Source organism: Cygnus olor (assembly GCF_009769625.2).
Source record: "Cygnus olor isolate bCygOlo1 chromosome W unlocalized genomic scaffold, bCygOlo1.pri.v2 SUPER_W3, whole genome shotgun sequence".
Lineage (NCBI taxonomy): Eukaryota > Metazoa > Chordata > Aves > Anseriformes > Anatidae > Cygnus > Cygnus olor.
Genome location: NW_024429074.1, coordinates 1057384 through 1201562, shown reverse-complemented (window position 1 = coordinate 1201562; position 144179 = coordinate 1057384). Strand labels below are relative to the sequence as shown.

The following is a 144179-nucleotide window of genomic DNA, read 5'->3' as shown; positions in this document are numbered from 1 at the left end:
TATATGAGATGCTGTTCGGATTACCCTATCTGGGCAGAAGGGATGAGATACCACAGTTTGAAACAAGAGAGGTTTTTCTTAAGAACTGTATTCTGGGGTTGTTCTCTTCTTTGTCATCTCTCAGGACCCGTGGGAAACTGGGTCCTGATTCGGACCTGGAAAGGATCAACTCCAGCCTGAATGGGAAGGACACTTCCAAGTACTACTAACCACTGAAACAGCCAAAGGAACTGCGGAAAAAGGTTGGACTCACTATACTCGAGTGAAGGCACCCGTCGACCCTAGTACCTGGGAAGCTGTTCCTACAGAAGACTTGTTGGAAGTTGACATCGAAGAGAAAAATCTCATAGTGGACTCCGAGCGGGATAAAAGCTTACAATTGTAAACTAACCTTTTATTTTCACAGGTAACTAATGAGTGTGACTTGTGATTGAGAGAAAGGACAGACCTATAGCGAATTGAAGTGCTCCCAAGGGGGGTTTGTTATAGTAGTAGTGTACATCTTATTCTTTGTATTGATAATTATTTGGAAACCTAAGGTTTAAAAATAATGACAGGGAAAATCAATTATTAACTTTGTTTTTAGTGATTGTAGGCCTCAGAGAAGGCCTTGGTCAATTGGCAACTTGGAAAAGGCATGACCAGATAATAGCAAAGATGGGATACCCCGTCAAAATATGGGTGAATGTGACAGAGGGTTATGTACCACAATCTGTCACGTTTGATGCTTGTGAGGTGTTAGCTTGTGGAGATGTAAATGCCCAACGACAATCGAGCAGAGAGAAGAAATAACTGGGAGAGACCCAACAGCCAGACTGAGAATAGCTGTATGGAAACGATCCTCTATTGCCGTCAGAGAAAGGGAGAAACTCAAGGAGAAAACAGGAGAGAAAACAGGAGGCCGTCTTTGAAATGCAGCAGTTCAAACATTTGAGATTGAAACAGGGTATGGGGATGTGAATGCCTGGATAGAATGGGTCAAATATACTGTCCAGAGTCTCAACCATAGCAATTGCTACGCTTGTGCCTCGGGATGACCGACTGCCCAGATAGTGCCCTGCCCATTGGGGTGGACCAGGGATTCCCAGGGGATGCGATGTATGATTGCATTGTACCAAGAAAAGACTGCCTGGCGAAATGAGGCCTGTAAGTCTCTCTCTTTGCTGTTCCTTTCCTTGCGTGATAGCAATATCAGGGTTCCCCCTGCATTCTCTACAGCTATAGGTAACCATACAGCTTGCCTCTCACGGCAGGGTGTGAGTGCTACCCGTCATCTGGGAGAATTTGCCTTGTGCACGAGGACCTTGAATGCTACCAAGGACTTGATGGGAAACTGCTCAAGACTTGAGATCCCCGGGGCAGATCTCTGGTGGTACTGTGGAGGGAAGATCTTACGGTCCACCCTACCATCTAACTGGGGAGGCACTTGTGCACTTGTTCAATTAGCTATACCGTTCACCCTGGCATTTGAAAGAGAAACATCACAAATACCCAGAAGAAGTAAAAGAAGCTTAGGAGTATCATTCGATGACAGAGCGTACATAGATTCTATTGGGGTGCCTAGAGGAGTTCCCGATGAACAGGAAGCCAGGAATCAAATTGCTGCAGGGTTTGAGTCACCGTTCTGGTGGGTAACAATCAATAAGAATGTGGATTGGATTAATTATATTTATTATAATCATCAAAGATTCATAAATTATACAAGGGATGCGATAAGAGGAATCGCTGAACAAGTAGATGCCACCAGCAAAATGGCTTGGGAAAACAGAATAGCATTAGATATGATGCTCGCGGAGAAAGGAGGTGTGTGTGTGTGTGTGTGTGATACTGAGCAACCATTGTTGCACTTTTATACCCAACAATACTGCCCCGGATGGCATAGTAACTAGAGCATTGCAAGGGTTTACCACCCTTGCCAGTGAATTGGGAGAAAAATTAGGCATATTTATATCCTTGATCGTAGTAGCAGGAGTTTTGACAGCCGTTGGTTGTTGCATTATCCCCTGTGTAAAAGGACTAGTACAGTGATTAACTGAAACTGCACTATTGAAACAAATGACCCTGGAGCCACCACCTTACTCAGATAAGGTGATGATATTAGAGGCGATGGAAAGCAAAGAAGGTGAAGAAGAGGAAGATATCTACCAAATTACACCTTAGAGAAAAGTTTTGCAAAAATCAACAATTTATAAAAAAAAAAAGAAAAGGGGGGAATTGTGGGAATAAAAATGTTGTTATTGCAGAGTTACATTGTTTAAAGGTAAGGAATGTGGTATTGAGATATGCTTGCAGTGATAAGAAAGCTTACCAGGCAACCTTGTAAAATGCAGACAACCAGACTCCTTAGTGCAATTAGGCAAAAATCACAGTGTAAGAAACATTACCACCTCAGAGAGTAAAAAAGTCGAAAGAAATTTGACTTATAACAGGCCGACAACTGAAGGCCATGTATTGCCTGTGAAGCATCGGATAGATTGTGAACCTGGATTACCCAGTCAATGGGGAAACAGGGGAGGGTCCCAGTCGGCAAGGAAAAAGAAAAAGTATATAAACTGTGTTATGGAACTAGTGGGGGCGCTCCTGCTTGTGGGATGCCTGCCATTGCAATCGCGAATAAAAATGCTACTTCACTGAGATCCTCACCTGAGCCTAAGTTATTGGCTACAGAGTGTATCTCACAATATTCAGTTAAAGTATAGCAAGTGGCAACTCCTGTTGGAAATAACTAGATCAACTCTGACAGCCTGAGGGTAAATCCATGGCCCAGACAGATAAGAGGTATTAATGTTTCTTGGGCTAGGTCAGATTAATAGAAAGTTTTGTATTTTGTGTTATCTGGGCAAGTTCAGCTGCAATTATTTTACTTTTATCCTTTCCCAGGCTCACGCATGTATACATGCCCTCTTGTTTCTTGGCAGCTTGTAACAATGTCTCTAATCCTCCTTGGCAGAAATCTTCTGAAATTATTCTTTTAGTAAATAAAATGTTGGTGATATTTTCTTCCCCTCCATTCTTGCATTAGAGATAAAATAATCTGAGGGAAGAAACTTTGGCCAGAAGTTGATTTTTCTTTTGGTGCCTGTCTAGTTTGTGTGCTGCAGAGCCTTAATGCTTCAAGATAAGGTCCTTGGGAGGAGGATATTGAGAAGGTAGGCAGTGCTACCTGGGTGACTCAGATTTAGTGTGAATAAGAAAAATAAACCCATTCAGCCTATGCATGTACAGGCAGACTCACAGGTACCACTTGAAATCCCCTATCATAGTTTAGATGTTTTTTGTAGGACTGATGGCATTTCCAGTCTGTGAAAGCACTGCAAAATCCTTTCTCTGGTTGCTTTCTAACACAGGGTCTTGGAAATTCAGTCCTTGTGGCAAAACGACCACACGGAGGCCAGGGTTCTTTAAGGATCCATAACTTCTACTACTTTATTGAGGGCATAACTTCAATTCCCTTATTGAGGACAGGCGCCCTTTTTATACCATTTGCTCTACAGCAGTACTTTTCCACTAACTATTCATTGGTCAACAACTTTGCCTGGTGTCCTGGTTTCAGCTAGGACAGAGTTAATTTTCCTCCTAGTAGCTGGTAGGGTGCTATGTTTTGGATTAGGATGAGAAGAGCGCTGATAACATGCTGATGTTTTAATTGTTGCAGAGCAGTGCTTACACCAAGCCAAGGACTTTTCAGCTTCTCGCTCTGTCCTGCCAGCGGGCAGGCTAGGGATGCAGCAGGAGCTGGGAGGGGACAGACCCAGGACAGCTGACCCAAACTGGCCAAAGGGGTATTCCATACCATCTGACGTCATGCTGAACAATATATAGGGGTGGCTAGCCGGGGTGGGGGGGCCAGCTGCTCGGGGATAGGCTGGGCATCGGTCAGCGGGTGGTGAGCAATTGCATTGTGCATCACTTGTTTCGTACACATTATTATTAGTAGTACTATTATCATTATTGTTATTATTATTTTCCTGTGTTAATAAACTGTCTTTATCTCAACTCACAGGCTTCACTTTCCCGTTTCTTTCCCCCATCCCAAAGAGGGAGGGGGGAGGGTGAGCGAATGGCTGTGTGGTGTTTAGCTGCCGGCTGGGTTAAACCACAACAGTCCTTTTGGTGCCCAACGTGGGGGCCCGAAGGGCTGAGATAATGACAGATCTGACCAGAGTGTGTTAAACTAAAATTGGTATAAGTATTAGACCTGCTTAATAGTTGCTAGTCACAATGTTGATTGCTTTAATCTCGTCTGCTGTGCCTGTTTCCCAAATTGAGTTTTATAGCACGTTACTTTCTGTATGTGCTCCCTGTCGTGCTGTTTATCCTTTCCGGGCCCTGGTTTAAGATTGTTATGGTACTGTGTGGTGTAACGATGGCTTATGATATGATGAAATTGCTGGTCATGACCCTAACCTGTTATTTGTACTCAGCACTGTCGTCGACTCTATACTTCGGAAACCATATCTCGGAAACTGTTAACAATGACACCTATTGCCTTTTTTCGTCAGGGAGCCAATCTGTGGAGGGGACAGGGGAAGATATTTTTTTCCTACTTGTTCACTCTCCCTTTCTCCTTCACCACCCTCTTATCCTCCGAGCTAGTTACTATAGTTCTTCAAGATTTTGAATATCTTTGGGATGTTCAGACTAGCATGTTCTTGTTGTTATGTCTCCTGAATGCGCTTCAGGTTTTGTTTAAGGTTAAACAACTACTTAGGAATCTCATCCAGAGATCTGTCCTAAGGCGGGATAGTTGTGAGTGGCAGGGAGTTTGGGAGGATATGGGCAGGTTTCTAGGGCAGTGGGCACCTCCAGTGTTTTGGACATTCACCCCTGAACAACTGCAAAATCCTAAAAAACTGGTAGAATGCTTGAAAAAGGGGTGTCATCACCCTGGCAGTTCCAAAGAGACACAAATCACTGTGGCGTGCTGGGGTCTGGCCTATGCCTATCCAGCTGCAATTGATGCTACTATCAACCTAGTGACAGACCCTGCGGCCACTCCAACCTCTGCAGCCACTCCAACCCCTACGATGGACCCTGTGGCCCCTCCAGCTTCCGCAGCCTCTCCAGCTCAGCGGCCATCCCAGCTCCTGTGACGGGCCCAGCGGTTGTTTCAACACCTGTGGCTGGCCCAGCGTGTATTCCAACCCCTGTGGCAGGCCCTGTGGCTGGGTCAGAGAAACCAGCTGTAGCAGTGCAGGTTGCCCCTGTAGACAAGGTGAAAAGATTGTATAGAGATTCAGGTCGTTTAGAACGCAGAGAATTTTCTGCTAAGACTAAGTATAGAGAAGACGAGGCTGGGCCATCAAGTGTGCAGGAGGATGAAGATGAGGATGAGGATGTCAGAAAATCAACAGTAACTACCCGAACCCTATACCAGCGTGAGCTACAAGATGTGCGAAAAGATTTTGGTCGCTGTATAGGTGAGCAGCTTGTCACCTGGCTGCTCCGGTGCTGGGACACCGGAGTCAATAGTCTGGAATTAGAGGGCAGGGAAGCCAGGCGGCTGGGATCCCTTGCTAGGGACACAGGCATTGACAAAGCAATTGGAGATGGAGCACGATCTCACAGCCTCTGGAGGCGTCTCCTGTCAGCTGTGAAGGAAAGGTATCCCTTCAAGGATGAACTTGTATGTCTACCAGGCAAGTGGACCACTACGGAGAAGGGAATCCAGTACCTGAGGGAATTAGCCGTACGGGAGATGATTTATGAGGACCTAGACAACGGACAAATATCCACAGATCCAGATGAAGTCAAGTGTACACAACCCATGTGGCGGAAGTTTATACGGAGTGCACCATCATCATATGCCAGCTCATTGGCAGTAATGGCTTGGAAAGAACGTGAGGAACCCACAGTGGATGAATTGACTAAACAACTCCGGCAGTACGAAGAAAGTCTCTCCTCTTCCCTACAGGCCTGCATCTCGTCTGTGGAGAAACTTTCTGAAAAGGTCCACTAACCTGAAGAGAGTTAATTTTCCTCCCCACCTGTACAAACCAGTGTCTCAGCTATCAGGGGTAAGCGTCCATCCGTGCAAGGAAGACGATACAGTGGGGACACACCCCGTGCCACCCTGTGGTTTTACCTACGTGACCATGGAGAGGACATGAGAAAATGGGATGGAAAATCTACTGAGACCCTAGAGGCACAGGTATATGAGTTGCAAGGAAAAACAATCGGGAAAAAGGGTTTCTCCGAGGAGCTTGCTGCTCCAACTTCCAGCAAGCAGTCCTTCAGACACAGAAACGAAGATTCTGACCAGGACTAGAGGGGCCCTGCCTCCAGCCAGGGGGAGGAAAGGGACAATCGAGTTTATTGGACTGTGTGGATTCGATGGCCTGGCACGTCAGACGCACAGAAGTATAAGGCTTTAGTAGACACCGGTGCACAATGTACTCTAATGCCATCAAGCTGTAAAGGGCCAGAGCCCATCTGTATTTATGGCGTGACAGGGGGATCCCAGCAGTTAACTGTATTGGAAGCTGAAGCGAGTCTAACCGGAAATGAGTGGCAAAAGCACCGTATTGTGACTGGCCCGGATGCTCCGTGCATCCTTGGCATAGACTATCTTAGAAGAGGATATTTCAAGGACCCAAAAGGGTTCCGCTGGGCTTTTGGCATAGCTGCCTTAGAGACAGAGGACATTAAACAGTTGTCTACCTTGCCCGGTCTCTCAGAGGACCCTTCTGTTGTGGGGTTGCTGAGGGTTGAAGAACAGCAAGTGCCAATCGCTACCACAACTGTGCACCGGCGGCAATATCGCACCAACCGAGACTCCCTGATTCCCATCCATAAGCTACTTCGTCAACTGGAGAGCCAAGGAGTGATCAGCAAGACTCATTCACCTTTTAATAGTCCCATATGGCCAGTGCGAAAGTCTAATGGTGAGTGGAGGCTAACAGTGGACTATCGTGGCCTGAACGAAGTCACGCCACCGCTGAGTGCTGCAGTGCCGGACATGCTAGAACTCCAGTACGAACTGGAATCAAAGGCAGCCAAGTGGTACGCCACAATTGATATTCTTTGTTCCTTCTAAACTCTTTATATTCCTCATGGCCTCATCGTTAAGAGTCCGATATTATCACCAACCATGGGGCTTGTTGACCCCCACGGCGATACTCCCAGAAGTCCTTTTGTGTCACAAACTTTCTGGGGATGATTAGTGTTTGAAAGGGTGACAAGATGAAGAGAATGCACGTGTTTATACAGGATTGTAAAACTGCAGCTTTGACTCTTGTGCTTTCATCTCTTTAAGAACTCAGTACACATGCAGCTGCTCTCAGCTCTCTGTTATCTCCTCCAGCAGAGCTGATGCACAGGACTTTCAGCTGTGGTCGGTCAGTGCCTGAGGCATTATGCTGAACACCCACATCTGAAAGAAAAATACCAAATGTTTGGTGTGCTTCGCTTCCAGGGTGTTGTGCAAAGAGAAAGGATTGCTTTTTAACAGCAGAGACAGGATTGTGTACTGAAAAAGGATTCCAGCTCTGGCCCAGATTTTTGGCAAGATGTTCAACCTTCCCCTCTTTGAGGTCTGTCTGCACAGAGCTGTTAATTGTGGGTTTAGGATGAAAGCTGGGGTTTCTAGATGAAAGTACCTGTGTAATTCTAGGTTCTACAGTGGGCACTAGCTGCTGTCTGTGAAGTATTTGTAGGGCTTTTGACTTAGTAGAATGCTTGCCAGCAGTCTGGCTGTGGTCAGAGCTGCTTGTGTAAGCTGTCTCCTGTTATCAATTTAATGGATGTTACCCTCTCCACAAGAAGAAGGAAGAAATACAGCTCACCTGTATAGCAATAATGGAAGACCTAGGGTGGGGACAAGTGTGCTGGTGGGGCAAGCACTGCTATGTTAAAGCCGGTGTATGTGACCACAGGAGCGGACCATTGGTTCTGGGGGCTGTTTGAGACCCTCCTGGCTCTGATAGTTTAAAACCTTCTTGTAAGAACCTTTAACTTGCTCATGACTGACTTGTTCATGAACTGCCACTGTTTAAGTAGTTCTTCAGTTGGCGTTTACCTCCTTAGGGTTTGTCAGGAGCATCTCTATCTATTCTGAGCCTGCTTTCCAACACACAGGTGGCTGTGTGCAGTGGGGCAGATGCATAAAGACAGCAAACGTTGGGTTGTTGGTGCATGTTGTTGCTGGTGCCCCTGTGGTTACCAGAATGGGGTGGGAAATTAGAGTCAGGAGGTGTCCCCAGCTCAGCTGCAGTCACCTGCTTGGTGAATTTGGTTTGTCCTATTAATCCCTTATGTTCTGTCTGTATAGAGCCTCTGGGGCAAGGACTTTGCCTCCTGATGTGGTTATTGCAGTGTTCAGCACAGCAGGGACCCATCTCAGCTGAAATGCTAATGTCACTGCAAAGCTAATAAGAAATAACAAAAACTTTTTTTATTTTCTAATTATTTGGGGAAAGAGTGTGCAGAGGCTTTTCTGAAGCTGAGTACATTAATGACTATCTGAAAAGGTGAAGCAGCACTTGCAGCACAGGGAGACATTTAGGTGCTCCACAGTTATAAAGCAGAGGTGTGCCTGGGCATCGTTGCCAGGGCGCTTTCCTCCCAGGGCAGGAGGAGCAGAGGATGCACAGGGATGCTGAGCAATGTCTTGGCAGCCCTACCACAGGCTTTGGGGAGGCTGTAGGTGTGTGCTGGAGAGGAAATCAATGACTGTTCCAGGGCTGATTTGGCAGCACCTGGAGAGCTGGGTGTTTGAGCCCTTCTGCATTTATTGACCTAGATCCTTATCTTTTAGTGAGGGAGATGAAGGAATTGGTACACTTACAGAATTGACACACTTGCTGCAAATGGCCCCCAAATTCAACAACAAGCCATGTACTACGGACCTTAATCATTGCTGCTTTTCTGGTCTCTGATATATGAATGTGATATTGAGATCCCAGCTTGATTCTCAGAAATTGAACTCTGAAGTTGGAGGACACGCACTGGGGTCTGCGTATTTGCTGTCAGTACATCAGTTATGGGCCTGAGCTTTGCAAACGCTTACTCCTGCTGAGCCATGTCAACAGCAGTACTGGCTTCATTAGCAGCACTAAATTCTCTTAGGGATCATACTGTTTGTATTAAATATACTTACATTCAGTAGTCTGTGCATAGGTTTAAATAAAAATTAAAAACGGTGGGTTTTAGTTGTGTAACTTTTAAGTAAACAGATGTAAAAACATCTGTTAGCTTTGGTTTTAATTTACTGTATAATAGCTTACATCATAATAAATGATGTTGTGTGATTTGGATGTAATTTTGAATTTGTCAGAAAGCTCACAGCCAAATCACTGGAGTTAACGGTAGTTCTGCAATCAGCTTCACTATATGTCAAATCAGAGGAGCCATTATTGAATTTTAAAAGGCTGAATTACTGTGTTTTTTGTATTAAATCTTAATGCCATTTTGGATAACAGTAACATTTTCCCTTGGAGGTAAGCACTGAATAGGGGTTTTGTTCCTGAATATAAAAATGAAACAGGGTTTCAGTGAGATTGCCTGAATTCAGGCAATTTTAGAGGGATTAGATATATCCAAAAGAAATTTCAAACCTGTCTGAAACAAAAGAAAACATTTTCCCTGTTGGTTATAATGTTACAGTGAATTTCTTTTTATGAATTAGGAGAGCTTAATGGTGCACCATCATGTTAATTACAAAAAAATAGCATACTGACATGGCTGACCCCTTTTTTTTAAAAAAAAAAAAAAGTTTTCATTTCTCTAGGGCTGGAAAAGGAATGGAATTTCCTTGTACTTGCTTGCTTTGGGGCAGTTGCATTCCTGCTGATCACTGTAGCCTGTGCTGCAAGTACAGCGTAAACATAATCTCGGGCTTCTCCATAAAGAATATGGGGAATACGTATACTGCTCTGGCACCTTGTAAAATTGTGGGGGGTGTGGTTTTTCTGCCCCAGAGCCTCATTTTTGGTTAAATACTCCTTTTAAAGATTCATGGTGTCCTAGACCAATTGCGCTGGTAGCCTTTTGCCACTTTTAAGCTCATTTTAAAAAAACAAACAAAACAAAACAACAACGACAAAACACAAACAAACAAAAAAAAAACAAGTATGACCCTTAAGGCACTTGTGGGGCTGAGACCTTGCCTTGCCAAATCAAAGCAAGCCTCCTAGCTCTGGCCAGGTGCCTCCCTGTGCCAAGCCTGGTGCTCTGGGGTTTCTTCCCTGGTTGCTGGCAAGGAAAGTCTGGGTCAGCCCCAGGTGCAAGCTCTGAACTCTCCTGCTGAGGGAGAAGGGTGAGATCTGGCTCCTGGGCAAGTGCTGCAACAAACCTGTTATCTCCCCAAGCCTCAGACTAGTTTTTCAGAAGGTGGCAAAGCTCTCTGGTGTGACTACTTGCTGTAAGGATTAATTTCTGCTTAAGTTTTCCAATCTTGGGAAGAAAATTAGAGATTCATAGTGGAAATGACAAAGTCTGATAGTTTCCAACACTTTTATGTTTGAGGGCAAAAAAGCTGACCCGAGTGACTTTTTTTTTTCCCCTATTTCTCCCAACACAGTCAAGATGGGGTATCCCTCAGTAGGGACAACTGACCCAGCCTCCCTGTGTATTTAATAATGCAAACTGGCCTGTAGACTTTAAATGATTTTTGTCGCTCTTGGTTAAATCGGCATTTCATAGGCATCAACATCTTTTAGAGGAATGTTATTTGAATTTAATTTGGTCTTGATTTCCCACTGCAAATTCCTGGTCGGTAGGTTTTTTTTTTTTTTTTTCTCTTTTACCCCCATCTTCTCTATAATTAAGAACCTGTTCTGTGTGATGTTTAGCCCAGTGAAACCTCTACCCTGGCATCACTGGTGAGCTGGGAGAGCTTCCTATCTCCCTTGGGTGATGTGTGACAACAATAGGTATAATGGACTCATTTGGATAATTTAGTACTTGCTCAGTGTATCTGGTTTCTTTAGCAGCGCTCTGTTCATGCTTGACTTCCCCATCTCTCAGATAATAAATGAAAGAGGTTTCACCTTGTTAGCAGCACTGACTTTTGACCCATTATTTTTCCTGACATTGTGTACTTGAGAAATTAAATTACCTAGTTTCCTAATGAATGCCATTAATTATTATGTTTTTCAAAGAAGGTGTTTTTATTCTTAATCCACAGGAGAATCACTTTGCTTGATCTGCCCTGACTCCTCCTCTTCTCTGGTCTCTCATCCTCTGTGAGCAACATCTGCCTTAGCAAGGATGGCAGGTAGTTGATGTTTCTGCCCTCTTGACCTAGATTCTCATAGCCAATGTGAAAATCCTTTTTTTTTTTCTTTTTTTGGGGGGCGGGGCACATCTCAGCCTAATGCTGTTACACTGTGCACTCACAATTTCCTCTTCCTGCCTTTAAATGAGAAGGCAAGTTCAGGTGAAGTCTTTTGCAGAAGAGTTGTCCACCTCAGAGCTCCCTAAACATGCCCTTCAGCTTGTAACTTGTTTCTGAAGATGTAGTCCCTGGAGCAGTCAGGCCAATTAAATGGATGATCCTCTCTGCAGGTGAGGGCCAAATGGCAAAGATGTGCTGCAGATGCTCCTCAAGATACAGGTAGAAGATGGGTGGAAATGCATCCTTGTCCTATGGGAATTAGCAGGAGAGAGTGGGTCTGGGCACGAGCAGGCAGAGCAGTGCTTGGGCTCCATGGGGAGAAGCAGACACAGGGATGCAGGCAGCACTGGCATGCTCTGGGCCACTGGGATGGGAGCAAAGCTCTAGGGTTTTCTTGGTCTGCTATGTTTCAGGTAGGGCTTCAAGCACTGATCCCATTGACTTCAGTGTTTCTGCTCATGCTTTAAATCTCACCGTGCTCAATACCTTGTGTTGTGGTTTAGCCCGGCTGGCAGCCAAACACCACACAGCCGTTCGCTCACCCTCCCCCCTCCCTCTCCGGGATGGGGGAGAGAAACGGGAAAGTGAAGTCTGTGAGTTGAGATAAAGACAGTTTATTAAAGACAGGATAATAATAATAATAATAATAATAGTATTAATAGTAATAATGTGTACGAAATAAGTGATGCACAATGCAATTGCTCACCACCCGTTGACCGATGCCCAGCCTATCCCCGAGCAGCCGGCCCCCCCCTCCACCCCGGCTAGCCACCCCTATATATTGTTCAGCATGACGTCAGATGGTATGGAATACCCCTTTGGCCAGTTTGGGTCAGCTGTCCTGGGTCTGTCCCCTCCCAGCTCCTGCTGCATCCCTAGCCTGCTCGCTAGCAGGACAGAGCGAGAAGCTGAAAAGTCCTTGGCTTGGTGTAAGCACTGCTCTACAACAATTAAAACATCAGCATGTTATCAGCGCTCTTCTCATTCTAATCCAAAACATAGCACCCTGCCAGCTACTAGGAGGAAAATTAACTCTGTCCTACCTGAAACCAGGACACCTTGCAAAACTGAACGCTTTTGGTTCTTTACCCTGATGCAGTCCCTGCAGATTGCTGCTTTTCTCCAGTTCTCCAGGTGTCCCTGTCACTGCTGCTGCCACCTCTTATTGTGATCTGGGGTGCTGTTCATTGATGGGAAGAAAGAATAGCATCCTTTGAAATAGTTAAAGCTGATGTGAGTCACGGTTTTTAAGAAACACTGGATTGAAAAAACTGGATTTAAGAAATACTGGACTGAAGAAACTTCTGGCAGAACAGATAGGTCAGAAAGCTTTAGGATATGAGGAGGTAGCTCGATTCCCTTCTGGGAGAAGTTTTAAAATAACTGCTGCACAAGATGAAGGAGCATCACCATCTATGGAGGTGCATAGCACTTCACAGAATCGTCTAGGCTGGAAGAGACCTCCAAGATCACCTAGTCCAGCCTCTGACCTAACACTAACAAGTCCTCCACTAAAACATATCACTATGCTCTACATCTAAATGTCTTTTAAAGATCGCCAGGGATGGTGACTCAACCACTTCCCTGGGCAGCCCATTCCAATGCCTAACAACCCCTTCGGTAAAGAAGTTCTTCCTAATATCCAACCTAAACCTCCCCTGGTGCAACTTTAGCCCATTCCCCCTCATCCTGTCACCAGGCACGTGGGAGAATAGACCAACCCCCACCTCGCTACAGCCTCCTTTAAGGTACCTATAGAGAGCAATAAGGCCGCCCCTGAGCCTCCTCTTCTCCAGGCTGAACAATCCCAGCTCCCTCAGCCGCTCCTAGTAAGACTTGTTCTCCAGGCCCCTCACCAGCTTCATTGCCCTGCTCTGGACATGCTCCAGCACCTCCATGTTCTTCTTGCAGTGAGGGGCCCAAAACTGAACACAGTACTTGAGGTGCGGCCTCACCAGAGCCAAGTACAGGGGGACAAGAACTTCCCTAGCCCTGCTGGCCACACTGGTTCTTATGCAAGTGTCCTGGTTTCAGTTAGGACAGAGTTAATTTTCCTCCTAGTAGCTGGCAGGGTGCTATGTTTTGGATTAGGATGAGAAGAGCGCTGATAACATGCTGATGTTTTAATTGTTGTAGAGCAGTGCTTACACCAAGCCAAGGACTTTTCAGCTCTCGCTCTGTCCTGCCAGCGAGCAGGCTAGGGATGCAGCAGGAGCTGAGAGGGGACAGACCCAGGACAGCTGACCCAAACTGGCCAAAGGGGTATTCCATACCATCTGACGTCATGCTGAACAATATATAGGGGTGGCTAGCCGGAGTGGAGGGGGGGGCCGGCTGCTCGGGGATAGGCTGGGCATCGGTCAACGGGTGGTGAGCAATTGCATTGTGCATCACTTATTTTGTACACATTATTACTATTAATACTATTATTATTATTATTGTTATTATTATTTTCCTGTCTTAATAAACTGTCTTTATCTCAACTCACAGACTTCACTTTCCCGTTTCTCTCCCCCATCCCAGAGAAGGAGGGGGGAGGGTGAGCGAATGGCTGTGTGGTGTTTAGCTGCCAGCCGGGCTAAACCACAACAGTCCTTTTTTGTTGATCACATCCATTGGGATTTGACGACGTCCATCTTGCCATTTTATTCCTAAAAACTGGATCTCTCGTGCAGGTCCTTAGACTTTATTTTGTTTTATGGCAAAACCAGCCTTCAGAAGGATTTGGACTATTTTCTTCCCTTTCTCGAAAACTTCCTCTGCAGTGTCACCCCACACAATGATGTCATCGATGTACTGCAGGTGTTCAGGAGCTTCCCCCTGCTCCAGCGCAGACTGGATCAGACCATGGCAAATGGTAGGGCTATGTTTCCACCCCTGGGGCAGCCGATTCCAAGTATATTGGACTCCCCTCCAAGTGAAAGCAAACTGTGGCCTGCACTCTGCTGCTAGAGGGATGGAGACAAATGCATTAGCAATATCAATTGTGGCATACCACTTGGCTGCCTTTGATTCCAGTTCATACTGGAGTTCTAGCATGTCCGGCACTGCAGCACTCAGCGGTGGCGTGACTTCGTTCAGGCCACGATAGTCCACTGTTAGTCTCCACTCACCATTAGACTTTCGCACTGGCCATATGGGACTGTTAAAAGGTGAATGGGTCTTGCTGATCACTCCTTGGCTCTCCAGTTGACGAATTAGCTCGTGGATGGGAATCAGGGAGTCTCGGTTGGTGCGATATTGCCGCCGGTGCACAGTTGTGGTAGCGATTGGCACTTGCTGTTCTTCAACCCTCAGCAACCCCACAACAGAAGGGTCCTCTGAGAGACCGGGCAAGGTAGACAACTGTTTAATGTCCTCTGTCTCTAAGGCAGCTATGCCAAAAGCCCAGCGGAACCCTTTTGGGTCCTTGAAATATCCTCTTCTAAGATAGTCTATGCCAAGGATGCACGGAGCATCCGGGCCAGTCACAATACGGTGCTTTTGCCACTCATTTCCGGTTAGACTCACTTCAGCTTCCAATACAGTTAACTGCTGGGATCCCCCTGTCACGCCATAAATACAGATGGGCTCTGGCCCTTTACAGCTTGATGGCATTAGAGTACATTGTGCACCGGTGTCTACTAAAGCCTTATACTTCTGTGCGTCAGACGTGCCAGGCCATCGAATTCACACAGTCCAATAAACTCGATTGTCCCTTTCCTCCCCCTGGCTGGAGGCAGGGCCCCTCTAGTCCTGGTCAGAATCTTCATTTCTGTGTTTAAAGGACTGCCTGCTGGAAGTTGGAGCAGCAAACTTTTCAGAGAACCCCTTTCTCCCTATTGTTTTCTTTTGCAACTCACATACCCGTGCCTCTAGGGTCTCAGTAGATTTTCCATCCCATTTTCTCATGTCCTCTCCATGGTCACATAGGTAAAACCACAGGGTGGTGCGGGGTGTGTACCCACCATATTGTCTTCTTTGCACGGATGAACGTTTACCCCTAATAGCCGAGACACTGGTTTGTACAGGTGGGGAAGAAAATAAACTCTCTTTAAGTTGGTGGACCTCTTCAAAAAGTTTCTCCAAAGTATTCTCTTTTAGTTGGTGGCCACTGGTTCGTTCAGGTGGGGGGGAAGATAAATTCTCTTTAAGTTGGTGGAACTCTTCAGAGAGTTTCTCCACAGCCGAGACGCAGGCCTGTAGGGAAGAGGAGAGACTTTCTTCGTACTGCCGGAGTTGTTTAGCCACTTCATCCATTGTGGGTTCGTCACCATCTTTCCAGGTTATTATTGCCAATGAGCTGGCATATGATGATGGTGCACTCCGTACAAACTTCCGCCACATGGGTTGTGTACACTGGACTTCATCTGGATCCGTGGATATTTGTGCGTCGTCTAGGTCCTTATAAATTACTTCCCGTACGGCTAATTCCCTCAGGTACTGAATTCCCTTCTCCATGGTGGTCCACTTGCCTGGTAGACATACAAGTTCTTCCTTGTAGGGATACCTTTCCTTCACAGCTGACAGGAAATGCCTCCAGAGGCTGTGAGATCGTGCTCCATCTCCAATTGCATTGTCAATGCCTGCGTCTCTAGCAAAGGATCCCAGCTGCCTGGCTTCCCTGCCCTCTAATTCCACACAATTGGCTCCAGTGTCCCAGCACCAGAGCAGCCAGGTGACAAGCTGCTCACCTATACAGCGACCAAAATCTTTTCGCACATCTTGTAGCTCACGCTGGTATAGGGTTCGGGTAGTTACTGTTGATTTTTCGACATCCTCATCTTCATCCTCCTGCACATTTGATGGCCCAGCCTCGTCTTCTCCATACCTAGACCTAGCAGAAGACTTTCTGCGTTCTAAACGACCAGAGTCTCTATACCATTTTTTCACCTTGTCTACAGGGGCAACTTGCACTGCTACAGTTCGTTTCTCTGACCCAGCCACAGGAGTGGGAGCGGCTGCAGGGGCTGGAACGGCTGCGGGAGCTGTCACTAGGTTGATAGTAGCATCAATTGCAGCTCGATAGGCACAAGCCAGACCCCAGCACGCTACAGTGATTTGTGTCACTTTGGAACTGCCAGAGTCATGACACCTTTTTTTCAAGCATTCTACCAGTTTTTTTTTAGGATTTTGCAGTTGTTCAGGGGTGAATGTCCAAAACACTGGAGGTGCCCACTGCCCTAGAAACCTGCCCATATCCTCCCACACTCCCTGCCACTCGCAACTATCCCGCCTCAAGACAGATCTCCAGATGAGATTCCTAAGTAGTTGTTTAACCTTAAACAAAACCTGAAGCGCATTCAGGAGACATAACAACAGGAACATGCTGGTCTGAGTATCCCAAGGATATTCAACATCTTGGAGAGCTACCGTAACTAGCTCAGGGGATAAGAGGGTGGTGAAGGAGGAAGGGAGAGTGAACAGGTAGGAAAAAATATCTTCCCCTGTCCCCTCCACAGATTGACTCCTTGAGGAAAAAAAACAATAGGTGTAATTGCTAATAGTTTCTGAGATATGGTTTCCAAAGTATAGAGTCGACGACAGTGCTGAGTACAAATACCAGGTTAGAGTCATGACCAGATACCTCATCATTTCATAAGCCATCGTTACACCACACAGTACCATAACAATCTTAAACCAGGGCCCGGAAAGGATAAACAGCACGACAGGGAGCACATACAGAAAGTAACGTTCTATAAAACTCAATTTGGGAAACAGGCACAGCAGACTTGAGATTAAGGCAATCAACATTGTGACTAGCAACTATTAAGCAGGTCTAATACTTATACCAATTTTAGTTTAACACACTCTGGTCAAATCTGTCGATATCTCAACCCTTCGGGCCCCACGTTGGGCGCCAAAAGGACTGTTGTGGTTTAACCCAGCTGGCAGCTAAACACCAGACAGCCATTCGCTCACCCTTCCCCCTCCCTCTCTGGGATGGGGGAGAGAAACGGGAAAGTGAAGCCTGTGAGTTGAGATAAAGACAGTTTATTAAGACAGGATAATAATAATAATAATAATAATAGTATTAATAGTAATAATGTGTACGAAATAAGTGATGCACAATGCAATTGCTCACCACCCGTTGACCGATGCCCAGCCTATCCCCGAGCAGCCTGCCCCCCCACCCCGGCTAGCCACCCCTATATATTGTTCAGCATGACGTCAGATGGTATGGAATACCCCTTTGGCCAGTTTGGGTCAGCTGTCCTGGGTCTGTCCCCTCCCAGCTCCTGCTGCATCCCTAGCCTGCCCGCTGGCAGGACAGAGCGAGAAGCTGAAAAGTCCTTGGCTTGGTGTAAGCACTGCTCTACAACAATTAAAACATCAGCATGTTATCAGCGCTCTTCTCATCCTAATCCAAAACATAGCACCCTACCAGCTACTAGGAGGAAAATTAACTCTGTCCTACCTGAAACCAGGACAGCAAGCCAGGATGCTGTTGGCCTTCTTGGCCACCTGAGCACACTGCTGGCTCATATTCAGCCAACTATCGACCAATACTCCCAGGTCCTTCTCTGCCAGGCAGCTTTCCAACCACTCTTCCCCCAGCCCGTAGCTCTGCTTGGGGTTGTTGCGCCCCAGGTGCAGGACCCGGCACTTGGCCTTGTTGAACTTCATACAGTTGACCTCAGCATATCGGTCCAGCCTATCCAGATCCTCCTGCAGAGCCTTCCTACCCTCGAGCAGATCAACACACGCACCTAACTTGGTGTTGTTTGCAAACTTACTGAGGGTGCACTCGATCCCCTCATCCGGATCATCAATAAAGATATTAAAGAGGACTGGCCCTAGTACTGAGCCCTGGGGGACTCCACTAGTGACCGGCCTCCAACTGGATTTGACTCCATTCACCACGACTCTTTGGGCCCGGCCACCCAGCCAGTTTTTAACCCAACAAAGCGTACGCCAGTCCAAGCCACGAGCAGCCGGTTTCTTGAGGAGAATGCTGTGGGAAACGGTATCAAAAGCCTTACTGATGTCAAGGTAGACCACATCCACAGCCTTTCCCTCATCCACTAAGCGCGTCACTTTGTCACAGAAGGAGATCAGGTTCGTCAAGCAGGACCTGCCTTTCATGAAACCATGCTGACTGGGCCTGATCGCCTGGTTGCCCTGCAAGTGCCGCATGATGACACTCAAGACAATCTGCTCCATGAGCTTCCCTGGCACTGAGGTCAAACTAACAGGCCTATAGTTCCCCGGGTCTACCCTCCGGCCCTTCTTGTAGATGGGCGTCACATTTGCTAGCCTCCAATCGACTGGGACCTCCCCTGATAGCCAGGACTGCCGATAAATGATGGAAAGCGGCTTGGCCAGCTCCTCCGCCAGTTCTCTCAGTACCCTCGGGTGGATCCCATCCGGCCCCATCGACTTGCGTACATCCAAGTGCTGTAGCAGGTCGCCAACCATTTCCTCGTGGATAGTGAGGGCCACATCCTGCTCCCCATCCCCTTCCACCAGCTCAGGGTACTGGGTATCCAGAGAACAACCGGTCTTGCCGCTAAAGACTGAGGCAAAGAAGGCATTAAGCACCTCAGCCTTTTCCTCATCTCTCGTCACTAAGTTTCCCCCCCCGCATCCAGTAAAGGATGGAGATTCTCCTTAGTCCTCCTTTTTGTGTTGATGTATTTGTAAAAACACTTTTTGTTATCTTTAACGGCAGTAGCCAGATTGAGCTCCAGATGAGCTTTGGCCTTTCTAATTTTGTCCCAGCACAGCCTCGCAACATCCTTATAGTCCTCCTGAGCGGCCTGCCCTCTTTTCCAAAGATCATAAACCCTCTTTTTTCTCCTAAGCTTGAGCCACAACTCTCTGTTCAGCCAGGCCGGTCTTCTTCTGCACCGGCTTGTCTTTGGGCACGTGGGGACAGACTGCTCCTGAGCCATTAAGATTTCCTTCTTGAAGTGTGCCCAGCCTTCCTGGACTCCTCTGCCCTTCAGGACTGCCTCCCAAGGCACTCTGCCAACCAGTGTCCTGAACAGCTCAAAGTCAGCCCTCTGGAAGTCCAAGACAACGGTTTTACTGGTCCCCTTCCTGACTTCGCCAAGAATAGAGAACTCTACCATTTTGTGGTCACTCTGCCAAAGACAGCTCCCGACCACCACATCTCCCACCAGTCCGTCACTGTTTGTGAACAGAAGGTCTAGCGGGGCACCTCCCCTGGTAGGCTCTCTAACCAGCTGCGTCAGGAAGCTATCTTCCACGCTCTCCAGAAACCTCCTAGACTGCTTCCTCTGGGCTGCGTTGCATGTCCAGGATATGTCTGGGAAGGTAAAGTCCCCCACGAGAACAAGCGCTGACGATTTTGCAGCTTCTGCAAGCTGCCTGTAGAACTCCTCATCCGTCTCCTCATCCTGGTTCGGTGGTCTATAACAGACCCCCACCAGGATGCTTGCCTTGTTGGCCTTCCCGCTGATCCTAACCCATAGGGACTCAACCTTATCATTCCCAGCCTTGAGTTCCACAACATCAAAACACTCTCTAATATAGAGAGCCACACCACCACCCCTTCTGTGCTGCCTGTCCCTTCTGAAGGGCCTATAGCCAGACATTGCAGCACTCCAGTCATGAGAGTGGTCCCACCACGTTTCCGTAATGGCAACCAAGTCATAGTCTGCCTGCTGCACGATGGCTTCCAGCTCCTCTTGTTTGTTACCCATGCCGCGTGCATTAGTGTAGATGCACTTCGGTTGGGCCATTGCCTTCTCCCCCGGCCTTGCCATTGTTCCCCCGGCACACCTCTAACAAGCCTTATTTCAGCCCCGTCCCCCTTCTTACCTAGTTTAAAGCCCTCTCAATGAGCCTTGCCAGCTCCTGGGCTAGGATCCGTTTTCCCCTTAGAGATAGGTGGGACCCATCTGCGGCCATCAGGCCGGGGGTGCCGAGTAAAGCGCCCTATGGTCAAAAAAAACAAGATTTCTGTGTTGGCACCAGCCTCTGAGCCACGTGTTAATCAGGTGGGCTTTCCGTGTCCTCTCTGTACCCCTCCCTGCCACTGTAGGGATGGACGAAAACACCACCTGTACTCCCGCTCCATCCACTAAACGTCCCAGTCCCCTAAAATCCCGTTTGATAGCCTTCAGGCTTCTCTCTTCAATATTATCACTGCCAGCCTGGACTATCAACAGAGGGTAGTAGTCAGAGGGGCGAACCAGGTTGGGAAGCTTTCTGGCCACATCCCTGACCCTGGCCCCAGGGAGGCAGCAGACTTCTCTACGGGTAGGGTCAGGCCGACAAATAGGGCCCTCTGTTCCCCTGAGAAGGGAGTCGCCTACAACGATCACCCTTCTGTCTTTCTTGGTGGAGGCAGTCTTGAGGCGTGGAGTCAACTTCCTCGCCCTAGGCATCCTCCTGGGTAGACTTTCTACCTCATCCTCACCCACCGGTATCTCAAGATCCAGGGCCTCAAATCTGTTGTGTAGGGGCACCTGGGAAGGTGGGGCCGGTAGGGGGGGAGCGTCACCTGCGAGGTCGAGCAGGGACCTGTCTCCATTCCTCCTCAACTCCTAGGTCCCCTCCCTCTGCCCGCCAGCAATAGAGCAGGGGGTCCACCCCCATTTGGGGTGTCTCATCCCGGTACCTCTCCTTCAGGCCCTGCAGGGAGTTGCTCCACCAGTCTATCTCCCGCTCACACTCTCTGATAGCCCTCAACCTCTCCACCTCCTCCTTGAGTTCTGCCACCAGGCAGACCAGGTCATCCACCTGCTCGCACCTCCTCACACACAGTCTCTCTGCCTCCCTCAGATAGCAGCAACAGGCTCAGACACTCCCTACATCCGGGACGGGGGGGGGGGGGGGGGGACACGATGACTCTGGCCTTCTAACGCGCCGCGCTCCCTAGGGGCTGCTTTTGAACGGCCGGGGAGGGGACGCTGCTGGCTCCGCCTACGCCTCGTCAGCCTCCCTCGCGAGGGCTGCCGGGTCCTGGCGGCTCCCTCGAGTGGCCTCGATGCCGGAAAAAAAAAAGCCCTGCCTGTCCCGATCCCCCGCTCCGCTGCAGGACGCGTCTGCCCCGGAGCCGATCGCCTCGGCAAGTGCCTTAATACTGTGTATTTATAAATAGTTTATTTTACATGCACAGGGTACTTTAGATCAATGCCTGGTGAGTTGTGCTGTGAGTTAAGGTTTTTAGGTGATGCACTCTGCTTCATTTGAAGAGCATGGTCTAGGGAAGGGCTGTAGCCATCAGGCTGGCTACACTGAGGTAGCTTCTGGAAAAAGGCTGTACTTAAGCATTTTATCTGCTGGGTGGCAGCCTATAATCCTCCCCCAGCAACCCTGCAGCAGTGGGGCCGAGAGGTGAGGAAACAGCAAGGCGAGAAGTCTGTGACTAAAGAGAGCCCTGGGTAGGAAGGAGGGTGCTCCCAAGCACAATGGGGTTATCTCCTTATCTGGGTGGGCAGTAAAGAGGTAAAGGACTGCGAGGGGTGACACCAGATGCCCGTTACCTGTGCACTTAGATCTTGGCAGGATGCTTAACCTCTCAGGACTGTGTTAATTGGGGTAATAACACATCTTGTGTGTGGCAATTTGGAGAACTGAGCGTGCCTAAGGAATCTTGTGAGGTATCTCACACTTGTGGTGTGGATATAGGTTAACTACAATCGATGACTTCTGTAGTGGTGCCTTATGGATGCACTGGGAAAGGGAAAATGATCCAACAGCTCTGATGCAGGTAAAGCAAAGTCCTTATGAATATGCTGTTTAGGCCATATGCATAACCTGCTTCGTTTGTGATGGCTCTTTGAGACAACTTCTCTCCCCTCATACCACTGTTTTATTTTTTAATAGTAGAGGATAATAAGTTTTGCACATTGCAAAGGGAGAAGTTCTAGCAAAAGTTTGTAACAGTTTCCCCATGGTCTTCTGCTTAGTTTGTCAACAGTTTCTCCAGGGGAGGTAATAGCTTGTGGTTAAGTATGTTGAGAAATGAATTAAGCAGGGACTGGATTCTCATAATTCCCATCAGGAAAAAAAAAAAAAAACTTGAGCCAAAAGCTGCAACACTTACTATTGTTACTGTTCCAGGACCCTCAAGAAACTTTTCATATGGCCAGAAGTCCCAAGAGTGAATCACTGGTTGCTGCTTTAGATCAGGGACTCCTCTTCCTCAGCTGTGGATCAGGTTTTTTGCACCCTCATTTTCCAGATATTTATGGAAGTGAGGGCAGGGAGGAGAGAAGGACATTGGGTAGGGCATAAACAATGACCCACTGAGGTTTTCCTCAGTGAAAACCTTCTACTGGGCCATTTGGCATGAAAAGTAAAAGCTTAGGAGCAAGCTCTAACTGCCCCATTCTCTTTGTTGGGTTGCAACTACTCTCTCTGCCATGCACAGTCCTGTTGATCTTTGCATTTTGATTCAAAGCAGTAGATCTCTATTTTTTGTGACTTGGTCCTGGAGGCCACTGCTGGTTTTTCTTCCAAAGGACCACTGACTGAAGGGACTGATGTTGGTTAGGCTTCTGAGAAATGTGTAACCAATGCAAACAGCCTCCCTGCAGCTCTGGGGATGTCGGCTGCCTTTGGTACTGGTGAATACGCAGTAGAGATGCATTTCAGTCCATGAGCCACGATTTCCTTTTTGAAAAGAAGGGAGATGTTGTAAATGTTTTATAATCAGTGTGAGAAAAAATCTCAATAATTTTCTTCAGACAGGGTCTTCTGTGAAGCTATTTTATTCGCGATTGCAATGGTGGGCATCATGCAAGCAGGAGCGCACAGTAAAAGTTTATCATAACCTTATATTCCCTATTACCCGACACCTGATTTCTCCCCTGTTTCCTCATTGGCTGAGTACTACAGGTTCACAACCTACTCGACGCACTTCTATACCATATATGTACAATTTTATTTGACCAACCGTTAATTTCTCCTTTTCCTTTTTTTTTTTCCTTCTTCTCTTGTGACTAGAGGGCCCGTGATTTTTGTTTTTACTGTTTTCGTACTGCTCATCCTGTTTTTCTTAGCTATCCTCCTTATTTTGGGACAGTGGGACCTTCCCCTTATCTGCTTAACATACTCCCCGCTGCTGTGCTGCATGATCACTTTTGAATATGCAAGGTTAGTGGAATTTTCCCCTGCAAAAACACCTTCTATTGCAAAAACACAACTTTGTTTCTCACAGCAGGGAGTTGATGGTGTCTATGTTATCTGATGTCCTCTTATTGTATTAGCAAGCAAGAGAAGGATTCCCCCTGCCTTTGTCACATTCATCTGATGACTGAAGAACAAGGTGAATCCGGTTCCCAGGGACAGGAAAGAAAATGACACAGTGACTGCATGATAGTGTGGAAATTATAGCAGAGATAGCAGGCATTTTTAACTCCACTGTAGCTCCTGCCTGTTCCTGTGATCCTGGTGTTAACCAGGACAGTTATTAATAAGTATTTACAAAGTTTCTTCTACAGTACATCTTAATTGCCAGTAATGCTGCAAACAGGGCACCCTGTGTAATGTGAGCTTAATGGTGCGATCAGTAGATTTAAAGTGAAGCAGGCACCAGAGGCTGTTGATGTTGCCACCTGGCTGTCTACCTGTAGCTAAAGGCTCTGTTGGTCCCATCTGGCTGAGGCTTAGGATGGATGTCAGAGGCCTGAAGCCCAGGAACTCCATCTCTTTCCTCATGCTGTCTTCTGGATATCTCCAGGGACTACCCTGTGATACAGAATAGGGAGACTGGCATGGTTATTTATCCTCCTGCTCATGTTTGGGGTCAGAGGACCATGAAGAGGACCAAGTGTCACTATCTGCCTTCTGGGTCACTTCTCCCAAAGCCACAGATATCTATGGGTTGGTAGGAAGAATGAAAATATTTCGTTCCCCAGATTCTTTTGTTCCATGAACCAAGTCTTCCTTTTGGCTGAACTGAGAGCTGCTGGCTGGGTGACTCCAGCCTGAGCCACCCAGGGGCTGTGGCAGATAGGGGAGAGCCCAGCCCAAGCTGGGGAGCTGTGTCTCTCCTGTGCTAGTCCACAGTGAAATGCTGCTGGCTTGGGACCTCTCAGGGCTTCTCTGTTTGCATAGCTGTCACTGAACAATATTTTCTAGGCCCAATTGGTGAGAAACTTCTTTCCTCTTTTTTTAACCCCTGTTTCTCCCAACAGAATTTCAGAACTGGGTATCATCCCTTTAGAGTAGCAAATCCTATAGCAGGTTTTCCTTGTCTCTTGGAAGTGTTGCTGCAGTTTGCCATCAGACCTGCCACGCTGTGCTCACTCAGTCTCTATCTCCAGGGTTTCCAGGAGTGTTTCATAAAGGATGAAAGATAAGGCAGTTCCATACATGCGATCGCTTAAATGACAGGTCTGCGTGACAGTAAATGACTAGGAAAGCTGAGGTGGCTCATGATGATAAAAACACTGTAGAGGTCCATGAGAAATGTATGCTCACATGCAAGGAAGCAAGGCTTTGATCAGCTCCCAGGAGATGCAGCGCTTTGAGGCTGCAGTCATCTCTTCCAGGGATGGATGCTGAGCACTTTGTATGCAGCGTTGCCAGTTTGTCCATACGGCATGATGATGGGGGATGCCAGACTTCAGTGATCTTGGCAGTGATGGTTAATAATTATAAAATGAAGGAAGCTACTCTAGAATAGAAATGTATATTTTATTTAACGCATTGTCTCAAATGGTGATGGGAGGGGGGAAATGGCTGATGTTGATTTGTGAGCAGATATATGAGCCGCTCATCCTTTCTTCTGATGTACAACATCCATTTTATTGTATTACATCTACCACACTGTGTTCCTTTAGAAACTGCAGTGAAGGGTTGCACAGAAAAAGTGTTCAGAACACACTGAGTTTATTGCTGAGTTCTCTTGAATGTCATTTAGGAGCGGAATGGAGGAGGAGAGCAAGTGCTCTGTAGTGGCCAGCTCTCCCTGTGCTATATTCAGAACTGGGCAGATGTATCACATACTTCTATGACAGATGATCAGCAGTTGCAGAATCGCCTCATCTGTGCCCTGCACCCACTGATCTTTCCAAACTGAGGTTTTTATTAATATTCTAAACCAGAATCTTCCTCAGAAGATAGATTTTTCTCCTCACCTTTAAGATGAGCTTTGGTTTTAGGTGTAAAACATTCAGAGAAGCGTTTAGTACCAGTGGCAATTTAATGGCTTCTGATCCAGTGGGACATGCAAAACCGGCTGCTGAGAGGAGGTGGTATCGCACCTACCTTGAAGATTGCCCTTGTTTACATCTCAGTGTTTTCCATAGTTATAAATGATGATGTGAAATACAAATTTTGAAACGTTTAGATCACTTCTGGAGTTTGCTAGGTGAGTACACCCAGTAACTATCTGCTTGTATGGCAAACAAGCCAATATTAAACTAGCCATGATATTAAAGTGTTGGTTAAGTTGCAGGAACATTTGCTAGTATTTTAAAGTGGGCACCAAAAATCTTTGGGCCTGGCTAGTCAACACCCCCACTGCACACCTGTATAACTCCACTGGAGCATTAAAAATGTCTGGAAATGCCCTGCTGAAATGAAGACACATGAACTGGAAATTAGTAGTGTTGTGGTTTAGCCCGGCTGGCAGCTAAACACCACACAGCCGTTCATTCACCCTCCCCCCTCCCTCTCTGGGATGGGGGAGAGAAACGGGAAAGTGAAGCCTGTGAGTTGAGATAAAGACAGTTTATTAAGACAGGAAAATAATAATAACAATAATAATAATAATAATAGTATTAATAATAATAATGTGTACGAAATAAGTGATGCACAATGCAATTGCTCACCACCCGTTGACCGATGCCCAGCCTATCCCTGAGCAGCCGGCCCCCCCCCTCCACCCCGGCTAGCCACCCCTATATATTGTTCAGCATGACGTCAGATGGTATGGAATACCCCTTTGGCCAGTTTGGGTCAGCTGTCCTGGGTCTGTCCCCTCCCAGCTCCTGCTGCATCCCTAGCCTGCTCGCTAGCAGGACAGAGCGAGAAGCTGAAAAGTCCTTGGCTTGGTGTAAGCACTGCTCTACAACAATTAAAACATCAGCATGTTATCAGCGCTCTTCTCATCCTAATCCAAAACATAGCACCCTGCCAGCTACTAGGAGGAAAATTAACTCTGTCCTACCTGAAACCAGGACAGTAGTTAAAGGAATAGTTAGTGGTTAAAATGCTGTGGGGGGCTTTGCAGAAAGAATCACAATGGGTCTTTGTCCTCTGTGGTCAGCCATCCACCTGCCATGGCTCTGCTGCTAGTCCTGCTAAGGGAAACTGGCATCACAAAGCTTTTGGAGCAAGTTCTCTCTGGGAAGAGCCAGCCCAGGGTCTGGGCCCCTGCAGATGTCTCCTCTTATGTGTAGCTTTGTGCCGAGCGAGTGTGTGTGAGGGACTGGGGGAGGACGAGCTTGGCTCCTGGGCCGAGCACTTGTGTGCCCCCCTCCCTCCCCGGGCGGGACCCAGCAGCCTCAGGCACATGCAGAAGCCATCCTTGCTACAACGTATGCGACCCTTCAAGGATGGCTTAGCCCAGCTGGCAGCACCAAAAACAGCATCAAGGAACAGCTGTACGTGCCGGGCTGCCAAGTGTCCCCTGCAGCTGATGTGCCGCCACAAGCACAAGGGCCGCAGCTTTCAAGCGGTGCTGCTCTCCTCATACCCCAAATATTTAAATGTGAACAGAATGGCAAGTTCATTTTTAAAACCTTAATTATCTGTGGCTGCTCTTTAGGCTGAATATTTGGTTTTGGACATTACCAGAAAAGAGTTTCTGAAGAGAAACTGAGCAAGATTTCACTGGGAAGCAGATGTTAAATGTAGATTAATGTATTCAAGTCTAAACATGCTTCCTCCAGCCTTTGTGTCCCTTCAGCCTGGATTTAATCTCTGTAGCATCCAAGGTGTAGGGCAAGGTGTCCTCTCTGGGGAAGGTGACCTTGAGAGGTTGCAGGACCACATTGAAATAATTCAACAGTAGTTTTTTTCTTTAAAAAAAAAAAAACAAAAACTCTTAAACTGATTGCAATTACTGTGGTGTGTGTGTCTTAGTCCAAGTTTTTCTTAGGCAGTCCTTCACTCTCTGTTTGGAAGAAAGAAAACTGAGCATCTGCTCTTGCTCACAGGTACAGCAGTCCCCTACAGTGGTGTATCAAATTCCCATTTTCGGCATTGCACTGGTGTTTTAAGGGTTGTGAGTTTTGGTCCCATTTATACTTTGTTAAATGTGTCTTTTGAGCTGTTTATCATCCTGTCCCAGGGCACTTGGTCCGTTGCCTGAATACTGTGCCATTAAAAAGGCAGAATTACCCTTATCTGTATGGAAAGCCTAGAGAGAAAAATTGTGCTGAACTATAAGGCACTATAGCACTATGAACTATAAGCAGAGAGGGAACCAGGGTAAACCATTTTTTAAAATTTATTTATTCCAGGTTTAATCAATCCCCATGCAGCCTCAAATGGGATGGTTTATCCATCTAAGTATCACAAACACCTTTGTGGTGATACTTCAGAAAATGCAAAATAATTGTGTTTTTTGCTGATGAATTGACAAGTGTTGCAAGTCTCACTGGACAGATATCAGAAAGCACTGGTGGTTCATTACTGTCATTGGTGGTGGCTGGTGGAAACTATTAGTCTTTCCTACTCTTCACCCTGGATCTGCTGTATTTCTTCTGTATGAGTTTGGTACACTTGCTTCACTTGATACCTGTTTGTATAATGATATCTCTATCAGACTTGCTCTGTTAACTGAGTGTTAATCAGAAAATAAGGTAGAAAAGGAAGAGATAGGAGGTGGGAAGGTCATATAGTTTCTATCAATTCATATTAAAAAATCTTTTTAAAAGTGCTATTTGGGGAGTAGCAACGGTCTTTCATGAATGATTAAGTTGGGGTATTATGCTTAATTCATAATGACACCTAACAACATGTGTGTGTGTAAATATAGGCAACACATACTGCTTGTGTTTATAACAAGCTTCTGGCAGGTATTAGCCCCTGCTTATGCAAAGCATCAACAGGAGCTGGAAACTGGGTCTGAGGAGCAAAAGGTGCAGGTTCCTCAGCTGAGGTGTTCAGATGGCACTGTGCCACCCTCTGCCTTGCAGATCCCGTGCCTGTCCTATAGGCCTCCTGTCCCCGCTCGGGGCATCGCCTGGTCCTTGTATGCTGCTGACTTTGCCAGCTGTTGGCTCATGGCACAGAACACAATCCTACTTGATTCCCTGCCTTGGGCTGAGTGGTTTTGAAACATCTCATTGTCAGCACCTTTTTGTCTGTGAAAGCAACTCGGTTGTTCCCCAGAAACAAATTGAGAGAAAGGCCTTGCTCTGCTTGCCATGGGGAAGATGCAGCATCTAGCCCCTCAATGCCTCCAGGCCAAGGGGGCCACAAAAAGGGATCTGTGGTGAAATTGCCCTTCCTGCTACCTGGCGCCTTCTGGGTATTGGGAAAAGGAGCTAGCAGCAAGGAGAGCATTTCTTCTTCATCTTGGTTGTCCAGCTGCCTGGGCAGCTAGAAGAAAGTGGGGCTCTTGTTGGAGTCTGGTTCTGGTCCTGGAGCAAAGGGTGGGGAGACGTTTCCATTGCATTCTGCAGATGCATTGTTCTGCTGCAGGCTTTGCTTGCTCAGTATTGCAAATAAAATCAATATCATATTTTATCTGGGCTGCATTACTTTCCACTGGACAGTAACATCTAATGTTGCTGTCCTTGGTCATGATTCAGAGAAACCCTGTGCTCTGGCTGGCCTTCCTTGCCTCCAAAGATAATGAAAGAAACCGTACAGGTTTTTCTCGCAAATGTTTCTCTCCCCTGAGGCACAGTGTTTTCCTCCAGTGCAATTTAAACTTGAATAACAAAGATGTCGATTGCTAAGCTAATTCTAATTTGCTGTTCCAGCAAAGAACTGAGATGTTTTTTCCTGGTGGTATGAAAGCAAAGCACTTTTAAGTGATAGCTGCAGCACCAGATTAATCAAGTTTGGCTTCCCATGGTGCATGAGAATGAATTGCTGATTTTGCAATAGATGATGAAGCATGACAAGCCCCAAACAACACCAACCCTGCCTGTGGGAACTGGTGGGGCAGTACTCAGCTTTGGATTTAAGTTCTAAGAGAGAAATGACGTTTCAGAGCTCAGGATAATACCAGTACAAACAGACAGTGGTAAGTTTGTGGGGCAACTTCCCTAATTCATGTCTGTGAAATGTCTCAGAATGCAAGGTAGATTAATTTCACAATTCTTTATATAATCTATGAATGGGAAAAATGGATAACAGTGTGTAACTAGTCCAAATAGTCATGGAATAGTCTCTTTTGCTTTGAGTAATTAATTTGGCATCCAAGCCAAAATCAAAAGCTGCTTTTGCTAGAGCATATAAAGAACAAGCAATCTCTCATAGTGTGTGTAAGGCCCAAATCTGTTCACGGTTTATCCAATATGGTGGCAGTGCATTGCAGGCTGCCTCCAGGACACCAGCATGTCATGTCTGCAGTTGCCCTGGAGCATTTGCATCCTCTATTTCCTTGCCCATGCTCACAGCATGGCTCATCTTCTTTTCTGCTTTCCTTCTTCCTTACCTAAACTCTTTGACTCCCCACTAGCTTTGCTGTCCTATTCCATGTGTTAAATCATTCTTGTGACATAACCCTTATTTATTTATTTATTTATTTATTTATTTTACCAAGGGCCACTCCTCTTGCTAGACAAAGTTAGGCACCTTCATAACCTCCAGTTCAGTTCTCACTACTCACCGTATAAGAACGTGACCCAAGGAGATCTGCAGTCACTGCCATAATTGGTGCCAAGCAGCTCCATGTTGTTGGAGTCAGAGAAACCCAGATTAATCAGCCAAAGCACTCTTCTGCCCTGAAGAAATTCCCTCCTTACTGAGCTAAGGAACTTTTGCATGCCTTTTGGCTAGATCTCAGTCTCTGCTTGCTAGTCTTTACAGTAATTTTTTAGCAACCATTTTGAAGCAAGTGTTTCTCTTCTCTGGCTGTTGAATGGACAGTTAATAGTATCAGCTCTTTCTGCAAGATGGGGAAACAGATGTAAGTTCTTTCAGCAATGTTGCAATGTAACCTGATACTGATTTTATGCCATCGGTATCTTGTGCTTGAAATGACTGGTTTTGAATGCTTATTTTCAGAATAGAATCTAGTGTCGACTGTTTCCCTTTTTGTTCTTGTGTATGCCCATTAAAAGTAGTAATGAGTTTGTAGCCCATAGCAAATCAGCTCTGCTCAGCTGACTGAAACTTTCACCAGTTTCTGAAGTCTTAATGCCAGATAGCTGAAGAGCGGAGTCAGCTGGGGATTCGGTATCTACCAGATGAGATAAGTGAACCAAATTCCATTTGATTGAGATAATATTTGGAACAAGAGAGAATGTATCAGTGGTTGTATTAAAAGCTTTATATTGACTTTGCCTAGCCCATTGGGAGAAGAGCAAGATTTGGAGACTAGCCTGAAAATCAAGCATTCCCATATATAACACTGTAGATTACTGTAACTTGACCGTGTCCTGGCACTCAGAATAGGCTTACATTGACCTCAGAGGTGAGATTGTTTGTCAACTAAAAGCACCCACATGTAGCTGTCTTCCTGTGAGCAGTGTCCCACATGGAGATTAATGTTCATACTGGGATCCGGTACTCTCCCTTTTGCTTTTGTGACAGTCCCACCTCTTTTCAGGGATCCCCTGTCCATGTTGTGTGATGAACTCAGCCAACATTGGTAGGAAGAACATTAAGGAACAACATAGATAGACAACAGTATCTTAAGACTGTCTGAATGGCCTGACCAAGTAGCATCTTGGAGGAAGAGGCAGGGACATTTGGGACATCCTGTCCCTATCTGAAGGGAGGTGGATGATCAACGTCAGTATTTGGTTTGGGGAATGTCAGTGTTTGCACCTTGTATTTGACCAAGAGGAAAATAGATATTTGCACCTACCATACTCCTATCTGTGGAGAGGCTGAGAGACTTCTGCTGAAGTAGGTCTTGATGTGTAAGACAGGCAGAAATCTGTATAAGATGAGGATTTTCATATTTTGGAAATAAAAGTTTATTGCAAAACTCTGAAGAAAGTTCGTGTTTCAAATCCTGCTGACCAAGACGGGAAAATCAGAAACTCTTGAGGTGTGCAGCTGACAAAACATTGTGGTGTCTGTTTAGGACTGTTGCTTCTGATGACCCTGTGGAGATGTCAGTGTGGTTCATCTGGCCCTCCCAAACTCCGCTTCAAGAGCAGAACTCTTTGAGGAGCTCAGTGGTTCCTCATTATTACTCTCATTGATGTTAGCTAGAAGTAGAGCCATTACATACTGACATCCCTTAAATTAGAAAGGAAGGAGGGAGATTTTGTGGATGCACTTGGAAGCTTCAGTGGTTACTATAAAATCCCTATGTATGCTCTCTTTATTTGCATTCAGTGATTGCTTCTGTCGAGCAGGAGTCTAAATAGCAGGACACAGCCAAATCTGGAGTGATATACCAAGACCTTGTTCTCTTCTGAAAATCTTTGCTATAATTTGTCTTTAGCTGTTGGACCACACAGTAGCCCCAGGAGATATCCTGAAATGACAATGAGCATCATTGTCAAAGGATGGGGAAATAGCAACCTTTGTAGCTTATTACTTTGCAAAGAAATATTGCAGTTTTTTTTACCTTTTGACTTTATAACATAAAATGGATTTTTTTTTTTTAATTTTCCTTGGTAATAAGCATGTATTCCATGAGAGACTGATGCATGGTGATAGGAAGAGTGAATAAATAGGTGGTCAGACTTATTTACACAGTGATCCTTTTAAAAATGAGTTGACAGTTTCTGGCAAATTTGGTCAGATACTTTTCATCGGTGGAGGGTTTTAGGGGCTGGCAGTTTTGCATTATAGAGGTAAATCTTTGAGTGTTAGTACACTCTTACAAGTGAAAACAGCCCACATTCCTGATGATAATCACAGCAACGAGAGGCAAATTCAGACCTACTGAGTGGGGAAGAGGAATATGGGTATTGACTTAAACAGAGGAGAAGCTTGGAAAGCCTGTGATGGCACCCCAAAAGAAAGTAAAGGACTTGGTGGGAAGGGCGAGACCTAGCTTTCATGATGAAATAGATATTATACTTGAGATATTTAACTTCTGTCTTTTGTTAATCTTCCTCTTCACAGCGGGGGCAGTGAAGTAGCAAAATCGATCTTTTAGGCCCAGATTCCACATTTGGTTAGAAGTGTGACTTCCACATAAATCCAATTCCAAGCTTTTCAGCTAATTCAGCTTTATTGTCTCAAATCGTAAAGTACAAGATGCTTATGCCTGGGATTTGCTAAGGTTGGCCATGTTCTCTCAAATCCAGACTATCCAATTATTCAGGAGTAAACTCCTGGGGTGGTTGAGAAATGTCATTACTCTGCTACTACAGCTCTTGTATTATGCCATGGATGCTGTGCCCAGCAAAGGGGCTTAGCGTACAAAATGTTGCCACAACAGCACCCTGCCTTTTTCTACCTGCTGGGTCCTCAAGCTGCAGAGATGCTCCTAGTCAGGATCACACCCATCAGCTGTCAGTGAAGAATTAGTTCCAATCAGTTGTACCTGAGTGACTTGGGTTTCACTCTAGCACTCGGTCTCCAAACCTTTCAGTTAAAATGCTGATTTAATTTCTTCTCCAGGATGCTTTGAGTGAACAGTGTTGCGGGGGGGGGGGACACCATGACGACGACGACTGTGAAGCTCAGAGTAGATAGTCCTCTTTGATATCTTAATAAATGTGTAATATTGTAAGGAAAAAATGGGCCCTAATAAAATACATGGTTGTGATGCATCCATGAAGAAAGACATTTTTACAGTGTTAGGTCTGAGAAATCGCGTACCGACAAGAGGTACTTTAAATTTTACCCTCAAAAGAGCTTCTCTTCCCAGTGAAGCAACTCAAACATGAGAGTCGTCTGTAAAGAAAATGATATGGAATGGTGAAGAAAATACATGAAATTTCAGCCCTGTTTGCCATATTTGAAACTCAGAAATCAGAGCTAGCCCAAGGAGTTTTATTATCCCATCATCCTCAGAAACACCAGGGAGAACTTAATTATATAATAGACCTAATTTAATATAACTTAATTATAAAATATCTAATCAAAATGTTTTGTTCTGTGATTTTCATCCAGATATCCCAATGAACTGATAAAACAGAATACCATTTCAATACCAATACAATAACGTAACTGTGAAAAACAGACACAAATCTTCATAATGACCTGCTGAAGGAACATCACCTCTGGAAGTGGCAGCACCCAAATTCTGTCCAATGAGATGCATTTATTTAGGCCAGGAGGTTTAGCCATATAATGTTTGGGTCTGGGGGAGATGGAATAAATCCTTGTATTTGCTCTCTCTGAGTTGGGGACGGCAGCATCTCTGTGCGTGGTCCCCATCAGTGTCGGAGGTGGTGGCTGGGTGCTGGCCCCAGCTACACTCAGCAAAAAACCCAGCTCACAAAGTTCTCCAGATTCTCACCTGCCATCCTGCACCAGCTACAGCTCAGCCAGAGGCTAAAAGCATTGTCAAATATAGGATTTTTTTTCACGAGCTCCATCACCAGCATGAGTGGACACCAAGTGTGGACACCATGAGTGGACACCAAGGCAGCTGTACTTTTGTATTTGTATATGTATAGCTGTACTTTTTTATTGTTTGGTGGTGTTTCAGCAGCCTCTGTGGCCATTCCTACAGGCGTGAGCTGCTTCTCTGTGGTCCAACACCAACCAGCAGTGCTGATCCTCCCCAGCATTTTATTTCTTCTTGCTCGTCTGCTCTCTACCACATTGGGGCTGAGGAGGGATAGGACTGATCACAAAACTCAGCCAGTCACAGTGTTCAGCAGCAAATTTATTTGTGGTTATTGTAAAGAAATCCACTTTTCAGTGGCAGGTTGCCCTGGCCTGAATTCCCATCCAAATGTTAGAGTAAAATTCTTCCAATATCTAGAATAAGCCTTTGCTTATGGCAAGCCATGCCCAAGCCCTGGGTTTGAACCCAGTCAAGCCTGAACATTGGGGATTTAGTGCTACCATTTCCAAGTCAGATTTTTCTCAGCTTTATTTGTCACCAGAGCTATGCAACCCAGTGTGCTGCATTGTTTGGTGTAACAAGTTCCTGATCGTAATCAGGATATAATCCTATTAATAATCCTCTTCCCTCACTCTCCTCACTCCAACTTCATTGACAATGCTAGAACAACACTAGAGGGGAAGGGTTGGGTTTTCCCTATTTTGTGCTTTTGATTCTGTGCACCCAGCCCGAGGGCAGAGGCTGCTCAAACTCTTCCTACCCCTTGACAGCCGGAATTTGCCTCAAGAAGCATCTCCTGGAGCATCTTTTTGCTGGGTGCTGTGGGGCCGTGCTCCATCTTTCCTCCATTAGACGAGCAGCCACTAGGACTGGCACGTGATGAGCTTTGGACTAATTAGTCCCACTTACTACTTCTGAGCCATCTCCACAGCTCCGTATGCTGTCTGCAGCGCTGCATCAATCTCTGTTGAGAAGCCACTGTCATTGCGGCGCTTGCTCAAGCCTGGCAAACTAATTGCCTCGTGCTTGCTGGCTGTTTTCCCTCTGACAGCCAGGCTGGTGGATGCTGGGCTGGATTTAATCGTCTCTTGTCTGCAAGGCAAGATTAACCTTTTTAGCCTTTTCATGTAGCAGTGATGGTCCTAGCATGGTGCCTGGGATAGCAGGATGGAGGAGGAGAACACATGAAATAACCTTTAAACAAAGGCACGTGCACATCCTTTAATGATGCGGAGAAGAGTGCTGCGCAAAACCAAAGCCCGTTGCTTGGATTATTAATATTCATTAACTTTCCAAGTACAAGCTGCTTGTCACTGTGGCTTTATGCTGCTGAAGCACGGCAGTTTCTTGTTCCTTTTAATATGACTTCTGGATTTTGCTGTGTTTAATCATCTGCAGTGATGCTTAGGACATGTTGCCCAGGGAGGCGGTGGAGTCACCGTCCCTGGGGGGTGTTCAAGGAAAGGTTGGACGTGGTGCTTAGGGACATGGTTTAGTGGGTGACATTGGTAGTAGGGGAACAGTTGGACCAGATGATCCTGGAGGTCTTTTCCAACCTTAATGATTCTAGGATTAGCAGCCAGGTGAAATCAGGGCAGGTCAGGGAGTGCAGGTGGGAGAGGCTGTGTCTTGAGAGCAAGGGCGGGTTTTGCCTTGACATTATTCGCAGTGGAAAGTATGAGCTCCAAATGACGAAGGTGCTGGCCAAAGATCACACCACAGGCTGGAGGCAGAACTGGGAATTAAATTCTACGTCTCCTGACCCAGGCCAATGTACTTCATATTGCCTTCCGCTTGCACCTGTGAAATACTGACCGCACACTTAACACCTCACAAAAAAATGGAGGTGGTCCCTGTCCTACAAGCATTTGGCTTTGAATGAGATACAAATTGTAGGAGAAAGCTGCAAAGGAAGTTTCAGCGGCTGTTACAAAAGCACTGGGAGATGGGAGTGGAAAGAAAACCTTGGGGCAGGCGGATGCTTTTGTCTCTGGCTGAGCTCTGGGCAGGCCTGCAGGGAACATGCTGGGCTGTGGAGCACCTTTGGGCTGTGGAGCTCTGTCACCTAGAGGGGATCTGCTTGGTGCCCGGGGACTAGGCTGGCAGGAGAGAACACCTCTGAGAGTGGGAAACAGAGAAGAGAAACATACAGATGGCTGTAAAGTAACTAACGTGGGTGTGGGCGGATCTAGATTCACCAGTCTTCCACCTGATTCAGTCAACAAGGGCTGGTCAATAAGGGTGAAATGAAGCTCCTGCTCGACTGTTCCAAATGAGCACTTTGCAGCCACCCTCGAGGGCAACAGCTGGAAATATCCCTTTGTTTTTGCTGTTGCCTTTGTGTTTTAGTAACTGATGGGTGGGTTGGCAGAGTTGAGCAACCGCAGATGAGGTATTACCAAAAAGAGTTGGAGCTCTTAAAATAATTTTGGCCTTAGTGCTTCCTTGATATATCTTCACCAAAAAATTATTTTCAGACACCTCTGAAAGCTACTTGCCAGCAGGAAAGTCTTAGAGTCTCCCCCAGCTCTTACCTGTATGGGGATTTAGCTGAGGATTTTGAAAATGTCTGTCATGTTTTACTCTTGGAGGCAATATGGAATGTGATCCAAGGCTTGCATCTACTTGGGCCAGCATTGCATTTCCCCCAAAGCTTTGGTCTCAGCTTCTGAGCGGATGCTTAGAGTTTGAGAAGGAAAAGGTCTGTTAAACGTCAGCATGTAGAGCTATCTGAAACTTACCATGGCAAAGAGGACATTGAAAATAAGGTCTGTCCAGTGTTAGAAATGACACTTTGTCCTGAAACCCCAAAGTGGGCTGGCTGACAAGGTTATTTTCTTACCATAGCTTTTGTTGCATGTGTATTACAGGAGCAGCACAGCCTTCGAGAGGAGCAAAACAGATGTGTTCCGAGTGAAAACCAACAATGTTGGACAAATAAAGAAAATAAGGTAACTGCATAACACTGCCACCAGAAGACGTGCTCTGTGAAGTGCTAATCGAATGACAGGCTGTAGGGGGTTTTAGTGTTGCCATGTTTTATTCATTATTTGTTAACACGCTCCCATCAAGGTGAAGTTAAGGGGTGGCAAAAGCTTGTTTACTGCCTAAGATTTGAACTGAAGCATGAAATCACCTACGGTATTGCTTATAACTATCCACGCTCCCCATCAGGAATTGTATTCCTGTCACACGCAATCACAGAGGAAAGGATTTAAGGCTGTTTTTATGTTCTGATGGAGTTAAATTGGGTTTGTTGTTCCATTCTGCTGAATTAGTGTAATGTAAATGATAATTATTATGTTTAACCACCATCTGACTGACCTATATAAAATTAAAAATTAGGAAGGAGTACAAAGAAAGATGGGAAGATTGAAAGAGGTGGATAAAGCAAAGAAAAAAGAAAAGATCGGAAAAGATGCAGGGCAGGGGGGAGAGTCACATATGTTTTCGACATGCAGTAGAAGGTGAATGAATGTATATGCTGAATGAACATGCAGGTGTGCATGTGTGTGCATCCCTTAGCAGATAATAGCACACCTACACACCTATGACATCTGCACACAAATACATATGGAAGGTTATTTGCCAAATACCCCATAGAAGCCCACAGTCCTATGAAACACTTTAGATAGCCAGGTATAAGAAGGCATTTTGTGTACAGTTGCTCTAGCCATGTCTAATATTAAGTATTCCCCAAAATTATAATGCTAGCGGCCAGCCTGAATCAAAATATCAAATCCAGGCCCTCACACACGGGTTGTTGTTCCTCTAGGATTGAACACGATAACACCGGACTGAATGCAGGCTGGTTGCTGGACCGCGTGATTGTGACCGACACGAACAGACCTCACCTCCGGTTTTACTTCCCCTGCAACAACTGGCTGAGCAAGGAGGACGGAGACAGGCCTCCTGTCAGAGACCTCATAGGCAGCCTGAATCCCATGGATGTACCCAAAAGTAAGTGTTTTCCAACAGGCTTGGCTTTCTGGTGCCTTGTCAGAAAGGACAAGGTTGCTTTCAGATTACTTCAGCCATATAAAAAGTAACCGTGTGGTCTAAGCTAATTTAAGTTTTCGTTACAGTCAGTGGAGAGGGAAATAGGAAGATGCAAGATGCCTCCAGAAGGTAATTCCTTCTTCCAGCATTAGACCTGACATCTCAGGGTAGGATAAATCACTATTTGGAGAAGCTCCACTTGTTGAGTGCAGAAGAATACATGATGATTGCTTTAAATTAGATTAAATATCTGCAGAGAGATGTGTGGCATCCCACCCCAAAAGATGTAGCTGGCATGGTGTGTGTTATCAGAAGAGGCACTGTGGTTACATCCTATGCCTCAGGTGGTCCCTCAGGTTACATCAACCTCAGGTGGTCAGCAGTTTATCTGCAAGCATTAATAAGGAAACCAAGTTGCATTTTTCTGTTGACCTCACGAATGCACCACTTCTTTCTGGGAGTTTAATTTTGGGCATGGAAAGTGAAGTGCACCCACCATTAGCCATAAGTCTGAGGTAACGGAAAAAGTGTAGTTTGGTAGAAAAGAGGGAAAACTTGTGTTTTTGTTAGTATCACAACTTTTTGAGTATTAGTGGATTTCTTGCATTGCCATTGTTGATTTGACCACTTAGGAGTGTTTTTAGGGGGTAAAACAGTTTATTGGAAGTTCTAATGAAGTAAGAAATGGATGCTAAAGGGATTTCTATAGGTACTGTAAACTAATCAGAACTGAGACAGGAGGGCTCTGGAAGATAAGGGATTTCTATAGGTATTGTGAATTAATCAGGACAGGACTGAGACAATGGAAATGATTTCCTGGAACTCATTGTAATAAAGACCACCCTTTCGGGGAGAGGTTATGAATATGTATAGGCGATCCCTTACCTGTGTAACCCCTTCTGTATAAATACAAGGTGAACTACTGTGGTGGATGCGCACGATTGTGGTGGGACTACCCCCCCCCCCCCCCCCCCCCCGTGCTGCCCAGTGCTGAATAAACATACCTACTTTACAGCCTTACAGGTTAATGGAGTCTGTTTTCCGCAAGTCACTAATACAGTGCTTTGAGCATTGATGGGTGCTCTAGAAGGGCAAACATTTTATTGATACTCTGTTGAAGTTAACAGTGAAACAATACACTGTGATGCTGTTTGTCCCTGAATTGTTTAATAATTTCCCCTTGCTCAGATGGAATCTCCTAAAACAGTTTCAGTGCATTGAAGATGTACGTATGAAAGGCCGCATTATCTTTAGCATACACATTGACAAGAAATGTATGTGGTAGTATTTTATAGATACAAACCTCTCCAGGGTGGATGCCATCAGGGGATGAGATAACATCTGGAGACGCTCTGCCAAAATCCCCCACACTGTGGGACTGAGTGCACTATAGTGCTTCACATCTCTTTTATCCTCTTAGTTTGTGAAAAGGAAGAGCTCAGCATACTTGCACTGGGTGGGGAAGGAGGGGTCTGGAGAAGGTAGTGGATGAGTCAAAGCAACACACAATTAAAGAGAAATTCCCTCGAGGAGGAAGTCAACTACTCCCTCTTAATAGATCTTTAAATGACACAACAACTTCTCTGAACTTATTATTGCTCCTGCCTGGGAGAGCCCATTCAAATGAATGCCTGTGATTTCCTCCATCCTGTTCAACACCTGTCTCTCAGCAGGAAAAGATTGGTGGGCTAAACCCTCAGCTGGTAAAAAATCAGTGCAGCTACAATGAAACTGCTGGAGCAACTTTGCATTTCAGCAGCAGCAAAGCTGCTCCCAAGCACACGCTCTTCTGGAGGAGTGATTTTGGGTTATGTATCAGCTGCTAACTCTGTGCTTGGCCCTGGATGTCCAGGAAAAATACAAGTGAGATTATCCCTTGTCTTAAGGGTGTGAAAGAGGGGATTCAAGCAGGCATTTGTCAGAAATGCGTCATCTTGTCACCTTTATCAGATAGAAAATGCCACTTTTGAGTGCTACAGCCTGGGAGCTCTGCAGTTGTCCCTGTAAATGCAGGGAGCTGGGCTGAGGCCAGAGGCACGGGTGAAGGGTTGGATGCCTTCCAGGCAGCAGGTCTGAATCTGTAAGAGGAGAGGGTTAGCTCAGCTACCTCAGGTTGCAGTTCCCCTTGAACCATGATTAATGAAGGATAAACATTCCCAGGCTGCTGAGGTGAACTGTCAGCTGCAGATGTAAATTCATCTGAATTCATCTGGCTCCCTCTGAATTCGTAAAGATGTGAAAGGAGATTGTGATATGATTTTCTTCATATGTACAAGTAGTTTGACCTATTTTATTTTTTATTTTATTTCAAATGAATTGAACAGTTGTGTTTACTCTTTGAGTATTCTTATTTTCTAGGCTACTAGACAAATGAATAATTATGTGGTTTGGTGATTTTACGTGCCTGTAGAGAAAGATGGGTCGCTCCCTCTCAAATCTGTGTTCCCATTAACGATTTTTACTGCTGTACTCTTCCTCTTTCTAGTTATGTCTCTTCAGTCATTGCTTCCCTTTTTTTAGTTTTTCTTTGTAAACCATCCGGGTACTGATGTTAAAGACCTTAGTCCTGTGCTTTGCTTTCATGCTCCATTTGCTGCCACAGTCCATTATGTTTTGGAGGTAACCAAATGAGTTTTATCTGTGTCCCTTCTCCTACAGCATCTTCAGCTTTTGATCTTCTGCTGGAGAACTTCCACATCTTTGTTGTGAGGATTTACCTTTCCTTTCTCGAAGGTCACTGCTGGGACGTGCGTGATTTCTGTGATATGTGTGGGATGTGGACTGGTGAAAAGTAGAGTGATTTATTTTGTCAAGTTTTTGTTTTGTTGAAGTTCTGCAGAGGCTTTGTATTTGAAGGGGATTGTTGGTGTTTGGACCAAAGCCTAAAGCCATGGGGAGAGTTGGTCTCTTTCTTGGTACAGAGCACAGACCAGTCAGGGAATTCCTGTAGGGCTGTGAGCTTTGAAGAGGTTAATTTAAAGGAAAAAATAATGGCATTATTAAAAAGGCAGAAAAGAATGTGTACCCCCCAAATTGTCAACATATAATTGAAAAAGTGGACCAAAAAAAAAAGGCAGAAGGCGGGAAGACTTAGTGATTGCAGACAGCTGAATGACTGCATTTGCTTAACTGGATAAAATAACTCCTGTTAGGTTCCCTATTGAATACCACACATTTTTCAGGGAGAACAGGTTATATTTTAAGTGCTCCTGCCTGAATGATCCTCTGTTTCCTGTATTCACATCTATGGCATCATATGCCCATGGTGCTTTGATAGTGATAGTGTCACAGATTCTTATTTACCCAGCAGTTGCTATTGGCAGCCTGGATTAATTTACATTACAGGTATTAATTACAAGGAAGGACTATTGTTCAGCCTTATGCTGCTTTACTTGTGTTTATGAAACCTTAGGTTTGTATGACTGTGGCTAAGCCTTAATGCAAGGGACTGGCTCAAAACTGATTTAATCCGATGGGTTTTATTTGAGTGTTGCAGGTTTTGGATCTCTCCAAGGGTGTTTGATGTCCTACCTAAGTGATGGGGGAGGAGAGCATTAATAATAGCTTGTAGCTGCACTAATAAGAACTACTGACCCAACAGAGATGCAAAAGCAAAGGAAATTTGGGCGCTTATTCCCAGCCTGTTGTCTGATACCTGTAGAGCAGACAAGAATCACTTGTGCCGTTCCTTGGAAGGACAATTATGTCATGCACCTCACAGTGATGCTTGTTTGGTTGGACCTCACCCCCCTTTCCCTGGGGGTTTGCAGCCCCAGGGCTGCTCTGCAGCTCCAGTCTGAGCCTGGGACTTGGCGTGAGTTGTAAGAACTGGTCTTGAGGGGGACTGAAGGGTGTCTCAAGATATGTAATACTGGAATATTTCTACAAGGCTATATTCTTTTCATCGTTCTTAAAAGAAGCTGAGATTAAGTGGGGTCAGATGATGTGTTAATTATACATGAGCCATCTTCTTTTTGGGGCAACAGTCTGTTTATCAAGAGAAAGCAGGAACATTCATTTGCAAAGGGGGCTTTTTCTCACCTGGTCCTTAAAACCACGCAAAATAGCACAAATACCTGAAAATTTAGACTTCTATGCAATTGTGATTTATACTGACCTGTCAAATTTTGGTGAAGTCTTGCCAACCTGTCTATTGCAAATGAGTTTCAGAGCCAAGGACTGCTCTCCAGTTGGCTCCTTGGCCATCAGCACTCTAAATTTATTTAAGATTGGACGTGATGGGCTATAAATGTTCATGGGATGGCAGCTCATGTGAAACTATTTCAAGACTGTTTATTCACAATAGAACAGAACTATCATAGAATGGCCTGGGTTGAAAAGGACCTTAAAGATCATCTAGTTTCAACCCCCCTGCTCTGAGCAGGGTTGCCAACCACTAGAGCAGGCTGCCCAGAGCCGCATCCAGCCTGGCCTTGAAAGCCTCCAGGGATGGGGCATCCACAGCCTCTCTGGGCAACCTGTTCCAGTGCCTCACCACCCTCTGAGTGAAAAGCTTTCTCCTAATTTCTAACCTAAATCTCCCCTGTCTTAGTTTAAAACCATTCCCCCTTGTCCTATCACTATCAACAAATATAAACAGGCATTCCCCCTCCTGTTTATATGCTCCCTTCAAGTACTATGTGTGTGTGACCTCAAATTGTAAAACTGCTCCATTCCCTTAGCTGGTAATAGTACTTTTTTTTTTTCCTGTGTAAAGTTTAATCTTATTTTGTCTAGTAATGATGAGGGTATTTACAACTGATATGTTATGCAGCACAGTTCTGAGAGTTCTGAGGAGTGGGGCAGTCACAATGCAATGTATACCCACACCTTGAGAAAGGGAGCATCCAACATAGTTGTGTTGAATTTGATTTTCCCATACTTAAAAGTGCCAGGCGTTGGTCACTTACTGTTTTTCATTATTATTAATATTGCGTCCAAAAAATGGATTGCAAGTCCAGATTAGGTGTAGCTGTGCTGTATCTAGGGCTTAATCTCCATGGTTTTATGCAGGCAGACATGAGTTTTATTCCTCGCTGTGACAAGAATGAGTTTTGAACTGGAAGGTTGGTGGTTGTGTCAGTTCTGGCCTGATTTTGGGTTGCTATATGGTGCCTCTGAGATTTTGCACCCTGCATAGATGCATCTGTGGTGGTTTTACTCGGGTGGGCGGCCGAGCTCCACCACAACCACGCTCTCACTCCCCCTCCTCAAAGAGGAACGGGGAGAAAATACGATGAAAAGGGCTCAAGGGTTGAGATAAGGACAGGGAGATCGTGCAGTCATTATCGTGATGGGCAAAACAAACTCAGTATAGGGAGATAGTAAGATTTATTACCTATTACTAACAAGCTAGATAAGTGAGAAACAAAGGAAAGAAACCAAAAACACCTTCCCCCCCCATCCACCCTCTTCCACCTCCTCCCCCCGAGCGGCGCAGAGGAATGGGGGTTATGGTCAGTCTATAGCGCTTCTTCTCTGCCGCTCCTTCTCGGTCACTCTCGTCCCCTGTGCTGTGGGGTCCCTCCCACGGGATGCAGTCCTTGCTGAACTGATCCGGCATGGGCTGTCCACAGGCAGCAGCAGCTCTTCAAGAACTGCTCCAGATATGGGTCCGTACCACGGGGTCTATCCCTCAGGAGCGAACTGCTCCAACCTGGATCCCCCACGGGCAGCAGCTCCTGCCAGGTCACCTGCTCCTGCGTGGTCTCCTCTCCACGGGCTACAGGTCCGGCCCGGAATCTGCTCTGGCAGGGGTCTTCCACAGGCCGTAGTCTCCGTCGGTGCAGGTCCACCTGCTCCACCGTGGTCTGCTCCACCGTGGTCTCCTCCACGGGCTGCAGCGTGGCACCCTGCTCCACCGTGGTACTCCATGGGGTGCAGGGGGACAGCCTGCTTCACCATGGTCCTCACCACAGGCCGCAGGGGACTTCTGCTCCGGTGCCTGGAGCACCTCTCCCCCTCCTTCTTCACTGACCTTGGTGCCTGCAAGGCTGTTCCTCACTCCTCTCACTCTCCCAGCTGGTGTGTGTGGTGCAGTGTTTTTTCCCGTCTTAAATATGCTCTCACAGAGGCGGAAAACAACATCGCTTACTGAATCAGCTCTGGTCAGCAGTGGGGCCCTTACCAAACGTGGGGCAGCTTCTAGATCCTTCTCACAGAAGCCACCCCTATGGCCCCCTGCTACCAAAACCTTGCCACGTAAACCCACTACAGCATCTGAAGAGGTAATGCCTAGGAGGTCATGCTGGAAGGACCAACTGGCGTCCTGTAAAGGCAGATTGGTCGTGGAACGTTCCCAACCTGTGTTTGTGCATGCAGAGAGTAGCCTCACCTTTACAGAATGAGAACAATATTTATTATATTTACAGATGAGAGATGTTCATCTGATCAAGTTGCAGGTCGGCCCCAATCCATTAGTCTTTCATGAGTTTCCTTGACCCACTGGTCTGCCCTCATCTGGGGCAGAGTTAATGAGATCACCTGAGGAGACTTGGACAGCTTGTGTTCATGGTGGGTCAGAGGAGAAGACCATGGGTAAAAAGAAGCACAGAACAGTTCCCTTCAAACAAAAATAAGACAGTCTGTGCGCACAAAGCAGCAGTCTACGCTAGACTTCTCTGCCTGGTGTGCTTTTTAGAGCATCTGTGTGAGCGCAGGTAGAGTTAACAGGCCTGAGAAATTCTCTGAGGTTTTTAGATCCACTAGGACCTAAAACTCATATATTTGAGCTGGGAATGTGAGCTGTTTTAATTCTTTCTTCTGCAAAGGAGGCTTGGGTTAAGACTTCACAGTTCATTGTTCAGAGTTTTAATGTCGGCTGACTTGAAGACTTATGAGGGACTGACCTGGCTGTGGCTTGAGGAGACACTTGGGGCAGCAGGTATTGATGCACATACTTGGCTTTGAGTCAGTAGCTAAATCCTTTCCATCCCAATGGGATGCACATGTGCCTAAGGGCTGGACTGGATCTGAACTGAAGCTGTGGCCAATATTTCTCAATAAAGTACTACTGCTAGAAGCACTGATAAATAGCGGGGTTTTGGATGTGAGGCAGCAGTAGGTGATGGGCTTTGTAGCCTCATTTTACACCAGGCCTGAAGAGTGGGACTGGTCCCCCTCCTGTTTCCCCTCGGTCATGATTCAAAATGTCACGTTTTGGAAACTTTCATGATCAGAAAAAATGAAAAGGTTATTTCTGAGAACGTGGAAGGGGAAAATTAAATATTAATAGGTGTTACCAGCTCATTGAAACTCATCTTTATTTGTGCTATAAGAACTGGAAGTGTATAATCAGCACATGAAAATGCAGCTAAATATATTTATGAAATAAATATGAATTGTTTACTTTTGAATAATGACAGATACTGTATTAAGGATGAAGCTTTGCTGCGTGCTGAGATACTCAAACATTTGTAGAGTGAGTAATATCTTTTACTACCCAATTGATATCACTGAGGGGAAAAAAAAAGAAAAAAGAAAAAAACCTGTCATGTGGTTACCTGGCAGACTGAGCATTCAACAATTTTGTGTTGTTTTTTTTGTTGTTGTTGTTTTTCCACCCTTCTCTCCCCCCAAAATACACCAGTTGATCTAATAAGGATTTTACTCTCACTATGGACTTTGTCCTTTTTATACCTTTCAATCACCAATCCTTAAACAAGTCAGCTGTGAGCATTTTATTTGTAATGTCTGTTTTGCATCTCATTTTGTCTCTAAAACTGGACAAGGGGAAATGTTAGAAGGAAAAAAAGTTTCAAAAAATGAAAAAATGAATCAAAATATGAGAAGGAAAAAAACAAACACTAATGAATTTTAAACCACAAGGAAGACAAGATGCACAGAGCTCAGAAATAGAATGTAGATAGAGATTTGTAATTCACATAAAAGATCTCATGCTTCAAGGGAAAAAAGTTTGGAGAGGAATGAGACATCTCTATGTATAGCTGGTATATATAGATCTATGTGTATCCAGCACAAAACAGATATGCCCGTCTTCACAGCTGTGCTGCACTAATTTTCACCAATTATGTCTAGATATTGTAATTATTTAAACTGGTATAGTGAAAAAAAGAACAATTTATAAATTTTATTTATACAAGTAAGTTTGAAATACAGTGGTGATAATGTTTTTAAACAGTCCTGTAAAATTATGTCATTCTTCGTTCTAAGCAAAAATATTTTACCCAAGAGGTTCTTTTCAGTGATTTCCCCAAACCTGAATATAACAGATCCAGAGAAAGTTGGAAGCGGATGTTTCTCTTTTGAAATGTCTGTTTTCTTAATGGGCTCCCACCCTGGGGCTGAACTAATGAAAAATAATGAGAAATCTTGGAGAATTAGATGAACAAGGGCTTCCGTGCCGTTGTACCAAGATGGGTTGCCCCGTGCTAAGCTCCATGTCTCTGCAGCTAAACCACTACTGTCTCTTGAGCAAGGTCATTTAAAGCTCACTTCAAAATATCATCATCACTTTGAAGTCACAGTAGGAACATCAGTTTAACATACCCTACAACTAAAGTCTCCTGCATGTGGTAGATTGCCTCTCACGGGCTTTGCAGAGGGATGATCCAGGCTGAATCCTAATATATTAACTGTTTTGATGCGTGCTTTGATTTCATGTAAGATCCATGCATAATGGGGCAGAACCTTGTGGTCCCTGGGGTGGATGGGGAGACCAAGCAGATGAGTTCATTACAGGAGATGCACAAGGCAGTGTTTGAGGATAATGTAATATTCAGCAGAGCAAACGTACTCATTTCCTTTTCCTTTGTGTTATGCCTCCTTGGGTAGCAGTAATAATCTCTCCTCCTTCAGAGCATGGTTTTAGAGAGCTCTTCTGAGACTATCAAAATGTTGACGCAGGGTTGCACCAACCTCACAACCTCGACGCTGTCTCTATTGATGTGCACCCCAAAGCAAAGCTGTGCAAAGGCTCTTCAGCATTTCTCCCCACTAACATCGTGTTTTGGTTGGGGTGCTGTCCTGGTTTCATCTAGAACAGAGTTAATTTTCCTCCTAGTAGCTGGTATGGTGCTGTGTTTGGGATTTAGGATGAGAATGATATTGATATCACACTGATGTTTTAATCGTTGCAGAGCAGTGCTTACACCAAGCCAAGGACTTTTCAGCTTCTCGCTCTGTCCTGCCAGCGAGCAGGCTAGGGGTGCAGCAGGAGCTGGGAGGGGACAGACCCAGGACAGCTGACCCAAACTGGCCAAAGGGGTATTCCATACCATATGGCGTCATGCTGAACAATTAATATGGGGGGGCTGACCGGGGTGGGGGGGCCGGCTGCTCAGGGATAGGCTGGGCATCGGTCAGCGGGTGGTGAGCAATTGCATTGTGCATCACTTGTTTGTACACATTAGTAGTACTATTATCATTATTATTATTATTTTCCTTTCTTTTCTGTCCTAATAAACTGTCTTTATCTCAACCCACAGGCTTTCATTTCTTTCTAATTCTCTCCCCCCATCCCAGAGAGGGAGGGGGGAGGGTGAGCAAACGTCTATGTGGTGCTTAGCTTCCGGCCGGGTTAAACCACAACAGGTGATGATGGCCAAAAAGCAGTGCAAAGCTCTTTCATCAGCATCCCTTGCACTCCAAGTGTGCATGTAATCTGAATTTCTAGTCTGAACCCTTGGTTTAAGAAGGTGTTCACCACCAGTGAGGGTGCAGCCCATTAAGAACGATAGTTGTCAATTACTCCTGTCAGAGATTAATTATTCACAAGATCTAAACCTACTCTTTGAATTCAGCCCTTTGCTGGATGGGGGTAAAAATCTTCTTTAACTGTGTGTGGTTGCTTTATGCAACAGTGGGCCATGCTTTGGAGGCAGAGGTAATAACTGTTGAGCTCCTCTGCTCTTACGGGGGTTGCTTTAGGTTCTCCTTATGTCTTGTTCCATGCACTTATCTCTAGGGTCCCTGCTACTGTAGTGGAGAGAGATGTAACGACTAGGGCTGGGCCAGTTTTCTTCTCTGCAGTGTTTGTAAAAACTCCTGAGGTAGCGCTGTGTCCAATGACCATGCGGTAAGGCATCTCCACCAGAAGAGCATCTAGGAGGAGGTGGTGTTAGCTTGGTGGAGACGGGCTCTCTTCCAGTACAGGAGAGAGAGATTCAAATGCTTGCTCTGAATCAAGCGTGTTGGGAAGCCATAGGCTTTGTGCCTAACCATAGGCTGTCTGACCTTTAAGGTTGCTCTGACCAGCTGTCACCAAAGAATATGCTGTTAGAAGTGGTATAAAGGATCTTCCATTTTGACAACTCATCAAGGAGAGATTTTGCCAGACTGTTTTCAATGGGCTGGAATGACTGACTTGATCTGACAGTGAGGAACTGAGGCATATGGATGTTCAACCACCTTTCTGAGCTCGTGCAAAAAGACTGTGGCAAGCTCAGGTTGAAACTGCTTCTTGCCCGTGGATCCAGCCCCTGCCTCTCCCTCTAGCAGCAATTCTTTTTGCTTTTCATACTAGCCACACGTATTTCTTTGGCAGCAGCAATTCAGGGACATCAGTGTTGCCTCTTCCCTACCCATTCCCCTCCCCTCTTTGCTCCAAAATCTGCCTGCTCGGTGCTGAGCAGTACAGGATGGATCTTAGACATTGCCACCCTTGGGAGCACTGTGAAAACAGAAGGATAATTGCTAAAAGTTGCCTTATGAGAAGAATCTATCACTGCCTACAACTTAGTTCCCTGCTTTTAACGCAGCATGTTTTGCTTCTGAAGGCTGTGACGTTTCCTGGTTGTTGGATGCTGTGCTGCTAGCCTGCTCCACGGCAGGTCATGCACCAGGGAGGGAGGCAGGGATGTCTAGCGGAGAATTCACTGTGCCCTACAGGAGGTGATAACTCTAGGTAATGAAGCACAATCAAGTTTGTTTCCCTGCCTAAATCTAGTTCTCCTGCTGCTACAAATTCTGCAGTTTGCGCGTAAACGCCGTATCTAGTGCCCCAAATAATTTTAGTCACAAGATTTCCGTAGGCAACTCCATCCTATGGTGCTTCAGGTGACCAGGACATCATATTGCTAAATAAACAGCACTAACAGCTGAATCTTACATGGCTGAGCAGTCAGCTGCAGCTTGCAGGTGGAAGGATTTGGCTGGGATGCCTCCATGCATTTCCCACAGTCGCAGGCAGGGGTGAGGATGCATGAGGGCCCTTGGGGGTGGTGGGGCTGGGTAAAAAGATCCTGGGCAAGGTGCCAGGTTAGTGCTGCACCCTGTCTCCTTGGGATGGAGGTGGCAATGGGACTCAGCCTGTAGGAGGTGCACCAGGAGGGTGCACCCCTTCCTTCCCCAGGAGTACAACACTGCACCGCTGCTCTCCACAAAAATAAAACTTAGCTCTCATTGGAAGGAGCCCAAATCTAGCCCACGGTGCAATGTTCATCCTCCCTCTTAGCTGTTGAAATCTCTGTCTGAGTTGATTAGTAACAGACTAGCTGCTTGACTATCACACCTCTGCTAAATTAATGCCGCGAGGTCATATCAGTTAGTGCCACCCCACCGCTTCCCTGAGATGTCATCCTGGAAATGTTTCCAAATGCCTTCTCAGGACAGCTTTGTGCGTGTCAGCGTGTCGGATGAGAGGTGTCGGGGCAGTTGGATTGTCCATAACTGAGCAGACACCCCACAGCAGAGAAAAGGAAGGTGCTATAACCACATAGGACAACTGCAACTGTGTGTTGCGATGGGAAGAGGAAAGGCAGCAGAAAATAGTTAATGCTCTTCCTGCTAAATTTTTGTTAGCTGTTTTTCTCTTGGCATCTCACGGTTCATGCCTCTGAAGCTGCTAATTTCAGTTCTAGGAAAGCTCTCCTCTCCATGGCTGTGCTGTAACGAGCCTGCACTGCTAGATGGAGTCACAGGTTTTACCAGCCTTACATTAGCATTTTGCATGTTCCCGGTGCTAGGAGAAGCATTCAGGAAAAAAAAAAAAAAAAAATTCCAGGCAACATCTTGATCTCTGTTTTTTAGATGAACTTGGAGCCATGTATTGAGATTAAATAAAGCCAAGTGGGTATTTTTGAAAAGATGCTGTAGTGGGTTTACGTGGCAAGGTTTTGGTAGCAGGGGGCCATAGGGGTGGCTTCTGTGAGAAGAATCTAGAAGCTCCCCATGTTAGGTAAGGGCCCCGGTGCTGACCAGAGCCGAGCCAATAAGCGATGTTGTTTGCGCCTCTGAGAGAGCATATTTAAGAAAGGGGAAAAAAAACCAAAACAAATAAACAAAAAAATAAACTCTGCCACACAGCAGCTGGGAAAGTGAGAGGAGTGAGGAACAGCCTTGCAGGTGCCAAGGTCAGTGAAGAAGGAGGGGGAGAGGTGCTCCAGGCACCGGAGCAGAAGTCCCCTGCGGCCTGTGGTGAGGACCATGGTGAAGCAGGCTGTCCCCCTGCACCCCATGGAGTACCACGGTGGAGCAGGGTGCCGCGCTGCAGCCCCGCTGCCACGGTTACCACCGTGGACACCCTTTCAGCAAGAACCAGAGGGAGTGCCGGAGTGGATGCCTCCACAGTAACAGACGCCACGTTGTGGGGTACTCACGTTCATAAAATTCCATTGAACGTCAAAGGACCAATTGGGAATGACTGTAGTGTATTGCTGCTAGGACGATCAAGTACAACTTTGACCGGATTGTTTGTTTTGCCGGGGATAATTGATGCTGACTATAATGGACAAATCCAAGCTATGGCTTGGACACCGTCTCCACCATTGTCAATACCAAAGGGAACTAGAATTGCTCAGTTGATTCTTTTCCGAGCAGTAGTCTGCAGGACTTGGTTCAAGAACAACTCCAACAAGGACATATTGTTCCGACAAACAGCCTATGGAATTCACCAGTGTTTGTTATCAAGAAGAGCGGAAAATGCAGATTACTGCGTGATTTGCGATGAATCAATGCAGTGATCGAGGACATTGCAGCCAGAAAACAAACAAAAAAAAGAGAAAAAAAAGGAGAAAAAAAGAGGAAAAAAACAGCAAAAAAACAGTACCTTTGAATATTGTATCGGACTCGCAATATGCTGTAGGTGTTGCTCAGCGCATTGAGAGGGCACATTTGAGACATATCCCAAAGGAAAACTTGTTTCTAAAATTTAAAGAGCTGTTATTTTTGGTAGAGCAGCGAGTGCACCTGTATTGTTTTATTCACATGCAGAGCCACACCATGTTACCTGGTATTTTTGCAGAGGGTAACGCACACACTGACCAGCTAACTAATATGACCCTGACTGCCCTGGTGCCTAAGGTGTTGGAGCAAGCACGGTTATCCCATGCCTTTTTCCATCAATCCGCCAAAGTCTTGGCCAAACAATTCGCTATATCGATCACTGACGCCAAATTGATTGTCCAAACATGTCCTGACTGTCAACAACATGTTTCGACCCCATCTTTAATGGTAAACCATAGAGGTTTACGGTCCTTACAGTTATGGCAGACCGACGTAAAGCATATTCCAGAATTTGGTCGCTTGAAAAATGTTCACGTATCGGTAGATACTTTCTCTCATGCTATTTGGGTGACAGTTGCGGTGGGTGAACCTAGTCGCCACGTCCAGGCTCATTTCCGTGTTGCTTTCGTGGCGCTAGGCATCCCAAAAGAAATAAAAACCGACAGTGGTCCCGCCTGTACTAGTCACTCCCTTCAAACCTTTTTTCAAACTTGGGGTATCCGACACATCACAGGCATTCCTCATTCCCCCATGGGCCAAGCCATTGTTGAGCGCACACATCGCACCTTGAAAACACTGCCAAATAAACAAAAAGGGGGAGACACCCAGGAAACACCACAGAACAGGTTGGGAAAGGCACTTCACGTAATGACTCACCTATCATTACCCTTTCCTCACAAAGAGGTACCGCCCATAGTAAAACATTACAAAAGTATGAATTCCACACTGTCACAGATGCCACAGTCAGAGCAGGCCTTAGTAATAGTAAAAAATTTAAATACAGGTCTTTGGGAGGGACCCCAGCCTCTAATAACTTGGGGTCGAGGGTATGCATGTGTCTCTACAGGTCACGGACCAAGGTGGGTACCAGCAAGGGGGATAAGGCCATGGTTGGCCTCCTCCTCACAATCGCCGCTGTCATCGGTTATTGCCAGCCCTGGGTCTCCATCCAACCACGCTGCAACATCTGGGTCACCCTCGCCAACATGACAGGACAAGAAGCGATGTGCCTGTTCCGGGCTAGTGCTAACAACCCGTTTACGACATGTCTGGTGGGGAACCCGGCGGATAACAAAGACTGGACTGTCTACTTGCCGCAAGCGCCCCTAGAGCCACAGGAATTAGATATCCTGGGATGTGAAACAGCAACAGCATGTGTAAGGTTTAATTGCTCAGGCAAAAAACCAAATCATGAAACAACGCCACACTTGCTCCTTATTGCAATGCATCTCTTTGCTGTAATTATACAAAACTATAATAGCATCCTTCCTTGCGCCAGGAGCCGCTCTGCTCGGCTGTGGGATCGACTGTGGAACAGACGCCCCTAGGCGCACCCCGAGCATTTTCCTCGGAGGGGTCTCCACTCTCAGCTGCTCACCACGGGAGTAGACAAGGACTTCCTGAAGCCGCAGACGAATTATTTTAAGTGATATTTTCTTGTGGTATGAATGAGAAGTGCAAGAGGCCTCTTTGCATGATTGTGTGATTGCGCTGTGCGAGTGAGATGCAGCATCGCTGCGAAGCCACATCCCTAGCGCTTAGTGGCTTGTTGACTGATGGAGATTCTAGTAGGCACACTACTTTACAATCGTAATTCTGCATGTGATTTTCACCCTGTTGCTTATTGTACCTTGCTTATTGCAGTGTCTGCGGTGATTGATGGAAAAATCTATAGAAAGCGTTTGGTTGATTGAAAATAAAAAAGGGGGAATTGTGGGAAAGGAATTCGCAGGGAGCTTTGCGCTGTTTCACACGTCCCTGAATTAGAGATAATGAGGAAAACAGTGGTAGAACCAAAAACTTGAGCAAGGTCGAGATGAAGTAAATTGGCTACAGTGTTAAAGATGAGCTTTGGGCAGTGGCCAATTGCTGGCTGGCTCGAGGTGCGTGTCTGAGGGTCTCTAACCAATTGTAAGACAGATTTAGGTGCGTGGACAGCGTGTGGGGCTACGGGGAAAGTATATGTAGTAGTGAAAAATGGCAAATAAAGGTCTTCTGTTCAAGAGCCATCAGGAGTCCGTGTCTTGCATCCCTTCACCCATCCACTTGAATGGGAGCTCTTTTCAGATAAATGTTGCAGGATTGGGCCTTTGGTGCACATGTGGAAGTATCCTGCACAGACATTTTTAACATCATTAAAAAATATAGCAGTCATAGACTTGTAACCCATCAAAATCTAAACACAGTAAAACTGCACTTATTGCAGTATCGCCTAGGTGAATTTACATTGTTCATTTATGTGAAGCAAACAAAGGAAAGGAAATGTCTGTGTTCCTGTAATTACAGGATAGCTGTAATTACTGTTTTGCTTATCCTTTTGCCTGTCCAAAACTCCAAAAGTATTTTTGCAACTCATCAGGGATTTGCACTGCTATTTTCCAACATACCGATGCTTCTCAAGTGTCTTCCCATCTTTTTGAACTCTTTCAACAGATCAGACTCTTTTCAGTTGCTTTTGTTCGCTTCAATCAACATAGTGAAGAAATACCCTTATCAAAGAACGTATCCGTAGCAACGCAGCAGCAGCAAAGCAATACTGAAGACACTACCAGACCCTTACTCAGGAAGAATAAGAAGTAAGGGCTCTACGTACCAGCTTCAGCATCATTCCTGTTATCATAAAGCTTAATACACAGCAAGATGGCCAACCTACGGGTCATGTTGCTCTCTACATAGCACTTCTGTTACAGCACTTCATTATCAAAGCCCTTTTCACATTAATTTATAAAACACAGCAAAGACAAAGATCTCTTTTGCGTATTAAATCAAGGAAACCATTTCATCTACAAGTGCATTCTCAGCGCGCTGCACACCTCATAGCTAGCTGACACGAGGTGGTGCTCACCAACACACAGCACAAGAACAAAAGCACAACACAAATACATAAAGCTTAAGCACAGGCCCTTCGCCTACTCCCAGCTGGTATTTCCCAAGTGAGCTCTGACTCTTTTACCAAGAATATAGTTTGTTTTTAAAGTAGTCAGACCTCTGGAGTCTAGTGTAAAAGAAATACAGACTCCTGCTTACCATCCCAGTCACTGCTGGTCAGTAGGGACTTTTGAAACGGTTGACCACTGTGCTTCACTTTCTTTTAGATCATTTTATCTATAGTGTGAGCAACTTTGAGAGCTCTCAGCATAGCACAGAGGCTTTTAAAAGAAGCTTTGTGCATTCATGCATCACAAAATCAAAATCCAAGTCCAATTTGGATTTAAACACCCTCCCAAAACAGAAAAACATCCCTCACGGAGGATGAGCACTTTAAATCCCAAATCCTTGTAATCTAAATAAGTGTCCTGGTTTCGGCTAGGATAAAGTTAATTTTCCTCCTCATAGCTGGTACGGTGCTGTGCTTTGGATTTAGGATGAGAATAATGTTGATAACATGCTGATGTTTTAATTGTTGCAGAGCAGTGCTTACACTAAGCCAAGGACTTTTCAGCTTCTCGCTCTGTCCTGCCAGCGGGCAGGCTGGGGTGCAGCAGGAGCTGGGAGGGGACAGACCCAGGACAGCTGACCCAAACCGGCCAAAGGGGTATTCCATACCATCTGACATCATGCTGAACAATTAATATGGGGGGGGCTGGCCGGTGTGGGGGGAGCGGCTGCTCGAGGATAGGCTGGGCATCGGTCAGCGGGTGGTGAGCAATTGCATTGTGCATCACTTGTTTATGAACATTATTAGTAGTAGTACTATTATCATTATTATTATTATCTTCCTTTCTTTCCTGTCCTAATAAACTGTCTCTATCTCAACCCACAGGCTTTCATTTCTTTCTAATTCTCTCCCCCCATCCCAGAGAGGGAGGGGGGAGGGTGAGCAAACGGCTGTGTGGTGCTTAGCTGCTGGCCGGGTTAAACCATAACAATAAGACAAGACAAGGCACTGGACAACAGTCCAAGTGCTTCAGTCTAACAACTTATACACGAAAACTCTGCTCATTTTAATTATGCCAGCACAGCTTAAACAGCAAACCTCACCATCCTGTGTACGTAGTCATACCAATATGAAAGGGCATATGCCAGCAGCCTACTACACCGTGGTTCAGCAGAGTGTGGTATCTTTTCTGAGTCAGGATTTTGCCAGTTTAACTGTATCAGGTGGAAAATCAAGTTTGACATAACTGAGTTACCTTGGTAACCTTTCAAGGAATACACCAGCCCTTTTATTATCCTAGTAACATTCTCAACACAAATAAATGCCACATTAAGACACCTGAGGTCTTGAAATGCAGAATTTTAAAATAAGCATCATACTCCAAACCACAAAGTATCTTCACTGCCTTTTAACTTCATTTCCTGCAAGTGCTTATCACAGATACCTGAAAATATTTAACTCAACCTGCACAACAGCAGATCAACATAAGATACTCTTACAAAGTCTTTAATAAAATTGAAGAGGAAATGCGTTCTCTAACCAATGCTGTGATACTTGAACCAAAAATCAACTCAGAACATCTAACTTGCATAATCTCCTTGCTATTTAGCCCAAGAAAAGCTTGCAGAAGTGTGAAGAATCACATTTCTTCAGTAAAGACTTCAAACTGAAGCTGAGATGGTCACTGTAGGACAAAGTGCACACATTGCACGTACGTTAGCAAGAAGGAAAGCATTACAGACAATGAGAAAGAAAATGTTAACAGCAGAGAAGACCAGAAATGTAAGACACAGGAAGGAAGAAGAAAGAAACTCTAAAACAATTACACATCATGATCAACACAGTTACCTGTTGCTGAGAATGGGAGCTTAACATTCTCTTCTATCCCAGCTGAATAATTTCATAAAGTGACCTTATTTATTCCTATCAAATCTATCTGCTATTTTTCACGAATACTTTGTGACATTACAGAACAAAGACCTCAAGTTATACACTTGCCCTTAAAACTATAACGCTAAAGAATATTTTCAAAAACCCAAATGCCAGAGAACAGTGCTTTCAATAAAATCTGGCAATGCCCCAAAGGTACTCAACTCAGAAACCTATGTAAAGTCATACAGTATGCTAAAATTCTCCACCACTGATTCTCCTCAAAAGTTTGTTGCTTTTTGTCCTGGTTTCAGGTAGGACAGAGTTAATTTTCCTCCTAGTAGCTGGCAGGGTGCTATGTTTTGGAGTAGAATGAGAAGAGCGCTGATAACATGCTGATGTTTTAATTGTTGTAGAGCAGTGCTTACACCAAGCCAAGGACTTTTCAGCTTCTCGCTCTGTCCTGCTAGCGAGCAGGCTAGGGATGCAGCAGGAGCTGGGAGGGGACAGACCCAGGAGAGCTGACCCAAACTGGCCAAAGGGGTATTCCATACCATCTGACGTCATGCTGAACAATATATAGGGGTGGCTAGCCAGGGTGGAGGGGGGGCCGGCTGCTCGGGGATAGGCTGGGCATCGGTCAACGGGTGGTGAGCAATTGCATTGTGCATCACTTATTTCGTACACATTATTACTATTAATACTATTATTATTATTATTATTGTTATTCTTTTCCCTGTCTTAATAAACTGTCTTTATCTCAACTCACAGACTTCACTTTCCCGTTTCTCTCCCCCATCCCGGAGAGGGAGGGGGAAGGGTGAGCGAACGGCTGTGTGGTGTTTGGCTGCCAGCCGGGCTAAACCACAACAGTCCATTTGGCGCCCAACGTGGGGCTCGAAGGGTTGAGATATCGACAGATCTGACCAGAGTGTGTTAAACTAAAATTGGTATAAGTATTCGACCTGCTTAATAGTTGCTAGTCACAATGTTGATTGCCTTAATCTCAAGTCTGCTGTGCCTCTTTCCCAAATTGAGTTTTATAGCAAGTTACTTTCTGTATGTGCTCCCTGTCGTGCTGTTTATCCTTTCCGGGCCCTGGTTTAAGATTGTTATGGTACTGTGTGGTGTAACGATGGCTTATGAAATGATGAGGTATCTGGTCATGACTCTAACCTGTTATTTGTACTCAGCACTGTCGTCGACTCTATACTTCGGAAACCATATCTCAGAAACTATTAGCAATTACACCTATTGCCTTTTTTCATCAGGGAGTCAGTCTCTGGAGGGGACAGGGGAAGATATTTTTTCCTACCTGTTCACTCTCCCTTCCTCCTTTACCACCCTCTTATTCCCCGAGCTAGTTACGGTAGCTCTCCAAGATGTTGAATATCCTTGGGATACTCAGACCAGCATGTTCTTGTTGTTATGTCTCCTGAATGCGCTTCAGGTTTTGTTTAAGGTTAAACAACTACTTAGGAATCTCATCCAGAGATCTGTCTTGAGGCGGGATATTTGCGAGTGGCAGGGAGTGTGGGAGGATATGGGCAGGTTTCTAGAGCAGTGGGCACCTCCAGTGTTTTGGACATTCACCCCTGAACAACTGCAAAATCCTAAAAAACTGGTAGAATGCTTGAAAAAAAGGTGTCATGACTCTGGCAGTTCCAAAGTGACACAAATCACTGTGGCGTGCTGGGGTCTGGCTTGTGCCTATCGAGCTGCAATTGATGCTACTGTCAACCTAGTGACAGACCCTGCGGCCGTTCCAGTCCCGGCTCCTGCAGCCATTCCAGCTCCAGCTCCTGCAGCCGTTCCAGCCCCTGCAGCTGCTCCAGCTCCTGCAGCCGCTCCCACTCCTGTGGCTGGGTCGGAGAAACGAACTGTAGCAGTGCAAGTTGCCCCTGCAGAGGGTATTCCAATCCCTGTGGCAGACCCTGTGGCTGGGTCGGAGAGGCGAGCTGTAGCAGTGCAAGTTGCCCCTGTAGAAAAGGTGAAAAAATGGTATAGAGACTCAGGTCGTTTAGAACGCAGAAAGTCTTCTGCTAGGTCTAGGTATGGAGAAGACGAGGCTGGGCCATCAAATGTGCAGGAGGATGAAGATGAGGATGAGGATGTCAGTAAGTCAACAGTAACTACCCGAACCCTATACCAGCGTGAGCTACAAGATGTGCGAAAAGATTTTGGTCGCTGTATAGGTGAGCAGCTTGTCACCTGGCTGCTCCGGTGCTGGGACACTGGAGCCAATGGTGTGGAATTAGAGGGCAGGGAAGCCAGGCGGTTGGGATCCCTTGCTAGAGATGCAGGCATTGACAAAGCAATTGGAGATGGAGCACGATCTCACAGCCTCTGGAGGCGTCTCCTGTTAGCTGTGAAGGGAAGGTATCCCTACAAGGAAGAACTTGTATGTCTACCAGTCAAGTGGACCACCATGGAGAAGGGAATTCAGTACCTGAGGGAATTAGCCGTACGGGAAGTAATTTATAAGGACCTAGACGACGCACAAACATCCACAGATCCAGATGAAGTCCAGTGTACTCGACCTATGTGGCGGAAGTTTGTACGGAATACACCATCATCATGGGCCAGCACATTGTCAATAATAACCTGGAAAGACGGAGAAGATCCCACAGTGGGTGACATGGCTAAACAACTCCGGGAGTACGAAGGAAATCTCTCCTCTTCCCTACAGGCCTGCGTCTCGGCTGTGGAGAAACTCTCTGAAGAGTTCCACCAACTTAAAGAGAATTTATCTTCCCCCCCACCTGAACGAACCAGTGGCCACCAACTAAAAGAGAATACTTTGGAGAAACTTTTTGAAGAGGTCCACCAACTTAAAGAGAGTGTATTTTCTTCCCCACCTGTACAAACCAGTGTCTCGGCTATTAGGGGTAAACGTGCATCCGTGCAAAGAAGACAATATGATGGGTACACACCCCGCGCCACCCTGTCAAAGCCTCTCTGGTATGGAGGACGATGGCTGAAATACAAATATGGAGAGGCCTGGCAGATTGATTACATCACACTCCCCCAAACCTGCAACGGCAAGCGCCACGTACTTACAATGGTGGAAGCAACCACCGGATGGCTGGAAACATATCCTGTGCCCCATGCCACCGCCCGGAACACTATCCTGGGCCTTGAAAAGCAAGTCCTATGGCGACATGGCACCCCAGAAAGAATTGAGTCAGACAATGGGACTCATTTCCGAAACAACCTTATAGACACTTGGGCCAAAGAACATGGTATTGAGTGGGTGTATCACATCCCTTATCATGCACCAGCCTCCGGGAAAGTTGAACGATACAATGGACTGTTAAAGACTACACTGAAAGCAATGGGTGCTGGGACATTCAAAAATTGGGAAACACATCTGGCAAAGGCCACCTGGTTAGTCAATACTAGAGGATCTGCCAACCGAGCTGGACCTGCCCAATCAAACCTGTTACGCACTGTAGAAGGGGATAAAGTTCCTGTAGTGCACGTAAGAAACATGCTGGGTAAAACAGTCTGGGCTACTCCTGCCTCAGGAAAAGGCAAGCCCATTCGTGGGATTGCTTTTGCCCAGGGACCTGGATGCACTTGGTGGGTAATGCAAAAGAATGGGGAGGTCCGGTGTGTACCTCAAGGGGACCTAATACTGGGTGAGAATAGCCCATGAGTTGAATTGTAGTATGTTAATTATCATATAACACTGTATGTCATCACTACCATGGTTGCTATATATCATAGATGAAAATGGTGATTAATTAGAAGGTATTGGAAAGAGTGTAACCTGAGCATGACATAAATGGTATGGAATAAGGGGTGGATATCTGTCCTGGTTTCAGGTAGGACAGAGTTAATTTTCCTCCTAGTAGCTGGCAGGGTGCTATGTTTTGGATTAGGATGAGAAGAGCGCTGATAACATGCTGATGTTTTAATTGTTGTAGAGCAGTGCTTACACCAAGCCAAGGACTTTTCAGCTTCTCGCTCTGTCCTGCTAGCGAGCAGGCTAGGGATGCAGCAGGAGCTGGGAGGGGACAGACCCAGGACAGCTGACCCAAACTGGCCAAAGGGGTATTCCATACCATCTGACGTCATGCTGAACAATATATAGGGGTGGCTAGCCGGGGTGGAGGGGGCGGCTGGCTGCTCAGGGATAGGCTGGGCATCGGTCAACGGGTGGTGAGCAATTGCATTGTGCATCACTTATTTCGTACACATTATTACTATTAATACTATTATTATTATTATTATTGTTGTTATTCTTTTCCCTGTCTTAATAAACTGTCTTTATCTCAACTCACAGGCTTCACTTTCCCGTTTCTCTCCCCCATCCCGGAGAGGGAGGGGGGAGGGTGAGCGAACAGCTGTGTGGTGTTTGGCTGCCAGCCGGGCTAAACCACAACACTTTTCTTCATAGTGAAATGATAAATTATAACTATATTTATGTGCTCTGTATATCTCTAAACCTACTGGAAATGTGCTTCTTATCCGACTTGCTTTCCAGGGTAGTGCATACCCTAGGGCAGAGGAGTTTTGTTTCACCCACACTGTTACAGACCTGACTCTGCTAGCAGGAAGGATGCTAGTATCCTAGGTCCTATGGGATGCAATGCCTTGAGGAAATTTATATCAAACAATTATTGCATAATCTCAGGGTGTAATAAAACTTCCTACACTGTACACAGGCTTTGAGTTCCTGTTGCACTGTTGCATCAGAGGAAGAAGTGTCTTTGTCAACAGCAGCTACAGGTCCCTGTATGAACCCGCAGGATCCCCTTGCTATGCATGTGGAGAAAGTTGAAGATTTCTGAAGGCATAGCATGAAAACCGGGGTGAGGTTTCACATTGTCATAGTAGTGGTGAGTTATAAAAATCCCTGAGGGGTTCGTGTGGAAGGCCCAAAAGCCAAAGAGGTGGACCTCTTCACAGAGCTCCAGGGCAGCAGTCATGTTGTGGTTTAGCCCGGCTGGCAGTCAAACACCACACAGCCGTTCGCTCACCCTCCCCCCTCCCTCTCCGGGATGGGGGAGAGAAACGGGAAAGTGAAGCCTGTGAGTTGAGATAAAGACAGTTTATTAAGACAGGGAAAAGAATAACAACAATAATAATAATAATAATAGTATTAATAGTAATAATGTGTACGAAATAAGTGATGCACAATGCAATTGCTCACCACCCGTTGACCGATGCCCAGCCTATCCCCGAGCAGCCGGCCCCCCCTCCACCCCGGCTAGCCACCCCTATATATTGTTCAGCATGACGTCAGATGGTATGGAATACCCCTTTGGCCAGTTTGGGTCAGCTGTCCTGGGTCTGTCCCCTCCCAGCTTCTGCTGCATCCCTAGCCTGCTCGCTAGCAGGACAGAGAGAGGCTGAAAAGTCCTTGGCTTGGTGTAAGCACTGCTCTACAACAATTAAAACATCAGCATGTTATCAGCGCTCTTCTCATTCTAATCCAAAACATAGCACCCTGCCAGCTACTAGGAGGAAAATTAACTCTGTCCTAACTGAAACCAGGACAGATATCCACCCCTTATTCCATACCATTTATGTCATGCTCAGGTTACACTCTTTCCAATACTTTCTAATTAATCACCATTTTCATCTATGATATATAGCAACCATGGTAGCGATGACATACAGTGTTATATGATAATTAACATATTATAATTCAACTCATGGGCTATTCTCACCCAGTATTAGGTCCCCTTGAGGTACACACCGGACCTCCCCATTCTCTTGCATTACCCACCAAGTGCATCCAGGTCCCCGAGCAAAAGCAATCCCACGAATGGGCTTGCCTTTTCCTGAGGCGGGAGTAGCCCAGACTGTCTTACCCAGCATGTTTCTTACGTGCACTACAGGAACTTTATCCCCTTCTACAGTGCGTAACAGGTTTGATTGGGCAGGTCCAGCTCGGTTGGCAGATCCTCTAGTATTGACTAACCAGGTGGCCTTTGCCAGATGTGTTTCCCAATTTTTGAATGTCCCAGCACCCATTGCTTTCAGTGTAGTCTTTAACAGTCCATTGTATCGTTCAACTTTCCCGGAGGCTGGTGCATGATAAGGGATGTGATACACCCACTCAATACCATGTTCTTTGGCCCAAGTGTCTATAAGGTTGTTTCGGAAATGAGTCCCATTGTCTGACTCAATTCTTTCTGGGGTGCCATGTCGCCATAGGACTTGCTTTTCAAGGCCCAGGATAGTGTTCCGGGCGGTGGCATGGGGCACAGGATATGTTTCCAGCCATCCGGTGGTTGCTTCCACCATTGTAAGTACGTGGCGCTTGCCGTTGCGGGTTTGGGGGAGTGTGATGTAATCAATCTGCCAGGCCTCTCCATATTTGTATTTCAGCCATCGTCCTCCATACCACAGAGGCTTTGATCATTTGGCTTGTTTAATTGCAGCACATGTTTCACAATCATGAATAACCTGTGCTATAGTGTCCATGGTCAGGTCCACCCCTCGGTCACGAGCCCATCTGTATGTTGCATCTCTACCTTGATGGCCTGAGGTGTCATGGGCCCATCGGGCTATAAATAATTCACCTTTATGTTGCCAGTCCAGGTCCACCTGAGCCACTTCAATCTTAGCAGCCTGATCCACCTGCTGGTTGTTTTGATGTTCTTCAGTAGCCCGATTCTTGGGCACATGAGCATCTACATGGCATACCTTTACAACCAGGTTCTCTACCCGGGCAGCAATATCTTGCCACAATGCAGCAGCCCAGATGGGTTTGCCCCTGCGTTCCCAGTTGTTCTGCTTCCATTGTTGTAGCCACCCCCACAGGGCATTTGCTACCATCCATGAATCAGTATAGAGATAGAGAACTGGCCACTTTTCTCGTTCAGCAATATCTAAGGCCAGCTGAACGGCTTTCACTTCTGCAAACTGACTCGATTCACCTTCTCCCTCAGCAGCTTCTGCAACTCGTCGTGTAGGACTCCATACAGCAGCTTTCCATCTCCGATGCTTTCCCACAATACGACAGGACCCATCAGTGAACAGGGCATATTTCTTCTCATTTTCTGGTAGCTTGTTGTACAGTGGGGCTTCTTCAGCACGGACTACCTCCTCCTCTGACGATATCCCAAAGTACTTGCCTTCTGGCCAGTCCATAATCACTTCCAGGATTCCTGGGCGACTGGGGTTTCCTATTCGAGCCCGCTGAGTAATCAGTGCAACCCACTTGCTCCATGTAGCATCAGTTGCATGATGTGTAGAGGGGACCCTTCCTCTGAACATCCAACCCAGTACCGGCAGTCGGGGTGCCAGGAGGAGCTGCGCTTCAGTACCGACCACTTCCGAAGCAGATCGAACTCCCTCATATGCTGCCAATATCTCCTTTTCGGTTGGAGTATAGCGGGCCTCAGATCCTCTGTATCCCCGACTCCAAAACCCCAGGGGTCGACCTCGAGTTTCCCCAGGTTCTTTCTGCCAGAGGCTCCAGGTGGGGCCATTCTCCCCGGCTGCGGTGTAGAGCACATTCTTTACATCTGGTCCTGTTCGGACTGGCCCAAGGGCTACTGCATGAACTATTTCTTGTTTAATTTGTTCAAAGGCTTGTCGTTGCTCAGGGCCCCATTCAAAAGCATTCTTCTTACGAGTTACTTGGTAGAGCGGGTTTACAATCAGACTGTAATTTGGAATATGCATTCTCCAAAACCCCACGACACCTAGGAAAGTTTGTGTTTCCTTCTTGCTAGTTGGTGGAGACATAGCTGTTATTTTGTTGATCACATCCATTGGGATTTGACGACGTCCATCTTGCCATTTTATTCCTAAAAACTGGATCTCTCGTGCAGGTCCTTTAACTTTATTTTGTTTTATGGCAAAACCGGCCTTCAGAAGGATTTGGACTATTTTCTTCCCTTTCTCGAAAACTTCCTCTGCAGTGTCACCCCACACAATGATGTCATCGATGTACTGCAGGTGTTCAGGAGCCTCCCCCTGCTCCAGCGCAGACTGGATCAGACCATGGCAAATGGTAGGGCTATGTTTCCACCCCTGGGGCAGCCGATTCCAAGTATATTGGACTCCCCTCCAAGTGAAAGCAAACTGTGGCCTGCACTCTGCTGCTAGAGGGATGGAGAAAAATGCATTAGCAATATCAATTGTGGCATACCACTTGGCTGCCTTTGATTCCAGTTCGTACTGGAGTTCTAGCATGTCCGGCACTGCAGCACTCAGTGGTGGCGTGACTTCGTTCAGGCCACGATAGTCCACTGTTAGTCTCCACTCACCATTAGACTTTCGCACTGGCCATATGGGACTATTAAAAGGTGAATGGGTCTTGCTGATCACTCCTTGGCTCTCCAGTTGACGAATTAGCTCGTGGATGGGAATCAGGGAGTCTCGGTTGGTGCGATATTGCCGCCGGTGCACAGTTGTGGTAGCGATTGGCACTTGCTGTTCTTCAACCCTCAGCAACCCCACAACAGAAGGGTCCTCTGAGAGACCGGGCAAGGTAGACAACTGTTTAATGTCCTCTGTCTCTAAGGCAGCTATGCCAAAAGCCCAGCGGAACCCTTTTGGGTCCTTGAAATATCCTCTTCTAAGATAGTCTATGCCAAGGATGCACGGAGCATCCGGGCCAGTCACAATACGGTGCTTTTGCCACTCATTTCCGGTTAGACTCACTTCAGCTTCCAATACAGTTAGCTGCTGGGATCCCCCTGTCACGCCATAAATACAGATGGGCTCTGGCCCTTTACAGCTTGATGGCATTAGAGTACATTGTGCACCGGTGTCTACTAGAGCCTTATACTTCTGTGCGTCAGACGTGCCAGGCCATCGAATCCACACAGTCCAATAAACTCGGTTGTCCCTTTCCTCCCCCTGGCTGGAGGCAGGGCCCCTCTAGTCCTGGTCAGAATCTTCGTTTCTGTGTTTAAAAGACTGCCTGCTAGAAGTTGGAGCAGCAAACTTTTCAGAGAACCCCTTTCTCCCGATTGTTTTCTTTTGCAACTCACGTACCCGTGCCTCTAGGGTCTCAGTGGATTTTCCATCCTATTTTCTCATGTCCTCTCCATGGTCACGTAGGTAAAACCACAGGGTGGTGCGGGGTGTGTACCCACCATATTGTCTTCTTTGCATGGATGCACGTTTACCCCTAATAGCTGAGACGCTGGTTTCTACAGGTGGGGAAGAAAATACACTCTCTTTAAGTTGCTGGACCTCTTCAAAAAGTTTCTCCAAAGTATTCTCTTTTAGTTGGTGGCCACTGGTTCGTTCAGGTGGGGGGGAAGATAAATTCTTTTTAAGTTGGTGGAACTCTTCAGAGAGTTTCTCCACAGCCGAGACGCAGGCCTGTAGGGAAGAGGAGAGATTTCCTTCATACTCCCGGAGTTGTTTAGCCATGTCACCCACTGTGGGATCTTCTCCGTTTTTCCAGGTTATTATTGCCAATGTGCTGGCCCATGTTGATGGTGCATTCCGTACAAACTTCCGCCATATGGGTCGAGTACACTGGACTTCATCTGGATCTGTGGATGTTTGTGCATCGTTTAAGTCCTTATAAATTACTTCCCGTACGGCTAATTCCCTCAGGTACTGAATTCCCTTCTCCATGGTGGTCCACTTGACTGGTAGACATACAAGTTCTTCCTTGAAGGGATACCTTTCCTTCACAGCTAACAGGAGACGCCTCCAGAGGCTGTGAGATCGTGCTCCATCTCCAATTGCTTTGTCAATGCTTGCATCTCTAGCAAGGGATCCCAACCGCTTGGCTTCCCTGCCCTCTAATTTCACACCATTGGCTCCAGTGTCCCAGCACCGGAGCAGCCAGGTGACAAGCTGTTCACCTATACAGCGACCAAAATCTTTTCGCACATCTCGTAGCTCACGCTGGTATAGGGTTCGGGTAGTTACTGTTGACTTACTGACATCCTCATCCTCATCTTCATCCTCCTGCACACTTGATGGCCCAGCCTCGTCTTCTCCAGACCCAGACTTAGCAGAAGACTTTCTGCGTTCTAAACGACCTGCGTCTCTATACCACTTTTTCACCTTTTCTACAGGGGCAACTTGCACTGCTACAGCTCGCCTCTCCGACCCAGCCACAGGGTCTGCCACAGGGATTGGAATACCCTCTGCAGGGTCAACTTGCACTGCTACAGTTCGTTTCTCCGACCCAGCCACAGGGTCTGCCACAGGGGTTGGAGTACCCTCTGCAGGGGCAACTTGCACTGCTACAGTTCGTTTCTCTGACCCAGCCACAGGAGTGGGAATGGCTGCGGGAGCTGGAGCCGGGACGGCTGCGGGAGCTGGAGCCGGAATGGCTGCGGGAGCTGGAGCCGGGACGGCTGCGGGAGCTGGAACGGCTGCGGGAGCTGGAGCCGGGACAGCTGCGGGAGCTGGAGCCGGAACGGCTGCGGGAGCTGGAGCCGGGACAGCTGCGGGAGCTGGAGCTGGAACGGCTGCGGGAGCTGGAGCCGGGACGGCTGCGGGAGCTGGAACGGCTGCGGGAGCTGGAACGGCTGCGGGAGCTGGAGCCAGGACAGCTGCAGGAGCTGGAGCTGGAACGGCTGCGGGAGCTGGAACGGCTGCGGGAGCTGGAGCCGGGACAGCTGCGGGAGCTGGAGCCGGAACGGCTGCGGGAGCTGGAGCCGGGACGGCTGCGGGAGCTGGAACGGCTGCGGGAGCTGGAACGGCTGCGGGAGCTGGAGCCGGGACAGCTGCGGGAGCTGGAGCTGGAGTGGCTGCAGGAGCCGGGACTGGAACGGCCGCAGGGTCTGTCACTAGGTTGATAGTAGCATCAATTGCAGCTCGATAGGCACAAGCCAGACCCCAGCACGCCACAGTGATTTGTGTCACTTTGGAACTGCCAGAGTCATGACACCTTTTTTTCAAGCATTCTACCAGTTTTTTAGGATTTTGCAGTTGTTCAGGGGTGAATGTCCAAAACACTGGAGGTGCCCACTGCCCTAGAAACCTGCCCATATCCTCCCACACTCCCTGCCACTCGCAAATATCCCGCCTCAAGACAGATCTCCGGATGAGATTCCTAAGTAGTTGTTTAACCTTAAACAAAACCTGAAGCGCATTCAGGAGACATAACAACAAGAACATGCTGGTCTGAGTATCCCAAGGATATTCAACATCTTGGAGAGCTACCGTAACTAGCTCGGGGGATAAGAGGGTGGTGAAGGAGGAAGGGAGAGTGAACAGGTAGGAAAAAATATCTTCCCCTGTCCCCTCCAGAGACTGACTCCCTGATGAAAAAAGGCAATAGGTGTAATTGCTAATAGTTTCTGAGATATGGTTTCCGAAGTATAGAGTCGACGACAGTGCTGAGTACAAATACCAGGTTAGAGTCATGACCAGATACTTCATCATTTCATAAGCCATCGTTACACCACACAGTACCATAACAATCTTAAACCAGGGCCCGGAAAGGGTAAACAGCACGACAGGGAGCACATACAGAAAGTAACTTGCTATAAAACTCAATTTGGGAAACAGGCACAGCAGACTTGAGATTAAAGCAATCAACATTGTGACTAGCAACTATTAAGCAGGTCGAATACTTATACCAATTTTAGTTTAACACACTCTGGTCAAATCTGTCGATATCTCAACCCTTCGAGCCCCACGTTGGGCGCCAAATGGGCTGTTGTGGTTTAGCCCGGCTGGCAGTCAAACACCACACAGCCGTTCGCTCACCCTCCCCCCTCCCTCTCCGGGATGGGGGAGAGAAACGGGAAAGTGAAGCCTGTGAGTTGAGATAAAGACAGTTTATTAAGACAGGGAAAAGAATAACAACAATAATAATAATAATAATAGTATTAATAGTAATAATGTGTACGAAATAAGTGATGCACAATGCAATTGCTCACCACCCGTTGACCGATGCCCAGCCTATCCCCGAGCAGCCGGCCACACCTCCACCCCGGCTAGCCACCCCTATATATTGTTCAGCATGACGTCAGATGGTATGGAATACCCCTTTGGCCAGTTTGGGTCAGCTGTCCTGGGTCTGTCCCCTCCCAGCTCCTGCTGCATCCCTAGCCTGCTCGCTAGCAGGACAGAGAGAGGCTGAAAAGTCCTTGGCTTGGTGTAAGCACTGCTCTACAACAATTAAAACATCAGCATGTTATCAGCGCTCTTCTCATTCTAATCCAAAACATAGCACCCTGCCAGCTACTAGGAGGAAAATTAACTCTGTCCTAACTGAAACCAGGACAAGTCACCAGGATCAGTCCCGTGCTAATCCGCTTGGCCTGTACCCCTTGGCCAAGCCAGTAGCGTGAGACATTGATGAGATACTGGGGATGAAAGTAGTAAACAGCTTGCTGAGATTCAAAATCATCCAGGACGTATTTGACCCGGATTGAGACGTCTGTATTGTGAGTGTTGTAGAAAGCCGGCAGCAGCACAGAAGCGTTTTCATAGACCTGGAGCATGTCATAGAAAGGCTTCCTCCATTTCTCCAGCTTATGAAATCTAAAGGGAAAAGGATGCAAGCAACAGTCAAACCAGTACAAACTCAGTTTGGACCAGCAGATAAGAAACCCACAGCGGGCTTTTACTGAAAAATTTCTGATACAGAGATAATTAAAATAATGTTTCAATTAACAAGGGGAATATATTTAGATCTGTAGCTAAAACACCAGTATGAAATGTAGGGCAAAAATGCAGGGGATTAAAAAAAAAAACACACATATTCTCCCCTTTTTTGACAATACACTCATTACAGTGGATGAACTTTGTAGACATTTCTGATTATGTCTCATTTCTCCTTTTATTATGAGAAGTATGTATTTTTTCCAAGGCTTGGTCAACTGTATAATGCACTATGCAGTGTAGGACAGTTCAAAAAACTGGCAAATACCAAAGCAGAAGAAAAACATTTCTAAATTAGAATGTCTATTTGTAACATTTAAAAGAAAACTGCAGTGCAAGCAAATGATGAAAAAATTAAATACATTTCCCCACCAAGAAAGGTCAACAGGAATTAGCCCCATGGTCCCAAACCTGTCAGCAAGGTGGTGTGAAGGTATTAACAAATTTAAAATTGAAATCACCAGGTCAATCCTGGCTCCAAAGTTTAACTGGCATTTTTGTAAAAACATATGATGATGTGTGTTTATTTAAGCATTTAGGGTGGGATCAAGTCAATTCCAACCTAATGAGTCTTAGACATTTTCCTGGGGCTTGCCAGAACCACACAGGAATTCTGGGGGAAGGATGGCTCTGCTGTTATGAATTTAGCTCATCGGCTTCCCACTTTATATCATCAATGTGAAGGTTTAAATGTTTAACACATTTCTTTAAGTTGTTACTGATTCCAAATAATTTCACTTCAGAATGGAATGTATGATTCCTAGTGTCAGTTCTAATTAATATTGGGATAAAAATCCTCTTTAACAGTTAGCATTTAATGAAAGGTAGATTTGGAAAAGCAATAGGAGATGAAAACACAAAGAAGTGAAATGACCTCTCTGTAATTATACTGGGATTGACAGTCACGACATCCGTCTTTACCCCAATGTCTGTGAAGTATTTCTCAGATATAGGAGGCAAATTGCATCTATAAAGGAAAAAAATAGTAAGAAAGTTAAACAATTCCTTACACCTTTTCATCACTAGAAATTAGAATTGATTTAAGCATTTCTTCAACAAATCTAGAAACACTTTGAGAATTTAAAATTGTATCAAAACACATTGATACCTGGACTGTGCATTGAAGTAGCAAGTTCTTAGAGGCTGCATAAAGACCTCTGTTCTCCCCCAAGTCTGTCAGAGCTGTTCTCTTTTGGCAGATGTAACCAACGTTCACTCATTTTGCTCCCTTAGTAGCAATTCAGCTATTTACTTTGGTAATTTAGAACCAGAATTGGGATGAAGCTCCAAGGACAATCACCCTCTAAAATCAAAGACTTCCTCAGCAACAGCTCAATTGTATTCCATAATTAATACATAAGCTATACTTCTAACATTGTGTTTAACATTTTGTTTTATACCCAAGAGAATTTAGGGGATATGCTCCACAAGAGAGAAATCAATCCAGTCCCTAATTAATCCAAAACAACCTGCTTCCCCTCCCCTTCCCTTTGTAAGTATCTCCCAGCGCAGTGTAAGAGCAGCAATTCTGACTGTACAGATTTGACAGTGGACATCAGAGCTATTAGGAGCAAACGTGAACATTTGCAAAACTTGACCTTACCCAGGCCTTGACCTAGATTCATCACCTTACAAAATTTAGAGCATACCTCAAGAGATGCTGAAGTTACTGAAAAACACATTTGCACAGAAGTTTCACTTCCATAGGAAACCCAGCTAAAAAAACAAACTGCAGCATGTGTTGTCAGAGGCAACGTAAATTCTTACAGCTGGTCTTATGCTCAATTCAAGCTCATGTTAGCTATCTGCTGACATTTTCAAAATTTTTGAAGTGATCTACAAGCCAGAATAAAAGTCATCACTGTTTAGATCCTCATATCTCAAAACTACTGCTGTGCCTAATTCCCAAACACCTCCATACTTTTGAAGATCAGGGCTGAGTAGTAGAAAACCATGAAGGCATCTAGAGTAAGCAATTCTCAGTGTTTTCACAATGTTACAGTGCAGTTTCAAGCTCTCAATATATAATTTCTGTCACAGGGAGAGAGCAAGTATAGGGGAGCAGAGGAATGCACGAAAATCCTTCAAAGTCCTTCTCAGACTCAGGAGGTTCATATCTACCTCCCAGAGAGTCCTCCTTTATCAGGTCAGACTTTTTTTTTTAAACCACCTTGTCCTCCTCATGGGCAATGTTATTTCCAGCACTTTTCTCTGCTAGGTCATTGTCCTGGTTTCAGTTAGGACAGAGTTAATTTTCCTCCTAGTAGCTGGCAGGGTGCTATGTTTTGGATTAGAATGAGAAGAGCGCTGATAACATGCTGATGTTTTAATTGTTGTAGAGCAGTGCTTACACCAAGCCAAGGACTTTTCAGCCTCTCTCTGTCCTGCTAGCGAGCAGGCTAGGGATGCAGCAGAAGCTGGGAGGGGACAGACCCAGGACAGCTGACCCAAACTGGCCAAAGGGGTATTCCATACCATCTGACGTCATGCTGAACAATATATAGGGGTGGCTAGCCGGGGTGGGGGGTGGGGCGGCTGCTCGGGGATAGGCTGGGCATCGGTCAACGGGTGGTGAGCAATTGCATTGTGCATCACTTATTTCGTACACATTATTACTATTAATACTATTATTATTATTATTATTGTTGTTATTCTTTTCCCTGTCTTAATAAACTGTCTTTATCTCAACTCACAGACTTCACTTTCCCGTTTCTCTCCCCCATCCCGGAGAGGGAGGGGGGAGGGTGAGCGAACGGCTGTGTGGTGTTTGACTGCCAGCCGGGCTAAACCACAACAGTCATGCAACATCCTTCTGAAGTCCTCTAGCATTCTCAGTTCCACCTAGCACTGGGCACTGTATTCATTAGATTATATTTGAATGAGGTTTTCAAATATTTAGCTTTAGTATTTTTAAACAGTCAACTCACAGCAGGATTAAGAAAGGTTAAATTTGTTGAAGGTGATAATTCCTTATAAAAACTATACAATCTGCATAAACTGTACTTTTGCTCTAGAACTCCAAAAATTCATCCCTGCAAAGAGCATAGTCACATTCCAGCACGCATCCAACATTTCATCACAGATCTCCACTCTGGCCAGTAGATGGAGATAGACAATAACAACTAGTAAATGCAATTGGTGTGTGTGCATTTTATATATTCTCTTGTAGTATAACTAATTGCTATCAGAATTCGTTTCATGAAAACATATTAGTTTCATGGTGATGACCACCAGCTCCCTGATAATATAAAGACTTTCCCAGGTGTCCTGAAGGTATCGTTGAATGTTAGCAGTGCTCCATAGGCAGTGTTTGCTATTTTAAATAATCTTTTTGTTGCTGACCAAGATGGAGATTCCCAACAGTTTGGAGAACTGGTGTCAGACTGGAAAGTGGATCTGTTAAGTGGATTAAGGACACCTGTCTTTAAACACAAGCTCTACTTTAAAATTGATGACAGTAGACTTAAACTCTTAAACTCTAACACAGCTTTGTGCATAACACTGGTCCCATATGTTTTGGAGATGGTGAACCATTTTTTTGTTGCATGAGTACTTATGTACTTATTCATATTTCAGTTCTACTTAAGTCTCTAATAAATTCCTGATACCAAAAAAATCAAATTTCTATGTTCTGTACTGATCTGATCTGCTTTTTTTAAGCAGGTGCGGTACTGTCCAAGAAAGAGTAACAGTGGTAAGAAGGGACCTCCACTGAAAGTTCTTATACATAAATGATGACATTTGCTGCCCATATTTCCAGTTCCACTCAATAGTTTGTCATCTCCAAGTGTAACGTGTCTTTCATTTCAATCATACTAATAGCAGCGATCCAACACAGTAGAAAGGAATCTACCATACTTAATTAATGTATACAATGTAAAGCAGGCTTTTAAACTGAAACAGATTATGTGAAGCCTAGACTGTTTCACAGAATAGAATTAGGACAATAGTTTAATATAAAGGGGGAACGGGAGGCAGAGACAAGGGGTCTGAAATTAATGAAGAGTGAAGGTAGGGCCTGTAAAAAGTTATTTTTCATTTGATGCCAAATTAAGAATACAATGAGGCAAAATTTGGACTAATTGGTATGGTATGAAATCAGAGAAATTCATTGATTTATGAACAGTTATTTTAATCTTACAAAAATATACCTAAGGTCAAAAAATGGGCCAACAGAAGAAAAAAGATTCTGTTCTATAAAACAGGTCATGAATCTATGAGCTAGCTGTCATACGCCATGACCCAAGCAGAGAACTTAATAGGATTCTGAGAAGAATTAAACATGCATATGAATAATTGTAGTGGGTTTACGTGGCAAGGTTTTGGTAGCAGGGGGCCATAGGGGTGGCTTCTGTGAGAAGGATCTAGAAGCTGCCCCATGTTTGGTAAGGGCCCCACTGCTGACCAGAGCTGAGCCAATAAGTGATGTTGTTTTCCGCCTCTCTGAGAGCATATTTAAGACGGGAAAAAAAAAAACGCTGCGCCACACAGCAGCTGGGAGAGTGAGAGGAGTGAGGAACAGCCTTGCAGGCGCCAAGGTCAGTGAAGAAGGAGGGGGAGAGGTGCTCCAGGCACCGGAGCAGAAGTCCCCTGCGGCCTGTGGTGAGGACCATGGTGAAGCAGGCTGTCCCCCTGCAGCCCATGGAGTACCACGGTGGAGCAGGGTTCCACCCTGCAGCCCGTGGAGGAGACCACGGTGGAGCAGGTGGACCTGCACTGACGGAGACTGCGGCCTCTGGAGGACCCCTGCCGGAGCAGATTCCGGGCCGGACCTGTAGCCTGTGGAGAGGAGACCACGAAGGAGCAGGTGACCTGGCAGGAGCTGCTGCCCGTGGGGGATCCAGGTTGGAGCAGTTTGCTCCTGAGGGATGGACCCCGTGGTACGGACCCATATCTGGAGCAGTTCTTGAAGAGCTGCTGCCTGTGGGCAGCCCACGCAGGATCAGTTTGGGAAGGACTGCATCCCGTGGGAGGGACCCCACAGCACAGGGGACGAGAGTGACTGAGAAGGAGCGGCAGAGAAGAAGTGCTATAGACTGACCATAACCCCCATTCCCCTGTTCCCCTGCGCTGCTCGGGGGGAGGAGGTGGAAGAGGGTGGATGGGGGGGAAGGTGCTTTTGGTTTCTTTCCTTTGTTTCTCACTTCACTAGCTTGTTAGTAATAGGCAATAAATCTTACTATCTCCCTATGCTGAGTCTGTTTTGTCCCTCACAATAATTACTGTGCGATCTCCCTGTCCTTATCTCAACCCTTGAGCCCTTTTCATCGTATTTTCTCCCCGTTCCTCTTTGAGGAGGGGGAGTGAGAGCGTGGTTGTGGTGGAGCTCGGCCGCCCACCCGACTAAAACCACCACAATAATAAAAAAATCTTTCCTTCATATTAAGGATGATGAAAATAGTGCTAAATTCTGTTATCCCTGATGCAAGTAATGAGACAACCCTGACCATACAACACCAGGGTAACTCCAGATACAGTGGGGAGTGCAGTGTAAAGACACTGAAGCTTCAAAGTCACTTGGGTGTCTCTGCACAACCTGGAATCTATGCTACAGATGAGCAAAACATGCATTATGCAACACGAGCTCTGCATCCAAAGAGACTGCACCACTTCACAAACACACCTCCGAGGCACGTGAGCTGCGCGGTGTGGAGCTGTTAAGGTCTCGCCAAGACGCTTCTTATGCAGAAGATGTCCAGAAATATACCAGAAAATCATGGCCATGTTCACAGGACACTACGCCTGGGCTAATGTCCACAGAAGGATAAATCCACAACTTGAGTAACAGGGCAGGCTGAATGAGGACATTAAACTTTGTCAATAAATCAGTGATTAACTACATGAAGTTAAGGAGAAATAATCCCTCAAAGTGTAAGTTTAAAATAAACATTATACAGTGCAGTGTTTTCTTTGAAATATCACCACTTTGTGCAAGAAGCAGACTTGACCAGTTTGTAAATCCCAGGTTTGCATGATAGAGAGAATAACTTAGCAATCTTTTATTTGTTATTAAAACAGAAAACAGGCAAAACAAACAAACAAAACGGTGCTGTGGTGATTACCGAAACATGAAGTCTGCACTGTCAATCTCTCGGCCACATCTGCTGTTCTTCAGAATTCCTCCATTCCCGACCATTGCACATTTCTTAAACTGGGAGCAGTGGTATGGCATATCCTGCAACATCACAGCAAGGAAAGTCATTCTCCTGAAGCATGGAGAGAAGAAGGGATTTTTTTTCCTTTTTTTTTTTTGGTGCAGATGCACTAATCATAGGAAGTTGACACTGGTTCTGGCTCGTGGTATTCCCATGGTGTACATAAGCAGACAGCTTATAAGCTTTCTGTGCAATAAGAGATGCTGTGAGCAGCTAACTCAGAAAGAAAAATGCAGTAATCTCTTTTGGTCCAGACTTAATAATGGAAGAAGTCATCTAGAAGCCTGCTTTCCCTTCTGACTTTCACATGGGGGCATGAACCATAAAATCAGTGCACCCAAGGCATCGCCTTCCTAGCTGCCTGCAAACTGCTGGCTGCCCAGGTGCCAATGTCCTGCTTTGGAGAAGTCTGCACGTAATCTCAGAGCAGCTAGTAAAGCCCAGGAGGTATCTCTAAATCAGATGGCACATCAGAGCTATTTATCAAAATCTAGGTCAAACTTTAGTGCTTGCCACTACTGCCTGTACTAATAGTATCGATGATTATTAAATAGCACTTGTACCACCAGCAGTGCCTAGAGCCTTTGGTAAGGCATCTTTAAGGTCTTGGATATGACTCATCTTTCTGTAATCTTTAGGCAAAATTCTGTCATCATATGCACATATGCAGCTGCTGCAGAAGCCAGAAAGAGTGAAAAAATAACATCTCAGAGAGCAGAACTGGGCCACTGGGGCGAGAGGGCTGTGATGCAGCACTGAGCTGCACTGCACCTTATGAATATGTAGAGATGCACTTATGTAAGCATGAGCGCTTTTTTTTGTACATACATATTTTATCAATAACTTCATACTGCAAACTACAGAGAGATGCGGTAACGGTGTGACATTTCTAGGTGATTATTTCCAGGATCTTCCCATAGCGTTCATAAATCATGAGGCAAAAGGGTATGCACTTATGCCTGTTGGACAAAAGCAGCACCTGTCTAACAGAAAGGCATGACAGAGTTGTCTGTGCTTTATCCAGTGATTTCTTAACATGAAATGCCTCAGCAGTCCTGAAAGGGGATCAAAAGCCAGGTGTCCACTCTCAGCACCGAGCTTTGGCCCTTATGCTCTTGCTCCCTTGCTTTCAGCCTTGTATCTCCTATACTTGCCATGCAGCAGCCCTGCTCCTAGGCAGAGAGTGGCTTTGGCCATACAGCTGCTGCCCAGTAAATCCCAAAGGCACTTTGGCACGTGATAAACCCTGCAAAGCATCCTCGAAGCATACTTGGTGTGCTGTGTCTGGTTGGGATGGAGTTAACTTTCCCTGCAGCAGCCCATACAGTGCTGTGCTCTGCACTTGTAGCTAGAACAGCACTGGTATCACACCAGTGTTGTGTCTATTGCTGCATAATACTGGCACCGCATCAGGACTCCCTCCAAGCCCCCAAAAGCCAGCAGGCTGGGGGGGTGGGCAAGTGATGGGGAGGGGACATCACCAGGGCAGCTGACCTAAACCGACCAAAGGGATATTCCATGCCATATGATGTCACACTCAGCAATAAAAGGTCGGAAAGGGGAAGGGGGGGGGGGAGGGGGGGCTCTCCTTGCTTCCCAGGACGTGGCCGAACATCGCTCATTGATGGGAAGTAGAGAGTAACTGCTTTTTCTCTCTCTGTGCTTCCATGTGGCCTTTGCTTTTTTTTTCTTTCCTTTTTTTTTTTTTTCCCCTCTCCCTTTTCCCTTTAATTAAATCATCCTTATCTTAGCCCTTGAGCTCTTTGTGTCGTATTTTCTCCCCCTTCCTCTTTGAGGAGGGGGAATGAAAGAGTGGCCGTGGTGGAACTCGGCTGCCCACCTGAGTAAAACCACCACACCTGGATAAATACAACAACAGCTACAGGACACTCCCAGTCAAAGCACAGGCATCTTTTAGTCTTTCATGCGTTCATCTGCGCAATTAGGCAGAGTTTTGAGGATCATACTCCTGGACATAGATATACCCATTCTTTGCACATCTCCAGATGCCAAAACGCTTTCCTGGATCTCAGTCCTTCCCCTGCTCTGCCCTAGTTTCCCATGTGCACATTTAGAAAACAACGCTGCCCTACCTTTTAGTTGTGATCAGAAAGCAAACAGATTAAAAGTTGTTAGACCCTCAAGGTCAACATTAATGACAGAATCCTGTGTACTGAAATTGAGTATTTTCCTCCCTTTCTGAAAGGGACAAATTGCAGTTATCCCTTACAAATACACCATTTTAAATTCATGACATGTGCCTCATGATAAATCAGTAGTCACATAAGACCATTTCTGCACATCAGTCACAAAGTGCAGTGGGATTTACCCACCAGTTACAGCATTTGCACTTTAGCCCTCAGGTCAAGGCTGAAAAGGTTTTGAATAATCTTTATGATGGATACATTTGAAAATTCTGCAGTCTGTTCACAGATAAGCTGCAAGTAGGAATAAGTATAAAAAGTCAGTCACTGTGAATATGAATTATAAAATAATCATGCCCTGAAAAGGCAGACCTACCCCAAATTTTGGATTTATTTTATGTGATTATTGTACTTTAAAAAGTTCTGTTCACTAACTGCCTTTTTTATTCAGCTTTATTAAGTTACCTCATCAGCCACTTTGCAGATAGGTTGCTAATATTCTGCAGGAAAAGGCATGTACATTGCATACTAGACTAGATGACCATTAGAAAATAGGATAATCAATTGAAATATTGTATCAAAACTAAACATATTAAAGGTATAAGCAATGATGTCTGCAGAAATGTCAAACTGCTAATTGCTAAATGCTTGGCTATAGGATATAATCTAATGCAGCAAGTACAGTGAAGTTAAATCTGCAAATGGATAGAGGCATAAGGCACCTTTGGAAACATTTTGAAGATTTATTGGTTGATATGGAAGATTCCACTAGTATCCACTTCATATTTCAGTTTAGTTCCCAAGGGAGTATTTTTCTGGGTGGTGAACAGAAAGACAGGGGCATTGCAACACCTCAACAAAGTAGACCTGCAAAATGAAAAAGAGATCAATAAGATCTAGGAGCTGAGAGCATGCTTTAGGATTTGCAATTACTATTACTCCTAAGAAGGCATTTTTCAGAAAAAAAAAAGAAAAAAAAGAAAAAACCCACTATTTTTAACAACAGGTGGGGCAAAATGGTGGTTTGCTGGGTTTTCCTTTAGAAAATGTCAGGTTCAGTGAAATTTTCCTTGACTGATGAATTTATGGTTAAAAAAATAAATAAATAAACAGAAGAAATGAGACCCCTGTACCTGTCCCTCTTCTAGGCTGCAGGAAAACCATGTGAAAACTCTGCTCTGCTCTATACCCTAAATCTGAGCTTCTGCCCCCATATCCTGTGGAAACCATCCTCATGAATTAGTCCCTCTCTGCCTTAGAGGTCTTCCATTTTTTGTAAATTATTTACTCATCAGTGGGCAGGAAACACAGGGGCTAGTCTTTAGGGATGTGGAAGCTTGGCGGAGCAGGGACACAGCAATACCTAAAGTCACTACCACACTTACTATACTACTGTGGAGCATGGCACATTTCGATTACACAAAAACTTTAAAAGGTCTTAGTTTTGCTTTTGACCTCACATATGCACATCAGGGAGATGGTGCAGCCCTGACAAATGGGTGCCAGGCAGTCTGGTCACGGCTACAACTCCAGAATTTCAGACAAATGGCCAAAATTTCTTTGTCACTGGGATAAAATAGCAGGTATTTCAATGCCAACAAGAACAGTTTTGAAATCTCAAAAATGGGATTCATGACATGAGAAAAATTCCATTCAGCTCTGATCCCCTTACCATAAGTTTCATAAGAAATGTAAATAGGAGGAGTAGCTTTCCAAATAGGGATCCATTTCCATGAAGCTTTTCTCCTTTCACTGGTGAAACTGAAAACCCTGACTTAAACTCACTCTCATGAAGACAAAGCCAAATGGCTAGATTAAGTACCTTGCCTCTGGGGTATGTGGCCTCACTAGGAATTGGAAAAATAAGCCACTCTTCTGGAAAAATAAGCCACTCTTCTCTAGGGGTTTTATTACAAGAATCAGAAAGCAAATACGGAATTATGCAAGCATTTCAGTGATGTCCAGTTACTATTACATACTTGACTGAAACAGAATGACATCGTATGATGATCAGATCAAGGCAGCAACTGAGACTGAATGAGCCAATGAGTAATTTCAAGTAACTAAATCATTAAATAATGAAAAGCAGGTAGTGGGACCGAATTGTGATATTTGAGATATGAATACATTCTTCATTAGTTCTGCATTAAGGAATTTGAAGAGATGTTCTTTAATCTATTGTCCAAATAGTTTTCCTGACACACATTCCTTAATGTAAATGTCTGACATCTGATGGAGGAAGACCATCCAGGAAATTGTTTGCCTTAGCCTACAGATACAAAAATCAGTGTGATTTTCATTCTTCCTCCCTCTCTACTGCTTAAGTAGCTTCCACTTGATTTTTTCTGGTTTCTTCCCATCTCACACGGTGGCCCAGAACTCACACAGTTTGAAAGCCTACAATTTAATGTTGTTAAACCATGTCCTTTTTAACATCAGAGGCACCTATTAAACTACCTCCAAACTCAGAGACTTTTTTCTGCTTTTAGGGACTACAGTATCTCCACACATCCACATACTGAAGTTCTTATCCCAAGTGACAAAACTGAAACAGATGTTGAGCTTTTTTTTTTTTTTCATGATTTGCAGGATTATTGTTCCTGAAGCCAGCTAATAAAAGTTAGGTTCCACAGAGGTGCCAGTGGGATTTTCTTAAGCAGTGATGAATCAGCCAGACTGGTATATCCAGTGCCAGGAGTTTGTCATCCCTTCTTTCTCTCAGTGCACTGTGTAGGATGGAGAGGGAGGTTCTTTGCTTAAAGTGCTGGTGTTACTGGCCTGAGAGTGACGGTCCTCCAGATGGTCTCTAGATGGTCATTTCTCATCGCTCCCAACTCTCAGCTGGCCTCTGTACTTCTATGTGCTCCTTGCACTCTGGGCACAATCATTAGGACACAGTTCTCTCACTCCAAGGAGTCTTTACAATAGAAGGCTCTAATCCCGCATGGCTCTTTTTTTTTTTTCCCAGAATGGGCTTTGATAATTGCCCATCAAATATTTTACAGAAAAATACATTAAAAACATATGTGTGGAGCTCACATTGGAAAAAAATGTTATGAGCCTGGGACTAACAATTAGTTATTTTTAAAGATGTTAGTGACTAACTCAGCACACGCATTCTCAAATTCTCTCATTAACTCATGCCAGCTTTTTCCTGTAATCATGAAAGAGAATTTGGGAGAAATCTGTGGGGCCTTATTCTAAACAACAGATCTGAATCATTGCAGTGACTTACAGAATTAATTAGTCTATATTCCACTTTGAAATAATGCATTTTCCATAGACCTACTCAAATATGGCCCCTGAATATGCTAACACACAACATTCAAGTATTGTTTTGGCTTCATTCTATTGCCTTCACAAGACCAGTTTCATAAGCTGTATCTTGAAAGGACCACGAAGGACCTTCAGCAAAGATGAAGTCACATGAAGGAAGACAAAGTACTACAGAAACAAACTGCAGAGGTCTCAATACCAGAAGAAACATCTGAAGATAGTCGGGGAGTAATAGCTGAGAAGCCATTATAAAGAACTGATAAACAAGGTCTGGCAGTACCTAATACACCATAGAAAAAATCCAGTTTGAGTATTTTGTAGGCCAAATTTGCAGCATCACCATTGATACTACTATTTTACACCACCAGAGTTTGGTTGATGCATTATATATAGCTTTTAACTCTTTGCTCCAGCCTCATTTCTGCCCAAATCATACCTGGAAAAGTCTTTCCCATACCAAATTCCCTGCCTTTGTTGGGAAGACTGTCCCATATGCCACAAGAGCTCTCTTTCACCCTCCCTGCTGACCTTTTTAAAGCAGAAAAAAGTCAGTATTTATTCAGAAGGATGGTACTCCAACAGTTACAGTGCTTACTCTTGCTATCCATATTGAAGGTTTGGAACAGCTAACAGGAAGCTAAACTCAAACTAAAGCAAATCTTACTCAGTCCCATTAATGTGAACCATTCTTACTTGAATAGGTTAGCTTCTGTGACATTCATCTCCCATTTGCACATCTGTAGGCTCTTCCACCTGTCAAACAATTCAGTTTGTTTCACCCTAAAAGATAAAAAGAAAGAAAAGCAAAATTCTTTATTACATGGCATTTATCTCATTCAACTGCTGTAGCCAGGGTACCATGAATCAGGTGTTTGATAGGACAAGCTAGTCAGTCTATTTAGTGCAAAACTTAGGTGGTTTTTGTTTGTTTGTTTGTTTGTTTTCCTACTCAGAGATAGCAATGCTAAGCCATATATATACAGGTACTGATATGGGGGTACTGAAGGCCAGCGAGGCCTAAAGCAAACAGCTGAAACAAGCAGCTTGGGCACAACACAGGGGAATGCAGAGATGGGACTGGTCCCAGTAAGTGGTGTGGACATCTTTCTGGAAGCGAGATGGAAAGAAGCAGGGAATGAGCTGGTTTTATTGCCATAAACCCCCCAAAGATCCCTGTGGGGGTGCTGTGGAGGCTGGTGGTCCTGCATCCACCCATGGCCATGCTCCCAAGCCTGGCTGCAGGGATGGCAGGACTGCAGGTAGGGGAGGATGCTCCAGGAAAGAAACTCTGGTCAGAGGAATTTGAGAAGGGGTCCAACCTCCAGTCAGGTCCTCTCTTTCCCTTTAATGAGCTATTAATGAGCTCCTGGTGTCACCGGGCAAAGGGGAGAACACAGAGATCAGATTTCTAGATATTCACACATTTTTCACCTACCGTATCATGTTCTCCGCTCCTTTACCTGCTGTTTTATAATGTGCTATTGGAAAGCTGAATCCTGCCCCTTTTTCCTTTTGGCTTTTCTTCCTCTTTCCCATCCTTTAGAAGGATGAACGTCAGTGCTCTCAGGAAGGCCAGTCTCTCATCCCCATAACAGCTAATGTCTTAACAAGAGACTTAAACTCCAGGCTGGAGAATGACTTCGAGAAGCTCTGGTCTCTGTAGCTCCTGATCCCAAGTAAAAAGCATGATGAAATGAGATATAATTAAGGGACTTTAATATGGATCTCTGGGGTAATTATTTTTATTTTAGGATTAATATGATGATTAAAAATCCACTGCATTGATCTGTTAAAGTAGGTTAAATGCTGTGGACTTCTGCTTAAATCCAGAGCTGCTTCTTGCTTTTGTATTGACTCATCTTTCCAGTGCACAGCTTTCATCTGAATTTGCCTTTGAATCAGATGCTCAGCTGAGGGCTGGCCTTTTTTTTTTTTTTTTTTTTTTTTTTTTGTGAGCTCTTGTTTGGCCAGCAAGGAATAATCCTGGATTACATCAGGAAACTGCCACTATGGTAAAAACTGTTGAAATGGTCCCGGTCCTCATCTTCCAACCTGTTGCATGGAAGAAATCAGTAGGACTGTCCTTGCTTGCTTTGGCAAGGGAAAAATATCAGAGTAATACTTTGCTATATGCCTATATTGTATTGGCAGAGTTCACTAAATATTGTTTTTCTAACAGCCTGACTTCCTCCCAGAGTGAGAGTCAGCTGAAGAGGTGAATTTAAAAACACTTTTGAGCCAAGAAGAACACATTTTCAAAGCTATTGAAAACTTAAACAAAGATTACTCTAGGGTCTGTCAGAGGGGGCATGTACAAAACCTCAAAGACTAACTCAGCAAGAAAGAGCAAACCTTCCTGTGCAGGCAGACTGCATTATTTGAGACCATCCTGAGACCGTGTATCCCAGGTTAAAAGTTTCTTCCCATTTAAATATTTTCCCCAAGAGACAAGCTGAAGTTCACCTAATGAATCATCTCTCTGATAATACAGCTCTGTGCCCCCTCCACTTCTACCCAGAAACATTACACCAGCAAAATGACATGTGACCCATGAATCAATCCTCCCTGAAGGGTTGTGGAGCCCGTCTTGGTTGTGGTTATTGTTTTTTCTTAGAGATGAAGAGCACTGAAAACTTCAGGAGACAGCAAAGTCTTGAAGCTATATAGACAACTAAGTGTATATATGGCAAACCCACATGGGATATGGCCATCATCTGGTTGCTTGTGTAGGTTGCAATCAATGGTTGGCTTGTGTAGAGTTGGAATCATGTTGAACTGTAGGAGCTCTGCAGAAACTTCATGCCCTGCAGTGGTGGATTGTAGGTGTCCCGTTTACCAGCCAAGAGGTGACCATTACCCTCACTGGTGAACAGAGGTGATTAAATCCTGATTCTGATCCACAGGACACCCAGCAGCAGCTTGCGTCAGTCAGGGATCTAGGCCTATTTTTGTCCATTCAAACAGCTCTTTTTGAATATTTGGCTTAATATCTAGGCTGACTCTGCTTTCTGTACTTTACACACAACTGTTGACTCTGTATGACAAAGTCATGGTCGAGTTTTCCTAATGCCCAGCATAAAACACCTATGAAGCAAACTCTTCATCCAAAGGGGCTTGCAACCTGTGACTTATCTTTCAAAAGCACCTCTGTTATAACCTGCCATCAACTTGTTTTATCTCATTTTGAAAAAATTGGGTGCTTCCTTCTACATGTGTGGGCAGGTACAAAGCTCAGACTTCCCTGTGTTTCTAGAACAAAGTTTCTGCCAAACCCAAAACTTCTGCTTGGAGCTGTGCTACACCTGTGTTCTTGCACAGCTCTGGCTGTGAGCGATCTCGTCAGGGCCACTGATCACCTCGGTGGCCACTGTTGTCCTGGTAATTTGGTCTTTAATTTTTGAACTGATAGGAGTTTCCTGATTGTTCTTACACTTGCTGAATGCTGTTCAGACCAAATTGCCGTGCAAAGCTTTGTATTTTCATACTTTCACTGTGCCTCATTCTTACCCTTGATTGCTTTTTCATTTCATTTCTTGTTTCTTAATTCAAGTGTACTCATTGCTCAGCAGTCCATGCCTCCCTCAGGCAAATTATGGACTTAACCTCTCATTTCTTTGAGGTGTCCTTGCCCTCCATTGCTTGCATCCATTTTGCATTTTCATCAGCCCTGCAGATAGCCACTGTCCTTCCGCGCCCTCTTTATGCAGTTAGTTTTATGCTTTAGCTCTTGTGATGGAAACCTTAAAAACAATGTCCGTCACTGTAGCTTCATGGCACTTCCCATAAGAACAAATACAGACAAGCTTTTCACAGTCCCAGATGAAAATCTTGACCATTCAACAGCATGGAAGGCTTGCACACATGGAGAGAGGGAATCTTGCCTACTCGCGTGGCTGACACAGAGTACAAACACAGTGCCTTTATCAAGCATTTCGCTTGTCATCTTCCACCCAAGCCCTTAGCACAACTGGGGCTTGGTGGTTATGTTTACACTGACGAATATAGCACAGTGTAGGGACACTTAACCTGGTAGTAAATATATCAGCTTTGGAAACTTGAGATGCAAAGCAATTAGCTTAGTCAGGTCTTTAGTGCCCTGGTGAGATTGCTTGTGGTACCCATGCTGTGTCAGGTATCTTTGCACTGTGCTATAGTCTCAAGTGTCAGAATTTGCTGGCATCTTAAAATATTTGGGATTTCCTGTGAGACTCTGCCTGGGACTTGAGCAGTCCTTTATCTTGATAAGTTCACAACCTACTTCAGTCAACTGTTGTGGGTTTTGTGCTTCCCCTAATTGTTACAAATAATAATATTTTAATTATGAATAATTATTACAAAATGCTGATTTTCTATCACTCCTTGGATGTTTATCGTCCAGCCACAGATCAGAAAAGGAATGTTCATATTCTTTTATCTTTCTTGGGAAGTAATTTTAGATCGGGTTTTTCAGAAGTTGAATGTGAATATCTGATACAAAATTTATCCCAAATGTGAAATGTGCTGTATGAAACAAAACCTTTTTTCTCTATAATAGTGGTTATAATCCAGAAGCTTCCCACCTACGTTTCCAATTTTGCTCTTTGTGCTAGTCAAAATATACTCCTCCACCACGTTATTACTAGCATTTCCCTCCAACACGTAGAGCCAGGCTTGTCCCCAGGATAGTGCAGTATGGGCCAATGTGTGATGTAACCGCACATGCCCATTTCCAGCATCCTCCATCCATATTTACTCTTCATGGGACCCATATTATATCATATTGCTCTCTATTAATACAGTGAGTAGAAATATGAACATTTTGCTCATTTTACTGGAGAAATAAGTATTTTTTGCAGCTTGACAACTCAGATTCAAATCTGCTTCCACTGAATGCAAATGTGAGTTTTAATAAACTGTTCAAATAAGTGTTTGCCTTTCACTTCTCAGCTAATTTCATTGTCTTTAGTGACCAAGTCTTGCTCTTTGGTCAGCAAAGAAGAGTTTTTGGACTCAGAGGCTAGCATACCTTGACTCTGCTGGTTTGGGTTTGATCTCAGGGTCTCATTGCTTCCTAGTGGATGCTTTACCCCTTGATATCTAGGGATTTTTGAGTGCCTCTGATGTCTTTTCAAGTGATGGGTAAATAATCTTGCTATTTCTGGCTTGCGCAGAAGACAGATTAAGATCCTTGATTTTCCTCCCAGACTCCACTTACTATCTCCATTGGCTCTTATCTTTTTCTTCATGACTGCAGCAGTCTGTCACCTTGCTGAATCCTGATATTCCCCCTTTTTTCCAACCTCCTCTACTCTCTGATCCATTTTAGTGACTGTTTTCAACCATTCTAATCTACAGATCATTCATGCATACCACCAGTTTTGTTTTATCTTCCATCCACCCTGTGGACACAGTGAGTCATATTTTCCTTATTTTGCAGGAAAGAAGGAACTGGATCTTCAGCATGATTAATCATCTGACTTTCCTGTCTCTGTGACATCCATGTTAATAGTCTAGGGGGATCACTTTCCAGTTGCAAGGAGAGTAGCAAGATCATTTAACACTGAAGTCTTCAGTTCCTCTTCTCAAGGACACAAGGATTATGAAGTGGGGAAACTGAGGTAGAGTGAAAGTAAGTGATTTTCCACTGACTTTGGGAAGCCAGTACATGGCCTTGTTTGTCAGGGCAGGGCCTGCATATGGCTTCTGTGTTTGGGGGGCATGTAACAGTGTAGTGCAGCACCGTGACCAAACCTGAAGAAATATGATTGTAAAATTATTAATGGAATTAATGGAATGAAATTAAAATTATTTAATGGAATTAAATTAAAACTATCATATGGAATTAATGTATATATTATTAATTTATAACTGAAAGAGGAACCAAAGTCAAAAAAGCTGGGCTTCCTGTCATGTCCCAATACTGTCTTTACTAAGGAAAATGTATACAGGGAAGGAATGTGAGAATTGTTAGAAAGAAAGAACAGGGAAAGTAAAGACAAATAACAGAGGGGGTTCCAAAAGAAAATGCAGTAATTTGCCTTGCTCGTGGGAACATTCCTGTCTTCCTCTCACCCCTTCAGAGAAGGCGCCCATAGACGACTCTGCTTCCCCTTGCCTGCCCATCTGTGGTAGACCAGCAAGCTGAGTCAGATTTTGGCTTTGCTTCACCGGTATAAAATGACATTGGTTTCTGTCCATTTTTGCTTGCCTCTGGGTTTAGTCTGCCTCTGGGTTTAGTCTGCCTCTGGTAGACACAGGATGAGGGTAGTGGTGGCTGTCACCTTGGAAGATGAGTGGAAATTGCCTGCTGGCTGGGATAAAATGAGATGAACTGGTGGTTCGGGGGAGTGAGTTGGCTCTGGAGTGCAAGGTGCTGCTCCATGCCCTCGCCTCGCACTGCTCGTGTGATGTCCTAGACAGGCTCTAACAGGCCCAGCCATGCATAGTCTTTTGGGTCCTCTCCATTTATTTGCTGCATATATTTTGGTGAGGGTATGTTAATCCATGAGATCCTACAGAACAGCACTGTTGGTAAATTCATTGTATAAACTGCAATTGCACATGTGCAGGGATAAGCATGTGTGAGGAGAAGAGAACACAAAAAGCTCTTTACATAAGGAGCTCTCCCTCCCCCTCTGTTAATAAATATACTTTTAGCTACATCAAGCAGTGATGCTCCTAATTCCAGTAGGCTAGCAAAGGGTGATATGTTTTAGGTGGTATCAATTCCAACTACTTCTACCTAACAGTTCACACACACTTTTCTGCATTTGGACAACGGATATAACAAAAGCCTTACAAACACCTAGAGGTACGCAGCAATGTTATAATATGGTTGGGAAATTTTGAAGTCTGAGAATTATTCAAGACTGAAAGGTATTAATGAGTTCTCTTCAACTTTGGGGGCTTTGAATGTTCTAATAAAACAAAGACTTTTAAGAGAATTATATATTTAAAGTGAGTAGAACTTAGGATTTCCCAGGCCGTGGAAGTTAGAGGAAGGAATTAGGTCATATTGTACTTTCTGTAGCCCACCAGAGCATATTAACTTGGAAATCTTCCATTACCATAAGGGCTGACTTAGGAAATGTACCACATCAGAAGGAAGCACATCAGAAGAATCCAGCATAGTAAAAGAGCTTAATGTCAAATGGCATCTATCACAGAAGTAAGGCTAACTATCCAACTGAGCAGGAGTCCACTGCCTTCTATGTACCATTGGAAAAGATGAAGAGAAATGAGTAATTCTTTGTACCATATAATGAGTATGCAGAAAAGCAATTCAAAACTCACCATCTTCAGCAGAACATTGGCAGAAGTGTCACATTCTCACCCCTTCTATTTATTTTAAGCACTACAAGTCAGCAGGCAGTGCAAAGTTGCTACTTGTGTATCCTTCATCCAGTACCAAATACAGAAGACAAGGACATAACGTACATTTTTTGGTGCACAAAGTCAGCAAGGGAGACGTGCTCAAAATTCATGCAGACCTAGAGCAACAACTTCTATTTGCCGTGGCCTTGATCGCTTAAAGCTGTGCTCTTATACAGCTGCACTTTCAGCTGAGACCATCAGTGCACTTCACAGACCTTAACAAACCTTATGGACTGGAGGTAAGATAACTACACCACTGGTTGTAGATACAGTAAGGGACTACACATAACGTAAGCACCTAAATACAATGTGATGCTGAAAATGCAGAAGGACAACACAAAACCATCCTGCTTTGCTTTGTCCAATCAGCTCCATGGGCAACCTTTTTTGCCTGACTTCAGCTCTATAGCTTCATGGCTACATCTCAGTCAACTCATTAGTTTCCTGATGTACATATAGCACCAAAAAAGACAAAATACAGATATTTTATGATTTCTCAGAAATGTATTTCCATACTTTTTACTGAGTGCTATTACTGAAACTCACTGCTGCAGGAAATTATGGCAGTGGGCTCAAAAGTACAAATGGGCTCAAAAAAGATCTAAACAAATTAACAAAGAGGTTTGTTGTCCACTCTGACTACTGGAGTCTAGACACCACCTACCACTCAGAGAGACCCCATGCCAGTATTTGTTATCAGGTAGGGCTAACCATTTGGCCTCATTTCTTAGCCTTCACTACTGTCCACCGTCAACGACAGAGCATGAGTCAGTCATGAGTCAGTCTCTCTGTTCTTACTCTTCAATTACCTTCAGTAGAGGGCTTGGAATATAATATTACACATAATATTGCAAACACTATTTAATTCCAAACTGGGAATACTGGTCCTGAACAAAATGTCACAATGTATTTAAAAGCCTCCATTTTTTTTCAAATAGATCTCAGATCAAATCCAAATGTCACTACTTGCCTCAGGAATCCCCGATGAGATCCCTATTGAAAGAATCTCTTGCACCTTACAACTTTCATAATTTCATCATAAGTTATCATTTCCATCCTGCCTGAAAAGTAACCTTTTTAGCAAACATTTATTCATACTTACATAGACAAAACCTTCACCTCAATGATGTCCTGTCGTAATTCCAGGCATTTGGTGGAGTTGTATTCCAAAGGCCCTTCATAAAACTCAAAATACCTGAAGAAGAACAAAGATTATCAATAACCCTTATACTAGAACACTTCTCTTACACTTCAACAGAAATGTGCTATAAGTTGTCATTTGTGATCTCTACCTAATGTGAGACTACAACATTTGTCCCAAGAGCAGGTTATTACTTCACAGGAAAATTGGGGCCCAGCACATGAAGGACATGGAAGTATTAGAATGAGTCCAAAGGAGGGCCACGAGGATGATCAAGGGACTGAAGCACCTGGAGCACTGGCACAGGTTGCCCAGAGAAGCTGTGGATGCCCCATCCCTGGAAGTGTTCAAGGCCAGGCTGGATGGGGTTTTGAGCAACCAGGTGTAGTGGGAGGTGTACCTGCCCATGGCAGGGGGGTTGGAACTGGATCTTCTTTAAGGTCCCTTCCAACCCAACCCATTCTATGATTGTATGATTCAGTGATTCTGTGATTCTATGAAAATACAGATGTCATTGCAAATTTTAGAACAGCCACCTATGTCCAGTTTTGTGGGGAAGGAATTCGCAGGTGGCTTTGCGCTGTTTTTTTTTTTTATAAGAGGGATTTGGCTTGTATTGTCAAGCGTTTCTTCAGACCCAGCTTTTTTAAATACATGTGAAATTTCTACTCAACTATAGGTGGAGTTTCCAGAAGACTGCAGGCATCATGAGCCTTGCAATGAGTTTGTGAAAGTTTGTGTCAGTCTTGTGGACTTGCAGTGAGACACAGTCCTATGAGCCATGTAATGTGTCTTCTATGGTATGTTTTGTGTATATATGTCTGTACGGTGCTAAACTCTGTAGCACCTGCTCATTGGAAGAAGGGCACTGGATAGTCCCTTTTTCCTGTCTCGTTCAAGATCAGACACTTGTCTTGCTCCTAACCCTAAGCTCAACTCACCACCTTGTGTTTTCTCCTTACCATGTAGAGGAAGAAGCGTCATGCCCGGCCCCCTGCTTGCCCTCATCAAATATTTCTGTACCTCAGGTACCTGGGCTCTAACAGGCCCAGCCATGCATAGTCTTTTGGGTCCTCTCCATTTATTTGCTGTGGAATAGCTCCCTTTAAAAAGCCTTCTTGTCTGAGCTGAATTTTCACCTTGCCTTCACGCTTCAGAAAGGCAGCGAGACCACCCTGAAGTGGGATCTCGGGGAGAAGGCAGTGCAGACACAAAGCTCCTTGCTGCAATCCGTCCACTCTTGTTCGTTCTTGCCTAGTAGTTCAAAAACCTCATAATTGTTCAAAACTTGCATAATTGATGTGCTCTGCTATTAAAACCTCTGCTTGTGCAGGAGTTGTTTCTTGTTTGGATTATGGCAATGAGCTTTTTGCTTTGCTTCCTGCTGCTTTGACAGCCGGTCTTGACAAGCCCTTCAGAATTACTGCTGCTTCGTTAATTTTCTTGCTCTTTTTCGCCCCCTCCCTCTATTCTTACCTTACGGCAGTGTTTATCTGACCACATACTGCTTCTGCATTTACAGCTACCAATTAGGATCAAAATATTGCTTTGACATTTACCTGAAATTCAAGGTCTTTGTTGCTAAGACATCCAACTTACAGCGTTTGTTGAACACAAGGTGCCAGGTTCCTCATTCTCGTATATGTTAGGGATATCTTGCCGAGGCGATCGGCTCCAGGGCAGACGCGTTCTGCAGCGGAGCGGGGGATCGGGACAGGCAGGGCTTTTTTTCCGGCATCGAGGCCACTCGAGGGAGCCGCCAGGACCCGGCAGCCCTCGCGAGGGAGGCTGACGAGGCGTAGGCGGAGCCAGCAGCGCCCCCTCCCTGGCCGTTCAAAAGCAGCCCCTAGGGAGCGCGGCGACCAGGGCGTGGCGCGGCAGTTTGCGCGGGCAGGGCGAGCAGGGAGAGCAGGGAGGGCCCCTCGCCGGTCTTTTGCAGCGGTCTTTCCCTTCGGTACCTGTAACCTGCCTGCGAGGAACCTGGCCATGGTATCAACCAGGCAGAAAACCATGGCCTCTGCATCTCTTGCGGCCTCTCCAGCCGCTGTCACCGATGTGGCTACTCAGACGGAGGGCTCGGGGAAACACACCACCGTCCAGGTCTTGGGCTGCAGGGTGTGCCCGAGTCTTCTGTCGGTATCCGACAGCAGCGGCGAGGGGTATGCCTGTGGGAGGTGTGCCCAGATTGAAGAGCTGCTCAGCCAGGTAGAGGAGCTTCAGGAGGAGGTGAGCAGGCTCAGAAGCATCAGGGAGTCAGAGAGGGAAATTGACTGGTGGAGGTGTACTCTGCCCTCTCTGAGACAGACTCATGAGCCTGCCATAGCACAAATGTCTCCTGCTACGCAGAAGACAAAAGTTCCCTCATCCTGCCAGGCAGCAGGAGGGGACCTAAGCCAAGGGGGGGAATGGAGGCAGGTTCCTGTTCGGTGTGGTAGGCGAGCCCTGTCCCTGCCCACCTCACCTTCCCATCTACCCTTATATAACAGGTACGAAGCTCTAGAACATGACAATCAAAACAACGAAGCAGGCGAAAGCCCGTCCCGGTTGGTGAGGATGCCTAAGGCAAGGCAACCTATCCCCCGCATTGCTACATCAGCTCTCAAAAAAGAAAGAAGGGTTATTGTCATGGGGGACTCCCTTCTGAAAGGGACAGAGGGCCCAATATGCCGACCGGACCCAACCCACAGGGAAGTCTGTTGCCTCCCTGGGGCTCGGGTGAGAGACTTCGCTAGGAAAGTCAAGCGCCTGGTACGGCCCACCGACTACTACCCGCTACTGGTCTTTCAGGCTGGTAATGACGAGGTAGCAACGAGAAGTCCGAGAGCGATCAAAAGGGACTTTAGGGCTTTGGGGCGACTACTTAAAGGATCAGGGGCACAGGTTGTGTTTGCCTCTGTCCTTCCGATAGGAGGGATCGAAGCTGACAAGCAGATTCGTCACATTAATACGTGGCTTTGGGACTGGTGCAACCGGCAGAATTTTGGGTTTTTCGATCACAGGAAGGTCTACGTGACCCCGGGCCTGCTGGCACCAGATGGGATGCGCCTCTCTCAGAGAGGGCTGAGGATTTTTGCTCAGGAGTTGGCTGGGCTGATAGATAGGGCTTTAAACTAGAGTCGAAGAGGGAAGGGGATAAAACCAGGCATGCCGGTGACAAGCTAAGGGATGGTGTGCTAGAATCAGAGGGACTGTGTCCTAGTGAGGCCCTTCGGTCGGATACACAAGGTGCTGCGTGCAGGGAGGCGCATTTGAAGTGTTTCTACACAAACGCACGCAGTATGAGGAATAAAATGGATGCGCTAGAAGTCTTGGCCTAGTCCCACAGCTACGACATCATTGGCATAAGCGAAACCTGGTGGGATGAGTCCTGTGGCTGGTGTGCTGCAATAGATGGTTACAGGCTCTTCAGGAGGGACAGGCAGGGTAGGCGAGGTGGTGGGGTGGCGATGTACATGAAGCAGGGGCTGGACTGTGTGGAACTTCAAGTTGGCGATGGCAAAGTTGAGAGCCTCTGGGTAAGGATTAAGGGACGAACAAATAAAGGGGATGTCATTGTGGGAGTCTATTACAGACCACCTGGCCAGGACGACAATGAGATTGACTCCCCTTGTCCTAATGGGGGACTTCAACTTGCCAGACGTCAACTGGGATCACCACACGGCTGACACGAGCAAGTCCAGGAGGTTCATAAAGCACCCAGATGATAACTTCTTGGTGTAGGTGCTAAGGGAGCCAACTAGGAAAGGTGCCCTCCTAGATCTGTTGCTGGAGAACAGAGAGGGTCTTGTGGGAGACGTGGCAATTGGCGGCCGTCTCGGTCATAGTGACCATGAAGTGGTTGAGTTTAGAATTTATGGTGACAGAAGGAAAACTGCCACCGAAACTTCAGCCCTGGATATGGGGAAAGCAGACTTCAGGCTGCTCAGGGAATTAGTCAGCAAGGTCCCCTGGGAAACTGCTTTTGAAGGCATTGGTGTCCATCAGTGCTGGTCCATCTTTAAGCACTGCCTCCTAAAAGCTCAAGATCAGGCGATTCCAAAATATCGGAAGTCAGGCAAGCGGGGCAGAAGGCCGGCCTGGCTGACCAGGGATCTTCTTCTGGAGCTTAGGCAAAAAAAAAGAAAGTGTACAGCTGCTGGAAGGAGGGTCAGGCGACGAGGAAGGAATATAGGGATGCTGTTCGTGTTTGTAGGGAGAAAATTTGTGTGGCCAAAGCCCAACTAGAGTTGAAGCTGGCCATGTCTGTGGGAGACAATAAAAAAGGTTTTTTTAGATATGTGAACAGAAAAAGGAGAACCAAAGAAAACATAGGTCCGCTACTAGATGGGGAAGGTCTCCTCACAGACGATGACATAGGCAAAGCAGAGACATTTAATGCCTTCTTCACCTCTGTCTTCAACACTGATGATGGGCTTTGGGACCCAGGGTGCCCTGAGCTGGAGGACTATGATGGTGGGAATGACAAACTCCCAACCGACCCTGAACGTGTGCGGGATTTGCTGCTCCACCTGGATCCATACAAGTCCATGGGTCCGGATGGGCTTCATCCCAGGGTGCTTAAAGAGCTGGCTGACGTCATTGTGGGACCTCTCTCAGTTATTTTTCAACGATCTTGGGAATCTGGAGAGGTCCCATTGGACTGGAAGCTGGCAAATGTTGTGCCAATTTTCAAGAAGGGTAAGAAAGAAGACCCTAGCAATTACAGGCCTGTCAGTCTCACGTCAGTGCCTGGTAAAATCATGGAGAACATAATCCTTGAAGTTATTGAAGCGCACCTGGGGGACAATGCAGTCATTGGTCCCAGCCAACATGGGTTCACGAGGGGTAGGTCCTGCCTAACAAATTGGATTTCCTTTTATGATAAGATCACCCATCTAGTCAATCAAGGGATACCAGCTGATGTGATCTTTTTGGACTTCAGCAAAGCTTTTGACACGGTTTCCCATAGGATCCTACTGGACAAAATGTCCAGCATACAGCTAAACAAAACCATCATATGATGGGTGAGCAATTGGCTGACGGGCAGGGCTCAAAGGGTTGTGGTAAATGGGGGCCACATCTGGCTGGCAGATGGTCACCAGTGGGGTCCCTCAAGGCTCCATTTTAGGGCCAGTCCTCTTCAATGTTTTTATAAATGATTTGGATGTAGGATTAGAAGGTCTTTTGAGAAAATTTGCCGACGACACCAAACTTGGAGGAGTTGTGGACTCGGATGAGGGTGGAAAGGCCTTGCAGAGAGATCTGGACAGATTGGAGAGCTGGGCGAACACCAACCGCATGAAGTTTAACAAAAGCAAGTGCCGGGTCCTGCACCTGGGACGGGGCAACCCTGGCTATACATACAGACTGGGTGACGAGACGCTGGAGAGCAGCCCCGCAGAGAGGGATCTGGGGGTTGTGGTTGACAGCAAGTTGAATATGAGCCAGCAGTGTGTCCTGGCAGCCAGGAGGGCCAACCGTATCCCGGGATGCATCAAGCACAGCATTGCTAGTCGGTCGAGGGAAGTGATTGTCCCGCTCTACTCTGCGCTGGTGCGGCCTCACCTCGAGTACTGTGTGCAGTTCTGGGCACCACAGTACAAGAAGGACATTAAACTGTTGGAGAGTGTCCAGAGGAGGGCGACGAAGATGGTGAAGGGCCTAGAGGGGAAGACATATGAGGAGCGGCTGAGGTCACTGGGCCTGTTCAGCCTGGAGAAGAGGAGGCTGAGGGGGGACCTCATCGCAGTCTACAACTTCCTCGCGAGAGGGAGTGGAGAGGCAGATTACCTATTCTCTGTTATCACCAGTGACAGGACCCGTGGGAATGGTGTCAAGCTGAGGCAGGGGAAGTTTAGGCTAGACATCAGGAAGAGGTTCTTCACCGAGAGGGTGGTCGCACACTGGAACAGGCTCCCCAGTGAAGTAGTCACTGCACCAAGCCTGTCTGAATTTAAGAAGCGATTGGACTGTGCACTTAGTCACATGGTCTAAACTTTTGGGCAGACCTGTGCGGTGCCAGGAGTTGGACTTGATGATCCTTATGGGTCCCTTCCAACTCAGGATATTCTATGATTCTATGATAAGTCCCGTGATTAATGCTGTCCATAAGCTCATGATGTCTGTAAACTGGCACTCGGTTTGCCCACAGCAAAACTTCCTTCATGAGAAATTTGCTTACGGTGAATGCGCAGAACACTGATAGCATTTCTGGTTATTATGTCTTTTATAAAGGCTTCCCTTGTCATCACCAGCATCAGATGTTGGGGAAACGTGCTAATTTTAGAAGGGTTAGAAATAGAAAATGGAAATAACAGTAGGGCAAATTGAGCAAATGGCAAAGTTCCACCATTGGTAATTGTTGGTAATGATCCAAGGCTTAAAAGTTGCATTTTTTTTTTTACCTCTGTGACATGAACCGTCCAACTTACATAGCAGACCTTTACATCTATGTCATTTCCTCAGCTTTCCTTCCCTTCTTTTAATCTCCCTTAACCCTCCTTTTTGTTTTGCTTCTTTTTATCTACCTTTTCTGTTCCCATCCTGTATATGCATCCCTATTGCAATTCTGATTCACAGAAGGTTAATTTACCTCGTTATCTACCTGTTAAAGGGTAGTTAGTGCTGAGAGTGAATGTGCTAGAATTTAACTACCATAATATGCCAAAGAAACATACTGATAGAGCAGTTCATGACTCTGATCTATTTTCTCAGTTTGTTTGCAGATTTGGACAGAAAGTATTTATGAACGTTTAAACTCACAATTGAAAGGATTAAAAAATCTTACATTTTTAAAACTAAAATCTCCTGACTCAGGGCTGATTGACTGAAATCAATGGTAAAACTTAGAGTAATCTTGTTTAACAGAATTAATTTAGGTCAGTGTTCGTAAATGTCTCATCCGTGATTTTTATACTGAGTTTACTCAGATTTTTTTTTACTACAAACCATTATTTGTGGGAGTTTTTCTTACTTGGAGGAATAGGTCTATTGTATATTCACTCGAGAAAATGCTGTACATTACCTTTGTGTCAGTCTTGTGGACTTGCAGTGAGACACAGTCCTATGAGCCATGTAATGTGTCTTCTATGGTATGTTTTGTGTATATATAAGTCTGTACGGTGCTAAACTCTGTAGCACCTGCTCATTGGAAGAAGGGCACTGGATAGTCCCTTTTTCCTGTCTCGTTCAAGATCAGACACTTGTCTTGCTCCTAACCCTAAGCTCAACTCACCACCTTGTGTTTTCTCCTTACCATGTAGAGGAAGAAGCGTCATACCCGGCCCCCTGCTTGCCCTCATCAGATATTTCTGTACCTCAGGTCCCCCGGTCTACCATTTAAAAGCTGAGTATTTTAAGCTGTTCCTCATGAGACATACCTACCATTCCTCACCGTTAGTCTTCCTGATCTCCTCTTGGATCTTACCCAACATGTGTGTGTCCTCTTGTAAACTTGGTGCCTCAGCGACAGTACGCAGTGTTCCCAAAAAGGCTTGATGAGTTGGGAGGATTAGAGAGTGGTTTTATCATTTCTTTTGCTTTAGATCCCCACTCTACCTTTAAGCATTTCCTTCCAGCTGTTACATGCAGAGTGAAGATGTACAAAGGGAAAGGGGCTTTACTGAATGTTTTATTCTTCATTTCATCTCCCTGAATTTTGGCTGCACTTTAGGAGAGTTAACCTCTGAGGTTACCTGCATTGATACCTGCTGCTTATCAAGACTGATGCTATTTTAGTTTGTAAGTTAGTATCCAAGCTCAAAATAGCCAATTTAAATCCAATTAAAAAACTCAATTCCAACTTGGTTTTCCCACACTTCTACTCCCTCTCCCCATGCATCATTCACTGCTGCCCTTAGCAGTTAAAACATATTTTTAAGGCCATACAATTATTTTACAAGGACATTTACACTATTCTACCAGAGTCATAAAGTACAGCAAAAAAAGTGTTAGACTATGATGCTTGGGGACAATCACGGGTGTTTATTTCAACAAGCCTGAAAGTGAAGGTGTCTTAGTCAAAGTGGGAATTTTCTCATATTTTCTTCATACCCAACTTCTACTTAGAAGTCATCACCTCGGGCAACCTCAGCTGATTAAAAACTGTCAGAGCAGTGTCGAAGGTATGGGACTCCCTGGTAAGCCACAGCACTGCATTAGCCTATAGGCATTATAGTATAACCTACACACCCTTTGATGTCATTTTCCAAGCTGAGGGGGCAGTTTAGGATGCCAGCTCTTTCTTCAGTTCATAGTGTTTAAACCACTCCCCACCTCCCTCAGAATTCCTTCTCACCAAAAATGCCTTTACCAGAAAGTTTGTTTTCAATATAAAAAAAACAACAAACAAAAAGGTTAAAAGGCACAAAACATACAAGAATAACCATCATAAATCCTTTCAAAATTTGTCATTTTTAGGTCAGAAAAACATTTGTGGTGACATGCACTGCACAATTTGGGTGGTGGGATGCTTCTGTCACGTGCCCACACTACAAGCAACCCTGGGCTGCCTGTGCCGCTGATGGAGGGAGGCTTTGCAGCAGGGATCAGCCTCCCCTAGGGGAAGGCCAGCCTTTGATCAGGTGAATCCTTCACAAAACTAACTGTATTGAGCCAATCTCTACTGATTTTTAAGGACCAAGACAGTTAGCTCAGGTGGAAATGCCTGCACTGAAGATATTTGGACAATGTTGTCTTAAAAAGCTATGACAACAAGGAAGTTATGTGCACATTTCCACAGTACAGAACAAAGAAATACCTCCTGCATGCTTTGGGAGCCCTGTAGAGCTACTCCACTTTTCTGCTGTGGGAAGCAGGAGCCTTTTTTTAATGCCCCATATCTGTCCTTCTGTTGTGGTTTAACCCGGCCGGCAGCTAAACACCACACATCCCTCTCTGGGATGGGGGAGAGAAACGGGAAAGTGAAGCCTGTGAGTTGAGATAAAGACAGTTTATTAAGACAGGAAAATAATAATAAAAATAACAATAATAATAATAATGATAATAGTACTACTACTAATAATGTGTACGAAACAAGTGATGCACAATGCAATTGCTCACCACCCGCTGACCGATGCCCAGCCTATCCCCGAGCAGCCGGCCCCCCCTCCACCCCGGCTAGCCACCCCTATATATTGTTCAGCATGACGTCAGATGGTATGGAATACCCCTTTGGCCAGTTTGGGTCAGCTGTCCTGGGTCTGTCCCCTCCCAGCTCCTGCTGCATCCCTAGCCTGCTCGCTAGCAGGACAGAGCGAGAAGCTGAAAAGTCCTTGGCTTGGTGTAAGCACTGCTCTGCAACAATTAAAACATCAGCATGTTATCAGCGCTCTTCTCATCCTAATCCAAAACATAGCACCCTACCAGCTACTAGGAGGAAAATTAACTCTGTCCTAACTGAAACCAGGACACCTTCTTAACTTCCTGGGCTGATAACTGCTGCCAATTGGACTAGGGGATGGACGTGGTCTGAGAGATGCTCCAGTCCTTGTAATCAGCCAGTTGACCAAGAAACCTAGTGGGGTCCTGGATGCCCTTTCTTCTGGGCAGAGCAGGCGGGCAGATTGTTTCCTGGCTGTTCCCACACAGCCCAGCCAAGAAGTTAACTTTCGGTATTGGCAGCACCTAATGTTCCCAACTCAGTTGCCAGGCTTCTGAAAACATGAAATTGGGTTAAAACGGAGAAGCTTAAAAATAACAATCAGCAAGATTCTTTTTTGTTGACTTCTGAGCTATAGGAGGGATTTGGCTTGTATTGTCAAGCGTTTCTTCAGACCCAGCTTTTTTAAATATATGTGAAATTTCTACCCAACTATAGGTGGAGTTTCCAGAAGACTGCAGGCATCATGAGACTTGCAATGAGTTTGTGAAAGTTTAGAAGACAGGGAGTTGTGTTGGTTGTGATTTGCATTTGCTTAAAAAATATCGTCTTCCCAAATAGGGAGAAGCAGCAATATGGAGTGATTTAGAGAAGTCATCAAATATGATAAATTATAAATCCTTTGCTAGCATGGCCAACAAATCAGAGGAAAGATCCAGTGCCCACCACATTTAACAACTATGGGAGATGTGAGGGGAAGGAATTTGCAAGTAGCCTTGCGTTGTTTGACACATCCCTGAACTAGAGATAATGAGGAAGTAAGCGGTAGAAACAAAAACTTGAGCAAGGTCGAGATAAACAACTTGGCTGCAGTGTTAAAGATGAGCTTTGCGCAGTGGCCAATTGCTGGCTGGCTTGAGGCACGTGTCCGAGGCTCTCTGACCAAGTGTATGACAGATACGGGTGTGTGAACAGCATATGGGGCTACGGGGAAAGTATATGTAGTGGAGAAAAAATGGCAATAAAGGCCTTCTGTTCAAGAACCACTGGGAGTCCGTGTCTTTCATCCCTTGGTGACCCCGACATGATCAGGAAGAGAGCAACGCTGAGAGAAGCGTCCGAAGGGACCCCAGCCAAATGACTCAAGCTGACGGCAGGACTGCGGCTTTAATCCCGGGACATCGCCTCAAGAAGCAGGTGAGCAACTGGGGCATTAACTATGGGAGCTAATCTATCAGCCGAGGAGGAGGCAATAGCTAAGTTACTGACTCAACTCCTGGTAAAAAGAGGAGTGAAATATGACCTGTATAAAGTGAAACTACTGCTAAAGTTCTTAGAAAAGAATGGGGCCCCGTTGACAGTTTTGGTGGTGTTTGATTTAAAAACTTGGGAAAATGCTGGGACAACTATATGGGACACTGACTTGCAGAAAACGGACTCCACAATCAGTAAGATTGTGAAGTAGGTATGTTTATTCAGCGCTGGGCAGCACGGGGGGTAGTCCCGCCAAAGTCGTGTGCACCTGACGCGGCAACTTGCCTTGGTTATATGCAGCAAAGAGTTACATATGCATGACATTTCACAATACGCCTACACATATTCATAACCTGTCCCCGCTTTGTATTAAAATTAGTTCCAAGGAGTCATTTCCATAAACTCCTCCCATCTGCGCTTGCGCAGTGTGTTCTGGTGGTGGTCGTTGGGGGTCGTGGGGATGAAGGTTGATGACTCTTCCTCGTCACTGCTAGTTGACCTCTTGTCTTTGCACAGACTCAGTTGCTCCATGGCTCTTTTCCATCTGCAGGACCAGTTTCTAAAGATAGGCTCACTCTCTTATTAGGAGACAGACCTCGGTAAGGGGCCCAAGGCTTCTTGCTTTAGTTAATTTGCACAATGCACCATAGCTAGCAAAGACACTAAGTAGCATCCTAGTTTAATGCTGTCAGCGCTCTATCTCTACTTGATAAGATTCTCCTAACTCCCTCTCAACGCTGCCTCGCGGGGAGATACAACAGCTGCTGAGGTGATGACAACCTGGCACTTAGCGACTGAGACATTGAGATAATGGCAAGTGGAAAAAAGGGAAATGACAGTGGCCGCTCAGGCTACACAGGTGGGTGAAATAAAAAGTGATGACTGCGTACCGCCAGAGAAAGCAAACCTGATAGACTTGGGAATAGAGGCAGAGGCAATATCCCAACCCATGGCGGCCACTCCGCGCTCGACGTCAGCTGTCAGCTTCGGGCACCTGCCCGCCCGCCCCGCCGCCGGCTGCTGCGTTTCTCAGGTTTGAGCGCCCGCACGCACGCACCGGGCGCTGCCATGTTCCGTCCCCGCTCGCCGCCGCCCGCCGCCGCCGCCGCTGCTGCCCCTCCCCTCCCCCCCGGGCCGGCCTCCCCTCAGCCCGCCGGCCCCTCTGCCGCCGGCAGCTCGGCCAAGGATGTGGGTGGATCCCCTGAAAAGGCAGCCACAGATCTCAGCAGTGAACACAAACTCAATAAATCCCAGCAGCTGAAAAAAGTTTTTAAAGAATGTGGTGCTGTAGGGGTTTCATTGCATGTTGGAATTTCATTAGTATCTCTAGGAACCTTCTACCTGGCTGTGTCAAGTGGTGTGGATATGACTGCAGTTCTCTTCAAACTTGGCTTCAGTGAATCATCGCTGCAATCTAAAAGGGCTGCTGGTACAAGCGCATTTGTGTTGGCATATGCTATTCACAAATTGTTTGCTCCAGTACGAATCAGCATTACTATAGTTTCTGTGCCATTTATTGTCCGATACTGCTGGAAGATTGTTTTCTTCAAACCTCCTACCCCAAATCTGTGGTAACGTCTTATTGTTTTTTACCGGCCCAACGTGGGGCTCAAGGAATTTGAGATAAGGATGATAGTTGAGAGAAGTTCGGGCAAAACATGGACTGGATGTTTTTATGAACGTAAAAGTTGTGAAGAATTCAAGAAAGTTGTAATTGTGAGGAATATGTTTCATGTTAGTGTGGTGAAGGGACGAGGGGTGGGGTGTGTGTAAATTGTCCACCTCATCGGTGTTGTGATGATGTTATGTTTATTTTGGTGTGGGGAATTCTTTTTCTTTTTGATGTAAGTGGAGTTTGTGAAGATTGTGATGATTGTAAAGTAAAAGTATATTGTAATTATTCTTAAATATGCTTTTCACAGAGGAGAGGGGTGGAATGTAGTGGGTTTACGTGACAAGGTTTTGGTAGCAGGGGGCCATAAGGGTGGCTTCTGTGAGAAGAAGCTAGAAGCTGCCCCATGTTTGGTAAGGGCCCCACTGCTGACCAGAGCCCAGCCAATAAGCGATGTTGTTTGTGCCTCTGAGAGAGCATATTTAAGACAGGGAAAAAAACAACAACAACAAAAAAAACACGCTGTGCCACACAACAGCTGGGAGAGTGAGAGGAGTGAGAAACAGCCTTGCAGGCACCAAGGTCAGTGAAGAAGGAGGGGGAGAGGTGCTCCAGGCACCGGAGCAGAAGTCCCCTGTGGCCTGTGGTGAGGACCATGGTGAAGCAGGCTGTCCCCCTGCAGCCCATGGAGTACCACGGTGGAGCAGGGTGCCGCGCTGCAGCCCCGCTGCCACGGTTACCACCGTGGACACCCTCTCAGCGAGAACCAGAGGGAGTGCCGGAGTGGATGTCTCCACAGTAACAGACACCACGTTGTGGGGTACTCACATTCATAAAATTCCATTGAATGTCAAAGGACCAATTGGGAATGACTGTAGTGTATTGCTGCTAGGACGATCAAGTACAACTTTGACCGGATTGTTTGTTTTGCCGGGGATAATTGATGCTGACTATAATGGACAAATCCAAGCTATGGCTTGGACACCGTCTCCACCATTGTCAATACCAAAGGGAACTAGAATTGCTCAGTTGATTCTTTTCCAAGCAGTAGTCTACAGGACTTGGTTCAAGAACAACTCGAACAAGGACATATTGTTCCGACAAACAGCCTATGGAATTCACCAGTGTTTGTTATCAAGAAGAAGAGCAGGAAATGGAGATTACTGCATGATTGGCGACGAATCAATGCAGTGATCGAGGACATGGGCTCCTTGCAGCCAGAAAAAAAAGAAAACAAGAGAAAACAAGAAAAAAAGAAAAACAAGAAAAAAAAGCAGTACCTTTGAATATTCTATCAGACACGCAATTTGCTGTAGGTGTCGCCCAGAGCATTGAGAGGGCACATTTGAGACATATCCCAAAGGAAAACTTGTTTCTAAAATTTAAAGAGCTGACCCTGACTGCCCCGGTGCCTAAGGTGCTGGAGCAAGCACGGTTATCCCATGCCTTTTTCCATCAATCTGCCAAAGTCTTGGCCAAACAATTCGCTATATCAATCACTGACGTCAAATTGATTGTCCAAACATGTCCTGACTGTCAACAACATGTTTCGACCCCGTCTTTAATGGTAAACCCTAGAGGTCTACGGTCCCTACAGTTATGGCAGACCGACGTAACGCATATTCCAGAATTTGGTCGCTTGAAATATGTTCACGTATCAGTAGACACTTTTTCTCATGCTATTTGGGCGACAGCTGCGGCAGGTGAACCTAGTTGCCACGTCCAGGCTCATTTCCGTGTCGCTTTCGCAGTGCTAGGCATCCCAAAGGAAATAAAAACCGACAGTGGTCCGACCTGTACTAGTCACTCCCTTCAAACCTTTTTTCAAACTTGGGGTATCCGACACATCACAGGCATTCCTCATTCCCCCACGAGTCAAGCCATTGTAGAGAGCACACATTGCACCTTGAAAACACTGCTAAATAAACAAAAAGGGGGAGACACCCAGGAAACACCACAGAACAGGTTGGGAAAGGCACTTCACGTAATGACTCACCTATCATTACCCTTTCCTCACAAAGAGGTACCGCCCATAGTAAAACATTACAAAAGTATGAATTCCACGCTGTCACAGGTGCCACAGTCAGAGCAGGCCTTAGTAATAGTAAAAAATTAAATACAGATCTTTGGGAGGGACCCCAGCCTCTAATAACTTGGGGTTGAGGGTATGCTTGTGTCTCCACAGGTCACGGACCAAGGTGGGTACCAGCAAGGGGGGGTAAGGCCATGGTTGGCCTCCTCCTCACAATCGCCGCTGTCATCGGTTATTGTCAGCCCTGGGTCTCCATCCAACCACGCCGCAACATCTGGGTCACCCTCGCCAACGTGATGGGACAAGAAGCGATGTGCCTGTCCCTGGCTAGTGCTAACGACCCGTTTACGACATGTCTGGTGGGGAACCCGGCGGATAACAAAGACTGGACTGTCTACTTGCTGCAAGCACCCCTAGAGCCACAGGAATTAGATATCCTGGGATGTGAAACAGCAACAGCATGTGTAAGGTTCAATTACACGGGCAAAAACCAAACCATGAAACAAATGGTCAATGCCACACTTGCTCCTTATTGCAATGCATCTCTTTAGTGTAATTATACAACAGGATAATAGCATCCTTCCTTGCGCCAGGAGCCGCTCTGCTCGGCTGCGGGATCGACTGCAAAGGGGATGCCCCTAGGTGCACCCTGAGCATTTTCCTCGGAGGGGCCTCCACTCTCAGCCGCTCACCACGGGAGTAAACAAGGACCTCCTGAAGCCACAGACAAATGGTATGTTTTACAGTACAGGAAGGGCCTGTAAGTTGTATGCGTGACCAGGGCAGCTGGTAAATGGCGCAGAGACGTCTGGAGTGCAGCATAGTCCCTGTAAGGGAGGAGGCTTTGAGACAAAGTATTGCTGTGAAGTGAGTTACTCCACGAGGAACACGGCCAGAGATGGTACAAGCAAGTTTGTTTATTTTTTTAAGTGTGCTGTGGTTTAGCCCGGCTGGCAGCCAAACACCACACAGCCGTTCGCTCACCCTCCCCCCTCCCTCTCCGGGATGGGGGAGAGAAACAGGAAAGTGAAGTCTGTGAGTTGAGATAAAGACAGTTTATTAAGACAGGGAAAAGAATAACAATAATAATAATAATAATAATAATAATAGTATTAATAGTAATAATGTGTACGAAATAAGTGATGCACAATGCAATTGCTCACCACCCGTTGACCGATGCCCAGCCTATCCCCGAGCAGCCGGCCCCCCCTCCACCCCGGCTAGCCACCCCTATATATTGTTCAGCATGACGTCAGATGGTATGGAATACCCCTTTGGCCAGTTTGGGTCAGCTCTCCTGGGTCTGTCCCCTCCCAGCTCCTGCTGCACCCCTAGCCTGCTCGCTGGCAAGACAGAGCGAGAAGCTGAAAAGTCCTTGGCTTGGTGTAAGCACTGCTCTACAACAATTAAAACATCAGCATGTTATCAGCGCTCTTCTCATTCTAATCCAAAACATAGCACCCTGCCAGCTACTAGGAGGAAAATTAACTCTGTCCTACCTGAAACCAGGACAAAGTGATATAGTCTTGTGGTATGAATGAGAAGTGCAAGGGGCCTCTTTGCGTGATTGTGCTGTGCGAGTGAGATACAGCATCGCTGCGAAGCAACATCCCTAGCGCTTAGTGGCTTGTTGACTGATGGAGATTCTATTAGGCACGCTACTTTACAATCGTAATTCTGCTTGTGATTTTCACTTTGTTGCTTATTGTACCTTGCTTATTGCAGTGTCTGCAGTGCTTGATAGAAGAATCTATAAAAAGCGTTTGGTTGGTTGAAAATAAAAAAGGGGGAATTGTGGGGAAGGAATTTGCAGGAGGCTTCGCGCTGTTTCACACGTCCCTGAACTAGAGATAATGAGGAAGTAAGCGGTAGAACCAAAAACTTGAGCAAGGTCGAGATAAAGTAAATTGGCTACAGTGTTAAAGATGAGCTTTGGGCAGTGGCCAATTACTGGCTGGCTCGAGGCGCATGTCTGAGGGTCTCTAACCAATTGTATGACCGATTCGGGCACGTGAACAGCATATGGGGCTACGGGGAAAGTATATGTAGTAGAGAAAAATGGCAAATAAAGGCCTTCTGTTCAAGAGCCATCAGGAGTCTGTGTCTTTCATCCCTTCACAGTTTGTCAATCCCTACATAGACTCAAATGCTAATTCTGAGATGTTCAAGAGGAAGCACTCAGCAGTTTCCATTTAGCTGATTTAAACTAAGTGGACAGGTATTCAAACAGCATCCAACACAATTCTCACTTGCTTAGGCATTTATTGGCTATGATTTCAGAAGCGTTCACCTCTCTTGTAGGCATGGTAGCTGCCACTGGAAGTCAGAGGAAAAGCACTGATTACTTAAGGTATATTGTTCCCATCCTTTGGGTGTCTGAATGTGCTGAGAATTTTAAAAACAGTTCCTTAGAAAGCTTTTCTTTGAGATGGCTTTGAGAACAAAAGGATTTGGATGCTCAGACAAATCTGATATAACAATACTATTCTTAATTAAAATCTGACATAAATATGTGCTTTTTTGTTGAACTTCTCTACCTCCACCATCAGACTGGAGTTAAGGAGAAATAAAACACAATGGTAGCAATCCATGTTAGGGGCCAGAGAAAGCCCAGCCTGTCCAACGAATTCTATGAGACTGTATTGAAATGACAAAGATGATTTAGCGTATAAACCAAGCTCTGTATCGCTTTCATCCCATCACTGTTAGTCTGTATTAAAACCCAATACCTAAGAACTGCACATACCCATACAGCAGTTATGGGCATAATGGAGAAACACGAGTTGATGACCTGGGGGAATGGGTATTACAACAGAAGCTAGATCAAGTTATTTTTATGGATCCTTTAAATTCTCAGTTACCCTGTAACTACAACCGATCATCTGAATTTTCAATAAGAAAGTAAAGTACAAGATTCCCATAAGAGCTTTATTCAAACCATCATTTGAAATGTAAAATTTTGATGTGTCATTTGAAAATAACATCAAAAATCCTATTTGACCTGAATTTCTGTTAGGTTCCCAATATAAAACCCTTATGTAGGAAAACCTTTTTATTTTTATCAGTGGTTCATGTTTGCAGTTAACAGCAAAATCTGGGGGGGATCCAAACTTTGAGCTGTTCTGGAGAAGTTCTCATGCCACCCAGGGGAACTGTATGAAGAGAACATGCCCAGAAAACAACATCTCCAGCTATCTCCATGAGGACCTCCTAAAGCCAGAAGCATCTAAAGCTTCTGAATTTTGCCTTTTAAGTACATCCAGAAGTCAACTTGAAATACTGGGAAGAGAGAAACCCACAGGAGGGAGAAAGGGACTATAGTATGTGACTGGAAAAAGCCCAAGAGCCTCCCAAAGCAATCTGCTACCAACTGGGAACATTTCTAACCTGTCAAAAACTGCTTTGAAGTGTTTCCTTCACCCCTCACTGAGGTTTTCACCTCCTCAACTTTGCCAAAACCCAAACCAACCACTGTGATCCAACGAGGGACAGAAAACTTGAGACTAAGAGGAAGAAGCCAATGCTGAGAAGATAAGAGCAGAATATCAAAAATTCTTAATAAGGAAGTAAACTTATTACTGTCAAGAAATACAGTAACCCAACAATCTTTTAAGAATGTGACTGTTTGGAAATGTGTTTGCATATTTTTCAAGGACACAAATACATTTTTATGAGTTCTGTAGAGGAAATTTTGTACTGTGTTTCATAAATAGTGACAAATCTGGGAAAAGACTTCCTCGGCTCTCATAAAGGAGATAAAGGTCATGCAACATGGACCTTCCTCTGGTCTCTCACCAAAAGCCTTGGGCTCTCCTTCTGACTTAATTGTTCACCTGGACATTCAGCCCTTATTAAAGAGCAGATGAAATCCATTGCACTTTTACATCTCCTATGTGCTTGGCTTAGTGGAGCTGGGGCTGAACAACTTGTGTATTTTGAAAGCTGCTCCAGCTGAAATTGGTTTAAGAGCTCATCTGGTAGAGCCTGGCCAAAGCCCTGTGTGGATGTACTCCAGATAAATTTCCAATACCAAACTGACTTCATAGGACTTCTGGATGGTCACTGCATTTTACAGGGTGAAGGGGTCCCCTATGACTATCGGTCCAGATACAAAGACAACTGTACCATTTTTCATCCTCCTTCAGTACTCATTTTTCTTACTGTGTTTGGTGTTATCCATTCTTTACTTTGGTTCATTGAGTGAGACAAGACTGGGACCCTGAATGTTCACGTTTTATATGATGAATGGCTAGAGGCAGGAATACATCCCCATGCAACACTCAGTGCATTGCACACCACTCCCACCTCTCCCACCCCGCTTCAGGGGGATAGCAGTGGATAACCCAAATCAGCCTCATGCTCTCTTTCAACCCAATACTGGATTACAGTACCCTGTGTGCACCTCTGGACAGCTAAGAATGGTAAAAATCTACATTAACATGTATTTTTATCTTTCCTGTGCACTTCTGGCTGTGCTGCTAAGTTAGAGAGCTGCAGCTCAGATGAGATGTCAAACAGCACGTTATCGCATGGCAAAGCTGGCTTCAGCCCGTGGCACAGTAGACAAAGTTGTCATTTTATGAAAGAGATGAAATTTTCTGAGTCCCAGAGACTCCCTTTGATCAGCGCTTGTTTACCCAATCCACAAACTAAAAAGAGAGAAGAAAAAGGATGTGCTACCAGAGAGGCAGAAGGATAAGGAGGAAAGGATTGCATTAAAAATAAACCATTTCTAGATCTGAAAAGAAATCCATGAAGCAGCAATGCATTTGCAACAGAGTTGTTCCATTACCCTACAGCTTAGAAAAGCACAGGGCTGTCCTGCAAGTCACTAATTCTCACAAGTACTTTGAATCCACATACTTCCAGAGTTTCCATCAGTCACTGGGAGAGTCGAATTCAGTTTGGCACCTTGGGACCTGCAGAGGAGGCTGGATGATGTGCTACTGATGGGATGCTTATAAGCATCCTGCAGCAAGGCAGGGGACACCGCCCGCAGTGTCACTTCTGCACTGTGTGGGGAGAAGATGCTACTGGCCACAGGAGCTGCTCGACTGAAGCTAACTCATCCTGTCCGCTGAAGCAGATGCTAAGCCTCCTTAGTTTTAATGCTCCTGATGCTGCAACACTCAGGTTACAAACATTACTGACACTACAGCAGCATTAAGGAATTTGTGAGACGGTACCCAGTCAGCAGACTACCTTTTTTTCCCCCTCTCCCAGGAACATACATGCTCTTCATTTGCCCCACAGCCTCTCCTCCTCCTGCTTCAGACACCAAGGCAGATTAGCAGAGGCAGCTCCCCGCAGCTCCGGCTGACCTCTTCCCGCACAAGGGCTTCGTGCTGTCCTTTTCCCCAACACCAGACTCTAGCACAAGGAACACGAGCTCCCTCAGCCCCTGTGGATGTTCTCTAAACCCAGCTCCTCTACTCAGCGGGGCCTGGAGCCTGGTCCTGCCAGGAGGATTTGGAGAGCAGCCCGCCTGCTCTCCCACAGGAGGCATCAGTCTCACCCACTCCTCGGGCTCTGAGTGCTGCTCCTGCCTATTAACTCCCATTCCAAACCATGGAGCTCCCCTGAACAAAGACACATTCACCTGCCAGAAAGCTTAATTAGTACCAATGGAAACTGTCCTCCCCATCGTCTTCCTCAGTATGATATCCAGCTAAAATGTAAAGGTGTAGTGCAGTTTATTTTGATTTATGCTCTTGATTAGTGACAAGTTATACTCCTGACTACACGACTCCTTTTGCTATGAGGAAGGGTTGCATTTTAGCTTTCCAGGAATGACAGGCAGGTTTCACATCCATAAAACGGCGTTTAGACGTCACCCCAGAATCTCCTCTCCCTGTACTGCTTTCCCTTCCTTTGCTGAAATCTAAATAATTTTCAATCCTCAAAGGTCAGAATTCAATGGGAAAACCAGCCCAGGAATCCACGGTTCTTTACAAGAGGGAACACAACGACAACTGAATCACAGCAAACCTCGCAGTCACACAGAACTGCATTTTCCCACGGCACTGGGCAGTGCACACAACTCACTGCTTGATGTCCATTCAGGTCAGTTATAGCTTTCAAATATACATTTTTCCAGGATCAAATCCCGTATCTTAACACCACATGAGCCACAAGTGCTGGGAGAGGACTCTTTTTATGCTCCTCAGTACTGAATGTCCAGAAATGAGATGCTATTTGCTCTGTAATTTTCCAGTTTTGAATAACCACAACTTTCTTCTTTTCTAACCTTCATGTCTCCCATTGCAATCTCCTTCCAGCTGAGTAGCTTACTGAGCTTGCGAGAGAGATCTGGCTTCCCAATACACCAGCTAACACTTAGGTCTTTTATCATCTGCAGTCGGGCTGCTCCTGCTTTGTTCAAAAGTAAGCTTTTCTTGGTCATGCTACATGAATTAAAAAGCCTGAGACTTCAATCCTGTCTTCAAGTGACATTTGGATTTGAGGCACTGATTTGTCTGATACATTGCACAAAGATTTGAAAATATAATTGAATGTAATTGTCAGGCGTGTTTTAAATGAAACCATTTTCTGCTGCACAAACCGCCCCCCCATTTTGCTCGTTCCTGCAGTGCTGGTTCTGCACTGCTCGTGGTGAGGCTTCAGCGCTTACACTGCAAGAGAGCAGAGGAAGGATTCTACCTACCCTGCAGGAAAAACAAAGATCTTTCCAAAAATGCACATGATCTAGTGACTAAGAAACAAGAACAAGTGAACTAAGCCCTGCAGGCTTCCATTGAATACTTACTAAGAGAGATGTCCAATTTGCGGTACTTGCACTCATCAGTATGGGCAGAGCCATGGCCAAGTTCAAGTCTAGAGTCACCTTCCTCACTCAGGAACAATCCCCAAAGCACACGGGGACTCACATTCATCCAGGAGGGCTAGCAGAGGATCCTCAGACCTTTTTAGCAAAAGCATCGCTCAGGTTTAGCGTATCATGGCTACAGGGGCTCTGGAAAATTCAGGCAAAACAAGGCAAAGTAGGTACTGACTTCATCAGCCCATTGTGAGTGAGGGACCAAATCCTGCCAGATTTTGCCTCTATTATTATTTAATAGCTATTAACTTATGAACCTCCTGAGTACCCACCTAGGATATTTTGAAAAGTTTGGCTACATATCTCCTCACAGTGTCACAAGTTTTTCCATAGTTTTGATAAGAGAGAGCATCAGAAATGTCCAGAAATGTCTCAGGATCCCCTGCCTATCTTCCACATGAAAGATTTTTATGTTAAAAACAAAACAAAACAAAACAAAAAGTGCTTCCACAAACCAGACCTAAATTCAAATGTTTGATCTTCCACAGAGAAGGAGTGGCTTTTATATTTCTGTCCTTTAAAAGCAATTCATTCATAGCTCTACCTCCTAATTAACCTCAGAGAAGTGCATGCATCAGTCTGCCGTATCTCAGAAGTGTCCTGTTTCCGGAGTACTTATCTGATCCGGTCACGTGATTTCACAGGCACTTTACAGAGCCATACAGATGAGATGACAGTTGCATACCTTGTGGATGTGTTTTTCACCACAACTATGAATGTTTCTGGCAAACTAGCACTTGATGCTAATTGCCATTCTGCTTTTGATAACCTGTCCTCATGTCTTAATACACAGATCATTTGGGATTGCCTGGCTCTGCTACCCTATACCACATTAGGAGCATGAACTGACCACGCATCCAATCCTGCCAGTGCCGTGTTGTTCCCTTCTCATCCATCCACTTATTTGAGACCAAGGTTTCCTCAGAATTTCTGTCTAACATACTGTTCAGTATAGCACAGCTGGGAGTGAAATAGCAGGACCTAAAGCAGAAACAGCCCTAGTTGACATAGCAAAGTCCCAGCTACCTCCTGCAGTATGTTCACTCACCGGGGATAAACCCACCTCGCAGACCATACTCCCAAACCAACACCACAGCTCCCTGTGCCCCCTGGGTCTTCTCCCCCAGAGACTGCCATGCATCTTCATTTAGAGGCTTTTCCACCACACAGTGTCACCCTCAGAATGATTTATTGGAGAGCATACTGAATGGGCATTTTGGAGAAGACTTTGTTGTTTCTTTTCTTTCACGATCACCATATCAAAACAACACCGGCTGCTGACAAGCAGCAGCGGGGTATGCTGCAGGGAGTACTGTTTTACCAGAGTCATTTCAGAGCTCTCCAATTTTAATAAACTGCTGTTCAGCTGTTTTAATCAAGCCCATTCCTATCATTCTGATTGAAATAAGCCGCTGATGGTGTTATCCGTATGACCACCTGGGAGTGGTCATAACAAAACATATGACAATACTTATACATCAATAACATCTCAAAAACACATTTTAGTTTGTCATCACAAGCAATGGCTTTTTTTTCCCTTGTGTTTCTCAAGATTTTAGTATCTTTGTATGATAAATACAAAGTTCAGCACTGTGACTTAAGGAACATCCTCAACTACTGTCTTGGTCAATGAGGTCTGATGGTTCAAGCCCTTACATTCCTTCTTGTAAAATGTGTATTTGATGAAATCAATTGATTACACTTTCTATTTTGTAGCCACTGGGACAAAGTTCCCTATTTGCCATACTGGAGAATTCAGTGTACAAACCAGCAGGCCCAAAAGTACACAGCTCACTTCTTTCGCCCATCAAAGCCTTCTGTGGTCTTACTACCTATGTCCTCTATTGAACCCCATCTTCAGCTCAGATGGACTGAAGGTGGCAGAGAACACCATAACCCAACCAATAGGCCAGATGTATCATCGCACCATTAAGGCGGTTTAATCTTGGCAACAACAAATGCTTTAAGCATGAAGGTTCACAATCCCAGTAAGTTGCAAAACATATTAAAAGGAAAACAGAGCACTTCAGGCTCTAGAAAAGAGATGAAATCTAGGGAAGAATCTCTAGGAAAGTCCTCCTTAGGTTGAATGTACATACCTACAGTTGGCCTCACCACTCCATGGCTTTGGAGGGTTATGTTTTACTAAGAACACTTTTCTTGTGAATAAAGTATTCACAACTTTATTGCTTCCTAGAAGATGTACAGCAATATACTATACATGGAAATGAAGCTTTTGGTGCTCAAAAAGCCCCAGCAAGTACAGACCTCTGTGAGACAACTACTCACAATAATAACAGCTGCCACAAACCTGAGCCACGCTCTCAGTTGCACCACTTACTGAGCCAAGTTCATGATACCATTTTTAATCTCCATTGAACAGTTCTGTGCATTCTAAAGAAGTGTCTAATGCCCTGGGATGAAAAGCCTTGGTTAGCTTGGTTACTCTGGGACAGCAGAGCTGCCTGCAACTGGAGTAGGGCTCAATTTCTGAAACTGTAGTGAACTCCCCTGGACAGTAAAAAACATTCCAGCTGCAAGCCACACTTTACTTTGTACAGTAGTTAATGCCTGAATCAGTTCCTATTGAAATCAGACAACATGATGTTCTTCATTTCTGAGCTATTTGATCCTTTCTGCAATGTTTGATCTCCACTGTTCATTGGTTTTGATATGGCCACTACTCTTGTGAAGTATGGCTGCCTTGCAATTCTAATGAAATTATTTGCTCAGTATGCCTTTTGCTTTGGAAGTCCTTCATTTGCATCTAATAAATCACTCTTATAGAATGAGTAATAAGTTGTTAATGTCTCAGCACCATATATTAAGTTATATAGATAAAGAGTAGTTATAGAATATATTTGGAACAATACCAGGCATGTATGAATAAACACATACCTATATACATGTAAATATATTAATTCTAGAAGCTAATTAAAAGAATATTTATATCTATTTCAATTACTACCTCTAAACACAAAACCTTCTACAAGGAGGTGATGACACACAATAAACTTCAGAGCCATGCAGTGAAAGGTATTTACTGTGCATATGCTGACATATAATTAGTTTTGTGCTCTTTTGACATCTCTCTGGAGACCTGTAAATGTATACAAGTAAAATGAGGCCAGCAAAATTTAGTCTGCAAGTTTTCTTTTTGGCGGAAAGAATTATTCACTAGAGGAAGGCTTGCTTTCAATTGATATCAACAGTTTGATGTTGGGTGTTATATTAAGACTCTCAGGAGAAGTCTAGTGGTAACAAAGTAAGAGAGGTTATCAAAGGTAAACAGCAAACAGTTTATGACATAGCTCTGCAGTTACTCACCAGAGTCTCACCTCTATATGTATAGAGTTCTTTTTTATTTTGCTGTATACTTAGCTTTCAAGCAGTAGACAAATGGGTAAATAACATCTGTAACATAATTATGTGCAATGCATGTCACAGCTAGATTTATCAGTAACTCAAAATCCCCATCTTTCAGCTCCACAGTCATTAACGTGACACTGACTTTGACATTTACATATTTATATTAATATTATAACTTTTGGAATGTATACCTAACTCATGCAATTAGATCCTGCTTGTATAAAAAACACTTGCATCCTGAACCTCTTCCTTGTTAAAGAGGCTAAACAAATTGAGAGTAGAACTGCTATTCAGCGTTGTTCAGTATTAGCAAGTATTTTGCATTCAAACATTTTGGTTCTCCATCCTGCACTTCATGATGGTTCAATTGTCTCTGCCAAGAGTGCCTAGAGGGGGAAAGCTGTATTTATTAATCCTCTATCTTCAAGAAGATATCTGTCTTTATGCCACATTTGGTCTTCTTGTATGCCAAGTGCCTAAACTGAAGACTTTGAATATACAGACTGTAAATGCACACACCAAAAATGCAACAAAATAGAGACAGACAGATACATACATACATACATAAATACAGACTTAGAAGAATGAACCATCTTTCTCTTGTTCTGAGCTAAAAACTGCAGCTAGTCTGGTTGTTTTCATAATGCTCCCATAACTAGTTAAACGAGCTGAGTGTTGGGCAGCACTGATATGGATCACATTCCAGCTAAGAGCCCAACAGGAATTGCAGCATTGCTGTGGTTCAGTGAAACCAGGTGATTTTTGGCAGGTCAGAGTCTGTACTTCCACTTGCCTTTGAAATGCTCTCAGCTCCACAGCTGTAGTGGTGTATGGTTACCAAAATACACTGTGATGGTATTTCACACAAAATACTTAATTTATGCAGAGAGTTTTATTTATACATAGTTATTAAATGCAAGCTTCTTTTAATTATTTTTTTTCATTAACTTAAAGTGTTTCTAAGGTTTTCCTGCTGTTTATTGAACTTGATACTACACATGATTCAGGATTTTTGATTTCCTTCATGTCAATAGAGACTGGGAGTAAGTACTATGCACTGAAAGCTCCTTTTTTAACCATCCACAAGAATATTTCACCTTGCATCTCTATGCACTGAATTCACAAAGCCTTGATCCTCAAGGTAAAGGTCCTGAAGTTTCCCCTATACAAAAGCTGAGGACTAGACAGCCTTCCCAGCAGGGCTTTTTTTCTATAACTGAGGTTCCAGAAAACACCCCAGATGTGCCTCATACCTGCACACTGATTTATGCAGATAGCACGTGATAATCATGGAGCTCTTTGGGGACAACTGCAGACAGTTTCTTGCCTATGCACGTCCTTTCATGACCCTTCATATACATGTCAGCCTAAAGGATCCTACTATAAATTAATAAGTACCAAAAGCGCAAGAGCACATCAGCACTTCTTAAATCATCTCAGAATAGTAAATAAAGGGAATACTCTGCTCTTGTCTTGATAGAACATTTCTCCCCTACTAGGCACTGGAAGGATTTCAAATTAAATTATGTTTTCTTAAAATATATATTCTATTATAAAGAAAGCCTTGGGTCAGATTTTCCAGTGTGCTCTGCGTGCATCAACACTACCATGTTGGGACATTCCCCACTTCTCACCCAAGTCCCACTCTACCACACTGCCATATATTGACACATGGCCTTGGGGGGGGGGGGGAGGGGGGAATGAAAATAGGAGAGGCGAGGACACAAGTCACCCTCCTACATACCTCATGGATGCTTACAGCATATTCCAAAATGGCCCTGGGACCTCGAAGGGGGAAAACAGCACAGCACTTGGGCATCCCCAGCATCTTATGTGACATGGGGAGCAGTGGGGAGCAGTACTGAGCAGCCAAAGCAAACCGTAAATCTGTTCGTTCATACAGCCTGTGCCCACACTTGTGGTTCATACAAAGAGCATGAAATCTCTGTAGTCATTCCCTCTGGTGTTGGTATCTGGTGCCTGGGTCCCTGCCACTCTTCACTGCTCCGTCATCCATGAAATTAAAGGTGCCAGTCCAATTTGCCAACTCCTCTCCATTCTGCCAGCTAAACCGCAGCCCTCTAGCAAGAAAACGAGGCAGTTCATATATGATACCATTCATTAGGTTCACTATCAGCATGACTTCTCATGTCCTTAACACAGAAAGGTGACTATGACACAAACATCAACAAAAACAATAAAAAGATACCAAGAACCACAATTCATTATCTTTCTAGTATAAACAATTAATTATCACTTCCCATAGACTCTACAAGTCCTTGTCTGAACACACCAGCAGTTGCCCCAACCAAAACCCTCCTCCCTTACGGGGACTATGCTGCACGCCAGACGTCTCTGCGCCATTTACCAGCTACCCCAGCCACGCGTACGACTTATAGGCCCTTCCTGTACTGTAAAACATACCGTTTGTCTGCGGCTTCAGGAGGTCCTTGTCTACTCCCACGGTGAGCGGCTGAGAGTGGAGGCTCCTCCGAGGAAAATACTCAGTGTGCACCTAGGAGCGTCTGCTCCACAGTCAATCCCGCAGACGAGCAGAGCATCTCCTGGCTGGCTCGCCAAACTGACTTGCAGAAAACGGACTCCACAATCAGTAAGATTGTAAAGTAGGCACGTTTATTCAGCGCTGGGCAGCACAGGGGGTAGTCCCACCAAAGTCGTGCGCATGCGACGCGGCAACTTGCCATGGTTATATGCAGTAAAGAGTTACATATGCATGAAGTTTCACAATGTGCCTATACATATTCATAACCTGTCCCTGCTTCATATTAAAATTAGTTCCAAGAAGTCATTTCCATAAGCTCTTCCCATCTGCGCTTGTGCAGTGTCTCCTGGTGGTGGTCGTTGGGGGTCGTGGGGATGAAGGTTGGTGACTCTTCCTCGTCACCGCTAGTTGACCTCTTGTCTTTGCACAGACTCAGTTGCTCCTTGGCTCTTGTCCATCCACAGGACCAGTTTCTGCCAGTTTCTTAAGATAGGCTCACACTCTTATCAAGGGACTAGCCTTGGTAAGGGGCCCAAGGCTTCTTGCTTTAATTAATTTGCACAATGCGCAATAGTTAGCAAAGAAACTAAGCAGCATCCACTAGTTTAATACTGTCAGCGCTCTCTCTCTACTTGATAAGATTCTCCAAACTCCCTCTCTCAGCCCCCCCTTTTCTAAAAAGTTAGTAAATTCTTTTAGTATTTCTAGGTTCAATACAGTGTTTCCCTATCTAACATTCTTTCAAAGTATTTGTTAGACTCCAGTTTCCGTCTTAGTTGGTTCTTTTTCCACTCGCTGTAGGAGTTTCCTGTACTCTTTAAGGTACATCGGCTCACTACGCAAAGAACCATGGACAAAACCATGACCACGACTATTGTGATAAACCACTGTTTCAGCCATGTTAGGTTTGGCAACCAGGAAGTCAATTTTTCTACCAAGTCTGTAAATCCCCAGGATGCATCATCCTGAGCTGCTGCATGCAAAATTTTATTATTTTCTCCAGGTCAGTCTCAATCTGTTTTTGTTTGTTAACATATACACAGCAAGTTAGCATCTGGTGTATATGTTAACATTTTCACACAGGAGTAGTTCAAATCTCTCCCCTTCATGATCGTCCTTGCCAAATGGACATGTTCTATTTCTTAGGTAAACTACCACTCACTGCCTGGGTGAGTTTCACATAGGTATTGTGCTCCCACTGTTCAGTTTCCTTGACCAATGATACCATTAAGACCATGAGAAATGTAACCTTCCAGATTGCACCTGAGTAACCTTCCATGGGGTCTTGGGTGTCTTTTTCACTCTGGTGTGATGGATCCAGGCGTTCTGCTCCGTGATTCTGATCGCTGTGAAAGAGGTAAGGAGTACCTGGAATGGTCCTTCCCACTGAGGTTACAAGGTCTTCTCTGCAAGAGACTTTACATACACATAATCTCCAGGTTGTATATTGTGCACTGGTCCATCTAACCCTCTACCCCTCTACCCATGCTTTCCAATTTCATTGAGCTGTTTACCTGAGGCCATCATATAGGAGGTCATAATTTCATCCCCAGCTTGCATGGATATTCCTCTTTGTATTCCATAGGGTCGTCCATATAAGATTTCAAAGGGGTTAAGCCCTTCCTTTGCCCTTAGTCTAGTTCATATACACAAAAGGGCTAAAGGAAGAGACTGAGGCCAGACCAAATTTGCTTCTTGTCCCAATTTCACAATTTTCTGTTTGATTAAGTGGTTCATTTTTTTCCACTCGGCCACTCGACTGAGGGCGATATGGGGTATGAAGTTGCCAGTCTATACCCAAATGGCGGCTAATTTGTTGTACCACTTTTGAGGTAAAGTGTGGTCCCCTGTCAGAGGATATAGTTGCTAGAACTCCAAAACGAGGTATTATTTCTTGTAGTAATATCTTAGTTACCTCCCGAGCCTTGGCTGTTCTGGTCGGGAACGCTTCTGGCCATGCTGAAAAGGTGTCAGTTATTACCAATAAATACCAATACCCCCCTTTCCTTGGGAGTTGGAAAAAAAAATAATTTACCACTGTTTGGAGCTTGATTCCTGTCTATGGTTTACTTTTATACCTGTCTAACAATGCTATACAAATTAGGTCCTATCCATTTTCTATTTAAAAACTGTTATACTACTTCAGCTCCCCAGCATGCTTTATTATGTTCTCCAATTACCATTCAATTTAATATGGTATCACAATTCTCCCATCAGTTATTTACGTTAAACCTGTAGGTAACATTTTCCGTTTACATCTTAGAATATTCTACTTCATTTTCTAAAGCTTTTGTTAATGCTTGGTTTTCTGTTCCTGGTACTAGTGCCAAAATTTGACTCTAGATGCCCGTTCTGCCACCCATTTGGCTTCTGCATCAGCCAATCTATTTCCCCTTTCAATATCAGTATCTTCTGCTAGATGTCCTTTAATGGCAACTTTAGTAGGCAGGTATACCGCTTGGAGTAACTTCAGTATCTCTTCTGCACGTTTAATTGAGGAAGATAAAAGTCCTCCTCTTTCTTTCCAAATTGCCCTGTGTGCATACACCACACCAAAGGCATATTTCAAATCTGTCCAAATGTTTGCCAGCTCAAAAGCTCTTATCAAGGCGATGATTTCCACACCTTTTGGGCTGAGGTTTGTTACCGCATAGCCTGTGAGGCGAAATCCCTGGCGGACGAAGCTGCTGCCATCTATATACCAATCCTCTGCATCTTCTAGGGATGTATCCTTTAAGTCTGGTCAGCTGGAGCATACCGTGTCCACGGTCTTGATGCAAACATGACTAAGGAAAGAGGCTGGGTTCACAGAATTACTGCTAAAAAACTTTAGTAAGTCCATTATACCCATTCCTTTTCTTCTTCAGTAGCTATCATTTGCTTATTGCCACAGTGTCCACTTCTCCCAAAGGGGTCTTTCAAGCTTCAAGATCACAGGCTAGTTGTTTCCTGAATATGGTGGGGCTATTCTTGAACCCCTGTGGTAACATAGTCCAAGTAAGCTGAGTTTTTCGTCCTCTATTAGGATTTTCCCATTCAAAGGCAAAGAGTTTCTGGCTTTCAGTTGCCACGGGCAGGCAGAAAAAGGCATCCTTTCAATCTAGTTTCGTGAACCAAACTTGTCTGTTTTCTAATTTTGTCAAAAGGTTATTTCCATTCTTCCTTGTTCAAAAGAAATTTTTGCATCCAATTTTTCCAGCAAGTCCCTTCCAAAGAAGGACCTTGGCAAACTGGGTAATGTGGGAATAAAAATGTTTTTGCAGAGTTACACTGTTTAAAGGTAATGAATGGGTGTTGTGGTTTAGCCCGGCTGGCAGCCAAACACCACACAACTGTTCGCTCACGCTCCCCCCTCCCTCTCTGGGATGGGGGAGAGAAACAGGAAAGTGAAGCCTGTGAGTTGAGATAAAGACAGTTTATTAAGACAGGAAAAAAAAATAATAGTATTAATAGTAATAATGTGTATGAAATAAGTGATGCACAATGCAATTGCTCAATTAATTGCTACAACAATTAAAACATCAGCATGTTATCAGCACTCTTCTCATCCTAATCCAAAACATAGCACCCTGCCAGCTACTAGGAGGAAAATTAACTCTGTCCTACCTGAAACCAGGACAGATATCCACCCCTTATTCCATACCATTTATGTCATGCTCAGGTTACACTCTTTCCAATACCTTCTAATTAATCACCATTTTCATCTATGATATATAGCAACCATGGTAGTGATGACATACAGTATTATATGATAATTAACATACTACAATTCAACTCATGGGCTATTCTCACCCAATATTAGGTCCCCTTGAGGTACACACCGGACCTCCCCATTCTTTTGCATTACCCACCAAGTGCATCCAGGTCCCTGAGCAAAAGCAATCCCACGAATGGGCTTGCCTTTTCCTGAGGCAGGAGTAGCCCAGACTGTTTTACCCAGCATGTTTCTTACGTGCACTACAGGAACTTTATCCCCTTCTACAGCGCGTAACAGGTTTGATTGGGCAGGTCCAGCTCGGTTGGCAGATCCTCTAGTATTGACTAACCAGGTGGCCTTTGCCAGATGTGTTTCCCAATTTTTGAATGTCCCAGCACCCATTGCTTTCAGTGTAGTCTTTAACAGTCCATTGTATCGTTCAACTTTCCCGGAGGCTGGTGCATGATAAGGGATGTGATACACCCACTCAATACCATGTTCTTTGGCCCAAGTGTCTATAAGGTTGTTTCGGAAATGAGTCCCATTGTCTGACTCAATTCTTTCTGGGGTGCCATGTCGCCATAGGACTTGCTTTTCAAGGCCCAGGATAGTGTTCCGGGCGGTGGCATGGGGCACAGGATATGTTTCCAGCCATCCGGTGGTTGCTTCCACCATTGTAAGTACGTGGCGCTTGCCGTTGCGGGTTTGGGGGAGTGTGATGTAATCAATCTGCCAGGCCTCTCCATATTTGTATTTCAGCCATCGTCCTCCATACCACAGAGGCTTTGATCATTTGGCTTGTTTAATTGCAGCACATGTTTCACAATCATGAATAACCTGTGCTATAGTGTCCATGGTCAGGTCCACCCCTCGGTCACGAGCCCATCTGTATGTTGCATCTCTACCTTGATGGCCTGAGGTGTCATGGGCCCATCGGGCTATAAATAATTCACCTTTATGTTGCCAGTCCAGGTCCACCTGAGCCACTTCAATCTTAGCAGCCTGATCCACCTGCTGGTTGTTTTGATGTTCTTCAGTAGCCCGATTCTTGGGCACATGAGCATCTACATGGCGTACCTTTACAACCAGGTTCTCTACCCGGGCAGCAATATCTTGCCACAATGCAGCAGCCCAGATGGGTTTGCCCCTGCGCTCCCAGTTGTTCTGCTTCCATTGCTGTAACCACCCCCACAGGGCATTTGCTACCCTCCATGAATCAGTATAGAGATAGAGAACTGGCCACTTTTCTCGTTCAGCAATATCTAAGGCCAGCTGAATGGCTTTCACTTCTGCAAACTGACTCGATTCACCTTCTCCCTCAGCAGCTTCTGCAACTCGTCGTGTAGGACTCCATACAGCAGCTTTCCATCTCCGATGCTTTCCCACAATACGACAGGACCCATCAGTGAACAGGGCATATTTCTTCTCATTTTCTGGTAGCTTGTTGTACAGTGGGGCTTCTTCAGCACGGACCACCTCCTCCTCTGCCGATATCCCAAAGTACTTGCCTTCTGGCCAGTCCATAATCACTTCCAGGATTCCTGGGCAACTGGGGCTTCCTATTCGAGCCCGCTGAGTAATCAGTGCAACCCACTTGCTCCATGTAGCATCAGTTGCATGATGTGTAGAGGGGACCCTTCCTCTGAACATCCAACCCAGTACCGGCAGTCGGGGTGCCAGGAGGAGCTGCGCTTCAGTACCGACCACTTCCGAAGCAGATCGAACTCCCCTCATATGCTGCCAATATCTCCTTTTCAGTTGGAGTATAGCGGGCCTCAGATCCTCTGTATCCCCGACTCCAAAACCCCAGGGGTCGACCTCGAGTTTCCCCAGGTTCTTTCTGCCAGAGGCTCCAGGTGGGACCATTCTCCCCGGCTGCAGTGTAGAGCACATTCTTTACATCTGGTCCTGTTTGGACTGGCCAAAGGGCTACTGCATGAACTATTTCCTGCTTAATTTGTTCAAAGGCTTGTCGTTGCTCAGGGCCCCATTCAAAAGCATTCTTCTTACGGGTTACTAGGTAGAGCGGGTTTACAATCAGACTGTAATTTGGAATATGCATTCTCCAAAACCCCACGACACCTAGGAAAGTTTGTGTTTCCTTTTTGCTAGTTGGTGGAGACATAGCTGTTATTTTGTTGATCACATCCATTGGGATTTGACGACGTCCATCTTGCCATTTCATTCCTAAAAACTGGATCTCTCGTGCAGGTCCTTTGACTTTATTTTGTTTTATGGCAAAACCAGCCTTCAGAAGGATTTGGACTATTTTCTTCCCTTTCTCGAAAACTTCCTCTGCAGTGTCACCCCACACAATGATGTCATCGATGTACTGCAGGTGTTCAGGAGCCTCCCCCTGCTCCAGCGCAGACTGGATCAGACCATGGCAAATGGTAGGGCTGTGTTTCCACCCCTGGGGCAGCCGATTCCAAGTATATTGGACTCCCCTCCAAGTGAAAGCAAACTGTGGCCTGCACTCTGCTGCTAGAGGGATGGAGACAAATGCATTAGCAATATCTATTGTGGCATACCACTTGGCTGCCTTTGATTCCAGTTCATACTGGAGTTCTAGCATGCCCGGCACTGCAGCACTCAGCGGTGGCGTGACTTCGTTCAGGCCACGATAGTCCACTGTTAGTCTCCACTCACCATTAGACTTTCGCACTGGCCATATGGGACTATTAAAAGGTGAATGGGTCTTGCTGATCACTCCTTGGCTCTCCAGTTGACGAAGTAGCTTATGGATGGGAATCAGGGAGTCTCGGTTGGTGCGATATTGCCGCCGGTGCACAGTTGTGGTAGCGATTGGCACTTGCTGTTCTTCAACCCTCAGCAACCCCACAACAGAAGGGTCCTCTGAGAGACCGAGCAAGGTAGACAACTGTTTAATGTCCTCTGTCTCCAAGGCAGCTATGCCAAAAGCCTAGCGGAACCCTTTTGGGTCCTTGAAATATCCTCTCCTGAGATAGTCTATGCCAAGGATGCACGGAGCATCCGGGCCAGTCACAATACGGTGCTTTTGCCACTCATTCCCAGTTAGACTCGCTTCAGCCTCCAATACAGTTAACTGCTGGGATCCCCCTGTCACGCCATAAATACAGATGGGCTCTGGCCCTTTACAGCTTGATGGCATTAGAGTACATTGTGCACCGGTGTCTACTAAAGCCTTATACTTCTGTGCGTCTGACGTGCCAGGCCATCGAATCCACACAGTCCAATAAACTCGGTTGTCCCTTTCCTCCCCCTGGCTGGAGGCAGGGCCCCTCTAGTCCTGGTCAGAATCTTCATTTCTGTGTTTAAAGGACTGCCTGCTGGAAGTTGGAGCAGCAAACTTTTCAGAGAACCCCTTTCTCCCGATTGTTTTCTTTTGCAACTCACATACCCGTGCCTCTAGGGTCTCAGTAGATTTTCCATCCCATTTTCTCATGTCCTCTCCATGGTCACGTAGGGAAAACCACAGGGTGGCGCGGGGTGTGTACCCACCATATTGTCTTCTTTGCACGGATGCACGTTTACCCCTAATAGCCGAGACACTGGTTTGTACAGGTGGGGAAGAAAATAAACTCTCTTTAAGTTGGTGGACCTCTTCAAAAAGTTTCTCCAAAGTATTCTCTTTTAGTTGGTGGCCACTGGTTCGTTCAGGTGGGGGGGAAGATAAATTCTCTTTAAGTTGGTGGAACTCTTCAGAGAGTTTCTCCACAGCCGAGACGCAGGCCTGTAGGGAAGAGGAGAGACTTTCTTCGTACTGCCGGAGTTGTTTAGCCATGTCACCCACTGTGGGATCTTCACCATCTTTCCAGGTTATTATTGTCAATGAGCTGGCCCATGATGATGGTGCACTCCGTACAAACTTCCGCCACATGGGTCGAGTACACTGGACTTCATCTGGATCTGTGGATGTTTGTGCGTCGTCTAGGTCCTTATAAATTACTTCCCGTACGGCTAATTCCCTCAGGTACTGAATTCCCTTCTCCATGGTGGTCCACTTGACTGGTAGACATACAAGTTCTTCCTTGAAGGGATACCTTTCCTTCACAGCTAACGGGAGACGCCTCCAGAGGCTGTGAGATCGTGCTCCATCTCCAATTGCTTTGCCAATGCCTGCATCTCTAGCAAGGGATCCCAACCGCCTGGCTTCCCTGCCCTCTAATTCCACACCATTGGCTCCAGTGTCCCAGCACCGGAGCAGTCAGGTGACAAGCTGTTCACCTATACAGCGACCAAAATCTTTTCACACATCTCGTAGCTCACGCTGGTATAGGGTTCAGGTAGTTACTGTTGATTTTTTGACATTTGATGGCCCAGCCCAGTCTTCTCCACATCCAGACTTAGCAAAAGACTTTCTGCGTTCTAAACGACCTGAGTTTCTATACCATTTTTTCACCTTGTCTACAGGGGCAACTTGCACTGCTACAGCTCGCTTCTCCGACCCAGCTACAGGGTCTGCCACAGGGGTTGGAATACCCTCTGCAGGGACAACTTGCACTGCTACAGTTCGTTTCTGACCCAGCCACAGGAGTGGGAGCGGCTGCAGGGGCTGGAACGGCTGCGGGAGCTGTCACTAGGTTGATAGTAGCATCAATTGCAGCTCGATAGGCACAAGCCAGACCCCAGCACGCCACAGTGATTTGTGTCACTTTGGAACTGCCAGAGTCATGACACCTTTTTTTCAAGCATTCTACCAGTTTTTTAGGATTTTGCAGTTGTTCAGGGGTCAATGTCCAAAACACTGGAGGTGCCCACTGCTCTAGACACCTGCCCATATCCTCCCACACTCCCTGCCACTCGCAACTATCCCGCCTCAAGACAGATCTCCAGATGAGATTCCTAAGTAGTTGTTTAACCTTAAACAAAACCTGAAGCGCATTCAGGAGACATAACAACAGGAACATGCTGGTCTGAGTATCCCAAGGATATTCAACATCTTGGAGAGCTACCGTAACTAGCTCGGGGGATAAGAGGGTGGTGAAGGAGGAAGGGAGAGTGAACAGGTAGGAAAAAATATCTTCCCCTGTCCCCTCCACAGACTGACTCCCTGATGAAAAAAGGCAATAGGAGTCATTGCTAATAGTTTCTGAGATATGGTTTCCGAAGTATAGAGTCGACGACAGTGCTGAGTACAAATACCAGGTTAGAGTCATGACCAGATACCTCATCATTTCATAAGCCATCGTTACACCACACAGTACCATAACAATCTTAAACCAGGGCCCGGAAAGGATAAACAGCACGACAGGGAGCACATACAGAAAGTAACGTGCTATAAAACTCAATTTGGGAAACAGGCACAGCAGACTTGAGATTAAGGCAATCAACATTGTGACTAGCAACTATTAAGCAGGTCTAATACTTATACCAATTTTAGTTTAACACACTCTGGTCTACTCTGTCGATATCTCAACCCTTCAGGCCCCACGTTGGGCGCCAAATGGACTGTTGTGGTTTAGCCCGGCTGGCAGCCAAACACCACACAGCCGTTTGCTCACCCTCCCCCCTCCCTCTCTGGGATGGGGGAGAGAAACGGGAAAGTGAAGTCTGTGAGTTGAGATAAAGACAGTTTATTAAGACAGGAAAAATAATAACAATAATAATAATAGTATTAATAGTAATAATGTGTACGAAATAAGTGATGCACAATGCAATTGCTCACCACCCGCTGACCGATGCCCAGCCTATCCCCGAGCAGCCGGCCCCCCCCTCCACCCCGGCTAGCCACCCCTATATATTGTTCAGCATGACGTCAGATGGTATGGAATACCCCTTTGGCCAGTTTGGGTCAGCTGTCCTGGGTCTGTCCCCTCCCAGCTCCTGCTGCATCCCTAGCCTGCTCGCTAGCAGGACAGAGAGAGGCTGAAGAGTCCTTGGCTTGGTGTAAGCACTGCTCTACAACAATTAAAACATCAGCATGTTATCAGCGCTCTTCTCATTCTAATCCAAAACATAGCACCCTGCCAGCTACTAGGAGGAAAATTAACTCTGTCCTACCTGAAACCAGGACAATGGGTATTGAAATATGCTTGCAGTGATAAGAAAACTTAGCAGGCGACCTTGTGAAATGCAGACATCCAGACTCCTTAGAACAATTAGGTGAAAATCACGGTGTCAAGTCAAGTCAGATAAGTGAAGAAACCACTTCAACAACTAAGTTACCACTTCAAACAGTAAAAAAGTCAAAAGAAATTTGAAATTTAACAGGCCGGCAACTGAAGGCCATGCATTGTCTGTGAAGCATCAGATAGATTGTGAACTTGGATTACCCACTCAGTGGGGAAACAGCGGAGGGTCCTGTCATCAAAAAGGATGTCATCAAAAAAAAGGATTTTACCCATTTCCCTTTTATTTATTTATATTAGTTACTGTCCCTTGTTTCAATTTCCACGCAAACCTTTTTATTGCAGGTTTTTACTATCTTTCCCTAATCTTCTTCCCAAATGTCCCAATTCTCTGGGATTAAACTCTTCTTTCCACATACAAACTTCACTATTTCAGATTATTAATGAGCCCCGTTCCAATCATAAATCCACAGGACTTCGGAAAAACACCTGAAGCACTCAGCCTTCCGTCTTCTAGACGGACAATACCAACATTTTCACAAAATTTACATTTCAACAAGACCGAATTTCAAGCCGAATGCTAGTTTCTCTCATGCACTTTGTTAGTAAGCCCCCACAAAACAAGGAATCACTCCTGTGTATCCGTCAAGATGGGGGTTTAAAAAGATATTGAGGCCTAAATAAATTCGCTCTCCCCTTTCTTACCAAATTCCCAGGGCTCAGGCCCGAACCACCAAAGAAGTGACTCTCCGTTCTACCACTTTGATAATCAGTCAGCCCCCCTCCCCCGATACTTGGGAAACTGACCAAACACCACCTCAAATATACCGAAACTTCTTAACTGTTACTTAGATAATGCTCCCACCTTCCTCCTTGACACACTCAAAACATTTAAGAACAAAATAGGATTACAAGATGCACCACCGGGGGTGGATTGTTAGGATATAGAGGTGGTAGGTTATCCAATGACTCCCATTCATCATCTTTTTTTCTTTTTTTTTCTTCTTCTTCAAACTTCTCGTCTGCTTTTAGTGTAAATATTGAGGCTGGAAAAGGACATGAAGTCCTGATCCATAATCCTGCATAATCACTTTCCTCCTGGCTAAAAAGGTTCCTTTGAATTAACATGTATATTTAAGGCCTGGCAAACCCAGTCTTCAAAGGATCCGAAAACGGGCCAAAAGACATGTGGTCTTAAAGGCTCCTTCGGCCATTCTATCAAACAATACTGGACCATTTTTAATTTACTTTTTTCCTTTTCTGGGGCCCCTATCGTTCCAATTTCTAATCATTATCCCTAACGGATTTTCTGGTGGTATGTCTGGTAATTTGCTCCCTTTTCTCTGGTCCCAGGTCTTCGATGTTGTCTGACCCATCTAGGAATTTTACTGTGGCAATTCCTACAGCCCTTGGTTGCCTTAGTGAGAGTGTCTTGCAGGGGGTTTAGGACCTATCACCCACCCACGAATCCTATAGGAATCGCTTCGGTCCTTCACCGGCCAAGTCCCTCGCGGGAGATTGGAACCGCGGTTAGAAGACCTCCACAATCGCTTCGGAACTACGTTCCGTCTCAGTCACACTCTCACACACACACAGGCAACCGAATCCCACCCAACCGAACGGTATACGCCTTAAATACTTACGACTCCGTCGTCTTCGTTCGGATCTTCGCACGCAGAATTACGGGCAAAATATAGTGCTGCAGCCGGCAAAGGGAGCTCATAAAAAATCTAAATCTTTGCTTGCCCTTATTCAGGTTCAAGATGGCGTTAGTCCCGACCCGACTCGAAGAGGAGCCACCAAATGGTGGGGGCGCCCCTCCTAGATCAAGTCAGAATTCAGGAACCAAGACCATCCCGGACGAGCCCCCAATTGTTATAAATGACTGAGTCCCAAATAGGACGGCAATCAAAGTTTACAATTTATTAAACGAATAGAGGCAAGCAAACAGCGCTGGGTGCGCCGGGAGTCTCTGCTCCACCAGGACGCACACCCGTTACATAAGACGGCTGATTTTTATGCTCCTAGGCTAATACATACTTATTACTACTTCTAGAAGAGGCAGGGTTATTATAATTGGTTTCCCGAATCCGAAGTCCTCCAGGGGAGCCTGCTTATCAGTCTCTGGTGGTCTCTCGGGGGTTGCTCAGGCTGAAGGCTCATGGTCTTCCTCCTTATCTGGTGGTCTCTTGGCCGGATGTCAGAAGCTACTGCACGTCCCATGCAGAGTCAGCAGTTTTTCTCTAAAAAATCCCTTTGTTCTCTTATCACCTAAAGCCGGGCCTCAATGTTAACCCTTCAAATCCCTTAGTGGCACGAATTGCTGGACCATTCCTTACAATAAGGGAGAGAAAGGAAGAGTCTTAGGAAATTTGGTGTACGGTAAGCCCTTGCACGGGGAAGTGCTTGGCAGTACACCTCCATTTTCCAGAATCAGAACGTTAGTGTGTGGTACCCTGCAGGAGGGAAATTTCTGTAGCAGCACACTGACAAGGGCTAGGAAAAACGGGAAATATGAGTTCCAGGGGACAGGGAGATATCCCTGGGGGAGTGCCTACCGACAGTTCTTCCTGAAGAATGATAAGAAATTGGAAAAAATCTCAAAATTAGAGGAGATGATAAAAGAAAAAAATGGTTAAATATTGTGTATCAGCCTGGACAAAAGAACCAATTACAGAATCACAGAATTGAAGGGGTTGGAAGGGACCTCAAGAGATCATCGGGTCCAACCCCCCTGCCAAAGCAGGCTCCTTAGAGCAGGCTGCCCAGGTAGGCGTCCAGACGGGCCTTGAATATCTCCAGAGAAGGAGACTCCACAACCTCCCTGGGCAGCCTGTTCCAGTGCTCTGTCACCCTCACTGTGAAGAAGTTCTTTCGCATGTTGGTGCAGAACTTCCTGTGCTCCATCTTGTGGCCATTACCCCTTGTCCTGTCCCCACAAACCACTGAAAAGAGGTTGGCCAAATCCCTCTGTCTCCCACACCTCAGGTATTTATACACATTGATGAGATCCCCTCTCAGTCTTCTCTTCTCAAGGATGAACAGACCCAGGTCTCTCAGTCCTTCCTCATAGGGAAGATGCTCCAGGCCTCATATCATCTTTGTGGCCCTCTGCTGGACTCTTTCCAGGAGATCCCTGACTTTTTTGTACCAGGGAGCCCAGATCTAGACACAGTACTCCAGGTGAGGCCTGACCAGGGCAGAGTAGAGGGGGAGGATCACCTCCCTTGACCTGCTGGCCACACTCCTTTTAATGCTCGCCAGGATCCCATTGGCCCTCTTGGCCACCAGGGCACACTGCCAGCTCATGGTCAACCTGTCATCCACCAGGACCCCCAGGTCCTTCTTCTCAGAGCTCCTCTCCAGCAGGTCATCCCCCAGCCTGTACTGATACATGCGGTTGTTCCTTCCCAGGTGCAGGACTCTACACTTGCTCCTGTTAAACCTCATTTGGTTTCTTCCTGACCATCTCTCCAGCCGGTCCAGGTCTCGGTGAATGGCAGCACAGCCTTCTGGCATGTCAGCCACTCCTCCCAGCTTTGTATTATCAGTATACTTGCTGAGGGTGGACAATATTCCCTCATCAAGGTCATCGATGAAGATGTTGAACAAGACTGGACCCAGCACCGACCCCTGGGGAACGCCGCTAGTCACAGGTCTCCAGCCAGACTCTGCGCTGCCGATCACCACCCTCTGAGCTCGACCAGTCAGCCAGTTCTCAACCCACCTTACTGTCCACTCCTCTATCCCACACTTTCTCAGCTTTGCTAGCAGAATGTCATGGGAGACAGTATCAAAAGCCTTGCTAAAGTCAAGGTAGAAGACATCCACTGCTCTCCCCCCATCTACCCAGCTGGTGATGCCATCATAGAAGGCAACAAGGTTGGTCGAGCAGGACTTCCCCTTGGTGAATCCATGCTGACTACTCCTCATAACCTTCTTCTCTTCCAATTGCTTGGAGATGGCATCCAGAACAAGCTGTTCCAACACCTTTCCAGGGACAGAGGTGAGACTGACTGGCCTGTAGTTTCCCGGATCCTCCTTCTTGCCCTTCTTGAAGACCGGAGTGACATTGGCTATCCTCCAATCTTCAGGCACCTCTCCTGTTCTCCAAGACCTGTCAAAGATGATAGAGAGCGGTTCGGCAATCACCTCTGCCAACTCCCTTAGCACACGTGGATGCATCCCATCGGGACCCATGGATTTGTGTGCGTTGAGCCCACTCAGACACTCCCAAACCACTCCCTCATCAACCAGGGGGGAGCCCTGCATTTCCCAGACCCTTTCTCCTCCCGCCAGGATTGAGGAGTCCCAGGGGGGAGTCCTTGAAGCAAAGACCGAAGCAAAGAAAGCATTCAGTATCTCTGCCTTCTCGGCGTCTCCCGTTACCAGGACACCCCCCTCGTTCAGCAAGGGACCCACATTATCCCTAGTCTTCCTTTTACTGTTTACATACATAAAAAAAAAAAAAAAACTTATTATCCTTTATCTCTTTTGCAAGCCTCATCTCTAGGTGGGCTTTAGCCTTCCTCATCGCATCCCTGCAGGCCCTGACAACACTCCTATACTCCTCCCAAGAGAACAGGCCCTTTTTCCACATTTCATGGACCTTCCTCTTCTTTTTGATCTTATCGATGAGCTCCTTGCTCATCCACACAGGTTTCCTGCCCCCCTTCCCCAATTTCCTACTCTTAGGGATGCACCGATCCTGAGCTTGGAAGAAGTGCTGTTTAAATGTAGCCCAGCTCTCACAAGCACCCTTGCTTTCTAGCAACCTAGCCCAGGAGATACTCCCAAGCAGGTCCCGGAAGAAGTCGAAGTTGGCTCTTCGAAAGTCCAGGGTAGCAATCCTGCTACTAGCCTTACTTCTTCCACCAAGTTCCATCTTGAACTCCACCATCTCATGGTCGCTGCATCCCGAGCTGCCCCCAACCCTCACATCCCTAACAAGCCCATCCCTGTTGGTAAGGACAAGGTCCAGAAGCACCCCCTGCCTCATCAGCTCCTCCACCACCTGTGTCAGAAAATTATCTTCAACGTATTGTAGGAACCATTTGGACTGCGCGTGCCTGGCCAAGTTGCTTACCCAACAGATATCTGTGGTGGTTTTACCGTGCTAGGCAGTTGAACACCACAACCACTCTCTCACTCCCCCTCCTTAGATGAGGGGGAAAGGATTATTATTAAGGAAAGATACAGTTTCACTAAACAATTAAACAAGAATAAACAATTCTCCTCCTTCTTTCTGGGTCCCAGCCACCCATCAGGAGGACAGAGAACACTACCTGTACCCCTGATCCCTTCAACATCCTTCCCAGGAATGCAGAGTCCTTTTTAATATTCCTCATTTTTCTAGTTGCAGCTTCCCAGGATCCAACCTGAATGACAACAAGAGGATAGTAGCCCTCCAGTTTAACAAGCTGTGGCAGAGCCTTCCTAACATCTCTGACACATGCCCCAGGAAGACAGCAGACCTCTCTGGGTAGGTTATCTGGGCAACAAATGGGAGCCTCAGTGCCCCTGAGCAAGGAGTCTCCTATCACTAAGACTCTCTGTTCTTTTTTTGTGGCACTGGTTGTGATGCAGCACCCCATCCGGTCCCAATCCCTATGCTCAGTACTTCCCCCAGTCTTGACACGCTTCTCCTGGTTGCTTCCCGGGTTCAGACCCTCAACCTCTTCCTTTTCCTGCCTGAGAGCCTCAAATCTATTACCCAGGGACACCATGGGGGTTAGTGGCACCGTGGGTGTAGGGGACAAACATCTCTTTCTGCTTCGAGCTGTGACAAGGGTCCAGTCCCTTTTCTCTTGTGGGCGGTCAAGCCCTCTGCCCTGCATGTGATCTGCTGGGTCAGCTTCTACCCCTTGCAGGGACTTAGGAGGGGGCTGCTGGGCATCAGCAGGGACAGGTTGACACCTCCTATCTGTTACCCTCAGAGACTCCCCCAGGAGCCCCTCAGGCTGCCCATTTCTCACTGCAGCCCAGCCACCTGCTCAAGGGGTTCCTTAAGCAGGGCACACCTGCACCCACGACAGCCCTTTCCTCCCTCAGGACCCAGGTGGGTCTCCAGATTCCAGAGCTCCCCTCAATCACCTGTCTGGACTGCCACTTCCCCCCTCAGGGGATCCACCTGAGTGCCCACATGACTCCAGAGAGGCAGCATCTCCTCCATTTGGGTTGCTGCCTCAGACCTGCCGCTGCGACAGGTGCCCACCACGGTGAATTCTAGGTGCAACGAGGCAGAGTTCCCCGGGGAGGGGAGGGGGCTCCTCCTCGCGCTCCTCCCTGCCCCGCCTGAACTGTCTGTACTAACTGCCTAAACCGGTCCTGTTAGCACTCCCTAGGAACTGCTTTTATAGCGCCAGGGGGTGGGTGGGCTGCCGTCACCCCTGGCTCCGCCCTCAGCACGTCAACGCCCGCGGCAGCACAAGCACAGCTCCTGCCTGCTCGGGGGGAGGGGGTCGGGGCTGCGGCTCTGACCAAGCGGCTCTGTGCCGCGTTATTGGGGGGGGGTTAGGGGTTAGGGGTTAGCTCCGTTCGTCTCCCTGCCAGGAGCCCTCGCTGCAGCCGATCCGCGCGAGGTCCTCGTTGAAATCGAGGATTAAGGAAACAGCAATTAAGGAAACAGCAGTATTTTGGCCAAAATACGGGTCTGATGAAAATTCAGGCTTTAAATTTATATGTAAACAATAAGATTCCTTTTTCGGAGAAGGAGCCAAGTTATGCTCCCTGTAATCCTAATATTGCACCGATGGCAGCAGCAGTCGCTCCAGGAAGGGAGACAGGGACTGCAATTAACACTGTCCCTAGAGAAGAGTGTACTCTAGGCTCTGGCAAGAATTAGAACAAGGTAGAAGAGATATTGAGAATTTTGCCTTCCCAGATACTAACAGTACTAACACTAACTGTGTATCCTCTTAGGTGAACTACCCCCTCTCCTTAACAGCAGAGGTTCTGGAGTTTTAAGGGGAGATGAAGTCTTTAATTGAGGACCCCATCAGGCTAGCTGAACTATTAGACCAGTTCCTAGGACCTAATTTATACTCTTGAAATGATGTCTATACTAAGTATGTTGTTTACAGGGAAAGAAATGGGAATGATCAGGAGGAGAGCTGCTATACAAGAATGGGAGAGAGCTCATCCTCCAGGACCAGGGGTAATACCGGCAGGGCAGAAATACCCACTTGCCGATCCTGGCTGGAATAATAATAGTGTGCAACACAGAAATCATATGAGAGACTTGGGGATGAATCCTGAGGACCCGGTATCCCAAGGGCTCTTGAATGTTCATTTTGTGATTAAAGCCTGGCAAGATACACAGAAAATGCTCCAGAAGGTGGGGGGATGTAGTGAACAGTCACTGTGGGGGGCCCTCCTGAGGGAGGCCCTGAAGGTGCATGTCCAGAGGGGAGATGAGAAGGAAAAGCAGAGCGTGAAACTAATGGTATTGACAGTGTAGCAGGTAGTGAGGCAGAGGGTTGGAGAAAGAGGAAGAAAATCTTCAGGGGGAGTCAGGGCCAGGATGGAAAGGAGAGGAAGGGAGATGAAGGAATGGCAGGCAAGGAAAGCTACCCGTGTTGCAGGCTGAATCCTAGCAGGGACAGGCTTTGATAAGATGTTTTAAGCGTGGCCAGGCTGGCTGAAGGCACGCATGACACGGACTCCTGCTGGCTCTTGAATAGGAGACCTTTATTGCCATTTTTCACCACTACATATACTTTCCCTGTAGCCCCACACGCTGTCCATGCGCCCGAATCTGTCTTACAATTGGTTAGAGACCCTCAGACACGCGCCTTGAGCCAGCCAGCAATTGGCTACTGCCCAAAGCTCATCTTTAACACTGTAGCCAATTTACTTTATCTCGTCCTGGCTCAAGTTTTTGGTTCTACCGCTGTTTTCCTCATTATCTCTAACTCAGGGATGTGTGAAACAGCACGAAGCCACCTGCGAATTCCTTTCCCACAAAACAGCACAAAGCTCCCTGCGAATTCTTCTCCCACAATTCCCCCTTTTTTATTTTCAATCAACCAAACGCTTTCTATAGATTTTTTTGATATTTTTTTGATTGATATTCTATCAATCACTGCAGACACTGCAATAAGCAAGGTACAATAAGCAACAGGGTGAAAATCACATGCAGAACTATGATTGTAAAGTAGCGTGCCTACTAGAATCTACATCAGTCAACAAGCCACTAAGTGCTAGGAATGTTGCTTCGCAGGGATACTGCTTCTTACTCGCACAGCACAATCACACAATCACACAGTCACGCAAAGAGGCCTCTTGCACTTCTCATTCATACCACAAGAAAACATCACTTAAAATAATTTGTGTGCGGCTTCAGGAGGTCCTTGTCTGCTCCCGTGGTGAGCGGCTGAGAGTGGAGACCCCTCCGAGGAAAATGCTCGGGGTGCACCTAGGGGCGTCCGTTCCGGAGTCGATCCCACAGCCGAGCAGAGTGGCTCCTGGCGCAAGGAAGGATGCTATTATAATTTGTATAATGACAGCAAAGAGATGCATTGCAATAAGGAGCAAGTGTGGCGTTGACCTTTTTTTTTTTTTTTTTTTTTTTTTGAGCAATTAAACCTTACACATGCTATTACTGTTACACATCTCAGGATATCTAATTCCTGTGGCTCTAGGGGCGCTTGCCATAAGTAGACAGTCCAGTCTTTGTTATCCGCCGGGTTCCCCACCAGACATGTCGTAGATGGGTCGTTTCATTGGCTCCACCAGATCCAGGAACCTCCTCCCATCTAACCTTTAGTGCATTGCTGTATTAATCAGCTCGAGATTATCACCGAATGGGTCACCCACAGTCTGGGCTGGACTGAGACCCAGGAGGCGCCGAAGCTGCAGAGGCGGACGAGGATGATGGTCCCAACCATGGTCGCACGCCACGAGCTGGCACCCATCGTGGTCCTTGCCCTGTGGAAACACAAGCGTACCCTCGCCCCCAGGTTATTAAGGGATATGGTCCTTCCCACCCCCCAGTATCCAGATTTCTCATCATAACCATCGCTTTTCCTGTTGGAACGGACGTTAGTCCTGATTCCATTGATTTAAAATGCTTAATTATAGGTGGTACGTCTTCATATTGAAAAGGTAGTGTCAAATGATTTATGACATATACCACTTTGTTCAATCTATTCTGCGGGGTCTCCTGTGTCTCCCCCTTTTTCTGCTTAGCCAATAAGTCCTTTAACGTGCGGTGAACATGTTCTACTATTGCTTGTCCTGTGGGTGAGTGTGGGATGCCTGTCTTGTGAGTGATGCCCCAGGAATGGAAAAAAAGTCGCGTAGAGCAGCTTGCATAAGCCGGGCCATTATCAGTTTTTATTTCTTTAGGGATTCCGAGGGCGGCAAAGGCCGCACGGAAATGCGCCTGTACGTGACGGCTTGTTTCGCCCGTCATCGCAGAGGCCCGGAGCGCGTGCGAAAAAGAATCTATGGACACGTGAACGTATTTTAGCCTCCCGAACTCGGGAACGTGAGCAACGTCGGTTTGCCAAAGCTGAAGAGAAGAGAGGCCCCTAGGATTAACTGTAGTCGGTGGGCCTGGTTGTTGTTGACAATCTGGGCAGGTCTGTACTATAAGCTTAGCATCTCCTATGGGGATGGCAAACTGTTTGGACAATGCCTTTGCAGCCTGGTGGAAGAATTGATGTGATAAACGAGCCTGGGACAATGTATTTGGCACTGGGACTTGCAATGCAATGTTAGTCAATTGATCTGCCCGGGCATTTCCTTCTGCAAAGAATCCCGGGAGTGTCGTATGACTTCTAATGTGGATCACGCAATAAGGGTGGGTACGGTGCTCTACAAGAAATAACAACTCTTTAAATTTTAAGAATAGTGCTTCATTGTGGATGTGTTTGATCTGAGATCTTTCAATGCGTTGTGCTACTCCTACTGCATAATGTGAATCAGAGACAATATTTAGTGGAGCCTGGTCCCATTGCTTGAACGCCATTACTACCGCATGTAATTCTACTATCTGAGGGGAGCCCTGTATTGTTTCTATCACATGTTGCCAGTGGCCTCCTTGTTCCCACGTGACTACAGCTTTTCCCATTCTCCCTGACCCATCTGTAAATACTGTTTGTCCTTGGACTGGGTGCCATCGATATAGCGGCTCGTCCTCAACGTGTACATTATTATAAAAGGTAAGCATTTTATGAGACGGGAGATGTATATCAAGTTGACCATTGAAACCCGAAAGGGCTGATTGTAGCTCTAAGCTATTCTGGAGGCACCAATCAAGATAGTCTTTAACTATCGGAATGATAATGGATTTTGGCTCTTCTCCGGCCATTTCTATAATTCGTTCTCTTCCCTTCCTAATCAAATCCGAAAACATTTCAATGTGGGTGGCAAGTGTCTTTTTCGGTTGGTGGGGTAGAAACACCCATTCTAATAGCAGCAACGGGTCTGTTGCATTGGAGTCCCATTGCACAATAATAGCTAAAGGTTGTGGATTCTGGTTGCATATGTAGAGCTGAATGGGTAAATTTTCTGCTCGCCGCTGGCATTGTTGGGCAGACATCTTCTCCTCTATGTGGTGTAGCGCCGCCCTGGCTTCATTAGTCAGCCGGCGGGGCGCATTAATATTAGTGTCCCCTTTTAGCAACTCGAACAGGGGCGCTAGTGTATTCCACATTGCGTCCTTATCCAATTGATATTGCCTATAAGCTTCTGGACATCATCGAGCATGCGAATTTCCGTCGTAATGGCTACGTTCTGGGGTTGAATACTGTGCTGCAGTATCTTCCAGCCTAAATATTTCCAAGGCGGCTCGATTTGAATTTTCTCCGGTGCGATTTGTAATCCCCATGTCTGGAACTCGTGCCGTAGAACAGGCAGTACTTCTTGCGTTGTCTGTTGGACTGGAGAGCAATATGTCGTCCATATAATGATAGATGTATATGTGCGGGAATCGTTTGCGTACAGGGCATAGCGCTTCTGCTACATATTTTTGGCAAATTGTTGGGGAATTTTTCATCCCTTGAGGCAGCACAGTCCAATGACACCTATCCATTGGTTCGGTCTTATTGATTTTTGGGACCGAGAACGCGAATCGAGGAGCATCAGCAGGATGAAGCGGAATAGTAAAGAAGCAGTCCTTTAAATCGATAATCAAGATATTCCAATTGCGAGGGATCATAGCGGGAGAAGGTAATCCGGGCTGGGGAGCTCCCATGTCCTCCATTGCATTGTTTATTTGATGTAAATCATGAAGTAAGTGCCATTTCCCGCTTGTCTTTTTAATAAGAAACACGGGTGAACTCCAGGGACTGGTTGTGGGGGTAATGTGTCCCAATTGTAACTGTTCTTGGACAAGTTCTTGGAGAGCAGAGACCTTTTCCGCAGGAAGCAGCCATTGATTCACCCACACAGGATTATCAGTTCTCCAGGTGAGTCTCATGCGCGGTCGCTCGTCAATGGCCGCTATTGAAAATTTTCCGGAAAGCTCAGGGGGAACTCGCCCTGCCCCATCACATCCCTCCCCAGGAGACTGACAGGTATGAGGGCAGCATACGGCCGGACGTTATACAGCGAGCCTTCCTGAGTCTTAATGGTAAGCATATAACAGCTCTGAAAAGTACCAGAGACACCACCAACTCCCACAAGGCCTTTTGTGGTGGAATCTAAAGGCCAACTTTTGGGCCAATCGTGAAGAGAAATTACTGTGACATCTGCCCCGGTATCCATTAATACTGTTATTTGTGCGCTGGAGGGGTCGGCCTTTGGGTGATGAAGTGTTAGTGTCAGTGTAGGCCTCTTGATGGTAATGGCCGAGGCCCAAAAAGCTGACGGGGGTTCCGTTGATCCAAACTCCGCGTCGTGTCGGTCGCATGTCTCTGCTTGTGGAACTATGGCTTTAAATAGTATTAACTGTGCAATTGTAGTCCCCTTGGGAATGAGCATCGGTGGGGAGGGAGTCCATGCCATTGCTTGTATTATGCCTTCATAATCAACGTCAATGACTTCAGGCAGTATAAAAAGACCCGTTAGTGTGGTGCTAGACCGCCCTAGCAAGAGGGCGCTGCATCCCTTCCCTATTGGTCCTTTTACGTTTAGAGTTATTTTGCGGACCCGAGTGTCCCAAAGGGTGCAGCTCGTTACTGTGGAGACATCCAATCCGGCGCTTCCTCGGGTTCTGGCTGTGAGGGAATCCACCGTGACGTACTGGGCGGGATCGCTGGAGCAGTGGGCGGCTGCGGTCGCAGCCCGGTAGTCATCATCGCCCAGGGCGGTGACTTCCGCGAGGACGGCCCGCCCACGACGGAGGGCCGGGGCACTTGTGTCGTCGCGCGGCCCCGCCCCGCGCTCTGCTTCCCGTTTCCCTGCCGCGGTTGTAAAGGTCGTCCCTCTGCATCATGCGTCGAACGGCACTGTCTAGCCTAGTGCCATCCCGTGCCGCACCGTGGGCAAACAGTGGGAGGGGCAGAGTTACCGCGTTCCCCCCCCGCTCCTCGCTGTGGGCATTCGGTAGCAAAATGTCCCGTGGCTCGACAGCGAAAACACCGTTTTCGCCTGGTTTTAAGCGCAGCAGCAAAGGCTCCGGCCAAAGCGGCAGTGTGATGTTCTATGGATCCGACTCGATTGCAAGCCTCTAGCATTTGTACCAGTGTAGTATTAGCAGGCAGGGCTTGGAGTATTTTCTTACAGTCTGTGTTTGCATTTTCCACTGCCAGTTTTAGTATAAGGGCCTCTTTGGCCTCGCGGTTGTCAATTTGTTTGTCCAAAGCGTCTCGCAATCTATCAATGAATTGCATATAAGGCTCGGTAACTTGTTGCCTAATGCTGGTAAATGATGGCTCGGCTTTTCCAACTTCAGGCAACTTCAGCATAGCCTGGAAGGCCAGAGACGCGGACTGCCGCAAGATGGCATCGTTGAGCCTAGCCTGCAATCTCGGATCAAGTAACGGCTCAGTCCCCATCAACTGTGGGATCCCGGCTCCCAAGAGGGGGTCGCCAGGCTGCCGGTCCAGGTTACCCAGGGCGGCTAATTCGCACCCTTCTTTCCATTTTTGCTCCCACAGTAATTTTTGTGTTGTCGTTAAAATCATCGCGGCTATCTGACGGCAATCGTACGGCACCAACAACTGACCAGTCATAACATTTTCTAACAATGACTGAGTAAATGGTGCATGTAATCCATATGTAGTCACAGTCTTTCTCAACTCTTTAATTAGGTCCCAGTGGAAGGCATTATATTCATTTTGACTGTTGGGTCGCACCTGCACGGTGAAAGCCATTCCTACCGGGTCCCCGTCCTTTAGCGCTTCCCGGCGCACCAGCTCCCATCGTTCCCGCGGGTCGAAAGCTCGGGCCCCCAGGGAGGCATTATCGGGGGTAGGCAAGGCGGGAGCCGAGGGGGTCGGCAGGGAGGGGCTCTGTGGCGGTGGTCCGTGGCCCTCTTCCTTGTCATCCCCCAGGTCTATCAAACTGCACTGCTCTGGTGACCTTGCAGGCTCTGATCTCGGTTCGGCTGCTGTTATTGCCTGGGCAGCGGCATTCTGTACTTCCTTTTCTGCCTGCCACAATCTTAAAGTCTCAGTCACCAGCTGCCACGCAGTCATCACCTCAGCAGCATTAGTATCCCCACTGGACGCTGCTTCCCATATTTTTTCCCCCGCTTGGTCCCAGGTTTTTACATCAAATACTGTAGAAGCCATTGAGGGGAACCCTTGTTTTCGCAAAATTTTCAATAATAGCTTTATCTTAAATTAATCATATTTTACTCCCCTTTCTATTAGGAGTTGCTTTAGTAATTTCACTATAGCCGCTTCCTCTGCCAAAAAGCTAGCTCCCATGATTAATGCCCAGCTGCTCACCTGTCCTTCAGGTGATGTCCCAGGGTTGAAGCTGCAGTCCAGCTGTGAGCTTGACTCATTCAGCTGGGTTCCCTTCGGACGCTCGTACAGCGCTGCTCCTTCCTGATCATGTCGGGGTCACCAATTGAAGGCACGCATGACACGGACTCCTGCTGGCTCTTGAACAGGAGACCTTTATTGCCATTTTTCACCACTACATATACTTTCCCTGTAGCCCCACACGCTGTCCATGCGCCCGAATCTGTCTTACAATTGGTTAGAGACCCTCAGACATGCGCCTTGAGCCAGCCAGCAATTGGCTACTGCCCAAAGCTCATCTTTAACACTGTAGCCAATTTACTTTATCTCGTCCTGGCTCAAGTTTTTGGTTCTACTGCTGTTTTCCTCATTATCTCTAACTCAGGGATGTGTGAAACAGCACGAAGCCACCTGCGAATTCCTTTCCCACAAAACAGCACAAAGCTCCCTGCGAATTCTTCTCCCACAGCTGGCCACTTCACGTAGGAATATCAGGAGTGGAAGAAGGAGGAGAGAAGGAAAATGGGATGAAATATGTTATACTGATATGTTGTTTCAGCATCCTGGAGGGAGAAAGGTATGGAATTAAGCTGGCCAATGACTGAGCCTTTGGTGAAAGTACACGCTGGAGAAAGATAGAAAGAAGTGTTATAAAGGGTTATTGAAGGTGTTAAAGGTGTGGTATGTAATGTTTGACAGCTGTTTTTTGAATGAGTTGGGAAAGTTGAATGAGCAGGGAAAGAGGATGTAGGCATTATCTAAGTAACAGTCTAGAAGTTTTGGTATATTTGCTGTGGTGTTTGGTCAGTTTCCCAAGTATCGGGGAGAAGGGGGGGGCGAGGGGGCAGCCTACTCCACCAGGGGCCTCTCCACAGGCTGCAGGGGGGCTTCGGCTCCAGTGCCTGGAGCACCTCCACCCCCTCCTTCTGTGCTGACTTTGGTGTCTGCGGGGAGGTTTCTCCCTCCTCGCTCTCCCAGCTGCTGTTGAGCAGCAGGTGTTTGTTTGTTTGTTTGTTTTCGTTTTCTTGGGTGTGCTCTCACAGAGGCACGGACTGTGTTGCTCATGGCTTGGCTCTGGGCAGCGGTGGGCCCCTTTGGGGCCGGATGAAATTGTCCCTTATCTGCCAGGGGGAGGCTTCTGCATTCTTCTCGCGGGGGATTAATTTAATCAGGGATTAATTTAATCAGGGCTTAAATTAACTAATGAAACCCAAAAAGTGATGGAGGTAGAAGGGGCTGGGATAACAGTGCCACCTTTGGGGGATACCAAGCTGAGACTAGGGGATAAAATGATCTCTGGGCAATTATTGTATGTACCCAAGGCAGGGACTAACTTGTTGGGAAGGGATTTGATGATGAAATTGGGCATTCAAATAGTAAATGATTAGACTGGAATAACAGTGTTATTAATGGAGTGCTCTCAGGCCCTGAGAGCAAAGATATATTCACCTCTGACTGGAAAGACCCTGAAATGGGGGCAGAAGCAACAATACAGATGGACAGTTTTACCTCAGGGGTTTACAGGGCCACCAATTTATTTGGGCAAGTTCTAGAGCAGATTTTGGAGCTATTCCAACCTCCCGAGGAGGTGTTACTGTTACAAATATGTGGATGATCGTTTATTGTCAGGACAGGAGAAAACAGTTGTGAAGGAAGCTACTAACAAGCTATTCGACTTTCTGGGAAAACAGGGCTTGGGAGTATTGAAAAATAAATTACAATATGTAGAAAAAGAAGTCAGGTATTTAAGGCATCTAATCTCTGAGGGAAAACGGAGAATAAATCCAGAGAGGATTCAGGGAATTGTTGAAAACTAAGAAAGAACTAAAAAGTTTTAAGAGAAAGATTTTTTTAAGGAATCAGGAGCCACGAAGTCTGAAGGAAAATGGATACTCCCTGATGGGAGAGAAATGCTGAATAAAGCACCAATGAGGCAAATATTATCTGTTTTACATCAAGAGAGTCATTGGGAGGTGCAAGCAATGTGTGATGTTGTGCTAAGAAAGTATGTCTGTGTAGGAATATACACTTCAGTGAAGCAAAATATGCAGAGGATGTGCCATATGTCAAAAGGTAAATAAAAAGGTCATCCGTAACTCACCTAGAGGGGGACGGGAGCCAGGGATTCGACCTTTCCGAAGTATACAGGTAGACTTTACTGAGTTACCTAAAGCAGGGAGACTTAAGTACTTGTTTGTCCTAATTGACCACGTGACTGGATGGGTGTAAGCTTTCCCCTCCGTATCTGCCACTGCGAACACGGTGGCTAAGGTATTATTGGAGCAAATAGTCCCTAGATATGGGATAGCTGAAAACATTGATTCAGATCAAGGAAGTCATTTCACTTCACAAGTACTGCAAGGGTTAATGCAGGCCTTAGAGATTGAGTGGGATTTTTACACCCCCTGGCACCCCTCCTCTTCTGGGAAGGTAAAGCGAATGAACCAGACATTAAAGAAGCAATTAACTAAATTAGTGTTAGAAACCCAACTTCCTTGGGTAAAACGCTTACCTTTAGCACTCCTACAGGTTCAAACAGCACCAAGAAACGATATAGGAATTTCATTGTATGAGATGCTGTTCGGATTGCCCTGTCTGGGCAGAAGGGATGAGGTACCACAATTCGAAACAAGAGTTTTCTTAAGAACTGTATTCTGGGGTTGTCCTCTTCTTTGTCATCTCTCAGGACCCGTGAATGCCGGGGATGTGAATGCCTGGATAGAATGGGTCAAATATACTGTCCAGAGTCTCAACCATAGCAATTGCTATGCTTGTGCCTCGGGATGACCGATTGCCCAGATAGTGCCCTGCCCATTGGGGTGGACCAAGGATTCCCAGGGGATGCGATGTATGATTGCATTGTACCAAGAAAAGACTGCCTGGGGAAATGAGGCCTGTAAGTCTCTCTCTTTGCTGTTCCCTTCCTTGCGTGATAGCAATATCAGGGTTCCCCTGCATTCTCTACAGCTATAGGTAACCATACAGCTTGCCTCTCACGGCAGGGTGTGAGTGCTACCCGTCATCTGGGAGAATTTGCCTTGTGCACGAGGACCTTGAATGCTACCAAGGACTTGATGGGAAACTGCTCAAGACTTGAGATCCCCGGGGCAGATCTCTGGTGGTACTGTGGAGGGAAGATCTTACGGTCCACCCTACCATCTAACTGGGGAGGCACTTGTGCACTTGTTCAATTAGCTATACCCTTCACCCTGGCATTTGAAAGAGAAACATCACAAATACCCAGAAGAAGTAAAAGAAGCTTAGGAGTATCATTCGATGACAGAGCGTACATAGATTCTATTGGGGTGCCTAGAGGAGTTCCCGATGAACAGGAAGCCAGGAATCAAATTGCTGCAGGGTTTGAGTCACTGTTCTGGTGGGTAACAATCAATAAGAATGTGGATTGGATTAATTATATTTATTATAATCATCAAAGATTCATAAATTATACAAGGGATGCGATAAGAGGAATCGCTGAACAAGTAGATGCCACCAGCAAAATGGCTTGGGAAAACAGAATAGCATTAGATATGATGCTCGCGGAGAAAGGAGGTGTGTGTGTGTGATACTGAGCAACCGTCGTTGCACTTTTATACCCAACAATACTGCCCCGGATGGCATAGTAACTAGAGCATTGCAAGGGCTTACCACCCTTGCCAATGAATTGGCAGAAAACTGAGGAACAGACACTTCCATCACTGCAGGGTTGGAATCTTGGTTTGGTAAATGGAAAGGGATGGTAATGTCCATATTTACATCCTTGATCGTAGTAGCAGGAGTTTTAACAGCCATTGGTTGTTGCACTATCCCCTGTGTAAGAGGACTAGTACAGTGGTTAACTGAAACTGCACTATTGAAACAAATGACCATGGAGCCCCCACCTTACTCAGATAAGGTGATGATATTAGAGGAGATGGAAAGCAAAGAAAGTGAAGAAGAGGAAGATATCTACCAAATTACACCTTAGAGAAAAGTTTTGCAAAAATCAACAATTTATAAAGAAGAAAAGGGGGGAATTGTGGGAATAGAAATGTTGTTTTTGCAGAGTTACATTGTTTAAAGGTATGGGTTTACATTAAGGTAAAGGTAAGGGTTACATTGTTTAAAGGAATGGGGTATTGAGATATGCTTGCAGTGATAAGAAAACTTAGCAGGCGACCTTGTAAAATGCAGACATCCAGACTCCTTAGAACAATTAGGTGAAAATCACGGTGTCAAGTCAAGTCAGATAAGTGAAGAAACATTACCACTTCAAACAGTAAAAAAAAGTCAAAAGAAATTTGAAATTTAAGAGGCCAGCAACTGAAGGCCATGTATTGTCTGTGAAGCATCGGATAGGTTGTGAACCTGGATTACCCAGTCAATGGGGAAACAGGGGAGGGTCCTGGTCATCGAGAAATAAAGTACATAAACAGTACTGTGTGACTAGTAGGTGCGCTCCTTCTTGTGGGACTCCTGCCATTGCAACCGCGAATAAATTACTACTTCACTGAGATCCTCGCCTGAGCCTAAGTTATTGGCTACAGACTGTTTCTCACACAGCAGTAACCTCGGATTTGTGCGATCTGCTCCCAAGATCGCTAGTGGCTGTTCCATCGGTCAGCAAATCCCCCTTGACCACTCTATCGGTCAGCCTGTAGAGTACCCTCCTCCCTTACGGGGACTATGCTGCACGCCAGACGTCTCTGCGCGATTTACCATCTGCCACGGCCACGCGTACGACTTATAGGCCCTTCCTGTACTGTTACGTATACCGTTTGTCCACGGTCCAGAAGGTCGTTGTCTGCCCCCACGGTGAGCGGCCGAGGACCGGAGTTCCCCCAGGGAATTGTGCCTGGTGCGCGCTAGGACGTCTGTGGCGCGGCCACTCCTGTGGGCAGGCAGAGAGCCTCCTGGCTGGCTCGCCAAAATGATTCATGGAAGAACTCTATAACTCAAAGCAAATAAGTTATAAAGTAGGTGTGTGGTTTATTTCGGTGCCAGGCGCGTGCGGGATAGCTCCCAAAGGCATGCGCACCTTAACGCGGCAACTTGCTTTGGTTATATGCAGTAAAAAGTTACATATGCATGAAGTTTCCCAATACGCCTATACATATTCATAACCTATCCCCGCTTTGTATTAAAATTAGCTCCAAGAAGTCATTTCCATAAACTCCTCCCATCTGCGCCTGCGCAGTGCCTTCTGGTGGTGGTCGTCGGGGGGGTTGTGGGGATGAAGGCCGATAACTCTTCTTCATCACCACTAGTTGACCTCCTTTCTTTGTGCA

The 144179-nt window shown here is 45.8% G+C and overlaps 2 protein-coding genes across 2 annotated transcripts; one reads left to right on the top strand and one right to left on the bottom strand.

Moving 5' to 3' along the window:
- Positions 1-60329: 60329 nt before the first annotated feature.
- Positions 60330-114940, bottom strand: LOC121062950 (alpha-2,8-sialyltransferase 8E-like). Its single transcript, XM_040543255.1, is given in 8 exon segments — positions 60330-60727; positions 67949-68208; positions 69203-69295; positions 74391-74503; positions 77350-77494; positions 80597-80683; positions 88359-88454; positions 114777-114940. Coding segments are annotated over 8 exon segments (1191 nt in total). The 3' UTR covers positions 60330-60494.
- LOC121062953 (protein FAM210B, mitochondrial-like) lies at positions 99782-100909 on the top strand. The gene is made up of 2 exons (XM_040543258.1): positions 99782-99982; positions 100081-100909. Exons 1-2 carry the CDS (start codon positions 99782-99784, stop codon positions 100522-100524), a joined length of 645 nt encoding a protein of 214 aa, XP_040399192.1. The 3' UTR covers positions 100525-100909.
- Positions 114941-144179: the final 29239 nt, after the last annotated feature.

What these genes read in the sequence shown, in the direction of transcription:
- LOC121062953 (XM_040543258.1), top strand. Translation starts at nt 99,782, where the DNA reads ATGACAGTGGCCGCTCAGGCTACACAGGTGGGTGAAATAAAAAGTGAT. An exon ending in CCGGCTGCTGCGTTTCTCAG is followed by an intron (nt 99,983 to 100,080) that starts GTTTGAGCGCCC and finishes CCCCTCCCCCCC; the next exon opens with GGGCCGGCCTCCCCTCAGCC.